The sequence below is a fragment of the Xenopus laevis genome, chromosome 1S (assembly GCF_017654675.1).
Source record: "Xenopus laevis strain J_2021 chromosome 1S, Xenopus_laevis_v10.1, whole genome shotgun sequence".
Lineage (NCBI taxonomy): Eukaryota > Metazoa > Chordata > Amphibia > Anura > Pipidae > Xenopus > Xenopus laevis.
The window spans coordinates 37,087,182-37,231,360 of NC_054372.1; the positions used below are offsets into that span (position 1 = coordinate 37,087,182).

At 38.9% G+C, this 144,179-nt stretch overlaps 1 protein-coding gene across 1 annotated transcript; it reads left to right on the forward strand.

The window, feature by feature from the left end:
- The first annotated feature begins 2,955 nt into the window (after positions 1–2,955).
- glra3.S (glycine receptor alpha 3 S homeolog) lies at positions 2,956–85,545 on the forward strand. Its single transcript, XM_018243200.2, has 9 exons — positions 2,956–3,183; positions 32,039–32,166; positions 34,256–34,323; positions 61,075–61,298; positions 62,958–63,040; positions 72,892–73,029; positions 74,698–74,912; positions 79,880–80,026; positions 83,961–85,545. The coding sequence occupies exons 1-9, from the start codon at positions 3,113–3,115 to the stop codon at positions 84,237–84,239; spliced, it is 1,353 nt and encodes a 450-aa protein (XP_018098689.1). The 5' UTR covers positions 2,956–3,112; the 3' UTR covers positions 84,240–85,545.
- Positions 85,546–144,179: the final 58,634 nt, after the last annotated feature.

A 144,179-nucleotide genomic window follows, 5' to 3' on the forward strand; every position in this document is an offset into this window, starting at 1 on the left:
TTACATCAAACATATTTGGTAACAGAAAGATTTCTATAATTAACCTGCTGCTTTTCTAAAGAACATACTTGGGAAAAATCATATAAAATGATTAAAATATCAGAGCCAAGGTCAGTAAATTATTCAACTTATTCCGACTGTAAAATTCTGAGATTTAGACTGGCTTCAAAAAATTGTGTTTTTGTTTTTTGGGAGTGTCGGGTTGTACACCGTGACAGATATAAGGTTACAAGGAAAGTAATTGAGATTATAGGATTAGAGTATATCATGTCAGAGAATGTTGTTATTTAATTATGTAATCTGTAATTCAATAAAGGATTAACAATAAAAGACTTTTCTGACCCTGTACATTGAAATGGGGGATGGGCAAGAAATGCATTTCATGTCCTAAACAATTGCTTTGGGATAATCTGTATTTTAAAAAAGGGTATCACTGGTATAAACTGTGACTTTGATATGTCATAATAAATAGGATCTGATTAAAATAGGTGATAAAAAGGCAAATATTTGATTTTTCTTTTGGCAGTTCATTTTTAGACACTATAACAAACTATTTCACTCACCATATTAAATGCTAAACTAGAATGAATTGGTTTGTGCAATTTGTGTACCAGTTAAGTGCAATGGATGGATGTTCCCTAAAGATCATCAATTTATCTTTTGTTTACGTGTAAAAGAAGGCACAGCCTATATCTGTGTCCAGTGTACTCTACCGTATATGAGTGGCTGACAGATGACATTGCTGCATCTTTCCAAAGGCTGTGATCAGTCACTAGGAAGAATGATGTGCCCTTCAGGCTTAGGCAAGGCAGATGTTCAGAAATACAACTGCTGCTCTTCTTGTGGAATCTACCGATTACAGGGGGCGTTTAAAAAAAAAAAAAGTCAGTGTTGACATCACAATGGTCATGACCAGTCCCAGTCTCTTCAAGCGCTCACTGTAACTGGGTTACTGTATAAATGCAGCTTTACCCAGCAATTGTTATAGGAGGCATGACCCTAGTCAACTGACCGTCTATAAATGCAAAGCCTCATGTTACAGTAAATAAACGATAAAGTACTTGCTATAAAGGGGAACTTTTGCTAAAGCAAATGGGCCAGGGGATTAGGCATGTAGTTATTATGAATGCAAATTCTAATCCCTTATAACAGAAACAAACCCCCATCTGTTATAAGAACAGTAGGAATCGTGCTATACCTGGCATTTCAGTTAATGCCAGAAAATAATGTATAAACTGGCTCTAAACGTTTTAGTAGATTAGGATTATTCATTGAAAACTCTAACATACAGAAAGCTTTGTAGGCTTCAGGATAGTGTACTGAAGGAAATTTCCATGAAGCACAGGACATTACAGTAATAGAAACAACAAACAACATGGGGATGCTTGCCTGGAATATCCCTAAAGACAAAAGGGGGTTAATTATTAAGGCACGATTTTTTTCATGCCGCCCTTTTGAGGCTGAATATCCAAAAAAGTTGCTTTAAAAAAGATGCAATTTCTTCGCTTTTTATTATGGCTCAAAGCTGGTCCAAGTCTGAATCTGAAAATATGCCATATAAAACCTGCATAATTCATATAAAAGTCAATGGCAGATGTCCCCTTAAAGAAGAAACAAACCCTTAATAAAAAAAAACCCCTGTACCCCTACTCGACATAGACCCCCTCCCTCCCCCCCAGCCTAGCTGCCCCCCGGGTAAATGCCTGTAATTCTTTACTTACCCCTCCATGCAGATTCTGTCCAGCGGAGTTCACGTGAGCCATCTTCAGCCGGCTTCGGTAATCTTCAGAATGAGACCAGCGCTTCTGCAATTTTCGTGAGTTTTGGCGCAATCGCAGTTGTCGCGAAACAGAAAATTGCTCCAACTGCCCATGCGCCACTTCGCTGGTCTCATTCTGAAGATTACCGAAGAGAAGAAGATGGTGCCTGTGAACTCTGCTGGACAGAATCTGCACGGAGGGGTAAGTAAAGAGATAGGGGCATTTGCCCGGGGGGGGCAACTAGGCTGGGGGGAGGAGGGAAGGGGGTCTATGTAGGGTAGGGGGTTAACCATTTGAAGATCTTTTAACCCTCATGAAATGTTCAGAGTTTTCGGGGTTTGATGTTGGTTTTTCCAGGAAATCTCAATTTGTTTGTGGTTTTTGGGTGTCAAACATGAAAAAAATTTGGTTCTTTCACACAACAATCCAAAAAAGTTGCGTTTTTTCCAGATCTGATTTTTTTATTGATAAAATAGGGCGAATCATGGATTCTAGTTAGGTCAGACTTTTTTTATTTAAAAAATCAGAAAAACTCAGAGGCGCTCATTTATCAACATTGGGCAAATTTGCCCATGGGCACTAACCCATGGCAACCAATCAGATTGCTGCATTCATTATTCTACTTTAAGTTGGCTTTAAAAAGCTAATCACTGATTGGTTGCTATAGGTAACTGCCAATGGGCAAATTTGCCCAGTGTTGATAAATGAGCCCCAGATTTTGATAAATAACCCCTAAAACAGGGACCATGATATCTATTATCCAGAAACCCATTATCCAGAAAAATCCAAAAATGCCATCCTGTTTAAGCACTTTTTTTTAGTACTTTTTTTTGACAAATTTTTTTTATCTCTGTAATAATAAGACAGCGCCTTGTACTTAAAGGGCAAATGCGATGCATGAATCCACGAACACAATCATAATTATTCTGTGTTAATTGTCATAAAACCCCAAGTCCCAAGCATTTAATTTGCTGTACTTGTATTATAAAACACAGCATTAAAAGAGTAAGCCCTTCATTTATGCTAAGAAGCTTGATAATCATCTTCAAGCCATTTCAAGCTGCAGACTTGCCTTTAAATAAATAAAGATAATCGTAATCGAGATTTTTTCGGAGCCTTCCGTGCTTTAGGACCCTGCAGCTCTGCTTTATAGGAACACAGCATGAGCCACGCCCACCACTCTGCCTGATGTGAGAGCTGACAGGTCACACACACAAATGGTTCAGAGCTGTCTGTGGTGCTGAAACCCCAGCACATTTGTCTATGTGGATTCCCTGTCCTCCCCAGGAACTGGTCACTGCCAGCAGTTTGATGATTTTCCTCGCTCTCCCACATTCCAGCTCAGCACAACAATGGCCCGGATCAGGTGCATCTTAACGGCCGTCTCTGGATTTTACTTCTGGGAAGCAGCGCTACTGCTCAGGTATTGTGGCTCCAACTTCTTATTCAGAAGCATTACTGAGGGATGGCCACTTAAAGTCGCCTGATTTCATTAGGGAACTGTGTTGCCTTTAAATCACATCTTTCTGGCGATTACAAATACAGTGATTTATTATAAAAAAAATAATTCATGTAAGAGCCTGTTTTCCACTTTACTTTATTTAAAAAATATTGAAATGTGTGTTGTGTCTGAGCTTAAAGCAGGCTCTGGGTATACCATGTGCAACACAGCCTGATTTGATTGCATGCACATATGATACTGGCAACAATACGTGGACCAGAACGATAAAAACAAGGAAAAGTTGACCTTCTTAGAAATCTCAACATGCCAAATCCATCATAATAGTACACTGACCTTTTCATCTCATTACCTGAGCTAGTTTAATTATTTTCCTTGATTAATCGCATGCCTTAGCTGTGGTCTTACAACGGCAGTATGATAATAATCAAACAATTAAGAGTGGGGGTTTTGCAAGTAAGGGAAAACAAGTTTTCATTAAAAAAAATAAAACAAAATGTTGACATCCACATATCAAGGGTTTAAGTTAGTAATGTGCAACCTGCAGTCCTCTAGCTGTGTATGAACTATACACATCTAAATCTCTATTAAAAGATGAGATTCTGAGATGTGTAGGTCGACCACAGCTTGAGTGCTGCAGATTCTGTGATGTGCTGAAGGGGATTCTGGGAGTTGTAGTTCAGCAGTAGCTGGAAGACTTGTGTACTAATGTACAGGTATATGGAGGGCAGGTTGTTTAAACTCATTGGACCTTGTGCGAATTTGTGTGTGTTGATGCAGAGAACTAATTTCCATATGGAAAGTAATGCTGGGTGGTATATATAGGATAGGGGTTCAATCAATATCCACTAATTTCGATTAGTAAAGCACTTGGTTAACCATTTCCCAAGAATAAAACTAATTGCATAAGCTCACTTGAATTTAACGAATGTATAAAGAATTGAGATTGAATGGGATCAATAGAAGTCAACAGAAAAATTCTTTAGTGATTTATGGCATTTGTATGCATTGTTGAGCTTTTGTTCCTAGGTATTTTTGTTGGATCTCTGCTGTGCTGGTTCTGTTTTCTTACTTAAACACCCTACCGTGCGATTGTAAATGACCGATCAATATAATCAGTTGCTTGGACTCATTTGTATGCATGGCTGATGAAAAAACACACACACACACACATATATATATATATATATATATATATATATATATATATATATATATATATATATATATAATGCATGCTTAATGAAAAAAAGAGTATTAATTGCCCTACACTTTTCACTCTTCAAGTGTTTTATATTATGTTTTTAATAACACTATTGGCTCATGCTGATGAATATATAATGAGCAATGCATTGATGCCCCAGTGGCTTCATAATCTAATTCGGGAGCAGAAGTAAGAAGGCAATGCAGATTGGTCAAGGTCATGGAGAGCTCGCAGTATAAAGGCACACTTTCCAGCTCATAATTCTTTAATTTCGCCACAGGGTCAGTTCCAATATTATCTTTATAAGCAGAGATGGCTGCGCAGGCAAAGGAATGAATGTCGCTGTGTTTCCTCTGCTGAAGTTCTTTAGAATGAAATGCAAAGGCATGATCTCTTTTAGTCTACAGGTGCATTTACCATAGATTACATTGCATGCACCATGTACTATGTCATTATTAAACATCTAGAACACAGCTTGTACTCATTTTACTTCTTAATGGTATCCATGTACTTAACCAGTTATGCACTGCTCCACATCTTACACATTGAGTTGAAACAACAAGTAGAAAATATTCTTATACCGATATAACCAGTTTAGTTACACCAGTTCATCCAGAAAACTCACCAGGGGGAATTCACAAAGGTGGAGTAAATTGAAATTGGAGTAAGAAATATTATTGGAGTTACAAGAACATAACATTTGCAAAAGCCTTAATCCTTTTGATACACTTTGGAGTAAAATTGTCTGTCCATGACGCCACTGTAGTAAATTTGGAGTACTACATTTCTCCATACAAAGCCAGAGTACATCTTAAGCTGGCCAAAGATCCGATTTCGGACCATGTGTGGAGAGTCCCTACATTTTTCGCCCCACGGATATCGGTCATTTGGTCGATCGGCAGGTTAAAAGATTTCTGTCGGCTGCTGATAATATCTCTGCATGTATTGCTGATCTGACTATATCAGAGGGAGACTGTCACCAGCTTTGTCGGACATAAGTTTCATCCAATTGCTGTCAGGGGCAGAACATCGACTGATCTGTTCTTTTCTACTTTATTTGATCTGAATGGTTAATGGCAGGGGAAGTCGGATCGTTCGAGGATTCGAACAATAGGATCTTTGTATCTGTGGCCAGCTTTACTCCAGGCTGAAGTTAGTGTACATTTTCTGTTGTTATTAATGTCATTTTGCTGCCATTAATAATGTCAAATTCAGAACGATGGCATTAGGTCTTACACACAAGCATGCTTTTGGTGGGTGTTTGAGACGCAGGTTTGAGCGCACCTAAATGCGTCAACTATTCCATTAAAGTATGTTTGTTTGAACTCAGTGTGTGTTCAGAACTGAGTTTTATTGCAGTCAAGTTTTATTGTTGCATTTTTTTGCACGTCCATAAGGTAGTAGCGTAGAGGGTAGCATTTGCAATGCACAAAAATGCATTATGTTCCATGTAAAATGACCGCATGCGTAGTAGAGCAAAAAGCTGCACTTTAATGAAAAAGCTGCCTATTTCATTCTACTGCACATGCGTCTGCCCCGGGATATTTGAAGAAAGAAGAAGCCGGAAGACGATTGCTCCGTTGTGCTCGCTGGAATAACCAGTTTTCTCCAGATAGGTGCACAGGCCCAGGGTGTCAGGTAAGTAGGACTTGGGGGTGCCTAACTTTTGCCACCCACAAGTAAAACTGCCCTTCCTTCTCCTTTATGACACTATGGGGCCCATTCACTAAGTTCGAGTGAAGGCATAGAGGAAAAAAAACTTTGAATTTCAGTGTTTTTTTGGCTACTTCGACCTTCGACTACGACTTTGAATCGAACGATTCGAACTAAAAATTGTTCGACTATTCGATCGACTATTCGACCATTCGATAGTCGAAGTACTGTCTCTTTAAGAAAAAACTTTGACTCCCTAGTTCGCCACCTAAAAGCTACCGAAGTCCATGTTAGCCTATGGGGAAGGTCCCCATAGGCTTTCCAAGTTTTTTCTAATCGAAGGATAATCCTTCGATCGATGGATTAAAATCCTTCAATCGTTCGATCAAACGAATTGCGCAAAATCCTTCGACTTCGATATTTGAAGTCGAAGGATTTTAATTCGCCAGTCGAATATCGAGGGTTAATTAACCCTCGATATTCAACCCTTAATACATCTGCCCCTTAGACTTTTTAATAAATTCAAATTGCAAAGTTGCTTATAATTGTGTTTTCTTTTGTCAGGCAAAAATTTTTTTGTTGGGTTGACAAGTCCTTTAACTTGTGCTTCATCTGGTATTTACCATCTGTCATAGGGTCTTGTGCCGCCGCTGCTGCTGAGCCTGTGCCTCCGGTTGGGATTTGAGGTGCTTCTTAAATGAGCATGCGCCACTTATTTACTGGATCATTCCAAGTGGACAATGCCATCTTTGTACAGAATACACTACATCTACCAAAGGCTGAATATGGGGAAATGTGCTTGTGATCAGCTTGTGTAGATACTGTATATCAGAAGCTGTTCTGTTCATAAAAATGAAAGAATGATCAGTTGATGTATTTAATGACTGTTTGATAACCCTGGTAAAGTTGTAAATAGAATTGCATGTGAGTACAGTACAAGGTATATCACAGTGTGTGTGTATACCAAGCTTTTAAAGGAACAACTTGTCCTTGTGTAGTCTTTCTGTCTGTTGAACAGAGTTGCTTACACATTCTGAAGTCTCCTGTACTCTTCCCATCACCTTAGGGGTGTGTCAGTAAGAGTTAAGGAAAGAGGCAAGGCACCAAAGCAGTGGTGGATTATTGTAATGGACTTGCATTGTGGCTGCCTGAGGCTCAGAGCAGCATAGTGGCCACGGTGCCTGCGTGCCATGAGAGCTCATGCTTTGCAAATGTTATACTAGTCATGGCATGACAGATACTTGGCGCCTCTAGTTAATATGCCTGTGCCACCCCTCTCTTCCTCCATCTATTACAGCAAAGTCATTCACCCCCACCACTTCTAACCATTACACTGTGTTCTGGTACACATTAAAAACAGGTGCTACTCTAATAAAATGACAGCTATTATTGGCCTATTATGGGTAGCTGCCACTACAGCTGGACACAAACAACAAACACATTAACAGAAACATGAAGCTATAAATTCCAAGTGTTATTGGTTTGGCAGCATTATGTCTAGAGTTGTATTGTTGCTGGCATAATTGTGCACCTAGCAACTCCATTACAAGCTGAATGTCTAAAGAGAGCAGAGTTATTTAACACAACACTGTACTAATAGTATACAGGCTTAGAACACAAGCCTTCAGATAGGATAAAGAGGTACAGTTCAATGCGCTTGGTGAGTCAGACACATGGTAACTCAATCAATCCTGCTTCACACTCCCGAGACTCTGCATTTTATTCCACATAAAGGGGCACATTTACAAAGCTCGAGTGAAGGATTCGAATTAAAAAAACTTCGAATTTCGAAGTGTTTTTTTGGCTACTTCGACCATCGAATGGGCTAGTTCGACCTTCGACTACGACTTCGACTACGAATCGAACGATTCGAACTAAAAATTGTTCGACTATTCGACCATTCGATAATCGAAGTACTGTTTCTTTAAGAAAAACTTCGACCCCCTAGTTCGGCAGCTAAAAGCTACCGAACTCAATGTTAGCCTATGGGGAAGGTCCCCATAGGCTTGCCTGCGTTTTCTTGATCGAAGGATATTCCTTTGATCGTTGGATTAAAATCCTTCGAATCGTTCGATCGCAGGATTTGCGCTAAATCGTTCGACTTCGATATTCGAAGTCGAACGATTTTAGTTCCTGGTCGAATATCGAGGGTTATTCGACCCTTAGTAAATCTGCCCCATATTGTATGTTCAAGGGGAGTGACAAATGAGCAGCTACATGAATTATATATATATATATATATATATATATATATATATATATATATATATATATATATATTGTAGTTATATTTTTGGAACCTTTTTTGCACGATTTAAAGCTTGTTTGGACAATGCACATTATCCTTGATAAACGTTGGAGTGGCTATATGTGTGTATATTAAAGGGAAGTGCTGGTCCAGGAATTGTTTGTTCCAGATTGACTTTGTATATATATTAGAGAGATATCCATGCATCCATCCAATTCCATTTAGAGATCATAGGAGAATGCCTGAGTTTGCGTTTTTGATATTATATCGTGGGCATTGTTGCTGCCTATATATTCAGAATTCTGCAGCACTCCAGCCATCTACAGACAGATGAGAGGGGTGAGGTAGAAACAATTGTTCCACAGTGTGGCTGTATGGATGTTTTAAATAAATTGGAAGAAAAAATCCATACTAAAGGGACAGATTTATGGAAATTTGAACAGGGGAATCCTAATGGATACCCTGCAGTTCAGGTTTTAGCACATTTAATAACACTTTCCTGACAGGTGTTTGCATGAGTTATCACATTTAGAAATGTAGCCAATTGTCAGAACTGAATCAACTGATTGAAGGCAGTCAAATTCTGCTTTTTTCCTATTGAATTTTCTAGTTCAGCAGCAGTGCACAAGTACATATCCCTAACAAATGAAAGCTTGCCTGAATAAGAAGAGCAGTGCTTTGCTTATAAATATAGCTCTGAGTTAGGTAAAGCCCTTCTCTCAAAGGGGGAAATTTACTTAATGGACGAAGTGGCTAATGCTGGCAAAAATTCGCCAGCATGACGTCATTTTGGCACTTCGCCGTTTTACTAACGATAATTTTGCCAAGGCACAACTTCGCACTCTAATGCCAGGTGAATTTTCGGTCTGGCCAAAGAGCGTTACATAAGCAAATTCAAATTCATTTTTTTATTTTACCTCTATCACCAGACTATCGCCACCTCAGACCAGGCGAATTGCAATAGAGATATAAGTTCCTCAAAAAAAAGTTTCTAAGTCCCAAAAAACGCTGGTGTTTTTCCTATTTAAAGGGCATGTAAAGTTTAAAATAGAATAAAACTAGAAATGCTGTATTTTGTATACTAAACATAAACATGAACTTACTGCACCACAAGCCTAATCAAACAAATAATTTATGCTTTCAAAGTTGGCTACAGGGGGTCACCATCTTGTAACTTTGTTAAACATCTTTGCAAGACTAAGACTGTGCACATGCTCAGTGTGGTCTGGGCTGCTTAGGGATCGTCATAAACAAAGCTGCTTGAGTTCTGCATGGCTGGTAAGTAAGGCGGGGGCTCCCCCTGCTGTTCATAAGTATGATTGTTTCCCTGCTCAGCAGTTAGGGACCGTCTGACAATTCCTATCCACAGCAGTAAAAGAAGGGAGAATTTCACTGCATACAGTCAGGTTTCTTATAAAAACGGTACACATTTTTTATTAAAGTTTATTGGAGGTTTCTTTTTCATTTAAGAAAGTAAAAATGGGATTTTATTTTTTTGCCTTTACAAGCCCTTTAAAGGGTGATAGCCTGAAAAATATCATACACTTTTTTTTGGGGGTACCCTCCTTCCCCCCCTAAATTTGCCAACATATGGCACCTAAACTATACTGTGGGTACATGTGTAGGGCATTATAACAAATTTATATAATTTTATTAAGGTTCCCTGGCCTTGTGTAATGTAATATATTTACAGCATATGCGGCCATTGTACTTTAACTGCACGCCTTATGCTAATTAGACAACGCTAGTGTAACTTCCAACTGCTGAGCGTAATTTCGTAATAGTTCGGTACCCTGTGTGCAACTTCGGATCTTTGTGAATTAGCGTTGTGCAGGCGATTTTACGCCTGGCAAAGTGTTGCGATGTACGCGAATTTTCGCCGGTTAGTGAATTTGACCCATAGAATCTATTTTATCCAAATAATCCAAGTTTTTATAAATGATTTCCCTTTTCTCTTTAGTAATAAAACAATACTTGACTTAAATATGCTCTAACAAGTGAACAAATGGTGCCAAATTTGTGTCTGTTGCAGACTTATCAATGGCAGATTAGTAGTCAGCACAACTGCAACTCACTTCTTTGGCTGGGTGCACGTCCTCCAGTGGCCACCTTCAAGCTTGATAAAAGACCAGTTGGTCTGAAACGTTGCTGTAATGCCCTTGGTCCAATAAAGGCCGTTTTATTCATGAAACAGTGGGTGCTGGACTAACTTTCTTCGCAGACTTATCAATGTCCCAATACATTTATTCAAATTCTGTGCAAGCCTTTTGAATACTATAAAACATTATAAAGTGCAAAACGTGCCTTCTACCACTAGAACTATCATCTATCATATGATAACAACATCACTATATACAAAACATAGTTGTGTGTTAATACATTCAAAAAAAAATTTTTGGTCAATATAATTGCTACAAAATTGTAATGTTTAATAACGTTTGTAATGTAATGTTATAGTGGTGTATAGTGTTTAACTTTTCAAACACATTCTGCAAATTAAGAAATATATCTGCATTGATTAATGTGCCAGTGAATGAAAACTTTTTTTGACATTCAAGAATGCACTGTACTAATCAATAAATGTATAATTTCTGGGAATCTGACTTTAATCTTTGATACATACAGTAATTCTGCAGCTATATGACTAAATAAAAAAAAGTGTTCATCTAATAGGAAGAACCGAGGCAGCAAATAATATATTTTTGTGGCTAAAACAGAATTTCCCAAGTGGAACATAAAATACTAACAAATTGATTTTGTAAGCAAGTACCTTAATTTGCTATTGTTTTTGGAGATTTCTTTAAATTGATTGGTTCAATCAATTATTTAGATTATGAAAAGGAATAGTAACCTCTTTTGGATCTGTGCGTATTTTGTTTATTCCATTGCCATCCTACGAAAACAAAGTTGTTTTTTAAATAATTGTGCCATTATTATGAGCCGAACATTTTGGTGCAGTAGTATGTATCCAGTGCATAAAAATGCGTGCAACTGTGTTCGAATACTGCCGCAAATCAGCCGCATAAAAATGTCTACGTTTAGATGGCGTTGTTTCCACCATGATGTCTGCATCTGATTCATTTGCCACAATTTTACTGGGGAAAGTGGTGGTAGCTCCAGGGTTTCCCAATGTCAAGCAGGCAATCTGTGGGTTCTGGCAAATGCCAGAGGGCAGGGCCGGAACTATGGGTAGGCAGAAGAGGCAGCTGCCTAGGGTGCAACAATTGAGGGGGCGCTGGGCAGCTACCTCTTCTGCCTACCCCTAGACCAGACTCTACTACTCGCCAGACTTAACTCTCACTTACACGAGCATCGGCGTCACGCATCGCATACGCTTGTGTAGTCTGCACGCATGCGCGTCACGGTGCCCCATCAACGCGCTTGCGTGTGACGTCACTGCGCAAGTGACGGGGGAAGTGAGGGCGAGCTGGCCGGCTGGGTCGCCTAGGGTGCCCAGCTAGCCTGGCCCGCCTCTGCCAGAGGGGCTGCTATAAGGTCCCATAGAAAGTCACTATTAAGTGGGCTGGTGGGGGCTGTTTCGGCCTCTTTGTGGGCTGATTGGGCCTCTGTGTACCTGAAATGCCAGGGCCTATTTTAATTCTCAGTCCGGACCTGATGTCAAGTGCCATGCTTGTGGCATATTCATCCAAACAGACTCACAGATTGTGTTGAAGCCAACATTTGTAAGGTAGTAAGTTCAAAGGGCAGCTTCGAAGCAAGTACCTTTAATGAATGGCATCAATTCGTGCAACAACACAGCGCTTTAGTGGCTGTAAATAAACCCTCATTACTGTTACCCCCAAGGGCTAAATGATCAGTCCAAAAATAATTCTGATTCTTGTGAAATGTTAGTACTCTCATAGCAGGCATTTATGAAATGTATTTAATACAGGGGTGCATAGCTTTCTAAGACAAACACCACAGCATAGGAATTAAATGGATCCGTTTACAACCCGCTTTGCATTTAACCATATCTCTGCATGAAGTTTTGTTTCTATTTAAAATGTTGGGGATGCAATAAAATACGTGAATGTTGCAACCCCATAATACCAGCCACTTATGAAAACCTCATGCTGCATGTGAGTGCCGGATAGTTTAGACAATAGCACACTTCAGTTCTGCTTATTACTAATTAGCTCTTCAACGTATGTGCTTAATATCTTGGTGATGGTAAACAGATAATACAGCAACCTTATCCTTATATGTGTTTTTCACTATAACTGCCCCCCTAGTAATTTGGTTTAAATACACCAATTAAAACATGCATTCTTTACAGATTGAAATCTGCAAAATTGATCTAACAGTTCATCTGTTTATTTACTAGCACTTACTGTATGTGTATGAAGCTCTTCTTATTATATGGCAAACATTATAAGTGTATAAAGCTTTTCTGTAAGTAAAACAATGCTATCATGGTGTAGGTGTTAGCAGGGAAAGAGAAAATATATTATTCCAGTGTGGGAACTATTTGCAAGAGTTTGCATTTTTTTCCCTTCTGGGTATAGATTCCTCCCACACATACATGAAGCTGAACTGGCTCCTAATAATATTGATCGCATTGTGTGTGACTGTGATATGGACCATAGATTCTAAGCTCCACTGGTGCAGGGCCTAACTTGAATAATGTGAAATCTCTGTAATGTGCTGTAGAATATCCTGTCACTATATAAATAAATGTTAATAAAATGACTTATTGGTCCACTACTGGTCCATTGACTTCCCTCCAAGCAAGGTACATCTAGATGGAAGACAATTGGAAAATAAGAGGAAAGGTTTGAGGAAATGGACCTTTCTATACTCAGCAAAGTTGTTCTAAAGCAGCGGATAGTCAAAGTTGCTTATCTGGACATGGTAAGGATAGAAGTGTCATGATATACCAGTGTCACATTAGAGGAGTGAAAGAAAACTCCAAGTTCAGTTTTGAGGTTAATTCTGTTCTGTTATCTGAATGGATAGCCCAGTATTTCCATATAGTACTTCTCCCTAAAATGTATAGGCTCCGTCATGAGCCTGTGATTATGTGCTTGGCGCACAAAACACGTAAGAATATGGTGTGTATATTTGTATAAACAAAGTCTACTAGTGATGTGCGTACATTTTCATCAGGTTTTGCTGCAAATAAACTCCCATTGACTCCAATGTTTTGTGCGCACCACCAAATAAAAAAAAGGTTGTGTGGTTACCTCAAAAAATGCCCACTGATTTTAATGCATTTTGCCGAATCTGGTATTTCACAGATTTTTGCCAAGATAAATGGGACACATTTGCTCATCTACTTCTCTTTTACAGTGCCTGGTCATTGGACTTGTGAGTGCCTGCTGCATCTTTATTGGTATATGATTCTCTCCAACAAATACCATGGAGAGTTCCTAGGTTTGCCAGATTGTTAGCAGATAAGTGGCCTATGTGTGTGCTGAAGAAGGATCCTGTTCTAAAAGGGTATGCCAGGAAAGGTTACACTGAATAGCCTTCTCAAGGTCTGCTCTTGGGTCAATATATTGGTCAGAAGTTACCTCCTTTGCCAAGCTTGTTGGATCTTTTAGTGTATGGCCAGCTTTCAGCAGACAATAGCAGGAGAATGCAGATGAGAAAAACCTAGCTGCTATGCTTGAAGTCTGTGAGGCTACTGCCCAAGTAATCTGTAATAAAAACTACTTGCCCTGGTGGTCCAGTGATGCGGCAGCGATGCCCGCCATGCCGTTCTTCTTCCTCCTCCACTTTGGGTTCTTAGGGCGTGCGTGCCTGTGTCTCGCTCTATTTATGGACGGGGACGTGCGGGCATTATGACACAGACGCGCAAAGACACGTTTTGGCGTGAAATTGAAACCCCTATATAAGGCTCATTCTGGCTTCAGTACCTTGCCCGTTATAGGTTTATCCTTATGGTGTTTTGAGCTTAAGCTATTTGAATCTGATCCTCTCTGATATCTGTTTTTGCCCTGCCTGGCTTTGACTATTCTACCTTCTGAAACCTGAACTTTGCCTGTTTATTGACTCCGATTCTGCTTAACCCTCTGATTGACTAGCTGGTTTGACCCTTGCCTGCCTGACTACGATTATTCTCTGCCTACCTCGACCCGGCCTGATCTGACTATGATTCTGCCTAACGTCTTGTACTGTGACCTTCAGCCCAAAGACTCTTGCCTACAGTTGTGCCCCTCTGTCTGTCCAGAACCCTTCGCCTTGCACCTCTCGTTTTAAGACCTGGCGGCAAACTGAGTAGCAGAGGGCTCCTCCCGAAGCCAAAGGCGGCTGCTACAGGCAAAAGCCGAGCCGAGACCAGGGTGCTTGGCATCGGTTCTGGGTTTAGGGTGCCAACCGTTACACAATCCTAATCCCCTTTAGGAAATACAGTTTAAATAAAGGTTTATGATGAGCATAAGAGTTTTGACCATGGTAGGAGAATACTGGTAAGAAGGACCTGGCCTCTGTGTTTGCGAACAGCTATGCTACTGCCTATGCAATATAATTAAAGCTTTTTTTGGTGAGGATAAGAGCTTATTTTTATTGGATAAATATACTTAATACAAATGATGGATAAAAACAGTGATAGTGTTTTCAAAAGTAACAACATCAGTGTAGGGATACCATCTTATCTTGGTGGTGAGGCTGAGCTCCAGCTCCAGTCAAGCATCAATATTGTTTCAGTAATGTGATGCTGGTCAAAGGCACAAAATTAATTGCATGTTCCAGCTGATCGTATCTATTGATCACATTCATGAGCAAGACAACTCTTTAATCAAAGACAGCAGAGTTTTGTCAACCTCAGAAGTAAACCTTTAACTCTTTTAAAATAAATGACTTCAATAAGCCATCCACAGCAAACACTATCCACACTGGGTTAAATTAATGGAAACACAATACATTTTATCAAAGTCCTCTTTATAGTGAGCATGTTTCAATGAGGTTTGTTCTCCTAAAGAGATTAATGAAGAGTTTGGAAAGAAGAAGAAATTGTAAAACGACCTCTACTGTGTACACAGATTATGCATCCCCGGGCCAAGCCAGCAGGGCACCCTAGGCAACTGGGGTGGCCCAAACTAGGGGTAGGTGACAAAAGAGGTATATGCCCAGTGCCCCCTCCCAGTTCTGGCCTTGGACACACAAATTAAAAAATAAAGCCAACCTATTTTACGACTATCAAGTATACAGACAATGGACTCGTGAAGACACAGAGTGGAGTGCTAGTTTGAAGTCGGGACCAAGGAGGACGCTTGTGTGCAGGCTGGCAGAAAATTGTCCAAATCACGGTACACAAAGGGTTAAGCAGATCAAGGTCAGTATCCAGGCAAGAAAGTCAGGGCTTGCTGTGAAACAGTGTTGTCAATGACAGGCATAAGTGCCAGGAACCAAGGATCAGCTGATATAGCAAATATAGCTCACCCAGAAACTCACTTAAGTAGAACTTACTGTTTATTCCTTCATTGAACCCAAGTCTTGGGCATTTATTTTGAATTTTCAAGCCAGACCGTGATGTGATGACATCATCCGGTGTGTTGACATCACAATACAGCCATGAGTGCTTCCATTTTAGCGCTCTAGACAAGTATAAGTATTGTTTGCAGTTAAAACTAGACATACCATGGTATAACATGTAAGAAGGAAACTTTCATGTAACAAGAAATATATGTGCTATGAAATAACCGAAAAAAAAAACGAGGGCTAACAAAATACTAAATATGTATTTAAAGAAAAACTATTCCCCCCAAAATTAATACTTAGGCAACATCACATGTGCGATTAGATTTTGACAACAATGACATTTATAGGCAGGGTGGCTACTGGTACAGACATGATCATGAGCTAGATCTACCTTCAGAGACTTGTAAAATATTTGTTTTATGTAAATTATCATAGTTAAAAAAAGGTAACCAATCAGAAAATTCAGTCAATAATATACAAGCAAATAGTTCAGCAGCATTTCAGTACAGGAAGTGGAATTGCTAAGTGTCTGATTCCATTATGGGATTTTTTTTTTAAAGGGAATGCGTCATTTTCCCCACTGGAGGTGTGAGCTAATAGAGCATTCACTCCAGCTGACCTAAATCTAAAATAAAGTAAAGCAAAGTTCCAAAGTATGAAATAAAAAAGAATTAATTGCTGTGCGATTCTGTGTCATTCAGCAGAACAGACTGGGTGCTATATAATATTTCATATGTACTGTCAGGTTACATTTCTTACCAGAGGTAAATGTATAATTTAGTACATTTATAATCCTACATGAAGTATGATATGTAGTATAATATATGATATTCTGTGCTCAGAATAACTATTTTCCAACACCCTTAGGCTCACAGTGTAAAGTAACCCCACCCTTACTTTGTTCCATTGTAAAGCAATAGATTGTGGGATTTGGCGTCCATCTGTTTCCATAGAGGGTGGTGCACAGATTATCTGGAAAACACAAGGGTGGTCATTTATCAACACTGGGTAAATCTGCCCATGGGCAGTAATCCATGGCAACTAATCTTATTGCATTCAGTGTTCTACTTGCAGCTGGCTTTAAAAAGCTATTCACTGATTGGTGGCTATGGGTAACTGCCCATGGGCAAATTTGCCCAGTGTTGATAAATGAGCCCCTTGAATCTATGAATTCACAATGGAACAAGGCTAAGTGAGGTTGAATGGTTCTATAAGCCTAAGGGGAGTGGGAATGGTGGTTTGTATGAGTCAGAGAGATAGACTACGAAATTCGGGGGGTTGTGGAAGCACTCTTAAGGCTAAATTAAAGTATATTTAAGTATAAGGGAAGTGCTACTTACAATGCACTTCCCTGGTCCCCTGTCTCATAAGCAATTCAGTATAAAAGCAAGTGCATGTGTTTACAAAACAGGGTTTTTTTGTTACAAAGTTATGATCATAAAGTTGAAAAGCCACCATACCACATCAAGGTAAACCCCATATGGCGGTCCTTAACTTATTTATATCAGGTCATAGTATAAAAAGACTTAGTTCTCTGCATAATAGCATTACCTGTATTCAGTGTGTGTTGAACATTGGTTTCAGTCTGAAGGCTAAATCCTCCCCCGCCCATAAGGGCTTTTAAGAGAGAGAGATTGCCCAAACCAACGCCCATATTTAAAAGCATAGGACCACCATTAGTATAGAAGAGTGGGAATGGTGGATTGTATGAGTCAGAGAGATAGACTACCATCGTTTCCTTTCAAACTATGGAATCATGTACAGCTCTGTAAAAATATATTTATATTTATTGCTGGAAGTCTGGATAATGTTTATGCACCTTGTTTTCCTACTGAATGAGCACATGTAAAAAGAGAGGGGGGGGGTATAATTTCTCTTAAAACACAAGCATTATATTAAAAGCTATTTTGTGAACATCAATTTACAAAATAACAGATAAAATCCTTTGAGATCAGAACATTTTAATGGTTAAGTGCTGTTCTAAGGTAGTGGTTGAAAATGTTACACAATAAGACTTGTTACAGCAGCTTCACAGTAGTGCAGGTGTATAAGCAATGAGCACAGATGGATGTGTCAGAATGATTCATTAATTGATCGATCCAGAATTGTTAATTGCAGTATATTCTAAAAATCTGCACCGCATGTGGCAACATTTGAGAACTAGCCTATGGTGCTATTCTGCCCTCTGTGGGACTTTCTATCTTCCTATTCTTAGCAAATTTTTAACTGATCTTACATTTTATATTTTTGTTTTATTTGCCTTCCTACTGTATGTTGCCAGTGTTACACATTGTAATTTCTAGTGCTGCAGTTTTATTATTCATTTTACTGTTTATTGATTATTGTTCTTGAGGGACCAGTTCAATAATTGTACAGAAATATAGTTGTGTGTTTCAGAGCTTATTCTTTTTTATCCTGGCACTTATTTTGGTATCCAAACAGTCACACACAAACAGGGGCAAGTGTTAGGGGCAGATTTATCAAGGGTCACATTTTGAGTTTATGGGAGTTTCTAAAAACTCCCATCGACTCCCATAAACTCGGAATTGGGAAGGAACTGACCAATCGAAATGTTTTATTTATTATTAATTGAATTTTTTTAAAACGGGTGAATAGGATCAAATTCGAATGAAATTTGATCAAATTTCGATTAGAGTTTTTTCACAAAAAAACATTTTTTTTTCAAAAGTCCACCAAATGACTCCAAATTGATTGGAGGAGTTCCCCCCATAGGCTAAAACACCAATTTGTCAGGGTTTAGATGGCGAATAGTCGAATTCCAATTCTTATAGGGACAGTACATGATAAATTTAAAATTATAATCGAATTTGGACTATTCCCTAGTCGAATTACTCTAAAATAAACTTGATATTCGAATTTAAAAATTCTAATTTTCAATTCGAGCCTTGATAAATCTGCCCCTAAGTGTAAGAATAAAACTCACTACAATAAAACTCCCTCACTTTCTTTTCATTCCTATGGGATTTCTAAAACCATAATTATCAAATGGTGAACATTGATAACTATGATTCCAAAAAGGAATGAATAGAAAATGAGTTAAATTTTGGGGCCCATTTATCAAAGGTTGAATTTTGAATTCATGTTAGTTTTTTTTAACTCTAATAAATCTGAATATACTCGAAATTCAATTGGGAGGTTATTTAAGAAAAAAATTGAATGTCTAAAACTCGAATGACCCAACCTAAAAACTTTAATAGAATTCGAACCAAATTTGACTAAACTCGAACCGAGTTCTTCCCCCGAAAAAAAATTGATTGTCAGGAAGGCTATTAAAATCTTCAAATGGGTCACTGGACTTCTCCCATTGACTTCTACATGAATTCAGCAGGTTTTAGGTGGCAAATAGCCGAATTATTCCCAGGGTATAGGTTTGATCAATCTAGAAATTCGAATGAAATAATTCTCAATTCAAATTTGAGAGTTTTGACCAGAAAATGTTTTTGAAAATTTGAAGTTACTATTCGACCCTTAATAAATATGCCCCTTAAGCTGGCCATAGATGCAAAGATCTGATCGTACGAATCGAGGATTCGTATGATTTTCGAACCGTGTGTGGAGAGTCCCGACATCTCCCGACCCGCAATGGTTAGTGGCGGGTCAAGAGATGGGAAAGTCCGATCGTACGATGATTCGTACGATCGGATCTTTGCATCTATGGCCAGCTTTATTGTTGTCAAGGATTAGGTAGGGGGCGCTGTAGAGTCTGAAGGGAAAGGGCGAGTCCTTGAGGCAGGGGCTGTATGTGCCAAGGGGAAACTTGAAGGGAAGCAGGAACAGGTAGATGAGGGCGAAGAGTCAGACTGGAACAGGACGGATAGGACGACGATCAGGACTGGACAAGACAGGAAGAAGAGGGCGACGACTCAACAGGAAAAGGACTGGACGTGGCAGGAGTGGAACGGCTTGGATGGGACAGGACGGTGCGGGCGTAGATCAAACTGGGGGATAGAGTGCAGAGGGAGACAGGAGCGGATAGCAAGACAGGACTGGAGCAAGATAGCAAGACAGGACTGGAGCAAGATAGCAAGAGAGGACTGGAGCAAGATAGCAAGAGAGGACTGGAGCAAGAGAGGGAGACTGGAGCAGGATAGCAAGAGAGGGAGACTGGAGCAGGATAGCAAGAGAGGAGTACAAGGTAGGGTTGGAACAAGGTCGAGGCTAGAAAGGTACAAGATAGGAAAGGTAAGCAGGACAAGACAAGGCAGACTAACAAGGGAGAAGGGGCAAGAGCTAGAAACCTAGTTAGGGGCGATGCCGCAGTACTAGAAAACCATGCAATGCTCTGGCAAGGAGTGGTCTGAGAGCTGCCCTTAAATAGGGAAGAGGCAGACCTGATTGGTTGATTAAGATAGGCAGCAGCTGAGCTGGGGCTGGAGAGGCCAATCAGGCGGCAGCTGGGCTGGGACTGCAGAGGCCAGGTTACACACAGTGAGTAACCCTACAGGCTGCTCACCTGGCCAAATGGTTAGGGTATCGAGCCAGAAACCCAAAGGTCCCCGGCTTGACTCCCAGCAATACCTGACAGTATCCCCCCCCTCACAAGGCGACTCCCAGGCGCCACAGTGACCAACATTTTCGTGCACCTGGGGAACTGGCAATGCTATGGGCAGAACTAACCACATGGGTGCCCAACTAGAAGGTAATGCTATTGTATTAGCCACCCTGGAACTTGGCAGAGCCACCCTGGCGGGTGCCCTGATGCTCGGCAGAGCCACCCTGGCGGGTGCCCTGGGACTCGGAAGAGCCACCCTGGCGGGTGCCCTGGGACTCGGAAGAGCCACCCTGGCGGGTGCCCTGGGACTCGGAAGAGCCACCCTGGCGGGTGCTCTGGGACCTGGAAGAGCCACCCTCACGGGTGCTCTGATACTTGGTAGAACCACCCTCACGGGTGCTCTGATACTAGGTAGAGCCACCCTGGCGGGTGCTCTGGTACCTGGAGGAGCCACCCTCACGGGTGCTCTGATACTTGGTAGAGCCACCCTGGTGGGTGCTCTGGGACTCGGAAGAGCCACCCTGGCGGGTGCTCTGATACTCGGTAGAGCCACCCTGGCGGGTGCTCTGATACTCGGTAGAGCCACCCTGGCGGGTGCTCTGATACTCGGTTGAGCCACCCTGGCGGGTGCTCTGGGACTCAGAAGAGCCACCCTGGCGGGTGCTCTGGGACTCAGAAGAGCCACCCTGGCGGGTGCCCAGGTGTTTGGCAGAGCCACCCATGCGGGTGCCCTGGGACTTGGCAACAGTATAGGCAACTCCACCCTCGCGGGTGTCCTCCACATGAGTGCCTGGGTTTTGAATGTTATTTTAAGGGTTGGTACAGTCACTGTGTTAAGACACTGCAGAAGCCCCACCTCTGAGGGCACAGGACAAGGCAGAAGCCCCCCATCTCGGGGCACAGGATCAGGCAGAAGCCCCACTTCTGGGAGCACAGGATCAGGCAGAAGCCCCACTTCTGGGAGCACAGGATCAGGCAGAAGCCCCACTTCTGGGGGCACAGGATCAGGCAGAAGCCCCACTTCTGGGGGCACAGGATCAGGCAGAAGCCCCACTTCTGGGGGCACAGGATCAGGCAGAAGCCCCACTTCTGGGGGCACAGGATCAGGCAGAAGCCCCACTTCTGGGGGCACAGGACAAGGCATGGGTACAGGAGGCAGCTGCTGTTGAGCCGGCACAAGTGCAGGAGGCAGCCAGTGGGGAGCCAGTCGCCGGGGAAGCCTAGCTGAAGCCATGGGCAGCGGAGGCTGCTGGGGAACCGGCTCTGGAGCTGAAGGCAATGGCGGTTGCAGGGAAGGCCCCACTGGAACTGTAGGCAGCCGATGCTGCTGGGTAGACCCTTTTGGAGCTGTGGCCAGCCGATGCTGCTGGGTAGGCCCCTCTGGAGCTGTGGCCAGCCGATGCTGCTGGGTAGGCCCCTCTGGAGCTGTGGCCAGCCGATGCTGCTGGGTAGGCCCCTCTGGAGCTGTGGGCAGCCGATGCTGCTGGGTAGGCCCCTCTGGAGCTGTGGGCAGCCGATGCTGCTGGGTAGGCCCCTCTGGAGCTGTGGGCAGCCGATGCTGCTGGGTAGGCCCCTCTGGAGCTGTGGGCAGCCGATGCTGCTGGGTAGGCCCCTCTGGAGCTGTGGGCAGCCGATGCTGCTGGGTAGGCCCCTCTGGAGCTGTGGGCAGCCGAGGCTGCAGGGGAAGCAGTTGCTGAGGGGTGGCAGGCCCGGGAACCGAAGCAGACTGCAGAGGGATAGCCGGCCCTGGAACTGGAGCAGACTGCGGAGGGATAGCCGGCCCTGGAACTGGAGCAGACTGCGGAGGGATAGCCGGCCCTGGAACTGGAGCAGACTGCGGAGGGATAGCCGGCCCTGGAACTGGAGCAGACTGTGGAGGGATAGCCGGCCCTGGAACTGGAGCAGACTGCGGAGGGATAGCTGGCCCTGGAACAAATTTATCTAGGAATGCCAACAGAAACTGAGCAGTATCGTAGATTATAGGGGATTTACTGCACAGTAAGTTCTCGGCCCAGTAACGAGCTTCACCTTCTAGCAGGAAGAAAATGATTTCCGAAACTTGCTCGACTGGAGGAGCATTTAGAAAGTGTTTTTTCTCTGAAAGGAGCAGGACTTCCTCTAGAAAGATAGGAATTTTACTTGGGGAGCCATCACAGTATCTGCGGGTCAAAATAGAATATTCAGTCTTTTTGGGAATCCGGTCAGAAGGCACAGGAACAGCCCTTGCAGACTCTTTTGGCCAGAGCATTCTGTCAAGGATTAGGTAGGGGGCGCTGTAGAGTCTGAAGGGAAAGGGCGAGTCCTTGAGGCAGGGGCTGTATGTGCCAAGGGGAAACTTGAAGGGAAGCAGGAACAGGTAGATGAGGGCGAAGAGTCAGACTGGAACAGGACGGATAGGACGACGATCAGGACTGGACAAGACAGGAAGAAGAGGGCGACGACTCAACAGGAAAGGACTGGACGTGGCAGGAGTGGAACGGCTTGGATGGGACAGGACGGTGCGGGCGTAGATCAAACTGGGGGATAGAGTGCAGAGGGAGACAGGAGCGGATAGCAAGAGAGGACTGGAGCAAGATAGCAAGAGAGGACTGGAGCAAGATAGCAAGAGAGGACTGGAGCAAGAGAGGGAGACTGGAGCAGGATAGCAAGAGAGGACTGGAGCAAGAGAGGGAGACTGGAGCAGGATAGCAAGAGAGGGAGACTGGAGCAGGATAGCAAGAGAGGGAGACTGGAGCAGGATAGCAAGAGAGGGAGACTGGAGCAGGATAGCAAGAGAGGGAGACTGGAGCAGGATAGCAAGAGAGGGAGACTGGAGCAGGATAGCAAGAGAGGGAGACTGGAGCAGGATAGCAAGAGAGGGAGACTGGAGCAGGATAGCAAGAGAGGGAGACTGGAGCAGGATAGCAAGAGAGGGAGACTGGAGCAGGATAGCAAGAGAGGGAGACTGGAGCAGGATAGCAAGAGAGGAGTACAAGGTAGGGTTGGAACAAGGTCGAGGCTAGAAAGGTACAAGATAGGAAAGGTAAGCAGGACAAGACAAGGCAGACTAACAAGGGAGAAGGGGCAAGAGCTAGAAACCTAGTTAGGGGCGATGCCGCAGTACTAGAAAACCATGCAATGCTCTGGCAAGGAGTGGTCTGAGAGCTGCCCTTAAATAGGGAAGAGGCAGACCTGATTGGTTGATTAAGATAGGCAGCAGCTGAGCTGGGGCTGGAGAGGCCAATCAGGCGGCAGCTGGGCTGGGACTGCAGAGGCCAGGTTACACACAGTGAGTAACCCTACAGGCTGCTCACCTGGCCAAATGGTTAGGGTATCGAGCCAGAAACCCAAAGGTCCCCGGCTCGACTCCCAGCAATACCTGACAATTGTGGTGAGCTCTAATCTCACACTTTGATAAATCTGCCCCAAATATTGGTAAACCAAGTTTCAGGATATGAACTCTTCTCTAGGTAGGAAGAGAGTGTTTGAATGAGCTCAGTAATTGATATTCTTAGACAATTTGCAATAGTTTTTTCTGTTATTTAGCTTTTTGTTTAGCAGCTCTTCAGTTTGGTATTGCTAGAGTTCAAATTACCCTAATAAGCAGGCAGTGGTCACATGGTAGCCTCAAAGAGCAACAGTTTTTGCCTGTCCCCCATTTGAAAACTGGAAAGAGACAGAAAAGGAAGACAAATAATGCAACCAAATATACAAAATAAATCATGAAAACCAATAGCAATTTTGCTATGAATAGGGCATTCTATAACATACTAAAGGTTAAACTTAAAGATGAGCCACCCCGTTCAGCAACAGATTTAAACCCATATTTGTTCACACCATCCACACCCAGTGACATTTCTCTTCTTAGAACCATTTGTCTTGTCCTTCCTCCCATTCCTGAATTCCACTATAGGGAACACTCCATTTCAGAAAGAAATGTAGATCTTACCTGGAGTACTAGAACATTATTGGGTCTAGCCAAAACTTGCTGAACCTTTGCCCTCCTACTTGCACCGGCATATATATATACATATTATTCTTGTTTATTCATTATTATATTGTATTATGAATGATTGTCTTCCCTGGACAGGGCTTGTGTTGAACATAATTTCTACCAAATTTTTTTTGTAAGAGGCATCTTTTTTTTTGTATGTCTTTAACTAAAGAGTGCACAAAGTGACATTGAAAAAACTTTCATTTTGCATCTCCTCTTCAGAGCAATTGTGGAATTGAATAGAAGGTAGTTAATTTTAATATTCCCACCAGTTAAATCCCCTGTATAATGAATACCTCCTTCTCTGTAAACCTGACATGGGGAGGCATTTAAAACTAATTGTTAAAACTTGGACTCATTTTACTGATCCGAAAACCCAAAGCGAATTCGATTCGAATTATACAAAACTTGATTCGAGTTTTTTCTCCGAAAAAAAAATATCAAATGTCAGGAAGGCTACAAACAACAAGGTCCAGAGTATGAAAAATATCGAAAATCAAATTGTAATTTTTTTAAAAAAACTCAATTGAGTTTGGATAATTCCCTAGCCACATTTTTTTTTGACCATAAAAAAAAATAGGAAAATTAGAATTTTCAATTCGACCCTTAATAAATCTGCCCCATAGTCTGCAGAAGAGGAAAGGAAGGGGTTTGTGTAGACATAGTCCATTATCTCTTTTAAAACAAAGTCTGATTAGGAGGTATTAAGGGGGAAAAAATAATAAAGATCATCTTGTGATTTCTAGTAGCAGAAACAGTACAGGCATGGCAAGACCACACTGCCACTGAAGTGTATAGATTGTAATTATATGAAAAAACTACTCTACGAGACTGCAAAAACTTTCATATACAGTACTAAATACGATTGTTTAGAATAATTCAAATTAATTTGATCAAAGCTTCCCTTTTACACATAGAATTATAAGGATTTGTGGGGCTTTGTTGAAGTCTCTGGGTATTTAGTGAACTCCGTCTTAAACACATTCTGCCCTTCCCTGGAGATATCTCTTCCTTCCCAAGATTTTCATCTTGCCTAGCTAATCCCTGCTATAGTCGTGCATCATGGGGGTTGTATGAGATAAGATGCCAGACATCTGTCCAGTGAAAAAGACTGTTAAATGAATACACTTTTTCTGTTCCCTATCATTTCTGACTGCTGTCATCTTGAGAAAGAGCACTGATTGTCACTAATAAGAATCCATATTGTATTTAATCCAAGTCATAAAATATGTTTGTCATTTGCATTTGTTTAAATTTGTTTTCATTGGACGGACATTGTAAATGTGAGAGGATACATTTAATGGAATATATTCTGGTCACAATGTGAGGAAGGATCTTATAGAAAAATGGGTTAACCCAGCTAGTTACTGATGCACTTCAGTCAGGCTAACATTGTGACTGGGAGCAAAACATAAATGACATTTCCCATAAACTGCACAAGAGATGGGAAGAAAGCGACAGCCACACTCTTTATAGCCTGTGGGTGGCAGATGGGTTGTGGCACAAACATGGACCAGAATTATAAAAATTAGTCAGAATTAGTAAAATTGTCGCTAAAAAATGTGCCGTGAAAATCCAACAATTCTGACGCTGGCGACAATTTACTGCCCGCCCCTTGACTTTAATGCAATTGGATAAAAAAGGCGAGCATCAGAATTGTCGCTGGCGTCAAAAATCTATGCCAGCGACAATTTTGATATTGGCGACAATTTGACAGGTATAGGATCTGTTATCTGGAAACCCATTATCCACAATGCGCTGAATTACGGAAAGGTTGTCTCCCACAGACTTTTATCCAAATAATCTACATTTTAAAAAATTAAAACAAAAACACACAAGGGACTTTTAACTCCACAATACAAGTGTCGGAAACGATCTACAAATAATAAAGGTAATTACACATTAAAGTAAAATAAAAAGCGATTTTTATTCACCACCATGCCATACTGATCAAGTGGAATTAAAAACATTTAAAAAGTAAGCAGCGCTGCATATGAAGCTGAAGGGATCCCTTCTATGAGGACATAAACCCCAAAGGCTGATTGTAATTATCAGGTATGGGAAAAATTTGCATGCTATTGTGTAAGATAATAGGTAGTCCGTTGGTATTGAAGGACGTAATGAAAAGGCTTTGGAACAATAAATGCAGGTTAGGTTTATTATATTCGATTGGGTAAATCCATGCTGATCCTAATGAGGAGAAATTCCAAAACTTAGAAACAAAACAGCATGCATGCATTCCCCAACATCATATGATGTGAGAAGAGGATTGCAAGATGAATGCCTAAATATTTATTGCCCATGGGCCAATGTTCGGTTCAAGAAAATAACTCCAATATTGAGGGTTATTGCTTTCTAAGCGTGCTGGAGTCTATATAGTGCTGAGGGTGCGTTATCTCCACCTGCGATATGCACTGGTGACTGAACAGTCCAGATAATCTCAACTAGCGATGTAAGTATCGCAACATGTACTTCCAAATGTTACAGACAGTTTGCGGGTAATGTATCCGCCGCTCTCTGTAGCGGTCATGTGACACTCAAATGAGATAGTAATTGTACCGACCGTGTATCAGGTTGCGCTCTCGGGTAACTTCAGGATTGATTAGATTAGCCGTATAACATCGCTACCACAGTCCTCCACTTAGTAGGCCAGAATGCTGTCCAGAAGAACCTCCCTGCGACGGACGCAACGCTGAAACTCGGCAGCTGTTTCGCCACAACTCGTGGCTTTGTCAAAAAAAAAAAAAATTATTTCCTTTTTCTCTGTAATAATAAAACAGTACTTCATACTTGCTCCAAACTAAGATATAATTAACACAGAAAAAAATCACCAGCACTCTGTCTAACCCACGCTGTGGCATTGACCAGCTGCTAGAAACACTCTTGTGCCAGTGCTCGGTCTAACCCACTGGAGTTGACCGGCTGCTGTAAACGATAAAAAGCCAATAAGAAAACAAAAGATGGCCAGCACACGGTTTGCCTTTAAAAATATTAGGTGTTAGTGCCACACTTTGTCCAAAATATGTAAGCTCACGTGCCATGTCAAGGCCCCTCATTTTACATGAGTCCTACACTATCTGTGAGCATTCTAAGTTTGAACATGCAATTTAAGTGGAGCTCACCAAATCTCTTAGTCGGATTTTCCCACGTGGGTATCCTGTGCGTGATATCCCAATTAGGTCAATCTGTAGAAATATGTAGAGGTGTGGGACAAATCCAAGGCAGCAACTGGACTGCAAAACTTCTTTATTGGGGATAGAAGTACACAACATGTTTCGGGCAGCGCCCTTTGTCAAGTGACAAACACTATTTGTGAAGATGAACTGTCCCCTTTAAAGGAAGCAATCAATTAGTTGTTCAAGATAAAACTTGCTTTTGGCTTGTAGACCATAAAATTCATAATTAAACTCATTAATTTATACTTAGTAATTATTGTGTCTGAGAATGAACATGTTGTAATGAAAAATGATCATCAAGGGACAGCCTACACTGCTGAAAAATGTCTTCTCCATAAACAAGGCTGAATGGAAGGGATAAGAATAAAATTGAAACATTACGTTAATACAGTATTTCCCCACTGGAATATTACAAATCTATATTCTTACCTTTCCATAACTTCAAACTAAGCCCACAGAACTACAAGGGAATCAGCTGTGATTTATCTTCTTGTTTAATTAGGCATACGGTATGTTTGAGTGACATTTCTACCAACCAAGTAGTCCCAGTGCAATGTTCATGTTGTCAGGTGGAAATGATAGAATCCTTTGCCAAGAGCTTTTGCAGTAAAATAACAGACAGACCCTGTAACTTCACAACTTGAAGAGTCTCCAAATTTTGCCAAGTGTACAGACAGTTTCATTAAAAAATTCGGTTAAGTCTCTTTGCCTTTGATTTCATACCACACTGTTCACCAGTAGTGTACAAAACTTGAATCACGTTTTAGCTACAGCATCATGTAAAATCTCATTGAACTTCTCCACCTGCTGCTTTGGCTGACAACCTCAATACATGCACAGTACATACTGTGTTGTTGTCAGTTTAATGATATATTCCATCTTTAGATTCAGTGTCCCAAAGATATTGCCACTATAGTTCTCTCTTTAGATGAAACTTATTATATTCGTCCTTCTTGTACCATTGAAACTTTACAATTTGCACTATGCAGTGTGTATGGTTTACTGTAGGGCTCAATTCTGAATGTTATGTGGCATGCAGCCTAAAAATGGTACATTGGGGACTAAAAAACTTAGCCTTTTTTATGGGACAGAATGAAGAAGAGTGTCAAAAATCGGGAAATGTACAGTGAAAATTAAACATTAATATTTTTATTGCAGACCCTCCTACCCTTATATATGTTTAATTCATTTTACCAAAGAAAACTGGGGGCTAATGTGCTATAATTCAAAATAGCCATGGAATGCTGAAGGCCCCCAGTAGTTACTTGGGTTTGTTTTACATTTAATAACAGTTTCCAATATGCCAAGAGTAGTTTTCTGACACTCAGGAAAGTGTTTAAATGGGTTGTTCACCAAGTGTTGGTTTGGAGATTTTTCCATGTTATAATATACTTGAATTCATTGCAAATCATAATACTGTACTATGAGTTTGTGCCAGCATGGTTTTATGTGTAACCGATCTTGCCAAACAAATTTAATTGCCTTTATGAGGAGATGAGCAGGCACCTTGACTCTGCAATGGAAGTGGATGTAGTCTGCTTGGACTAAGCTTGGACTATGCTGAAGCTTTTGATACAGTACCCCACAGAAGTGGTTAATGGTTAAATTAAGGAATATTGTACTTGGATAGAGAACTGGCTGAAGGATAGATTAAAAAGAGTGGTGGTAATTTGAACATTTTTCTAATTGGACAAGTGTTGTTAGTGGATTACCGCAGGGCTCTGTACTTGGTCCTTTGCTTTTCAACTTGTTTATTAATGACCTGGAGGTGGCATTGAAAGTAATGTTTCTATTTTTGCTGCATGGATAAAGTTCCATGCAGGATGTTGCCACTTTGCAGAGAAATTTGAATAGATTAGAAAACTGGGCAGCAAACTGGAAAATGAGGTTCAATGTTGATAGATACAAGGTTATCCACTAGATGACAGTTTGTTGGGGGTTTCTTTAAATAAGAAGGATCTAAGAGTTTTAGTAGAACAAGCTGTCTAATCCCAGGCAGTGTCATTCTGTGGCTACTAAAGCAAATAAAGTTCTGGCTTAAACTCAAGCATAATTGTGCTTCTTTATAGGTCCCTGGTAGGGCCTCACCTAGAGTATGCAGTGCAGTTTAGGACTCCAGTCCTTAAGAAGGATATCAATGAGCAGAGACCTGCAAATAAACAGGTTAAGGGGATGGAATATTTAAATTGTGAGGGTAGATTGTCATGGTTGGAGTTGTTTTCTCTGGAGAAAAGTCGCTTACAAGGGCACATGATTACTCTTAAAAAGTGTTTGGAAGGTGATCAACCCATTTAAGTCCCATCTTATCTCATATCTCATAAATTCATGGTGCTGCTACAGTATATTTGAGCATGAGCAAAACTGACTTCTCGGGGTTGGCTACTGGATGAAAGAGGAATTTAATCTTCTATAATAGCAGATAAGCCTGTGATAATGGTAAATTTGTTATATTTTTATAAGAATATGCAAAAAAATTCAGTTGTACAGATTAAAGATCTCTAAGTCATATCATTGAAAAAGATATTTAAAAAATGTATTTTACTTTTATCGGCATCACAAAAATAAATTTGACAAGAATATTAAATATATTTACAGAATTTCAGCTGTTTATCCCAGCCGGTCATGTAATGTCGCTGTCAGATGGCCTTGATCCCTTGCAGGACAAGTATTATCTTTCCTTTTATTCTATTTCCCTTGGTTGACAAACTGAATATACTGTAACACAGCACTAGTGGAATGTGTGACTGACATGAGTTCTGCTTTTATCAAGTGCACTGCTTATTTTCTTTTAATTCCCAGGGAGAGTATAAATGACTTGAGGGATTTTAATTTTAATGATTTCTTAAAGATCATAAATGGATTTGTGCTTACTGACAAGAGTCTGGTTTTAGTGTTGTATGAAAAATAAATCAATTTATCAAACTGCTTCACTTGAATAGGCTTGCACTCTATTCAGAAGTAGTTATAGCCAGGGGTTTTGATGCATGTAAGGGTTTGTGGCTGTACTAGCTTGATAGCAAACCAACTGACTGCAAATTGTGGCTTTATATAGAAAATTATCTTACAATGTGCAATACATTAGCAAAGATAGGATAACTATATAAATGTTCGTGCAAATCACTGCAAAAATATTGTTTTAATAAAATCGCAATGAGGTTTTCAGTGGAGGCAGGGCCAGAACTAAGGGTAGGCAGAAGAGGCAGCTGCCTAGGGCACAACGAAAGGGGGGCGCTGGGAAGATACCTGTCTTCTGCCTACCCCTAGACCATGTTTGCTGTTTTCCCATGCCTCCCTCCCCTCCAGCTCTCTCTCCCCTCCCTCCTGCTCTTTCTCCCCTCCCCTCCATTGCTCTCTCCCTCCCTTCCAACGTTCTCTCCCCTACCCTCCCGATGCTCTCTCCCGTCCTGCTCTCTCTCCCCTCCGGTGCTCTCTCCCTCCCCTCCCTTACAACACTCTCTCCCCTACCCCCCTACGCTCTCTCCCCTCCCCTCATGCTCTCTCTCCCCTGCAGTGCTCTCTCCCTTCCGACGCTCTCTCCCCAACCCTTCCAACGCTCTCTCCCCTCCCCTCCTGCTCTCTCTCCCCCCTCCCCTACGGTGCTAACTCCCCTCCCTTCTGACACTCTCTCCACTCCCCTCCTGATGCTCTCTTCCCTCCTGCTCTCTCTCCCCTTCCGGCACTCAGACTGAGTCGCCTAGGGCACCCGGACGGCTTGGCCCTTGACCTGGGGTCCCAGAAGTATAGTGGTCCTGCTGTAGATCCTTTAGCATAACCAGTTACAGCAGAACTGTTTCATAGATGATGGCCCCTATGGAGTCTGATTACATCTAGTTTATCCCCTGGCTCAGTGCCTTTAAGTATTGAAATTATAAGACCTTAATGACCCCTCACCCCAACTTTCCAGAACCTCTGATCACTAAATCCCCATACCCAAGCCAATTTATGTATGATATGCAGAGAATACAGTTTCTATTTAGATCCTTGATTGATTTGTATGTTTCTATGAGAATTTGCATCTAAATCTCCTTTTGAAAACATTAATCATCCCAATAGTTGTTTTGTAGATTGTAGGTGAAACATTGGTCTAACTCACTACTCCACAGCTAAGCCATTTGTGAAAGAATGCATTGTAAGCCTTTGTTTACCAATTTGAGCAAGGATTAATGTATGTAGGGATCTAGGGCATCCTTTTATTGAAGTCATCATTTCTGTCAATTATATAGGGGGATTTCTTGTTGTGATCCTGTGCAGGTTTTTTTTTTAATATGTTTCAATTCACAAGAATGAACAAGGTTATGGACTTGATTCTACCCTGTAGTTACAATAGCCACAGCACTATACTAAACCAGCGAATGTAGATTCGATTCGAGTGCTGCGTGTTGCGTCTTACCTGCATTTGGTGGTTAAGTGCAAGAAAACAGATGCAGCCTCTTAAGTTTGTTGTACACAACTTTGCACAAAATGTTTGTTTCTTCTTACATGCACTTGTCTTTTGTTCGTCATTAGCGTTACATCAGCAGTTTTCCTGTAGGATTCTATGGGAAAGGACAGTGTTGGGAAAAATTAATCAGTTACATATTTCTAGCAAAATATTGAAATATGCAATAACAAGCATATTTTATCTTTTCAGTTTGGTAGCTACAAAGGAAACAGACAGTGCACGATCTCGCCCTTCACCAATGTCACCTTCTGATTTTCTGGACAAATTAATGGGTAGAACATCTGGCTATGATGCAAGAATACGGCCTAACTTCAAAGGTATCAGAAATGTTTAAGACTGACTGTATATAATTTAATTTGTTGTGAAAATGTTATAGCTGCTTCATAGAACCAGCACAAACATTTTGAGTGCACAGAAGTGTATATGAATATATGATAACATTAATCTCAATATGTTGTATTTATGCCTTTATTGATTTTAAAAAAAACTTTTTACAAGTAAGTACATTATAAGAACGGGCACTGATTTTCCTAGTCTCTTTTTACCTAGGCTTTTTATGATTATATCATATATGTGGCTTATATAATCATTATTTACATTGAAACTCAGACGTTTTGCTGCAATTTATATAAATTAGGATTTTTTTCCCCTGCAATTGCATTTTAAAAAAAAAAAAAATTAATCTTAAAACCTGTCATGATTTTTTATTTCATGAAAATACATGCAGAAATCAAAAAAGCTCAGAATTACAGGAAAGACCATCTCTCATAGTGGGACATTCACTAAGATTCGTAGTTGCTCCAGGCATAACTTCGCCGCACTTCGCCACACTTCGCCAGGCGTAGTTTCGCCAGCGCTCCGCAAATTCACTAAAATCCGAAGTTGCGCTCAGGGGTAGTGTAAGGTTGCAAAGTTGCGCTAGTATTGATTCGCTAAGCGAAGCGAAGTTACGCTAGCGATGGTTAATTTGCATACGGCGCCAAATTCAAATTTCAATGGAGGAATATGTAGCAGCACTACAAATGCCTGGGAAACCTTCAAAACATCAAAATAACAGACAATATAGAAAAACGCCAGTGTTTTTTGGGGAAATTTTTTTACTTTTTTTGAAGAAATCCCTATCTACTCTATTGCGCTTCACCTGGTCTGAGGTGGCGAAAGGAAGTCTAGCGTAAAAGGTAGCGTTCAGAACAATGCGCGCGTTAGTGAATTTGCGTAGTTACGTCCGTTGCGCAAATTCGCAAGCCGTAAGGGTGCGAAGTTACACTAGCGAAGTTACGCCAGCGTCCGTTAGTGAATTTGCGAAGTAACGAAAATGCCCAACGCTAGCGAATTGACGCTAGCGTTAGGCGCTTCGGCGCATAGTGGATTTGCCCCTCAGACTCCATTTTAATTAATTTTGAAAAATTTTAATTTTTCTCTGTAATGACAAAACAGTACCTTGTATTTGATCCCAACTAAGATATAAGTAATTCTTATTGGGGGAGAAACAATCTTATTGAGTTTAATTAATGTTTAAAATATGTTTAGTAGACTAAAGATCTAAAAGACCTCTCATCCAGAAAAACCCCAGGTCCCGAACATTCAACATAAGCTTGGGGAACAAGTTCTGAGAGTGTATCAATCCAAAGTAGAACACCGCTGCTACTGTATATTTACATAAAAAAGGGAAAAAGTCTGTATTCTTTTTCCAAAAATAAAAACCAATGTTTATTTTATAGTTCAAAACATTAACAGGGGAATGTAATAAAAGTCGCAAAGAGCAAAACAATTCGCACCAATAAGACTAAAAATCCACATCTCGCAATGTAATATTGTTCCTTAAACGGTTATTGCATTGCGAATTTTAATTGCGCACTGCGAATTTTAATTGCGCACTGCGAATTTTAATTGCGCACTCATAAGAAGTGCTTGAAGATGTCGTAATCTTTTGGAGCAAACATAACGACTTTTTCAGTAAGAAGTTTTATTACATTGACTGCGCATTGGCGCAAATTATAAAATTCGCAAACGGTCTTTCACTGTCGGAAGTGGTCGCTAAACAGTTTCCGGGCTCACAAAAGCTATATTAAATTCGCACAAAGCAAAATTTGTTCGCGCAAAGGCATAACTTTTCGCATTGCGAATAGTTTTTCCGTTAGCGATTTTTATTACATTCCCCCGTTAGTGTTTTGATGGGGCACGAGACCTGACCCAATTCAGGTAATGACCCTCAACATACTGTAGGTATAGGACAGGAACATACTGTAAGTGTGCACAGATTAGTGAACCACAGGAACAATTTTGAGTTTAAAAATGGAAACCTTTATTTCTTTAAAATTAAAACGAGAGTCAGGGGAGCAAAATACGTTTTCATAATAGAGCCCAAAAAAGCAGAATTACTTAATTCTTGTATTTTATTTACAGGTCCACCGGTGAATGTTACATGCAATATATTTGTGAACAGCTTTGGATCAATTGCTGAAACCACAATGGTAATGTATTATATAATGGAAAACCCTTTTTTTTAAAACAAACACCACTTTAATTAATGTAAAGGGAAAGCAATCTCATCATTTGCAAATCACCCAGGGCTTAAAGTAATTATTTTAATATATTTTAGAAACAACTGTACATAAACATTAATAGAGATTATTTATATGATGTGAGCATTGGCTTTGTTGTACATAAGCCTTAAACTGCAACCATGAAATATGCTGAAAATATATCTTGGTAAAAGCAAATGGTCAGAAAATTAACTAATATACAATGTTTATTCTTGAATGAAAATTGCATTTAAAAATGCAATCCAGCAAGAAATAAATGATCATTAGAGTAAAATAAAGAAATATTCATATGCATTAAATGCCACAAAATATGACATTTTGATATTTTGAAAAAGATCTGTATTATATAGTGAATAAAGTACCCCCTATTGTAAAATTTAAGAATATTTAAAGTCTGAAGGCCGAGTGCTATACAGATCATGGAACTCCAAGGTTAATGATATCTTAATTTTTTCCAACAAAGGTTACATTATTTATTATGATACACAAGTTTTAGTGAGTCTTGTGACAAAAATGACATCACTAAGCTCCGTTTATAACTGATGACATCACTAAGAGATGTTTTAAGGATATAACTTACAGGATATTTATGGCTTCTGTGTATTATAGTATTATATTTACAGGTAATGAGAAGCAGATTTCAGTTTGCTACCTGCTTATGATGGCACTCAAATTATTCTACAAGGTAGACAACCATTATTAACGTTTATATGGACTATATTTTTTATATGTGAATTTATCAGTATTCAGTAGAGATGTCGGTATTGGCTAAGAATAGTTGCCTGCTAGCAAAAGAGTGACCAACAAATATGGGAGATTGGCAGATATGCTTTATTTACATGTTCCATAGGTGCCAGAAGTTGGATGCCTTTACTGATAAAGTTATTGAACCTACAAAGAAATGAACACAATGAAGTGCTGTCAGGGCTGCCAACAGAAATCGCATGGCCCCATACGACAAAATTTCCTGGTCCCCCTAGGCTCTGCCCACCAAAAGCCCCACCTACAGGTCCGGGCTTTTGGATGAGCTGGAGGAGAAGTTCAAACCTCAGCTATCCAATCCCTGAGCAGCTCAACAGGGACTTAAACTCAGTGACCAATAAGGGGAAGTATTGGACAGAAGATACCTCCCCTTGTGCTCCCGCCCAGCATTCCCAAAGTCAGCAGCTCTCAGAAAGCAGGGGGGCGGCTAATCAAATTGCCAGGCCCCCCTTACCCTCGGGGGCCCCTACAACTCTCCCCCCCTTGATGGCTGCCCTGAGTGCTGTACCTCCACTTATGCCAAGAAAAAATAAATTGACTCATATAGTCACCAGGCCAGTTCCTATTTGAATCTTCAAGCTTTGGCTGTTCATATGGATGAACCACAGTTGCGGCTGTAACCCAAGCAAAATATTTAAATCAAGACTTTATTTCAGCCTGGTCTTTAACCGCCTAAAAATCCATCAGCACTTACGAGACAGAAACTGCCTACAATTACAGTATGCATCCTAGTAGTGCTTGTGCCATTTGCTAGTGCATCAAATGGATCTAGTGCCCCAGAAAATCCTGCGTACAATACATGCAATACAAATCAGATATAATATAATGTAGCATGGTTTAGATATACCCAGGATGACATAATAAGGCAAAATAAATATGCACAAAAAGGTAAAAAATAAATACTATGTTAAGACAGACATCTGTCTAAATTGCATTTAATAAGTAAATCTATATGTTTCAACTAACATACAAATTAAACTTAAGAACAAACCTACAGACCCTATCTCGTACGTAACCCGGGGACTGCCTGTAATGTAATTTATTATTGTTAATGCAATGTTTCATCCTCCTTAGTAAAAAGATGTAAGCTTTAACAATACAAATCCTTTCCTGGAAGCATGCTGTCATTAGTCATTTCTCTAAAGGAGCTACACATTGGTCACCAGTGTTAAAGGACTTTTCTGTATGACCTACACAGTGACAGGTTAATTTATGAAACAGTGAATATTGCCTGTGTGTTTTTCTCTTTTATTCTTTTTTTTTGCCAACAGATTAGATTGTTAAATAGACTGCATATAAAAAGGTTGTCATGAGGATTTATTGAGGGTCCTGAACATTTAGGGGGTTATTTACTAAGCTCTCGAATGGAAAATTCACGAAAAATTCTTTATTTTTATTTTTTTAAAATCTGGCTTTTAAAAATTCATAAATTTTTCGGAATTCATTAAACCTCGAGACTGGAAAACTCTGAATCTGTAATCCCAGCATCTCAGACCTGTCGAGGTTATATATAAGTCAATGGGAGAAGTCCCAAGGATTATTTATGTGCGCTGGGTCTCGTGCCATACCCCAAAGTTTTCGCAAAAATCAGAGGCTTTGGGTGAAAACTCCGAAAAAATCTTGAAAATCGGGTGAAACCTCAGAATCGTGAAAATCTGAGTTTTTACCGCAAATCAAATTTTGGGGAAAATGTAATAATAAATAAGCGTTAAAAACCCGATCGGAGTTTGTAGCAGCCAATATTGATATAATTTCGGACCTTGATAAATAACCCCCCTTGTTCTGTAAATCATTAACATTTTTGTATGTGTAATACTGTATATTCTCTATGTAAAGAACTTTCTCCCTTCTACTATCTAACTCTAATCTAACTCTAATAAAAATCTACCCTCAACTAACTCTCAAATGAACAGTAATATCTAAAATAAAAGCAATTTAGAGGAATGACAATATAATGTTCTTTCTTTTTCCCTGCATTGGTAAAACTGGTGTGTTTGCTTCAGAAACACAACTATAGTTTACATAAACAAACTGCTGTGTAGCCATGGGGGGCAGCCAAGATAAAAAGCCTATGCCTAAATACACAGTAGATAACAGATAAGTTCTGAAAGAATCCCATTGTATACTACAGAACTTGTCTGTTATCTGCTGTGTATCATGTGCCTTTTTTAGCTTTGAATGGATAAATGATCAATCTATGACCTGAAACTAGAGCATAAAATGTATTATAATTAGGTGCTATGTGTAATGTGACTGTGCCAGATTACCAGACACAAGGCTGAGCAGAGCTTTATTTCAGAGTTTGTCCAGCATGTGCTCTCCTATATGGGCATTTACAGATTCACCCTATTACATGTTACATCACTTGCTAGTCCAGTTCTAATAAAGGTTATATATAGACTTAAAAGGTTGAACTTACTTTGATTAAAAAACACTCCCCCTCATCTAGCATAGTCCTTCTCCAAATCTTTGCTCATAGAAAAGACAATGATAGTGTGCCATATAGGGAGTACGTTTATTTGTAATTGGAGAAGGAGGTCTGTGCTGGTGGAGCCTTCAGCTCTAAAGGTGAGGCGTAGCCTTCCTCCTAACCCACCTAATCTTTGTAAGTAAGTATATTTATTTTTATATTCATGCCAATGTGTGTGTGGCCCCTTTTACTACCATTATTGTATTACAAAATCGCAGGGTCAGACTGTGCCGATGGGACACTAGGAGAAAACCCAGTGGGCCCTGGCCATCAAGAGCCCCCCACTGATCTAGGCCCGTTCCACTGCCTGCACTGTGCATCAAAGATTAGAGTAAAGTGCCTGAAGTTAAACAATGCAGCACGTGTGTGTGGGGGGGGGAGGGTGCATTCGTCAGGAGGGGGGCCCTGGATATTGTGAGGGGGGGGGCTTCAAGTCAACTTTGGTGGGCCATCACTGCCCCAGTCCAACAATTTAAATACATTGTATAAATATATATACACATACAAAATATTTGGGGATTCACCCTAGCCTTATCTAGGGTTTAATGCTAATAAAGTAAACATCTGCTTTACTTTATGGTGTTCATAGATTCTTGAACAAGACATACATTCTCCATCATATAAACTCTCTATAACAAAAAAATATAAATAAATAAATACATTGTATAAAGCAGCAACTTAGTAGCTAGGGTACTGTCCATTGTCTTCTTACTGGAGATAAAAGGCAGGCACAGTATGGGTACCCCAAAACCAATCAGGGTAGTGTGTCTGTTAGTGATGTGCGGGCCAGCCCAGAAACCAGCAAAACCCGTAGGTCGGGTGGGTTTGGGTGGCTCCTGCACAAAATCTTTGGGTCATGGGTGGGTCTGGGTTGAGTTCTTCTCCTGCTCTCCGCACCCTGACCTAGCACTGCCAGGTTCTAGGTCACCCTGCTATTTTTGTAACGTCACAGCGCATATCTATAAATAAAGGGGGAACGGTGAGTTAGGCCGGGGGGGGGGCAGGTTAGGGACTAGTGATGGGCGAATTTGCGCCGTTTCGCTTCGCCGAAAAATTCGCGAAATTCGCGAAACGGCGAAAAATTCGCGAAACGGCGCCGGCGTCTCGTTTTTGACGCCGGCGCCCGTTTTTCCGACGCCGGCGCCCGTTTTTGGCGCCGGCGTCCGTTTTTCGAAAAAAAAATTTTGACGCCGGCAAATTTTTTGACGCGAATTTTCGCGGGCGATTCGCGAATTTATTCGCTGGCGGCGAAACGCGCAAATTCGCCGCGAATTCCCGCCTGGCGAATAAATTCGCCCATCACTATTAGGGACGAGTGCAGCATTTCTCAACCGGCACACCACTAGTGTAATTTCATCCATTCTACATTCTATACTTTACTTTTACCTATTTTTAGGAATTTTAGTCTATCTTAGTCTTCTATGATTCCAGTTGACTTAGGATGGTATCTCACAGAATCCCCTATTAGCTGTGTCTGCCAGTGTACTTCCCCCCTTCTATCAGAATCTTGCAGCTAGGAGAAGCAAACACACATTAAAAAATAAATACGATGAATAAGTTAGCATTGTGATGCATGCAGTATCACACAAGGGTGGTCATTTTTCATAACGTGTGCTCCAGAAGCATATGGGAAGATCAAACTAATGGAGTGTTTTCACAGAACTTACATGCATAAATAATACCAAGAGCACACACACGAGTGTTCTGTATAAATCAACACATTGACTGATGGGGAAGGCAAAGCATATTGAAATTACCAGAAATTGGAGACTTTCATCAATGAAATGTTTAGTAAATGAATTTCTGACTCTATTACATAACCCCTGAATGTGACGACATTCACCCCTTTGACACATCGTCCTGCTGAGTTTACCAAATGACCTGCAGGATAGTGCATCGTAGTGAGGATTGCCTGTGGCCTGCATCAATTCTAAACACACAGTTTTTTTGAGATTGTACTGAACAACAGCAGCTTAGTTGCTGCACAATCAAATTAATCTATTGAAATCCCACAGCTCAACCTTCCTTCTGCATGTTAAGTCCTGGAGCTATAAGCACAGGGGCTGCATGACAAGGGATCTGAATGACAGCAGCCAAATTACACTGGTTTATGTTCAAAGACTGGCAGAATCAGATGCAGCTGTGGTTGGGTGAGAAAGCATGAGTTAAGGCAGGGGAAAGCTGGGCTGGGGGGGAGAAAGAGAGGGATGTGATGTCAGGGGCAGAAGCAGATCACTTCCTTATCTTCTGAGCTGGTAGAAAAATCTCACCCACCCTCCCGTTTTTGGATATTTTATGAAATTTCCAACTTAGACAAATCACACTGCAAAGTGGCAGCATCCTGCATGGATCTTATAGTTCTGCACAATTTAGTATCATCTGCAAAAATAGAAACAATACTTTCAATGCCCACCTCCAGGTCATTAATAAACAAGTTGAAAAGCAAGGGACATAGTAAAGAGCCCTGCGGTACTCCACTAACAACACTGGTCCAATTAGAAAATGTTCCATTTACCACCACTCTTTGTAGTCTATCTTTTAGCCAGTTCTCTATCCAGGTACAAATACTATGTTCCAGGCCAACATTCCTTAATTTAACCAATAACCTTTTGTGTGGCACTGTATCAAATGCTTTAGCAAAGTCTAAGTAAATCACATCCACTGCCATCCCAGTATCGAGGTCTCTACTTACCGTCTCATAAAAAGAAATTAAGTTAGTCTGGCAAGATCTATTGCGCATAAAACCATGCTGGCACAATGTTACAATGTCAGTGAGATGGCTGAAAGCGAAGGTTCTATTGAGGAGTCCCATTGTCATAGCTTTTATAATGGTAGGCAAGCAGGTTTATTATGCAGAGAGGAGACAGGGACACAAAAAAAAGACTTTGCCTTTAATTGTAGTCTTCTTCACTACCCCATGGTTTCTCCCAGACTCTGGTCCACCACAAGGTTATAACCCTGTTACTCACATTCAGAGATCTCTTCTCTCTATCAGTCAGGCCACGGAGCCTACTCCCAAGTCAGTTTTACGTTCTCCAAAAGACTCAGCCTCTCTCAGGCACAGTCACAGGACCCTTGGCACTTGCTTTCTCTCTCAAGCTCAGGCTCCTTTGGTTTCTGTGTCTCAGTCTCAGACACTTTCTCTGTCTCAGGCTCCACAACCCCCATTGTCTTCTCTTAGGCTTCCTCTAACTCAATAGGAACAGCCAACACCTTCTAGCCTCACATGCTGGACACCACCAGAGCTTTGTCTGGAGACAAGGAGACCTGTCTCCTCTAGACATCCCAGGAAGAGCACATGGTCATTTCAGCAAACCCCTTTTACATGCATTAGCAGCTCTGCTCTCGGCTGTCACTTAGTTACTTGATTGGGAGGAAATATTAACCCTATTTCCACTAGACATGCTTCTTCAGCCCATATCATACAGCTTAAATGCCTACTTTTATGTACATTTTTATGCCAGAGTCCAAACAGATGTGTTTTCTGAACACACTGTCACAATATATATTATATATGACCTGCTCAGATTCTACTATATACTGGCAACTGGCCCACAGCATTTATTGATTCAGTGTGCAAGTGGCATGTTCTCCTATTCTTTCATTGCAGCTGTGCTGCGGTGATTGATGCAGGCTACTGTGGGAACCCTGGAGCTACCACCACCTCCAAACTAGGCAGTAACTCCAGGGTCTCCAGAGCAGCCTGCATCAAAAACCAAAGCAGGTTTCCATGCATCAATAGGTGCAACATTGCTTGATTTGGAACAGCAGTCGAGAAGGACCAAATGAGGGTGATCAAAACTATACAAGTACCTTTAATGAATGGGGATATTTTGCTCAACTACCTGCAGAGAAATGTGTATGACTGTAGCCAGGCTAGTGGTTGTTGGCCCTCACTGTCTTTAGCTAGTATCTTGAATACCTTCATAGATTGTTTCCCTAGGGTGAGTATAGGCAGCACTACAAGTTCCAGTGGACCAAAACTGGGAGCAAATACAGTTATGTGAACTGTTATGCTGAGTTTTATGGTTAAGGGATCTTTCTGTAATTTGGCTCTCCATACTTTGTTTACTAAAAATCATTTATACACGATTAAATAAACCCAACAGGATTCTTTTACCTCTTAAAAAGGATTAATTATATCTTAGTTAGGATCAACTAAAATGTATTGTTTTATTATTACAGAGAAAAAGGAAATTCATTTTTAAAAATTTAAATTATAATATTAAAATGGACTCTATGGGAGACGGCCTTCCCATAATTTGGAGCTTTTTTGGATGAGGTTTCTGGATAATGGATCCCATACCTAGATCCCATACTTTTCTGAAAAATGTGGTTAAATGAGTACAAGTACAAGGTTTGGCTTCATTTTATATGTCTATTTAGCTTTATCTGTTATTATTTGTGATTACCCCTAGAATTACAAATGTCAGAATAAATGTGCTGCATGGTTTGCAGAACTTTTATTAATTCTGGATATGTCATCAAGGTTTCCAATCATATTCAGAGTCGTTTATGTAACTGTGGAAATCTAGTTAACTGTAGTTTTATTGCCCTGTAAATATCTGTAGGAGATACTGTATATACTGTATATAGAGTGCATGAAAAAAAGCACCAATGGGAGAACATTCATTGTAATACTTTCCCTTACTAACCACATAACTTTAGTAATTCCCACCAGACTTTCTTCAGGTAGACATTTTTAATTTACAGGCATGGTGAAATGTTTGTGAGGTTTTACATACATTTAAAATATGAAACATGAACAGTAAAATTAAATTTAAAATTTTAAGACATTTCCCTGAGATTGTATAGCTGTATGACACAAAATGTATTGTATTTCCCATCTTAATTCCAAAATTTAAGTCAGAAAGACAGATTTTAAGTTATACAGTAAATGTATTCATATAGACACACAAGAGAGTATAACTTGTGGATATTTAAGGATATAAAGGGATATAACAGTACAATTGTGTCTTGTCAATATTATCCATAATCAAATATTCGTAGCAATATATTATAACGCTTGGGTAAGCAACACTCGTATCCAAGGCTTGCATTTATTTATTTTTGTAACACATTTTTATTGAATTTAAAGATTCAATAAATGCTCACATGCATTATATATTGAATACAATAATGTCAAACAAGGCTTGCGTTTATTATTCTTATTCTTTATTGACAACAATATATTACGTAGTGCTTTACGAAGAGTCTATAGATTGATTTGAACCTAGGACCCCCAACACAGCAAATGCTATTTTTGTATTTCACCAGAATCATAAGAATGTTACAAAGTGAACATAAACTATAAAACTATTTACTATTGCTCACCTGACCTCTTTTAATTGCTGACCTGTGTTTAGAAAGGCAGACTGGCAGTTCATCCTTTCACCACTGACTAATAGTAACACCCCTAGAGTCCCAAGTAAGCACTTTAGCTGCCATGTGTGCATCTGCTTCTCTCAAGGGACCCTGAAAAGCATTATCAGTAATGTGTGTGCTTTAATTAACAGCAGCGAGCAAATAATTATGTACGCTTGGCACAATACTGAATGTGTAAAGCAAACAGAATTCCATTGGGAATCACAGGCACATCATATTTGTCCATAAATCATCCAATATAGTTATATATTAAAAATACCGAAAAATCATCCTTGATAATTTTTGTTTTGAAAAAAATGACATAACATAATAATTAGTCATTTTTAAAATGATATTTAACTTGATATTTTGAGACAATTTCCATTTGGCCACCATTTTTTATTTATTGCTGTTTTTTTCATTATTTGGCTTTTTGTTTACCAGCTCTCTAGTTTTGGATTTTAGCAGCTGTCTAGTAACTAGGCTCTAATTTGCCTTAGCAAACAAGCAGTGTGTTGAATGAGAGACTGGAACATGAATAGGAGAGGGCCTGATAAGTAATAACAATAACATTACAGCCTCACCGAGAAGTTGTGTTTTTGTGGGGTTAGTGATTCCCATTTGAAAACAGTCAAGAGGCAGAAGAAGAAGGCAAATAATAATGGCCAGTTGCTAAGAATATACTGTTTCTATAATATAATTAAAGTTAACTTAATGATGAACAACCCCTTAAAAGTAAACATAATACTTTTTATTGAATACTACAATTACAGACCAGCACATTGAGTAAATGGGTACACTCTGCAGTGCGTGTCCTCTGTGCCTTGGAGGTTGAATTTGGGCCTAACCATTATCTATACTGAAGTACTGACTGACTGGCTGAAGCTCCTCCTCTTCTTCTCGACCAAAAAGTTATTATGAACAACATTTATCCATCTGAACAATAAAGAGGAAACTGTGTAATAATAATAACAGTTCAACATAAATCATCCCACTGCTGTTCCTTTTTTTTTTGAAGGACTTAAATCTAAATTTGAGTGTCTGCTGAACATTTAGAATCGCACACACTTTTAAGATAAACATTGCCCTTTAACTCTATTTCTTTGCCAATTAAAATGTTAAAATAAATCATCAGCTGTAAGCACTTGCAGAGAATAACTAGCACAAAACATCTATTTTGTTGTATTATAATTTAACTATGTAATTCAAACTCCATTGTGGAACTCAATCAAGGCTTCCATTCACACTTTTGTGTCCTGTATCCTGTTCAATGACTCTACAGGGGAAGTATATGCGTTATAGATTAGAGAGAATTATAAGACCTTTTAGTAAACCATAAAATGAGGGTGATTTATCATGGGGGCAGCTAGTACTGAAATATATTACTAGCCTTGGTCTTCCATTGACGTAGGTTTATATACTTCTGTAGAATTACTTTAATCTCACTTAAATCATTTTTTTAAAAACAGTTTCAATTATGACTTGCATCCTGGTATTGTCAAGGACTGTTTTGAAGGGATATTCAAAACTGTGCACACAAAACCCTTTATGTATAAGAATTTTAAGAGCCAAGACTGAGAAATGTTGAAACTTGACAAAAAGTTACTCTATGCTAAATATGTATTGAAAATGTGTGTATAATTCTCAAGAGACTGTCAAGTCCACTGTACTTGAAATTAGAAACACCAGAAGAAAGTAATGTGCAGTGTAAGCTGACCATCTGTCCCTGTACCACACAGGACAGGCCCTGTTTCAGGACTTTGGTCCCCATAGAGAACTGCTCCGTGAAGCGTCATCGTCTGGTAGAATAACTATAAAAAATCCCTGTGGCTCATGCAGAAATATTATTAAAACCTGCGCTGAATTTACCAGTAGGGGCGCAGAACACAAGCACAAGCAGGAGCCTGTATGTGGTAGAAGAGCCGGAACTTGGGGAAGCAGTAAGCAGAAGAGCTTCCTGCTTCCTTTTGGTGAGGGGAGGGAAAGAACTTTGCGCCTCACTCACTTTGTGAGACATCCTGGTGGTATTTATTACTCCTAGCTTGGTGATGTTTATTTATTCCCACTTCCCTACAATTTGATGGTTTCTGTTTTTCCCACAATAGTGCCATTAAATCTTTACTTGCCTTAATTTGCCATTTTTAATTTTAACCTCTGAGTGTATTATGCATGGAATTGTCACTCATGGTATGAGTTTTGCTTCTATTATATATGGATTTGCCTTTGTGCCATCCTGCTATGAGTTCTGGAGGTATTATACATGGAATTGCCACTAATTTATATTTGTAAAATGGGGAGTGTTTAGTGGGGAGGGTGTCTTGCAAAGTGGGCATGGTCTAAAATTGTTGCTACTGCTAACTACATGCGGCACCATATTCTCCCCTGTCCCTAAATTTCTCCCTGAAAATGTGATCTCCTTAGTGCAGTGACCAGGGCAAGTGAACTAATACAGTATTAGCCAAGTCACTTACTGTGCCTCTTACCAGAGACACAGTACCCACTTTTGGTAAGCTATACTGTATTTTGATACTTCACTTCCAGTGCCAGGGCAGTTTGTAGAGGCATTCTAGACACACAATAATATTTATAGACACTTCATAATATTTATATATAGAATGACAGTGCCCAAATGCATTCACATGCTTTGGAGGCACACTCAGTTTAAAAGAAAACTATATCCCTGAACAATGTAGGTCTCTGTATAAAAATATATCACATAAAACAGCTCATATGTAAAAACCTGCTTCATCCAATTAATCCGTTTTCATTAAAATGTACTACTAAATATTATAATTTTATTTTAATATGTCTCATTGATTAATCCTAAATATAAAATTGCCATTTTAAATACTCCCATTGGGATCATACAATAAATAAACTAAGGGCATACATACAGTAGATGCTAGGCCACACCAGCCAACTAATGGACAACATTCTGGGGGTCATTTATCAACACTGGGCAAATTTGCCCATGGGCAGTAACCCATGGCAACCAATCAGATTGCTGCATTCATTGTTCTACTTTGAGTTGGCTTCAAAAAGCTAATCACTGATTGGTTGCTATAGGTAACTGCCCACGGGCAAATTTGCCCAGTGTTGATAAATGAGCCCCTCTGTCTTTTATTTCACTTTCTGTTACAGTCAGAACAGTCAGGTGAATTTTCCAATATTTGGAATAATTCAGAAATGTATTAAAAGATCCAATTATAAAAAACACAAATGAAAAAAAAAATGCTGAGCAATCAAAATAAAAATACCAAGACCTATAAAACTGATAATTACTGTAATTACTGAAAAAAATGAGAGAGCCTGTAAAAGTCCGAATTGATTAAAAGTGTTCCGATAGGAGTAGTGCAGATTCCACTGACTTCTAGAAAACTACAATAACTTTAACTTAGCAATTTTTTTTTTGCGTTAGAGGGTTTTCCTGGTTCTTACATTTCATAAATTTGAAATTTTTTGAGTTTTAGAGAAATACAAAAAACCCACAAATGATTAGAGACTAGTGAAAAAAATAGACATTTGAATATTTTTAAATAGGCCCCTTACTGAAAAAGTTAGCATAGACTGAACCCCTCAAGCCTGGTTTCATTTAAAGGGAACTGAAAGTGGAATTATGTGTGAAAACACTGATTTAAAGGTATCCCTTCTAAGTGAAACAGCCTCCTTTCAAGTTATTTTCACTACTCATTAAGCTTAAGGTTGTGTGCTCTGCATCACATACACATTATAGCTTATACTGAAATCCTACATTTGGGCTCCATTGGAAATACAAACCCATAAATGGACAATAGTGGTGTCCCATACCGCAAACTTCTCACTTTTCAAATCGTAATCCAACTAGGATGACAGCTGCTTTACTTTGATTGTTAATATGGCTTTTCAGGCTTGGTGGGAACAGTCACCAGAGCATGGATGCATATTAAGCATGGATATTAAGCAATCCCGATCAAGTCTAGAGAGATTTTTGTCCTTGAATAATGAAATCATTTGCACTGGGACTCAGTGAAGCAGTCTTGGAGCATCGCCAGAGAATGAATTCATTGTTAACCTGCATAGGGCTGTTACACTTCTTATAACCAATAAGTGATCCCAACCAACAAGCACTACATCAACTTATTATTGAAAAGCTCCATTAAACCATAAAAATCATTTTACATTTTTCATGTTTCTTATCATCCTACAATTTTAAAGCATTAGATTTATTGATGTTTTTTGTGGCAAAAGATTTCAAAGCTGAAAGCTGGAAATTAGAAAAATAGTAAAATAGAGGAAATTCAATCTGTTCAAGTGTTACCGTACTGTACTTTGCCTCAGAACAGGGGAGCAAAAAGCAATGGACAGCGAAGCACAAACAAGAATGGGTATTATAGTACTAAGTATCTAGCACTGTGCAGAGTATCAGTCTTGATCACCTTTTTAAGATATAGACATGTCAACACCCTTATATTTGTTGAATGGCTCCCTGACTAGCGATGGGCGAATTTGCTCAGTTTCGCTTCGCCGAAAAATTCACGAAACGGCGAAAAATTAGCGAAATCGCGCCTCGTTTTTGACGCCAGCGCCCGTTTTTTCGGAAAAATTTTTTTTGACGCCGGCGAATTTTTGCCGCGAATTTTCGCGGGCGTTTCGCGAATTTATTCGCTGGCAGCGAATCGCGCAAATTCGCCACAAATTCGCGCCTGGCGAATAAATTCACCCATCACTATCCCTGACTTAAAGGAGAAGGAAAGTTTTTTTTTATTGCCAATAGATCAGCTGCAATAGTGCAAGCTAGAATGCTATATTTATTCTGTAAAATGCTTCACCATACCTGAGTAAAAAGCTTTAGAAGCTCTCTGTTTGTTTAGGATAGAAGCTGCAATATTAGTTTGGTGTGACATCACTTTCTGCCTGAGTCTCTCCCTGCTCACTCATAGCTCTGGGCTCAGATTACAGCAGAGAAGGGGGGGGAAGAGGAGCAAACTGAGCATGCTCACGTCCGGGGCAAGGAGGTATAAGCTGAAGGCAGGAAGTCTGATATAGAAGCCCATGTGTACACAATAGAAGGAAAGAAATTCTGTGTTTTTTTTGACAGGGGACTCAGAGCAGCATTACTTTGAAGGTTTAATGGTATATTTAGGTGGACCTTTCTGATAAGGCTTACTTAGTTTTATCTTTCTTTCTCTTTTACACCCTTCTCACATGGTCATCCACAGAAAATGTCTTTACCACTGTCAGTAATTTGCACCCAAAACCGAATTACCTGCACTATAGAAAAAGCATAAAATTGACACCCAAGTTTTCTGAAGAAGGGAATACAGTAGGGGGCATGGAAGAGGCAAAATGGGGACAGAGCCCTGAATTAATACCCCCTCTCCCAGTCACCAATAGTTAAAGGCTGTTCACTTGCTGTAAGAAAATGTCTGATGAATCCTAACATACGTCCCTCACTAAAATGCATTGAATATTACCCTAAATATTCAGATTCTGTAGAGCAGGGAGTATGGTCAGTGGTGGAGACAGGGCAGGGCTGGGTTTGGAGCAAAAGAGGGATGGCACAGCCACAAAATATCTATATATATCTATAAATATCTATATATATCCAATGGAATAGTATATAATGGAAGGTTTGGGGAGGCTAAATCACAGCAAACATGCAAGGATGGATTCCTACTTAGATTTAGCATGAACTTCATAAAAAAATCCTGCCTTTACTTAAGGGCCTGGAATGTTGTGGGAGGCCAGTACCCCCTGTATCTAGCTGACATAGCTGACATAGCTGATATAGCTGGAGGGGGATAACACTATGTCAAACAGTGAGTTGTTTGAGGAAAAGGTCTCGTCTTACTGTTGGGCAATTTGATCATATAAAGGCAGGATTCAGTGTAAGCATGGACTGTCTGCTATTTTTAAAATTGCCTACTAGTGATGAGCAAAATTTTTCACCAAGTTTTCTAGAAAATGATGCCCATAGACTCTAATGGGTGAAAAAATTTAGCGCTTAAAATACATTCAGATTCTGTCTCTCTCTCCGTCTCTCACACACACAGTTAGCGCATGTATCACCGAAGCCTTAGGGACACCTGTCCCACAGGGATGAAAGAGCAGAGACCACTTAAGCACTCCCCCCCCCCTCTTTCTCTGCCAAGCCCAAGCTTCTGCTGTACATTCCTCCTACCTAAACCTATACCTAAATGCACAGTTCCCTAACACTGGTGGACAATCGCATCAGAGGGGCTCTATCCCCTACCAACTTACTCCTTGTTGGGACAACAGGCTATCTGTGCTCTCTAGCCCTCTCTATCATTCACTTCTGGCAAATTTACTAAAGGGAAAAGTGGGTAACGCTAGTGAAAATTCGCCAGCGTGACGTCATTTTGCCACTTCACCGATTTACTAACGGGTGCTGGCATAAATTCGCTAGCGAAGTAGACATACTCTAGCGCTACTTCCCACCCTAACGCCAGGCGAAGTTGAGCTCTGGCGAAGGGACGTAACTACGCTAATTCACTTGCGGATTTTTCTGAACAATACCTCTTGTGCCAGACTTTACTTCACCAGCTCAGACCAGGCGAAGTGCAATAGAGTAGATAGGAGTACTGTATGTAAAAAAAAAAGTTGGCGTTTTTTTACTTTTTACTGGGTGATAGGCTGAAAAAGATTGAAATTTTTTTTGGGGTACCCTCCTTGCCCCTTACATTTGGCACCTAAACTATAAAGTGGGCACATGTGTAGGGCAATATAAGACCTCTATTTAATTTTATTAAGGTTCCCTGGCCTTGTGTAGTGTAATGTAGTTGCTGCAGCATACACGTCCATTGTACTTTAACTGCACGTCATATGCTAATTAGGCATCACTAGCGTAACTTCGGACTGCTTATCGTATTATCACTAGCGCAACTTCGCAACCGTTTGGTAACCTGTGCGCAACTTCAGATCTTCGTGAATTTGCGCAGCCCTGGCGAAACTACGCCTGGGGAAGCGCGCAAAGCCATCACTACCACATTTTCGGGCAATAGTCAATTTGCCCCTAGAGTGAACTTACTTGCCACTGCAATCCTCTAGCTAGCCTTGACGGTACTAACCTCCCCATAGGTCTGGCCACTTCGGTTTGGATACTGCCTCAAGATCTTCCTAGGCCAAAAGAGGAAGTGCCTCAGCAAGGACCTGCCTCAGCACCACCTGATATATATATATATATATATGTGTATGTGTGTGTGTGTGTGTGTGTATATATATATATATATATATATATATATATATATATATATATATATATATATATATATATATATATACTTGCAAGTGGTCGGTTCTATACCCACCTCAAGACCTACACATTTGGCAATGCCTAATGTCATTAGGTTCACCCCCCTTTTGCTAACCTTATTTTAATATTTCCTGGACCTACCATAATATTTTTTAACAGTTTTCATTAAAAGTTACGTTTTATTGTATTTTGGTTCCTCGAGACATCAGATTTTTTTGATGGGGCGGTGCAATCTTTAGGGTTATCTTTTGCTTTATTTTGTTCATATTTATTTATAACCTTTAGAATAGTGATGGGCGAAACTCTCCCGTTTCGCCAAAAAGTTTTAGAATTTCCCTCAAAATTCGTGAAATGGCGAAAAAATCAAGAAAAATTTGTGAAATTCTGACATTTTCATGAAAAATTTGTGAAATTCGGACGTTTTCATGCAAAATCGAGCAATTTGAACCATTTCACGAAAAAATCAAGCGTTTCGAACATTTTCCGAAAAAATTGTGAAAATCGGAAATTGCCGCAGGGTAATTTTCACTGGCGAATTTTATTTGCCTGTGGCGAAACACAGGAATTCGCCGCAAATTTGTGCCTGGGGAATTTATTCGCCGATCACTACTTTAGAAACAAGTGAATGTAAAATTGATGAAGGGGCTGTTCTAAGCACTTTTGGAATGTACATTCATGTTTTATTCTTTCTCATTCCAAGATATTAAGGGATACATGTACTGTTAATATGAATGCATTTTGTTACAACAGAAAAAAGAAAGAGGATGCTTTGATGATCTTCTGCTTAGGAATAAAATGAAAACCCGTTCTCAAATCTTTCCTAAGCAAAAGAACATCTGAGCTGCCTCTTTCATTCTCCTGACAACTTCCTTGACTACTTTGTGGTCAGAATGGTCAGAAACTGACCAGTAGGTGTTGTAACAAAATGCATTCATATTAACAGTACATGCATCCCTTAATATCTTGGAATGACAAAAAACAAATAATAAATGTACATTGGAAAAGTGCTTAGAATAGCCCCCTTGTTAATTTTACATTCACTTATTTTATAGGTTTACTTATCCTTTAAAGGGCAATTTCAGTTTCATTAGCAAAATTGTTATAACACATAAAACATGGCCCTAAAACTCCCAGAAATGTGTTTCATAACATGCCAAATTTTGTAAAATGGACATAGTAATTAGGGGGCGTGGTCATAAAATGGGCGTGGCCAACAATTGCCTAATGTTTTTGTTCCTCTTTACATTTTTCAAATCTTGAGAGGTATGTAGCTGGTAAAACACTTGCCAAGGTGAGGGCTGCCCAATACCAGAACAAGTGCCAAGCATCCTGGTCTCGGCTCGGTTTCACCAGTAGTGTGACCACCGTTGGGCTTCGGGAGGAGCCCTCAGCTTACTTGGGTGCCACCTGGACTTAACGGGAGGTGCAAGGCGAAAATGTTCTGGCTGGCAAAGGGGCACGGCTGTTAGCAGAGTCTTTTGGGCCGAAGGTCACAGTACAAATGGAGAAGGCAAGAGAATCGTCAGACAGGCTGGGTTGAGGCAGGCAGATATCAAGAATCGTCAGGCAGGCAAGGGTCAAAACCGGGTAATCAAACAGATGGGATCAGGAAGAAAGAGTAGTCGAGATGCAGGCAAAGGTCAGAGTTCGGATCTCAGAATAGTCAGGAACAGGCAGGGATCAAAACCGGAAATCACAGACAAAGTTTACAGGAACAGACAGCACAAGGCTTCAGGAACCACTAGAATCAAGATTCTATCATGGGCATCAGTCAGCAGTCAGAATGGTCCTTTTATAGGGGAAGAATTCCACGCCCAAGAACGCGCGTTTTCACGCCAAAGCGCGCAATCACGCCAGTGTGCCTGCGCCTTTAGGAGGCGCGCCGCGTGCGCCCTAAGCACACTAATGGCGTCGGGAGGAGGAAGGAGAAGGAGCGCGGCGGCGTGGCGGCCGTCCACACCGCCGCACCACTAGACCACCAGGTATTTTTATTACAGCTGCTATAACCGATTTACCAAAAATGTAGCTTGTGATTTTCTAAGATTGCATTTCTGATAGGAGGAGAAAAATTCTATATTTTTCCCAGCAACATTGCCATTTGGTTCACCGGAGTTACCTTGTGTCAACTTAACTTTGATAAGAGTATTAAGGCCACATTAAACCTGCTTTCATTGTGAGCATGTTCTTTCAAGGAATAAAAAAATCACCAGTTCTTAGTGGTCCACACAAGTCTTGCAGATGAACTAAGGGACAAATTGTATCCATTCTCATTCACAGCTTTACATCTCCAATTGCTCACAATCTCAATAGTGTTATAAGCAGTTATCCCTGTCATCAGCCAAATGGGACTGGGCCAACCACTCCCATTCCTTATATGACTTCCAGGGAAATCTCTTTTCCTCCAAATTGATACTGAGGGACACCTTCTTCCAGAACCTTCCACCAAGGGCATTAGCCAGCCCACATTGCCATCTAGTGGCTGAAATTGATAACAATAAACTAAGAAAAAAAATTTGTATATTGTACCTGACTGTTTTTATATAGTTACATCCCCATTGCTAGCTAGAAACAAGCATACACTTAGGGGTATATTTATTATGTTGTGTAAATAACAGCAGGATAAGCACCATACATTGCCAGGCTTTGATGTGTTAAAAACATTTTAGGGGCATATTTATACTACTGTATGTAAAACTAAATTAACGTAAAAAATGGTGTGAAAAGCTGTGTAAAACAAATGGTGATGGTGTGTGTAATTGAACACCGTGAGAACACCTGATTTGACACCACTTACAAAGTCACATAGGAAAAAAACACATTAAAATTTTACACCTTTTTTTACACAACGGAGCATGGCGATGTGTGGTGTATTATCCCACAGTTTTTTACACAGAGTAATAAATATGCCCCTTAGAGTGACTTTCTCTGGAAGCACTGTAAAATAACAGCGTCAAATCCGGCGTCCGCATGGTGTAAAATTTCACACACTTATATAATAATTTTGCCATTTTTTATATAATAATTTTGCCATTATAATTTTGCCATTTATTTCACACAGCTTATTACAGAATTTAGTTTTACAGGACAAAATAAACATACCTCTTAGAGGACACATATGTTAGACACCCCCAGTGAGTAGCAATTTGCCTGTCCTTTAGGCCCACTATGAGACGTATCACAAAAGCTACTAATATTATAGGCAGAACAAATGTATTTCATTTCTTTTTTTTAATTTATTATTGTGTTCACTTTTTGCTCTGGTGTGTACTGCCTCTTTAAAAATATATGGCTTTTTCCAACCTTTGTAAAGTCTTAAAATAATCAATTATAAATCTTCTCCTTAAAAAGGGAACAATATACTGTAGAGATGAGCAAATTGATGTGCATAATACAAGGGGATTCACGATGCACAGATTGATTTGCTACTGTTTTACCACCATTCATATTGATTTTTACCTTCCTGGAAAACCACTAACCCAAAGAGAATGAATCAAAGCAAACTGCAATCCATTTGTCTTCTTCCAAGAACAGGGAAACATAAAATATGGCCACCAGTATAGTTGGTTATAAAGCAGATAAATACATACATAGCAGCTACAATGAAGAATAGGTGTGGGAAATGTTATCCAGAATGCTTGCTACCTGGGGTTTTCTAGATAAGGGGTATTTCCATAATTTGAATCTCCATACATGGGGAGGCCCATTAAACTCTGAATTTATCTCAATATTTTCTGAAAACAACTCTGACCAAATCCGCACATATTTTTTCTCCTTATTTATTAATACACTTTCCCGAAAATTTTGTTTGCGGGAAAAAAACATAAAAAAATTCCGATTTTCCACCCCGAAAAACTTCTGATTTTTGCTTGAAAAACACAACATTTTCATATTATTGCATGAAACACAGAGTAGATCAAAATAGCTTTGGTACTTCTCCCATTGACTTATATGCAACCTCTGCAGGTCTGAGATGCCGGATTTTTGGATTTGATTTTTCCATTCTCAGGGTATAATAAATCTTCACAAAATTGTGGGGTTTTTTTCCACTAAAAATTCAGATTTTATAGTAACATAAACACACATTTTTCGGGGTTTTTGCCATTCAGAGTTTAGTAAATAACCTCCAATGTCTACTTAAAAATCATTGAAGCATTAATTAAACCCAGTAGGATGTTTTACCTCCAATAAGGATACATTATATCTTAGGATCAAGTACAAGGTACTGTTTTATTATTATAAATCAGTTTTAAAAATGTAAATTATTTGATTAAAATGCAGTCTAAGGGAGATGGACTTCCCATTTGGATCTTTCTGGATAACAGATTTTGGGAAAACTATTGTCAGTGCCGCGCCAAGTTAACCGGGTGCCCTAGACAACCAGGCCAACTACATCAACCCCTACTCATGCGTGTGCAGAAAAGCATGTGTGCATTTGTAGAAGAGTGCACCGCCAAAGATGCGTAGCAGGTGTGGGGACATAAGGTCTGAACTAGGGAAGGCTGCAGAAGAGGTAAATGCCTGGTGGTAACCCTCTATCTTTGCACCCTAGGCATGTGCCTCTTCTGCCTACCCCTAGTTCAGGCCCTGAGGATTGTATACTGTATATGTTACTGAATTCAATTGGAATTCCCGGGGTGTTGGGGTGGGAAAGTCAATATATTTGTTATGTTTCCAAGACATTGTCAGAGAAGTTAATGTTATTTTGTAGGGCAATTGATGTATTTACAATATGCACTGGCCCCAATTTACTGTGATATCTGCCATAGAATTTACAACAAATCTGTATGTTTCCTACTCCAACTCCGCAGGCGGAGCTCAGCCAATTCCAACAAAACAGCCAGTCTCCATGTAGGATGTGCAGTGAAGCTGTTATGTATCTAGTTACATGCTGTGCCACTAAGTGAATCACATAGAATTACTGCTAATGTTGATGAGAAAATTGTTCTTTTCTCAGAAATAATGCTTTTTTAGCCTCTGGTGTTATTTAATGAAATTAATTATCAAGAACCTACACAACGAATGTAAAGACATGACATGATCTATTCCCTATAAAATCTGATCTGGTAAAATGGAGCATATGCTAATGTATTTTGCAGCACCTAATGTAACGTCTCCTAGAGCAGATACAAAACTTGCCAATATACTCCCGTGCAGGTTTTTAGACAATGGCAATTCAAGTCAATCCTAATGATTATTACTCTCTATTCATTGCTGATCCAACTAATTTTCTTTAGGTCTTGGAGACAAACCACTGAGCAATATGTTGAATAGAGATTGGTATGTGCAACATTGTTTGTAAAATACAACAGGGCTCCTCACCACCTAATAACTAAATAATATGGCAAATAATCTGCAAAGTCTAATTCATGCAGAAGAAATCTGAAGCTGGTTTCACAAGGAGCATAATGGTCGGCCATTCGGATGTGTTGGTTCTGTGGGGGGCAGGTAGGGGGAAACTGGTCTCTTGAATATACAATACATGTGCATTCCAGAAAATTCCTACTGTACCTCTCAGTGCAAGTGGGAGGTCATCAGGCAACAGGATTTCACAGGGCTCATGTCACTATCCTGTAACCTAATCATCATATTGCATTGATTTTCGCTTTTATTAGATCAGGATAAAGAAGTTATGGACCTGATGTATAACATGATAAATACCTACAGTGCTATATATATAAACCAAGTCAGAATCTCCTTCAGTACTGACATCAGCAAGAATGCAACTGGGTACATACAATCCAAACACTTGAAAAACTAAAAATAAACAACAGGTTTCTTTAATACCAGGTACCTTCAGCTGTGTCACTTCCAGTGTTATTGTCGCCATGATAATGTGGGCTGTCCTGTAGGTGCATGTGACATAAGAGAAACTGAAGAAACTGACAGCATCATAAACCAAATGAAAATAGAAACACCAGCTGTAAAACACTGGTCTAAAACATTGTTCTCAGACAGTAAACCATTGGTGCTAAAATTAAATTTTTCATCAAAAATAAAAAAAGAAAGATCTGAGAATTTAAATTTATGAAAATAAGTATGAACGTATGCCTTGGCTTTATGTCTTTTAATGATGCATAGTCCTGTTGCCACCTCCACCAAGGTAATTTAACACTATAGATTGGCCATTGACTAAGGTTTCCATCTGTACCGTTTCCCGGGGACCACCCCATTTCAAGACCTTGGCCCCCATGGAAAATCTACTCCGTAAAACGTCCCCACCAGCTGCCACTTACATAAAAAGTCCTCATGTATGTCTTTCATAAACCCCATCTGAACACTGCTATGATTGCATGCATACATACACATCAGTCAAATAAGGGCTTCATGATCTGTGCATTCCAATTGGCTTACATTTTGGATGGATTTTAAATGGTTGTCAATATCAGAGCGGTGCTGCAGCTATGACTCAAGTGGTACCTTTGCTCACTCACAGGAGATTATGTATAGTTCCCCTAGGTTGGTCTCTTTAGAAAAAGCATTGCTTCTACATAATCTAACTGCAGGAGTGGTTTCATTTATAAATCATGAATTGCAGTGGAGATGGTGATTGAACAATCGACTGGCAAGTAAACTTAGTTTGATGGCAGTCTTTTTCTTTTGCCTGCCCTCTGTGTGCAGGGATTGTGTGATAATATGGAGAAAGGACATGCATGGGCCCTGGAGGAGGGAACAGGGAGCTGTCTGTATTGAAAATATTTTGCTTCCACAATATTAGAATGTCCTAGTCTCAATCAGTCTCAGCCACGTCTCAGAAGTTCATATTGAAAGAGTTCAGAGTAGCTTTTTAAAGGCACACTGAAACTCTCCTGATAAATGTGCAAAATATCACCATGCCTTTAAAATGGAAATAGTATTCTATCCAGTAGAAACATTGTGCTGTCTCCCATCTCAATAGGTTATCTAAAATAGGATTTATTATATACTTTTAATTACTACAACATTGCCTTAACAAAATACAACTAGTAGACATAACCCTATGACTCCTTTATCTATTTGAATACAGCGATGACTGCTGATATTCTATTACAATGATTGCTGATAAAATAGTATTACATTATTATATAACAAATCAAATTCAACAGTGTAGAAAAGTCTTTTTTTAAACAATTTTTCATTAGCAGATTTCAATTCAAGTTTCAAAACTGGTAAACAGACAAAGAGAAATGACAGGTGTCAACCCATGTTCTCTAATTCTAGTAACACTCTGATTTGCTCTGACACAAGAAATAATTTTCTGCTGAAATATGGTAATAGATCTTCCTATGCAGATATAACAATATGCATATTTTCCATAAATTCCTCTGTCTGTAAGACTGAAGTGTTTGAGTAAATATAAATGCATTGCTGTATCCAATAATGTCAGATCTCAGATATAATGAACTACAAAAATTTGATGAAAGCGCATTGATAATGTTTTGTTGTGTGTGTGGGTAAAATAATTATTATAGCGAATTTCTGTTGAGCAGGCAGTTAATAAGGAAATCTTCCACCAGGCAGATAAAAGCAAGTGAAGACTTTATTCATGTCATAGATAAGCAGCCTTATGCGCTTCATGTTACGCTTGACACAGGTTATTTATCAAGTTCCGAAAAAGTTCTCAGAATTTTCTGAAAACTATTTCGACCAAATCCACATGGACTTTTCTCCCCTATTTCTCAATAAATTTTCACAAATTTTTCTTGTGCAGAAAAAGTCATGATAAAATCAAAAAAAATCTGAAACCTACATTTTTGCATTCAAAACCAGGATTTTTGGTCAAAAGCTAAAATTTTTTTGGAAACCCATCGCTACTCAGAAAATCTTCCAATTCTTAATGGGACATCTGCCATTGACTCTACTTGCCAGGTCAGACTTGTAACACCATCAGAATATTCTGAAAAAAATCTATTTTTTTTTCTCCGAAAAATTGGTATTTTCCCCTTTCCAACCAGAAAATTTCAAAGCTTAATAAATAACCCCCTCAGTCATTAAAAAAAAATAATAATTTGCAGATTAGCTGCTTGCTGAATACAGAACCAACCTTTAATATAGTTATTGCAGAAAATCATTCTCTGACCTGATAATTATGTTACCTCGGTAATCTGATAATATGCATGTTTTTGTACTTATTTAAAGACCAGATGGCTAATTTACGATGAGGGCCAGTGAATTGAATTAGGCACAGAGCATAATGATTTTGTGTAAACTGTTACATCTGTTTATATATGCAGTGCTTGGTGTTGATTCTTACACCTGCCATTGGTACAGGCACAGGTTATTTTCTATATAGGACACATTATGTCTCCAGCACTTGTGTCTTTGCCTGTGTTAAATCAACATTCAAATGTTTTATACAGACACAACATGAACAATAGTGATGGGCGAATTTATTCGCCATGGCGGTGAATCGATGGAATTCGAAGTCAGCGAATAAATTCACAAAACCCCCGCAATAATTTGCCGGCGTCAAATATTTTTGGACGCCGGAGCATTTTCACCATTTCACGGGAAATTTGCGAATTTTTCAGCGAATCAAATCGCCCCAAATATGCCCATCACTAATGAACAACTGTTTTCAAAACTTCATGAAGCAGAATCTTGTTGAGGTTGTAGGCTAGGTACAAAAAAAAAGTATCAGCACTCAAGAACTGCAGTCAAAACAGTCCAGAAATCTAAAATTTTACAGGTCACAACACCTGTGTGTCTGGAGGCGGCAGCCCCAGGAGGCCCTGGACCCCAGGCTGTTCACAGTCAGATGTCTAAGAAACAGAAAACAATTTCTGTGGGAGTAAAGAATGGCTGAAGAGACTTTTTTTAAAAAAAGAAATCTACTACAAAATGTAAGACGCAGAGGGTAAAAAATAGAGTTATATTTTTTATATGCTACCATGCAATTCTTTTCTTAACAGAACATAGGCCCAATGCAACTGTCCATCAGTAAGTGATAATCACCTTGTAGGAAACTTAGACGGCAGACACTGAACAGGACACATGCAGTGCTCGTGAGAAATAATTTAAAGCTGAACTTGATTTAATTTTATTTAATTTTTGCAATTAACAAATTTAAAAATAAAACACTGCTTTAAAAAGTGTATATATATATATATATATATATATATATATATATATATATATATATATATATATATATATATATATATATATATATATATATATATATATATATATATATAGATACATCGAGTGGAACGCACAACCATAAGTAGTAAGAAGCCTGGGTGCCAATGCGATATCAGGTTCAGTTCTATAAACATACAGGTGACGGCACTCCCAGAAGAACAAAGGTTGAAATAGGCAATGTTGCTAATAAAATAAGGTTTATTAGATCCGACGTTTCGGTTCTTATACTAGAGCCTTCCTCAGGGTTTGTTCCCTGAGGAAGGTTCTAGTATAAGAACCGAAACGTCGGATCTAATAAACCTTATTTTATTAGCAACATTGCCTATTTCAACCTTTGTTCTTCTGGGAGTGCCGTCACCTGTATATATATATATATATATATATATATATATATATATATATATATATATATATATATATATATATATATATATATATATATATATATACATATATATATATATATATATATATATATATATATATATATATATATATATTTCTTAAATTGTTTTAAATAAGCATGCAACAGTTCTCGTTTCTATATTCTGTTTATATATTCCTCTTTGTTTCTCTTTGTGCTCTAGTAGAATATCAATTTTCAGTCTATTAGAAACATTGAATTGAGTTGTCTTTTCTGATGTTATCAGCAAATGTTATTTGTTATGTTCATGATTGTATAGTGTAGGTCTGACTTCAGGATGGGGGAGAGCCTTTATCCTATTTTTTAAAGAAACCCATACTAGTGATTCATACTAAATAAATACATGTACATATCCATCCTTAAAGGGATCCTGTCATCAGAAAACATGTTTTTTTTCAAAACGCATCAGTTAATAGTGCTGCTCCAGCAGACTTCTGCACTGAAATTCATTTCTCAAAAGAGCAAACAGATTTTTGTATATTCAATTTTGAAATCTGACATGGGGCTAGATATTTTGTCAATTTCCCAGCTGCCCCTGGTCATGTGACATGTGCCTGCACTTTAGGAGAGAAATGTTTTCTGGCAGGGTGCTGTTTTTCCTTCTCAATGTAACTGAATGTGTCTCAGTGGGACATGGGTTTTTACTATTGAGTGTTGTTCTTAGATCTACCAGGCAGTTGTTATTTTGTGTTAGGGAGCTGCTATCTGGTTACCTTCCCATTGTTCTTTTGTTTGGCTGCTGGGGGGAGAAAGGGAGGGGGGTGATATCACTCCAACTTGCAGTACAGCAGTAAAGAGTGATTGAAGTTTATCAGAGCACAAGTCACATGACTTGGGGCAGCTGGGAAATTGACAATATGTATAGCCCCATGTCAGATTTCAAAATTGAATATAAAAAAATCTGTTTGCTCTTTTGAGAAATGGATTTCAGTGCAGAATTCTGCTGGAGCAGCACTATTAACTGATTCATTTTGAAAAAAATGTTTTTTCCCATGACAGTATCCCTTTAATTTATTAGTAATGTGAGACAATAGATTACCTTTATTATAATATTCTCTTGGCTAAAATAACCACAATTATCCTAATATTTCTAGTGATTAATAAACTCAAGTATAATTCTACCTGTACCGAAGATAATGCTGTGTTATAAAAGTGTTATTAATTATTCAAATCCTCAATCTCATTATTATTCTACATAGAGGTAACACTGATATAACCATCCCCATTGTATCAATAGTCATATCTTTGTATCTGGTAATACTGACACAATTATCTTTTTTTCGGTAGGATTACAGACTGAATATCTTTTTACGTCAGAAGTGGAATGACCCTCGCCTTGCATACAGTGAATATCCAGATGATTCTTTAGATTTGGATCCATCTATGTTGGACTCTATTTGGAAACCTGATTTATTTTTTGCAAATGAAAAGGGGGCAAATTTTCATGAAGTCACTACAGACAACAAACTTTTAAGGATTTTCAAAGATGGAAATGTTCTGTATTCCATAAGGTACGGAAAAAATACATTTTAACAGTTGAACATACTGTATGTGTGAATGCACTTGTCAGGCCCGTGAGGCCACCAGGAATGATTAGTAGGGATGAAAGAAAGGGTTGAAAGAAAAGCAGCTCATTCATTATCAAATGGTGCCCTCAGTGGGTAAAAAAAATGTGTAGAATTAATTGATATGCTTTGCACTAACAGTTTTTGGAGACAGGGGTGCATATTAATATACTAGGGCTCTCTTTGTAAAACTCAGAAGTTGTATACAGTTATAAGAATGCCTTTTGGTGGGGTTACATTTTGGAAATAGCTGGTGCATGACAGAGAATTTAGAATTTTAATTACTATTTAAGATTGGATGAGTTTTAACTTTGTGCTTTCCAAATACTCTGGTAAAGCATTCTATTAATTTGTTATTGACCCAGTTTAAATGTTATGCTGTTCTTGTTCAATTCTTTTAGCCTCTACAACTCCTTCTGTTACTGATCTTTTAGATGATGCTTTGCTCTACTGTCAGCTAGTTCTAAGCTTTGTTGAGCTCTCCAGCAACTGGTAAAATATTACAAATTACAAAATGTTTCATTTTCTAAGGGGCCTATTTACTAAAATTCGTATTTCTATTTTTTAGGTCACAAAATGTTTTTCTCTCACAAAAAAAAGTCAGCAGGAATGGTGCTGATCCTTTTGTACCATTTTTAATCAATTATCCGAAAAAAACTTGAATTTTTAGAGGTTTTAGAGGTTTTTTTTCTCTTTGGTTTTCTCTGTTATTAGCTTTCATGGCATTCGTGGTTATAGAAAAATAGAGTTTAAAACCTCTAAAACCACTAAAATTCGACCTTTAATATAATTAACCAATTGTATACCAGAAATTTGTAATTGCTTTTTATTTTTTGGTTTTACTGGTTTTCTTTAAAAAAAAGTTAAATGTGAATTACTGATGGTACAGTAGCTTGTTGACCTTCCAAACTATTACAGATGCACTGTGGCAAACTAGAGTAAAGCTCAGGGGGCATTCTCTTAAGGAACTGAGGCTAAAACTGCTGCTGAGCAATGCTTTTACATTTATTTTTAGCAATATTTTAACAGAGATCTGGCTTGAGGATGTACATTTAGGACATGTCTGGTAATATCTATCAATAATAAATTGTCCCTTGTATTATCCCACAGGCCTTGGTTTGATTAAATGATACATGTATAACTGAGACGCATAAGTAGTAAATGTGGTTTGCCACCTGTCAAAAAAGTAAAATATTTTTATTGCACTTAGATGAAATCAAAGTTCATCATTAAGTCAAGTGCCTATAAAAAAACAACTGAAATCAGACATAATGTGTATTCTCACATTTTAGAAGGTAAAACATAAAGGCATCTGCTGTATCCTGTACCTACCCATCACTTAACTTGCTAGATAGATTTTTTTTCTCCAGTACAAGACCACACTCAGGAGGTGCTCTGTGTGTGAGCACTAAGGGCATCACTCCAGGTCTAGATAAATTACCTCTTGTAAATATATCCAGAAAACTATTTCTAAATAACCTGCTTTTAAAATTGAGATTTTTACATTTCATTCTGTCATTAATATTTTCATAATACAGCATAAGCTCAATACTTTATACTATGTTTTATTTGAATTTCAAAAGTAACATTTGCTTCTCATTTCAGGCTGACCCTAACTTTATCATGTCCAATGGATCTGAAAAATTTTCCAATGGATGTGCAGACCTGTATAATGCAACTAGAAAGCTGTAAGTGAAATGGAATTAAAATCTTATTTTAAATGCGTTTAACTAAGATGAGATATTTTTTTTAGACTGGTTATATCCCAGCATGTTAATGGAAAACTAGCTCTGAACATTGTAGTTTTCTGTATAACTATATCACAAAAAACAGCCTACATTTTAAACACTGTTTCATATAAATAAGGTCTTTTCACGATACATATACTTTTCCAGCAAATGTACCATTGTAAAATGCCATATAGAAACTTGACCTCTGGCTAGTATGTTCAACATACTAGGTTACATCAGCCAATGAAAGGACTAAGCTGTGTCTTTTACTCCCACACTTCTTCCTGTTTCAGTTAGAACCTGCATTATTTCCTGTCAGGTGATCAGTGAGTGACACACAGAGCATTACAAAATGGTGTACATATAAAATGTAGAAAAGGGACAATATTAAGGGAGTCATTTATCACAATCAGAATTTTTCTGATTTTTTGAAATAAAAAAGTCCAAGCAAACTAGAATCCACAATTTGACCTTATTTATTATTTAAAAAGCATGATTTAATCGGATCGGGGAAAAACTCAATAAAACCGAGCGAAAACCCGATTCATAACATTTTTTTGGAGTTTTTTTGCAGAATCAGGCAATTATTTTGGGCTTTCTTCCGAAAAGCACGAACTTATCTGATTTTTGCTTGAAAAGCCCGGGCTAATTCTCTCCGCAGACAACAGAAACTTCCAAATAGGATAGGGACCGCTCCTATTGACTTATATACAACTTCAGCAGGTCTGAGATAGCGGATTTTAAAATTCTGACTTTTTGCAGCCAAGGGTATAATAATTTAGCAAGTAAAAAAGCAAAGTTTTTAGCATTCATAATAAATAACCCCCTCACTAATAGGTATACATTAATTTGGTAATATCATTTAATAAGCCACTTATTATGACATAAAAAGTGAAGGGAAAATCTTTGAAGTCAATAGGCAACAATATTTTCTCACTCAAAAATGGACGTTTTTTTTTTGTCTCACCGACTTTTTTGTCTCAGCAACTTTTTGTTCAAATTAATTAAAATAAATGGATGTTTTTTCTCAAGTTTTTTCTCACTCCGAATGCATTAAATGGGCGTTTTTTCTAATGGCAACTTTTTTGTCTGTCTATGACATTTTAGATGTGCGGGCTTTTTTCTTAGCGAACACATCTGGTGAAAAACTTAGCTCATCACTAGAAATAAATTAATTGTTCTTGAAGTATTTGTTCTGAATGTAAAGTTTTACTTTGTGTAATTTATCTTGTGATTAAAGCTCTACAGTAAGAACTAGATTATACATTTCCCAATTGACACAATTAACCATGCACCATTTACTTTTCATCAGTTTGCTACACATTTACTTTGGCCAATTAAGAAACTGAAAATTGAGTTTCTACTGTATTGTTAACCTTGCACAGTGACAGCAAATCTATAAATCGCTTGTTGTCGAACTTCAGCTACCAATCATGTTAGCAGTGAGACAGCGCTCCCATAATGGTGTCGATCAGTCTCATACTGCTCTTTAATACAGGGACTTTGCATTTACACATGCTGCAAAATTCAAACTTTAACATGCATCCATTACTGAGATCTCAGTTTGGCAACATCTGCAGTGCAGAACATTGTCCATGGTGGTTTATTCATTTAATAGATAATCATGGTGTTAAAAATTCCAAAATTGCCATATTATTTTGCAATTTGAAAGCCTTTGGTGTAGAAATGCTGTAGGATAAACATAACTGGTTAACTGTACTATATCTTGTAAATGTATCAATAACAGAGGTCTTGACCCTTGACCAAGCTTAAACAGCAATGCACAGGGTTTCTAAAATGTTCACATGATTATCATCATCCAGTAAACTAAGTAGGTGAATTCTCAACACTCAAATTTGAATCTTTGCCATGATTCAAACTTTTTTTGAGCTAAAACTCATGAATTCGAATCACAGTTTCAAAAACTCAAATGTTCGATATCTATTAAGCACAAAAAGTTGTGAAACTTTGGCATCTAAAAGCTTACAAGCTCATGTAAAGTCAGTGTCCTTTGGAAAAAATTACCTTTACTGTATTTTCAATTTGAGTTTTTTAATTTTTTTTTAAAAAAAGAATGAGAGCCTGTAGACCCATTGAAAATGATGAGTGGAATATGTATTCAAAGTTTTTTTTTAACAATTTTATTTCAATCAAATAAATTTTTTACAATCGCATTTTCTTAAAAAAACAATTGATTTTATTCATACTGAATTTAATGAAGTTTATGGCTATTTAACCTGGAGGAATAGCAATGAATGTGATAGCATTAAAGTGATTGCTTAGGAAATCTATGTGCATTTATAGAATTTAAATACACACAGTACAAAGCCTTCTATGAAACTTGTGTTTATATAAGCATTTCTATTTTCATTAATGTCACTTTAGATAACTTCTTTTATTTCTCAAACCGTGACCTGAACATGGTCTTCTGTTCTTTTAAAGCAGATTTTAAACAAAATATTTCAGCTGAATTTAGAATAAGAAAGAATTTGATGGGGCTTTAATCAGCCCATTTATAAATGCCATAGTTAAATATCAATGGAGTGGCAAACACATCCCCATTAAAGGGGAACTTGTGAAAAATTCACTAAAATTCACAAATAGTTTTTATGATTATTTTTCCTTACAGTTGTTTATATATTTAACAATGTATATATATTTGCCAACGGAAATAATCAATTTACCCTTCACTTTCAGCCATCACACTTAACCCCGTTGTTAATGAAACACCAGGAGACAGAAATGGGGTTAAATGGGGCCACATCATTTATTTACATTTCAACAAATAAATAGGACCTTGCCAGGCTCATCCCAAGGCAATATTCAAAGATGAATTCCATAATAGATCGCTACTATGCTCTGCCATTCCTCACTTGAGATCAGTACTATGTCATTATATCTACTACTGAGTATTAGGCTGCCTCAGAGGATGGCCCTGAAATCTGTTACCAGCAGGAGCTGCATCCCCCACCATGAAAGAAGTTCAGCAGACATGCAGGTGGCCCTGAATCTGCAGTGTTTCGATGAAAGGAAATCCAAACAGGCTGTCACTTTGCACAAGCAGTAGTAGTGCCTATATCAATCAACCCACTGTGCAGTCACAGGAGAAAACCTCCTTTCTCCCTCTTCTAAATTTACCTGTGCAGTTCTCTACAAGGTCCTACCATTGCTGTGACAAATAAAACTTAAAATTCATTATCACAGATGAACTGTTTTGATACAGAGGAAGGCCAAAAAACCAGCCTAAAGCCAGTGCCAATTATGCCTCAAGAGGGAAAGCATTCTTTCCTGACCCCAATGGAGATCAGAAGCATTTGACATTCATTTAACATGAATGATACTGTACCATGCAGACTCTCACATTCATACTGTATAAGAGTACTGAAACTACAACATACAGTAACAGTGTATGCAGGAAACCATCCACATTCGGTTGATAATAGATAATATGAGAACATAAAGAAGAGAAACTCCTGACAAAATGTGCAAAAAGTGGAGAGGGGAGGTGGGATGTTTCCACTTCCTCAGAAGATAAGGAAGTGAACTGTTTCTTCCCCTGACATCACATTCCTCTCTTTCTTCACATCCAACCCAGCATTCCCCTGCCTTAACTCATTCCTCACACAATCACAGCTACATCTGATTCTGACAATCATTAAACATAAACCAGTGTAATCTGGCTCCTGCGTTTATATCTCCAGGCCTTTCCTTTCCTCAACCCATCTTATATTACAGCTTACTCCAACACACACTGTGAGTCACAGATATCCCTTGTTCTAACTAACTGATTTCACGAAGACACCACCATTTCAAAGGAGTAAAACTGACATTTTTTGCAGTGGGAAATATATGTTGAGGAAGCACACTAACAATATATATCTCAAATCTGTAAACAATAAACATAGTCTATAATATAACCTATTTGTGAAAAAGAATTAAGGATCCCCTACATTTTAGTTAAATGATTATATCAATGATGTCCCTAAGAGGTGAATGTATAATAATCTCCCTGTTTAAATGAAGGCAGCTCAGCATGCAGTTTCAACCTCTATTATTCTGACTACTATACTACTACTATAGAAGACATGAATATCATAATCTTTTTGCAAGTAGTTAGATAGAAGACATGAATTAGCAACAAAGTGGGCATGGTATGATGGAATTGGTTTTAAATTATTTAACAGGCATATATAAACATAGCTCCATCAACAGTAACCCCAAAATATTCTTATATCCTGTTCTGAGATATATCATAAAGGAACTCACCTCTACTAAATACAATTCTTTAAGAACAATGCATAGTGGCCCCTTAAATGGTGAGATATAAAATATCTTAATTCAACTTTACAAACATCTCTGCACAACACAATACACTGCATTATTTACTTTTGTCTGTTTAAATGAATTAGATGGCTGCCGTCTTGATGCATTTATATTTGATAAAATATGCACCTCTGATTATTGTATCGTAACAACTAAGTTTTAGCATTGGTTCCATTTAATGGGCCATATTCAATTTGATGATGAAAGCTTGTCTACTAACTAAACTCCAGAATTTAACAATAAACCAGATGCAATTCAATGACTCTTTGTAGAGTTATTACTGAACTTGAAAACTGGTCAGCAAACTAGCAAAAGAGGTTCATTGTGTTGTGGGTTTCCTTAATTGAGAAGGATCTGGGATTTGTGTTGATAAAAAGTTGCTTAATTCCAGGCAGTGTCATTCTGTGTCTACTAAGGTAAATAAAGTACTGTCTTGCCTAAAAAAGGTCATTAACTCGAGGGATAAAACATAATTTTATAGGTCCCTGGTAAAGCCTTACCATGAGTATGCAGTGCAGTTTTGGTCTTCAGTCCTTAAAGGGATTCTCTCACAGGAAAACATAAAAAAATGCATACGTTAATAGTGCTGCTCCTTTGAGAGTAAAAAGATGTTTTTAAATATTTAACCTTGAAATCTGACATATTGTCAGTTTCCCAGGTGCCCTCATCCATGTGACTTGTGCTTTGATAAACTTCAGTTACTATTTACTGCTGCACTGCAAGTTGGAGTGGTATCAACCCCTTCCCTTTCCCCCCAATCTGGCCATCTGCAGAACAATGGGAAGGTAACCAGATAACAGCATCACTGACACAAGATAACATTTCCCTAGTGGATATGAAAATAGCACTCAATAGTAAAAATCCAAGTCCCAAAGTGACTCCAGTTACATTGTTGTTTCAGAGTAGGAGAAACAATAACTTAACTGAAAACAGTTTCATAATGAAGTACTGGCTTATTCTGAAAGCACATTAAAAGGCAAAATTACCTGAGATGGCTGCCTACACACCAGTATTACAACTAAAAATATATATATATTTGTTGGTTAAGGAATAACATTTTATATGATGATATGACGGCTGATTCTGTTAATGCCTTTAAGATTGGGTTGGATGGTTTCTTGGACATGCATAATATCATAGGCTGATATTAAGAGGCTTATTTACTAAATGTCAAATTTTAGTGGTTTTAGAGATTTTGGAAATGATGACTAAACTCACAATCTCTAAAACCACTGTCATTGAATTTATTTAAGGTTCCAAATTAAAAAAAGTGCAAACGATGCACTAAAAAATGAATACGAATAATGAATAAGATCAGTGTGGTTTCCATTGACTTCTTTAGCACCTTGTTAACTTTTACGTGGAAAAGTTTGGTATTAAAGGTTTTTTGTGCAAATTCTTCTAGATTTGTGGAAAAATCACAATTCCGTTGTTAGTATATGGGCCTCTTTATCTACAGTTAGTATAGATATTGGTATATATAGTTTATGTGAGTGAATGGAGGGGTCAGTGTGATTGTGTGTATGTACAGTATGTGTGCTGGGTTTCATTTGGAGGGGTTGAACTTGATGGACTGTGGTCTTTTTTCAACCCAACTTAACTTTTTAATGAGAAAAACTTTTTGATGGTAAAAAACTAGACCTGAGTTCAGAGAAATGTTTTCTCCTTCAATTAAATCTCAGCAGTAAGATAAACTATAAAATAAAGTTGAATTGAATTTGGCCCTATTTGTCCTTGCAGTAAAGTTTGAGAGAGGAAGAGAATCAGGATTAACAAGAAAACAAAGCTCAGCAATGTGATCTTTAAACATTATGAATGCTAATGACTAAAGTGACTGTTATTACAAGAAAAAGCCTGGATTCAGCCTAAGACATTTACATTTTTAAGAATAGGTCATTAATTCTTATTCTGTGAAGGCTGCCAAGCAGAATCAGTCTGAATGGACAACATGATTGACACTTGGGAAAGAGGCTCTTGTATTCCACAGACCTTCTCAGAATAAAGTAAGGCTAAACTCAGGGTGTGTGTCCAACTCATTTATTTCATGTAATGCTTTCCCACAACTTTATGGCAAAGTTTTATCCATAAACATAGCAACATTTATTACAACATTTATAAGTCTGGGTTCTATATAAAATCTAAAATACTGATATAGTTTGAGGAATAATTTGATTATTCAGCCATAAGTATAAAAATGTTTAGTTATCGAAACGCTTTACTTAAAATAAGCATTACATTTAATATAGGAATGAAAAGAAGGGATTCATTTTACAAGTTCAGAATTTATAAACTGCAGTGAACAACACTAGTTACCCCCAAAATGTTGTGTAAAGTAATTCTGTTGGTTGTACCCCTTTATTGTGTATAGTAGTTTAAGACTAACATACAAAGTCTCACAGTACAGCAATACAGTACAGTGCAGCAATTTCATATGCTTTGTGCTTTACAGTTTTTATATCTAGGAATTATAATAATGTATTCATTGCAATCAGATAATGCACTAAAATGGATTAACATACAAAAATGTGTTAAAAACAAGATATAGAAGTGGTGTCGGAGTGGTGAGAGTATTGACTATGAGAAGTGTTGAAGGGGTAGTTCAGCTTTAAGTTCCTTTTTTCGTATGTTTTAGAATGACCAATTACTCATCTTGCTAGTCAGGCCCTCCCCTAGTCATATTCCAGTCTCTTATTTAACTCAATGTGAGGTTTCTAGAAGAATTTAGACCCTAGCAACCAGAATGTAGAAAGTGCAAACTGGAATGTTGCTGAATTCACAGCTAAATAACTCAAAAAACCACAAAATGGAAACAAATTGCATATTGTCTTACAATATCACTCTCTACATTGTGCTAAAAGTTAATTTAAAGGTTGAACAACCCCTTTGATTACGAAGTGGTTTTATTTTCTCCTTTCTTTTTTCCTTTACTGTTTAAACTAGGCTATTATCAAACTACTGGGAAAAAAATCATAGCTATAGACATAGGGGGGGAGAAAATACCTTATTTTTGTTTGCATAGTTCATTTAAAATATCTATATATCCTAAAGAGCCAGTTGGATAAGATTGTATTTATTATTATAAAGATGGTCAGATATGGTCAGATGGTCAGAAGATACTGAAGCTGCTTATATGGTTTTCTTGATATTGGAACGGAATCAGAGGAAAAATGCCCATTCAGCCAGAGGGAGAACATATAAAAGTGAGAGAGCTGTGTACACACTGTTAAATCTTTATTACACATACAAATTATTGCCAAAAGTGTGAACAGCTATCTGCCCAACATCTATTTGTAGAACCAGAGGTATTAATATGAAGTTGGCCCTCTGTTTGCTGTTGAAACTGTATTTACTGTACTTACTTTCCACAAGATATTAAAACATTGTTGATGGGATTTGCTACCCTGTAGAGCGTGTGACATTGTGAAATCAAACCTGTTTCACATGCATTTCATCCCACATGTGTACAGTTGAGTTCAGGCCAGGGCTCTGTGTAGGCCAGCCAAGGTTTTCTACTCCTATCTTTGCAAACCAATCCTGTATGGACCTTAATTTGTGCATGGGTGATTTATTATATGGAAACAGGAAATGCTCTTTCCAAAAAGTAGGAAGTATGGAATGGTCAAGGATGTCTATTTTCTTTAAGTCATATACTTTACAAGCCACTAGAGGAGTTTCTTTTTAACAAACACAAAACTTGTTTAACAACACTTGAAATGTTTTTTTTTTTGGATAGGTGATACCAGGTGACTGGGTTTGACAAACAGAAAAGCTTCACTAATAAGAATGAAAATGAAGGAATTAAATGGGAGAATTACATTCTGACTCAACAGTTGCTTCTTGTCAGTTCAATGACTTTGAATTTGGGATATTTCTTCTGGCAATAAATGTCATGCTTCACATGATAATCAGTTTCTCCCACAGCTATTTTTCAGTTGAGCGCTTGCTCTGCTAGTGAGTAGCAAAGTGTTTTGGCTTGGAGATCTTCTTGCTATATATGTGGGTTTCAGTTCAAGGTTCGGTGACTCATAGCTCAGTTACAGATTCTATTGCTTAAAAGCACAGTACTTATCAGATTCCCAAGCAGCTAAATGTTGCATTTTTTATTTTGTAATCACAACAATGCAGCGATCATAAACTACAATTTCTCCCAGATACTAGTCCAAAATATACAAATAACATCTTTTTCCTTTTATATTGCATAACATTACTTTTAATTTATTTCCCTTTCATTTGTTATCATGTCTTTTGCCTTTAGAATTTATATTTATCTGCTTTTACAACATACACACTTGCTTTGGTAAAGAACATAAAATCACTGCCAATGTTTTGTGGGGGGGGGGGTTTGTTAAGCATTCTAAAATTTCCACCAAATCACAACTGTTATTACATAAGGTGTTTAGATGAACAGGGAAAACAGAACTAAAACACGTCTTTTAAAATAAGGGGATTAATAAAATGACACCTACAATTTACAACCATTAAAATGCATACATACAAGCATATTCACAAAATTATGAGTGACTCAGATTCAAATGTACATTCATCTATAACATGATTCATTTGTACATTAATTAACCTTATTGGACATGGAAAGGGTTATTTATCAAAGTCGGAATTTATCTAAATATTTTCTGCTTCAAACTGTGATCAAATTCTCTTGGGTTTTTATGCTTATTTATTATTACATTTTCCCGAAAAATTAGCTTTGCGGAAAAAAATCAGATTTTCAGATTTTTTCAGATTTTTGTATCTGATTTTCACAAATTTTTCGGAATTTTCACCTGAAAACTTCAGGGTATTGCAAGAAACCCAGTGCACGTCAAAAAATCATTGGGACTTCTCCCATTGACTTATACGCAACCTCTACAGGTCTGGGATTTTCAGATTCAGACTTTTCCATCCTTAGAGTTTAATAAATTCCGAAAAATTTGTGCTTTTTTAAAAGTCTGATTTCATTAAAAAAATGTTGTGATTTTTGCATTCAGAGTTGACTAAATAACCCCCTAGGGGTGCTTATATGTTGCCCTCCCCGTGTATTAAATCCAACCTAATATAGCTTTATTTTCCCTCCTGTTCTAAAAACCTTTCTTATCTGGCATCAATTGTTCAGTATTTCCCAGGAGTGTTTTGTAACTTTCCATGCTTGTACACACACAGTAAAGTATAAATTGAATCTCTTATAGATGACAGCTTACATTTTAAATCTGTATGGTTGTAAAATGGGGGGTGCTATAATAAACTGCTCTATAATAAAAAATTTGGCCCACATTTTGAGACCCTTCGAAGTTGAAACAAGGCATAACAAAGAAAGTAGTGCAATATACAATATAAATATCCTAGACAGTTATAGGGACACTTGTGACTCGCTTTATGGATAAAAAATACATGACCCTTTAGAGTAAGCATGAAAGAATGGATAGATTATAGGGGGTAAGTCCCATTTCAGAGCATCCAAATGCTGAATGTACAGTATATGCTTCTTCCAGTTGGATACACCATGAATGATCTCATTTTTGAATGGCAAGAAAATGGACCAGTCCAAATTGCAGATGGACTTACCTTGCCTCAGTTTCTTCTGAAAGAGGAGAAGGATTTACGTTACTGTACCAAACACTATAACACAGGTAAGTAATCTGGTAAATATGCTTGGTATGATTTATTGCTGTATTGTTCAGTTTGTTGATAATTTATTCATGTATAGAGAAGTGTAGCCTTTTACAAAACAGTTTAATTCAGTGTAATGATTTACAAAACTGAGGGTAATGATAATAGCTAATACAGAGTAATAAATGAACGACCATGTTACAGTATTATTTTTGGCATAATGAAAGAAAATATAAATAAATTAACTTCCTTACAGATTCTTCACAGGTTAATCACTTGACTTCTGTTACATAGTAGGTTAGGATGGATAGTGACAGACAAATGTTGCTTTCAGTACCGAAAAGGGTTCCAAGTAACTCTAAAACTGTAAAATATATTTTCTTTCTTTATCCACAACCTACTTAAGTACATTTGCCCTTTCAATCATGTTATCTTAGAAAAATATAAGAAATAATGCTTGGATTGTTCTCTTTGGCAACAATTAGGAGCAAATTTATTCAATGTAGTAGTGATGAGCGAATCTGTCCAGAAAAATTTGTGAAACAGCGAAAATTCCCAAAATGCATTGAAGTCAATGGGCGTCAAAATTATTTTGATCTGCTAAAATTTTTGACGCAAGCGACTATTTTTGACGCGCAATGTAGTAAGTGTAGTAATCAGTGCAATTTGATTAGTGCTGTACTACTTTTGAATGCAGTGGGTTTATTAATTCTTATCATACAAAGAAGTCTATAGGGATCTTGAGCAGACTGGGAGACTATTAGAATCCTTTGGATAGCCACGTTTGTCCTATGGCCTTCCAGTTAGAAAATGCTTCAATATGGGGTGTCCACAAAGGGACAGTTGGGGTTAATGTGTGTTGTAAATAGTATTTCTTGTGAGTGACTAGTAAGAAAGTAAGCAATTATTTAGTCAATGAGAGGACATGCATGTATAGCAGAGAGGTCATTGGAGGAGTAATCAGATTGGGTCATGCAGATAATGTAAAACCTGACGAAGTGGTAAGACAATATTGGGTAGGCAAAGTTTGGGCTATGGAAAAGACATTTAACCAAACTTCTTACTATAGGCACTTTTTCAATCAGCAACATAAATATAGTTTATGTAAGAACATGTTCTGCTTAAAAAAAGATTATTTTTTTCAGCCTTGTAAAAGATGAAATTCAGAAATGCATATCATACAGTATGGGTCAGATTTATAGGTTGAGGTGAAATTTCGAATGAAAAAAATTAAAATTTCAAGTTATTTTTTGTGTACTTCGACTAGGGAATAGTCCAAATTTGATTCAAATTTAAAAAAAAAAAAAAAAATTGAATATCGAAATTATGTATTGTCTCTTTAAAAATTCGACTTCAACCATTCGCCATCTAAAACCTGCCGAATTGCTGTTTTAGCATATGGGGGACCTCCTAGAACCTACTTGGAGTCAATTGGTGGACTCTATTCCTTCGATTCATACGATTTGAATTCGGCTGAATATGGACCGATTCAATAGAAAACTGACCCATTTGACCAAAAAAAAACTTCAACTTAATTTCTGTTGGTCTTTTTGAATTTGAATTTTGAAGTTTTTTCAATTCAAAATTTGACCCTTGATAAATATGCCCCTATAAGTTCTTAATAAACAGCCTCTGTGTTTTGTTACTGCTTCTCATGTAAATATTTTGATTCCTTTCTCTCCACTTAGGAAAATTTACTTGCATAGAAGTGAGATTTCATCTTGAAAGACAGATGGGTTACTACCTAATTCAGATGTATATTCCTAGTCTTTTGATTGTCATTTTATCATGGGTATCATTTTGGATAAATATGGATGCAGCACCAGCAAGAGTTGCCCTGGGCATCACAACTGTACTAACTATGACAACACAGAGCTCAGGTTCCCGGACATCCCTTCCTAAGGTAAGACTGGAGTAAAAATATTTCTGATTCTGTGTGTACTTGTGGTGTTTTAACTGTTGAATACATATTAGTTTAGCAACAAGATTGCGCACCAAACCCATATCATTTTAAATTTCCTTTCTGCAGATTTTTACCCTATACATACACACAGAAATTTTGTTAGCACCTGTTTCAGTGATGTGCTCAATGATGGGCGCAGGTCACTCCATGGCCACGTCCATCTGCATATCCACCAAATTGTTAATAGACTGCACCACCAAAAGAAATCTTCTTAAAAGCCTTTATTGGATTAAGGGTTTTGACCAGGATACCAGCAACTGTTTTTTTTATCAAGCTACGAAAAGCAGCATGTGCTCAAACATTTATATATAATCCATCTATTGACAAAACACCATATTACACCATTATACAAATACATACATAACAGCAATTTTCAAAGTGCAACAGATCACAATACACAATTACAATTTTTGCACTTATCTGTTACTTTAGTGTATAGTCTCTTCACCAATTATCAAAAGTAAATTTTCTATATAAATTACCCTATAGAAAAAATAAATAAAATTCTCTGTGTATTAAAAGTTATTTTTATAAAAAAATTCTCTCTAGCTACTTCTTGTCCAAGTATGTCTATATGTCACTTCTTGATCATTAATATCTATAAGTAAAATATAATTCTGTAATCCGATTAATCTACTCCACTGGAAACAAAGCACTGAAATCTTTTTCTGTATATTGAGTTATGAATTGCACCTCACAAAGACTTTAAAAAAAATGTCAAATTCATATTTGGAGCATATGAGCTTGGACTCACAAAAGGAAAATGTGTTGTTGCACTAAACTTTTATTCTCTCTGCACATTATGTTTTCGGTTATGTTTTCATATTTTGTATAATTGAACCACACATATGGATCACACAATTGTAATGAACCTTCTGTATTATGAGAGATTCTGTTACGCTGTCTGATAGAGTAAGATTGGATGCTATTACAATGATTTCCACTATTGCTTTAACTGCATGCATAGCCTGGCATAGGACACAAGGGGATACTTTCAATTGATCCAAACCAAAACAAAATAAATCAAGAGAGCATTTATATAGTACTCATGTTCTATTTTTTTTTTTTTTTGTGCTAAAACGTACAAATTTTAATTAAAATTTTGAAATCTTGAATCCAAGGGGCACATTTATCAAGGGTCAAATTTTGAGGGTTAGTAAACCCTCGAATATAAATCCTTTGAATTCGAATATTGAATTCAAAGGATTTAGCGCAACGATTTTAAGCATTTCAAACGATTTTAAGCGATCGATCGAAGGATTTTTCTTCGATCATAAAAAACTTAGAAAAGTGCTGGGGAAGGTCCCCATAGGGTAACATTGTACCTCGGTAGGTTTAAACTGCCGAAGTATGTAGTCGAAGTATGTAGAGACAGTACTTTGACTATCGAATGGTCGAATAGTCGAACGATTTTTACTTCGAATCATTCGAGGTGAAGTCGAAGTCGTAGTAGCCTATTTGATGGTTGAAATTCAAAGTTCTTTTTCATTAAAATCCTTCACTCGAGCTTAGTAAATGTGCCCCCTAGAGATTGATCTAAATCTCGAATATAATTACTTAATCAAAATAATAATCGAAACTTGAATATAAAAATTTTGCATTCAAAAGCTGGCAAATTCGTGTAGAAGTTAATTACATTTTAATTACATAATTCATTTTAATTACTTAATTACATATGTTTTTACATTTTTTTGGAGAATTGGTTGACCCATTATTATTATTAACATGTATTTATATAGCGCCAACATATTGCGTAGCACTGTAAAGTAACTGTGATTATACAACAACATCACATGAATTACATACATAGAATATATGGAGTAACAAACATCACAATCAATACAGGTACAAAGAGGTGAGGAAGGCCCTATGCATAGGCATACAGTCTAAAGGGAAGGGAGTAATACACAAGGTGTGGGAGTGGGCAAGATCGAAGTAAGTGGGTGAGAAATGTGGTGTTGTATGTGGTGTTGCGTTTTGTAGTTAAGCAGAGTGAGGGTAGGCTTCTCGAAAGAAGTGCGTTTTCAGAGATTTTTTGAAAGCAGAAAGGTTGGGAGAAAGTCGGACAGATCGTGGGAGAGCGTTCCAGAGGAGGGGTGCAGCCCTTCCAAAGTCTTGAATGCGAGCATGTGAGGAGGTAATGAGAGAAGAGTTGAGTAGCAGGTCAGTAGAGGAGCGAAGTAAGACCCATTGACAAATGCTGAGTAGAATACAAATTTGCTGCATTCAGGTTTATTTCTCATTTATATTTGATCAAGTATTTTTTATATTTTAGTTCATAAATAAGCACACATTCCAGTTAATCTTTAAAAAAAACCTCAAATACACAAAACATAAATTCAAACTTTCCTAAATAAGCTTCATGCTGTTACTATTTTGCTGATAACTGAAAATTAAAATGTTAAGGATTCATATATACAATGTAAATATAAATATATATGTTTAATATAACAAGTAGGTTAGATGTTATATGAATCAACAAATGTACTACCATGTTAGGTAAGAAAGCTGAGGCACAAAATATCTGAGAACAGTTCTTTTTCCAGTCTCTAGACTTTAATTAAGTGTAATCTCTGATGACTACTTTGAGCTGTATGTAAAATATTCATAGTTCCCATTTGCAGAATTCTTGTTACAAGATCTAAATACTTTGTCTCCAATGATTTGCTAAAGCTGTTGCATGTATTTAGAATGAGTTCATTCTGAAAATAGGATTTATAAGTGTTCGGAAATTAGAGCAAGATGAATTTTGGGTCGAACCCAAAATGGTTGTTGAATAGATCATATAAATTCAATACATTAATATTTGTTTCTTTATAAATGAATAACTTAAAGCTATCGGTGTTTATACAGCTCTGATGGTCAGTTCAAATGTAATGTGAAGTAGCATGGCTCAATGTGAAAAGACTGCATAAAAATGAGAATCCCATTACTGTCAATACATCGGGGAAGGGTTGGGTCAAGGCAATAAACCTTGATAATAAATGGAACTCACAGGTTTATTCTTTGTGTTTGTTTTCATGATCAAAGTGTGGTTACGTTTAGTTAGGTTCAATTTCATTGCACAAAGAGAAAGAGGAAAATTGCCAGCGCACGGTTTGCCTTTAAAAATAATTATTACAAAAAATAAGGTGTTAGTAACACAAAATATGTAAGCTCACGTGCCACGCCAAGGCCCCTTATTGTACGTGAGTCCTACACTGTTTGTGAGCATTATAAGTTTGTATTGCATTTAAAATCAAGTCCCCCAGCAACCAGTGTGACCGAGTAGTAAAACCATTGTGCACTTACCCTTAGCTCAGGAGCTCTAGTGGGAAAGCATAACATATATCTATTAGTGATTCCATGTTTTAAAGGCTAAATAGCAGCCATAGGCAATATATGGCTACAATTTGTATACGTAACATAAAAATAAATTGTCAGTGCTCGGTCTAACTCATGCTGTGGCGTTGACCAGCTACCGGAGACACCATTGTCCCAGCGCTCAGTCTAACCCTCACTCTGGAGTTGACCAGCTGGCGTAAACGATAAAAAGCCAATATCTGTACACAAAGCAAAAGAGAAAATTTGCCAGTGCACGGTTTCCTTTAAAAAATAATTATTGCAAAAAATGAGGTGTTAGTATCTAGTACCACACTTTGGCCAAAATATGTAAGCTCACGTGCCAAGTCAAGGCCCCTCATTGTACATGAATTTCATTGCAGTTCGACCGTAGAGTTTACTTCAAAGGAGCAAAGATTTATTTCTAATGTTCTTGAATAGAACCCTGACCATGACCATAAAGCAAAAGCAATCAGTGGCATTATTAATAACATTGTAATTTATTAAGAAATCTTATTTGATATTAGTAAAAAATAAATACTACAATTTAGTATGCAGGTGATGCATACCACCCTCCACAGTTGTATTATTAAGATATTTAATATTAATTCTTTATTTTTTTCTTGTTCATAGGTGAAGTCAAAACAGAAACCGTTTTTTATTTTAATTTCCTCTATTATTCCTCTTGTACTGTAATTTGCATACCACTAGCTCAGTCTCTGTTTGAAGGTAAATTGAAGCTATTTAATATTTGGTTCTTGTGAAGCAGATAATGAAATTACCAGTACACAGCCCCCTCCCTTGCTTCTTTGTTGTGACTGTTTTGTTAGGAGTCCATTATGCAAAGGGATTATTTGTGCACTGGTAATTATCTAATTATCTACCTCACAAGGACCATACATGGATTAGCTTCAGTCTCTCTTTTTGCCTTGTTTAGTTTAACAAATAACATAAACCATATCTTTTTTTTTTTTTTTAGAACTTTCTGAATAAAAGTATATACAGCACATGGGCTAATTTGTTCCGAAAAATCTGTGAAATGCATTGAAGCCAATGGGCGTCAAAATTATTCTATATTTCAGCTCCCACTATATATGTGCGCCTATTTCATCCAAATACATTAAAGTCAATGGGTGTCCGAATAATTTTTTTTAAATTTTGTAATTTTTTGGATGCAACGGATTTTTCGCCAGTGAATTTTCGCCGCAGTCGTCCATTTATTCACCGGCACGAAACCCAGAAATTTTTGGTGAAATTGCACCTGCCGAATTTTCTCACCCATCACTACTAATAAATATGAATGGCATGAGTATACAGGGGCAGATTGTGTTTTGGAGGTTTTATCTTTATTTTATTTTAGAAAAGTCGGTTAAAATAAAATAAATCATTACTTATCTCTGTAGTTGCATCCTATAGGTGCACAAGAAAGCACCAACAGCAATAATGTTTAAAACTACGGATTCCTATATACTGTATGTATGTGCTTTTGCATGCATCAATTTGCATTGCCTTATGTCAACTGTGCGCAAATAAAAAATGGTTAAAAATATGCTATAATTATATGTATGTGTTTGTTTTAATCACAGGTATCTTATGTAAAAGCTATTGATATCTGGATGGCAGTGTGTCTACTCTTTGTCTTTTCTGCCCTTTTGGAATATGCAGCAGTAAATTTTGTATCAAGGCAACACAAAGAACTTCTAAGGTTTCGACGAAAGAGAAAGAAGGATAGGGTATGCCAAAACCATCATATAATTTTGTTATATCTTGAATTAAAGGGATTCTGCCATGATTTTTGTGATGTATTTTTTATTTCTAAATTACACTGTTTACACTGCAAATATACCTTACCATATAAAATTTCATTCCCGAACCAGCAAGTGTATTTTTTTAAGTTGTAATATTGGTGTGTATGCACCATTTTGCCTGGTCATGTGCTTTCAGAAAGAACCAGCACTTTAGGGCGGCACTGCTTTCTAGCAGGCTATTGTTTCTCCTACTCAATGTAACTGAGTGTAACACAGTGGGACCTGGATTTTACTATTGAATGCTGTTCTTAGATTTACAGGCAGCTGTTTTCTTGTGTTAGGGAGCTGCTAAGTGGTTACATTCACATTGTTCTGTTGTTAGGCTGCTGGGGGGGGGAGGGAGGGGGATGATATCCCTCCAACTTGCAGTACAGCAGTAAAGAATCGATATATGGGACGATATATGTTTGTGTAATAAAGTAAAGTGAATTTTACCGCTGCCTGGAGTCCTGCTGAGTGCGTGCCAAACTGCCGATTTCAAGTTCAGCAGTAAAGAGTGACTGAAGTTTATCAGAGCACAAGTCACATGACTTGGGGCAGATGGGAAACTGACAATATGGGGCAGATTTACATAGGGTTGAATATCGAGGGTTAATTAACCCTCGATATTCGACTGCCAAATGTAAATCCTTCGACTTTCGAATATTAAATTCGAAGGATTTGCCACAAATAGTTCGATCGAATGAAAAGGATTTTAATCCATCGATTGAACGATTTTTCTTCGACCTAAAAATTGTTAGAAAGCCTATGTGGACCTTCCCCATAGGCTAACATTGCACCTCGTTAGGTTTTAGGTGGCGAAGTAGGGGGTCGAAAATTTTTTCAAAGAGACAGTACTTTGACTATCGAATGGTCGAATGGTCGAATATTCGAACGATTTTTAGCTTGAATCGTTTGATTCGAAGTCGAAGTGGTAGTCAAAGGTCGAAGTAGCCAATTCGATGGTCGAAGTAGCCAAAAAAAACATTAGAAATTCAAAGTGTTTTTTATTCTATTCCTTCACTCGAGCTAAGTAAATGGGCCCCCTATGTCTAGCCCCATGTCAGAATTCAAAATGAGATAAAATCTATTTGCTCTTTTAAGAAATTGATTTCAGTGCAGAAGTCTGCTGGCACTATAAACTGCGTTTTGAAAATAACAAATATATATTTCTGTCTTTTGGAAGAAAAGATGGACATTTTTTTTAAATTGCTATTATACTTGTGGTGCTTTTATATTGTCTTGTATTTGAATTTGTCAACTTTTCAAGCAGGAGATGCTAGCACAAGTTACTACTTGGTTTGAAAGCAATTAGTAAAAAATAGCATGATGTATGTTCGTTCCCTTGTTTACCTCTGGACTGAACAATTTTGTTTTCCAAAACTATATTATATTTTAATTGAAGATAGATCAATTACAGTCAATTTCTTAAACACATAATTCAATTTAGGAATGAATGATCCCAGGACCAGCAATTCCCTTTGTGATACTAAACTCTATAGTTAGTATAGGTACGGGTATATAGAATTTATTTAAAATTAGAGAGGGGTGTGTGTATGGATGCTGGGTTTTCATTTGGAGGGGTTGAACTTGATGGACTTTGTCTTTTTTCAACCCAATTTAACTATGTAACTATGTAACTATGTAACTATGAAATACTTCAACTTATATTTAAATACACATATTCATGTCATATACACAAAAATGTGTATTTAAATAAAAGTTGAAGTATTTTACGAAGTGAAGTGCTGGTCCTGGGATGATTCATTCCTAAATTGAATATATATATATATATATATACTTGCTAGCATGTGGTAGGGGGGTGCATCAAAGGATCTTGTTATATAAGTGCTTTGAACGTAGGGTATGGGTTTACTGTCTAGAAGAGTCACTGGTCTTTTATTTTTTCCCATTGCTCCCCATCTGTGATATGAGGGAAAAGGTGGGTGGAGGGTATAACCCCTTTCTGTGATGGTCTGAATGACTCTGAGACCTTTATAAAAATAAGCAATTTGCCAACCAAATATTTCATTAAACATCAATTTTAATTCTTCATTCCTCAGCACTAACTGTGATTGCTGTGAGCCACTGTCAGTAGACAGCATTAGATTTGTCCTATATTTAAAGTTTTGCATTTTGTCAGCAGCCTCTATTTTAGTCTCATCAGACTAGAACGTGTATTTCTACATCTTTGCCTGGTCATTCAGTAAATTAATTTCTTTTGACATCTATATGAGGATTACATTGGTTTGGAATTGCATGGGGTTATTAAGATGATAAGACTGAAAAGCTACATCAGAAAAAAAAAAGAAAAGAGAGTAGCGCGCCAAGAGTAGGTACTGTATATACAGTATTCTGGCAGGCAAACTGGCATTTACTGGGTGAAAAATTATATATGAATATAATTATATATTGTTGGCATTATTCCCAAGAAAAAGTCACAAAATTATGTGTTGGTGAGTCAACAAGGCAGATGGTTACCACCTTATTTTCTGTGCAGTTGTTTTGTTTTTATGTTGTTATCAAATAGCATATAAAAAATAGTCTACTTATTATCAGCATGGATATAGTAGCCTCAAAACCTCTACTAAAATAAAAATTCAATATGGCTGTATATGGAAATATGGCTGTATGCAATATTAGTAGATCCTGCCACATAACCATTAAATGTGCAAGGTTTGCTAAATCCTTTGTTTTAACATTAAGCAGTAGTGAGTAAATTCTAATAAGCAGTAGAGGGCACAAGAAGTCTGATTTAGAAATCTGAAGACCTGCATATAAACATACATGTTATACTACTCGGATTATTAAGAAAATAAACTCCAATGCATTATTTTTGTTTTTTAAGTTATTGTATGTTTGCTTGTTTATTAAAATATCAGAATATAAACAATTTGAAATGCAACATGCAATCCATGCATGTGCTGGAGGCATATCTTGTATATATATATCACTTCTGATATAGCAGTGGAATTTCGAACTACAGGTATGAGTCCTGTTATCCAGAATGCTCAAGACCTGGGATTTTTTGGATAAGGGGGTCTTTCTGGAATTTGGAGCTTTATACCTTAAGGGGCACATTTACCTAGGGTCGAATATCTAGGGTTAATTAACCCTTGATATTCGACCGTCTAAGTAAAATCCTTCGACTTCAAATATCGAAGTCAAAGGATTTTGCGCTATTCCTACGATCGAAGGAATAATCGATTAAATCCTTCGAAACTAACGATTCTAAGGATTTTAATCGATCGATCGAAGGATATTCCTTCGATCAGGAAATTGTTAGGAAGCCTATGGGGACCTTCCCCATAGGCTAACATTGGCCTCGGTAGGTTTTAGGTGGCGAACTAGGGGGTCGAAGAAATTTTTAAAGAGACAGTACTTCGACTATCGAATGGTCGAATAGTCGAATGATTTTTAGTTTGAATCGTTCGATTCGAAGTCGAAGGTCGTAGTCGAAGGTCGAAGTAGCCCATTCGATGGTTGAAGTAGCCATATTCAACCATTCGAAATTCGAACTATTATTCCTCTATTCCTTCACTCGAACTAAGTAAATGGGCCCCTAAGTCTGCTAAAAAATAATTTAAACATTAAATAAACCCAATATTATTGTTTTTCCACCAATAAAGAATAGTTGTATCTTAGTTAGGATCAAGTACAGGGTACTGTTTTCTTATTACAGAGAAAAAGGAAATGTATGTATTAAAGTTTTGAAATATTTAATTAAAATGAAGTCTATAATAGATGACCTTCCTGTAATTTGGAGCTTTCTGGATAACATGTTTCCAGATAATGGATTCTATAGCTGTACCGGATTATATGTAGGCACAAATGACACACTGAAGTTTCATTTTGGGGTTTTTTCTGTTCTTTTTTGCAGGATGATGATGTAAGAGAAAGTCGTTTTAGTTTTACAGCCTATGGAATGGGACCTTGTCTACAGGCAAAGGATGGTGTGAATCCAAAGGGACCACTAAATCCTCCTCCTCCTGCATCAAAAACACATGAAGAGATGAGGAAGGTATTTATCAACAGAGCAAAGAAGATAGACACAATTTCTCGAGCTTGTTTTCCCCTAGCCTTTTTGATTTTTAATATATTCTACTGGGTCATATATAAAATTCTCAGACATGAGGACTTTCACCAACAGCAAGACTAAATGTTCTATTGTAACAGATAATGCACTCAGTCATAACAGCATTTAAGAAAGTTACACTATGAAATCTTGCACCCATGGAATATAATGACCTTGTTTATATCCTACTTGCTAAATGTGAAACACTTTTCTAAATATGCCTGTGTTACAGCTAAACTTTACTGCCAGTCATGTCTTCACAGTTCTACTAAATGGGATCAAATCACTCATTATTTTCTAGAGTAATTGTATTTTTGCTTCTATTGTACAAAGCAGGACCAACCCAATCTACTTAAATATTACAATTATGACTACAAAATGCAAACTTTTTTTACATTTTTAAATCTTATAAAAGCAACGACTTCCTTTTATCAAGAGACAAATTGTAATATGTCCATTTTTTGTTAAGATCAATGTAATATTTTGTACAAGGATCAATTGTAGCCAGTCTTACACACGATTCAGCCGGGAAAGAGTTTCTTAGCAAACTTTACATAATTATTCAGGGGAGTCTAATGCTGGTCACACATTAAACTGCAGAATGGGACAGCCCAAGGAGAAGATCTGTGGCCAGTTCAGCCATGCATCTCAGAGACCAGAAATGGCACTAAGCCAGTTATTTGGTTGTCAGAAAAATCAGAACACTGCCGTTGACCACATACACAGCCTGATACAGTCAGTTGGCCAAAATAATGTATCACTATGTCCAAATGAAACCTTCTGGTTCCAATTCCAAAGTTTGGTCACTCTGCATCCAGGCCATTTTGGTCATAACTGCCAATAGCTGCTGACACTATGAACCTTTATGTGCCCAGTTTTAACTCTGTTCTTAGAACATACATTCCGATGTCCTAATGCTCTATGGCACGGACAATATCAGATTCTGAAACAAATAATTGCAGGTGCATTACCTCAACTGTGGTTATGTTTTAATTTCTTGTAAACTATTCCTAAGTGTATATCTTTTTTTATCGGTGATTTATAGTCATTGAAAAGTGACCCCCTTTATATTATCAAATCTGTGTTTTGTACAATTTTTATTGAGTTGTCAATAGAAAAAATGCAAAGGTCTCATTTTATCAACAGATGTAAACAAGAAACAAAATGTAATAATCTGCAAGCGCAAAATGACAATTTCACAGCATTAGACAAATTTAAATAAGAAATGCATACAAATTCTTAGATTCCATTTTTCATTTCACAAACAAAAAAACTCTAAACAGTAAACAATACAAATACATACATTGACAGCACAGGGTGGCAACTGATATCATCATCTTTAATAGAAGACTTTCTCCCCTAAAACATTATAAAATGGCTACTGTAATATTGATTTGCAGACAGGGAAAAAACTTTAGAAGGGTGCCTTTTCTTTATTATTCTTTTTTTCACTATAATTACAGTATCAGTTTTGACAGAGCTTTGATGAACACATGAATCACTGTATAAAAAGATAATGGTGTACATGTGAAGTAAAAGTACTTGTGCAACCCTTCGGGAGAATTTCTGGTGTCAAATATTTATCATAGGCCTATCCAGAAAATTATTGATCCAAGTTGGCTGTTTTCTTTAATATACTATAGATCTTTGTACATTTTCTCAGTTTTTGTTTTGATATGTGTCTAAATAATTGTTTCCAAAATTGCAAATATATGTTTAAAGCTAAACTAACTAACTAACTAACTAAAAAAGAAAAAAATATATAAATATACATATACATGTATGTATGTATGTATGTATATATATATATATATATACATATATATATATATATATATACAGTATGAACACACATTAATATATTTTATTTTTATGTACATAAAATTTGTACAGTTGCTATATAAATGTAACTTTTGAAAAATATGGATGCATTATTTTTATTAATTCGTCTAAAAAATCTGATTGATATGTTTTCCTTGCAAGAATTATTGACAGATTTTTTGTATAGCTTAACTTGATTTGTTGTATACTTTAACCTGCTGTACAGTCTAACATTTGCGGCTTTCAACTTCTACAAAGTTGTGACTGATCCAACTTGTTTAAGTATAAGACAAATGATTAATAGACTAAAGGTGGTCATTTAGTGACGTTAGGCCTTTGTTAGTTCAACAAATTGATTTGCTAATTAGAAATGTGAGGGACAAAAGGAAATCTGTTGAGTATAATATAAAATAAATAAAATACAATAAAATAATACTTAGAAACTTAGAAACAGCTTTGTTCACCAAAGGGAAACAGGTACATTTATTAAAAGTGAAAACAGAGTACAGTAACAATAGTCAGGTAAGGCATTGCTAAACATAGCCAAGTTGTTTAGACATCCCATAAAAAGTGAATACATTCCCTAAAAAGCATTAGATTTGATTTAAGATTTAAATTTTAAAAAAAGAGAAATGTCATGGAACAAAATACAGAGCCTTACCTTCATAAGGCATTGAGTTTTTTGTCACATTTGGTTGGCACCGCTACACTTGATGGTGTTACATTTTTCAGAATTACATTTTTTTTTCATTACTTATTTATATTGCACTTTAAAATATGCATGAAGAATAGGGTGCCCAAAATACAATATTATCATAAAATCTTATCATTATATAAATTTTTTGGTTTCAATACATAGTACTATTAAACCTTATTACTGGTAGAGAGAGAGAGAGAGAGAGAGAGAGAGAGAGAGAGAGAGAGAGAGATTTTGTTTTGCAATTTGAATTTTGTTTTTAAAATCATGAACAGGATTAATGGCTTAAAACACAAACATATTTATTAAGCCATGCAGAAAAAAAATGAGTTTCTCCTGCAGGTTTACATTTTTTTCAAATTTCTAAAACTTCAGGGTTTCTGAGATCCATTAAAACCAATAAACATCAGCATTTCTTTGAACTGAATCATTTCATTGCATTAAAAATATAAATTTTTGCAGACTTCACCATTGACTTCTATGGCAACACTCTTTGGGGTATATTTATCAAGGAGATCGCCACAGTCCTCTAGAGTGAAATTCCACCACTTTTGATTCATTTCTATGGATTTTGAAAGGCGTATTTATCAAAGGATGAACTTTCTCTTTCACGCATTGATAAATACTTATTTTTAAAATCCCATAGAAAAGAATGGAGAGTTGCGGAAAAATTGAAATGGTGTATAAAAAGCATTTCAGAGATTTATACATTTGGCTGGTGAATTTGGAGTGTTCTGCAATGTAATTCTATATCTATTTGAATTAAGCAATTTGAATTAAGCAAAAAAAGAAAAAAGAGCATTTTTTAAAAACTTTTTATAGTATAGAATAAAGCAGGGTGATTGGAAAAGGTCAATAACACTGATTGCATAGTTTATAATAGATCAAAATGTTTCAAATTAAACCTTATTCAAGTCTATGGTCTCCATTTATTGTTAGCAATCTGTTTGGTGAAATGAAGTATTGTAGTTCAAAAGTAACCTGACTATGCAGAAGAATGTGCACCAGCTAAGAATTTCAAAAGCAATTTGTTATAATATAATTGATAGACATTCAAATCTCTTTGTAGATATTCCATTGAAATTGTACTATATTTAAATTATACTTGCAGGTTAATTGCGTTCCTATTAAACTAACTACAATTTGTGTGTGTGTGTTTTTTTTCCTGCAAATATCCACTCCATATATCAGACTTGAAATCTCGAATCTAATTCAACTAAACTCGAAAGTCAGGAAGGCTACTTACATGTTCAAATTGTCCCTGGACATCTCCCATTGACTTATACATGAACTTGGCAGGTTTAAGGTGGGGAATAGTCGAATTTGAGGGCCAGAGTATGATCAATCTCGAGTTTCGAATTAAAACTTAAATCGAGTTTAGATAATTCACAATTCAAATATGAGAGTTGTGACCATAAAACAAATTTGAAAATTCAAATTTTCAATTTAACACTTATAATAAATTTGCCCCTTAAACTAGGGGTCTTGGTTTTGTTCTGCATTAGCTTATTTATGCATTCATATGCTGTAATTTGGTCTATTATATTGACTTTTTTAGAGGAAGTATTTTACATTTCTGTCATCTCATGATGACTTTTCTCAACCCACACACACAAAGATGGAGCAACATTTAAGTCATCCGAGCACAACAATCACATGCCCTTTGTAATGTTCTTCAGGAATCTGATGTTTATCACTTGTTTGTTATTGTTATAAAGGAGCAGTGACCAGCTCCATGTTGTAGCTCCCACCCTCTCCAACTATAGTCAGGTGATCCCACTGGTGTCTAATAAAAGGGCAGCCAAATTTGGGAGTTTTACTTTGAAAGCAGCAAGTGAGTTGCAGGTAAAACGTAGTCCCTTTGTAAAATGTATAATGAAGCAATAGAATTCTTAATGAATCAGATGAAAATTAAGCGTAGGACTGGCCAGATATGGGATGACTTTGACGTAGTTGGCCAGTTTAAATATACTACAATATATGGACAAACAATCCCTGTTTTGTTTAAAGGGTAAGGCATTATTTAGTAGCAGTATGCACAAAATGTCTCTGTCTTAAATATATTGATAATGGGTTGAGTGCAGAGGACTCTTGTAGTTGACTATATGTATTTTGTGGTCACACCCTCATTGCACCCCCGCCTAATGGTTTTAAAAACTAGTCCCTTGTTTGTTTATCACAATAGGGCCAATAGCCCCATTAAGGTACTAACCTGGCTGGTGGGCAAATTATCGTACAGGACATGCCAGTAAATACTGAGACCTTAAATTAAGCCTCAAGAATAGGTAACACATATAGGATGCCTTAGTACTAGGGTTTTCTTAACAGTTGCGTGATGGTTATGTATATGAAGATTTGCAAGATATTTAGAAGTTTGATTTGCAAGGTCACGGATCTTTGAGTTTATAGCTCAGATTTCAAGCTTAATCTTAAAAGACGACCACTAGCATGTTATCGGATACCAGTGCCTCTTACAGTAGTTACATGTTTATGGCAATTCTGCAGCATGCTTATTCTGTAAAATAATCACATCACTTGACCAATAGAAATGAAGGAACTAAGTCAGAAAGTGGGCGCAGCATAACTCAAAGTAGAAAAAAAAAGGATAATATAATGTATTAATACCCAAAATAATGACACTTTGTGTTAAAGGTAAAATTTGTGTGACTTCAGCTTTTTATGATGTCATCATTCAACGGATATGGTTTAGTTATGACATTACAGCAATGGAAGTCTAGTACATTCTTACAAGCCCCATGTCACCACAGAGGGTGGAGCATGAGCATGGCCAGATTGCTACCAACTGTGACATCAGTGAAATGCGCGTGGTTTCACATGTCACTAATTATTGTGACTTTATTTTATTCCAGCATGTGTTACACTTAGCTAAAAAAAATCACACCTAGGGGCAAATTTATCAAGGGTTGAATTTTGAATTGAAAAAACGTTGAAATTCAAATTCAAAAAGACAAACCGAAATTATTAAGTCAACGTTTTTTTGGTTGAATAGGTCCGTTTTCAATCGAATAGGACCGTATTCGACCAAATTTGAATTGTACGAATTGAATGAATAGCGCATTCAATCTAATTTGATTCAAAGTTTTTCCCAAATAAAACTTTGATTTTTCAAAGTCCACCAATTAACTCCAAATAGGTTCTAGGATGTCCCCCATAGGCTAAAACAGCACATGATAAATTTCGATATTAAATTTTTTTTTCAAATTCGAATCGAATTTGGACTATTCCCTAGTCAAAGTACACAAAAAATAGTTTGAAGTTCGAATTTTTTTAATTCGAAGATTCACCTCCACCTTTAATCAATCTGCCCCTAATGTATGGGACTTGAAAGAAGAGTTCAAATCCTTATAAGAAATGTAGAAAAACTGTGAATGATATATTCAAGTCTTCCATAACCACTTATGGTAAGTTTTTCTTAATACTATAGACATAAGTTGTATTTTAGCAATAACTGTATATGAGACAATTTTATAGAGACCAAATTTATTTTAAACATTTAGAAACATTGGGGCTTATTTATTAACACAGAGCTGCACTGAAAAGGTCGCACAGGTTAAACTTTTGCGTTAATGTAGCGCACAAATGTTTTAAAGTGCAATTAATGTGCTACTTTGGACGTTGATGTTTGCGGCACAGGAAACTTTGCATTTTCAGTCACAAGACTTGTAATAAATTATGCACATATACTAGCGCTATTGGCCACAACTGCATTAGAACTATGCTTCAAACCATCAGTCGTAAAAATATCAATGCTGCTGTGTAGGTGCACATTAGCACATATATCCATGCAAATTGCATTACTCCTGCAATACTTGCACACTGTAACCACACCCACAGCCATGCCCCTAAGAAAGATAGTAACATAGTAATATAGTAAGCTAGGTTGAAATAAGACATTCATCAAGATCAACCTTTTTAGTCTATATATAACCTGTATATACCATATACAGTAACTATATATGTATACATACAGCGAATAAGATCCGCACTCTCAGGTCTTAAAAATAATAAAAATGTATTGTTCAATCACAGACTGTGATTGAACAATAATTTTTTAATATTTTTAAGACCTGAGGGTGCGGATCTTATTCGCTGGATTTAGAGTTTATTTATTGATGCTGCAACCAGGCATATATATATATATACAGTCCACCAAAGAGCCAGCTCTCACGATAATGAAAATAATATGCCTGGGTGCAGCATCAATAAATGAACTCTAAATCCAGCGATTAAGATCCGCACTCTCAGGTCTTAAAAATATTATATATATATATATATATAAAACTGCTAGTTGATCCAGGGGAAGGCAAAAAAAAATGTTTGAAGCCTCTCCAATTTGCCTCAGAGGGGGAAAAAAATCCTTCCTGAGTCGAAGATGGCAATCGGGCTAGTCTCTGGATCAACTTATAGTATGAGTTATCTCCCATAACCCTGTATTCCCTCACTTGCTAAAAAGCCATCCAACCCCTTCTTAAAGCTATCTAATGTATCAGCCTGTACAACTGATTCAGGGAGAGAATTCCACATCTTCACAGATCTCACTGTAAAAAAAACCCTTCCAAATATTTAGCCAAAACCTCTTTTCTTCTAACCGGAATGGGTGACCTTGTGTCAGTTGGAAAGACCTACTGGTAAATAAAGCATTAGAGAGATTATTATATGATCCCCTTATATATTTATACATAGTCATCATATCACCCCTTAAGCGCCTCTTCTCCAGCGTGAACATCCACAATTTGGCCAGTCTTTCCTCATAGATAAGATTTTCAATACCTTTTACCAGCTTTGTTGTCCATCTCTGCATCCTACAATAATGTCCTGTTTGAGCACTGGAGACCAAACCTGTATGGCATATTTTAGATGGGGACTTTCCAGTGCTCTATACAGTGGAAGAATGACCCCATTCTCCCGTGAATCAATGCCCCTTTTAATACAGAACGTATTTGCCCTTGATGCTGCCGACTGGCATTGCTTGTTACAGCCAAGTTTATTATTTGCAAGGTCCTTTTCTATTATGGATTTGCCTAGTACAGTCTCATCAGTCTAAGGGTATAAGTGGTTTGGATATGTTTCCATCCCAGGTGCATGGTTTTACATTTATCAATATTGAATCTAATCTGCCACTTAGCTGACAAGATTGCCAGTTCGTCAAAATCCTTTTGCAAGGATGTCGAATCCTGGATGAAATTAATTGGGCTGGATAATTTTGTGTTGTCTGCCAACGCTGATAAATTACTTACAATACCCTCCCCTAAGTCATTAATGAACAAGTTAAATAAAAGTGGACCCAATACTGAGCCCAGAGGGACCCCACTAAGAACCTTACTCCAAGTAGACAACAACCTCTGTACCCGATCCTGTAGCCAGTTTCCTATCCATGTGCAAACGACTTCATTTAGAAAGCAGTCGTTTGTGGGGCACGGTATCAAACGCTTTGTCAAAATCCAAACAGATCACATCTACTGCTCCCCCACTGTCCAGCATCTATCTTACCTCATCATAAAAACAAATTTGTCTGACATGACCTATCCTTTATAAAGCTAACAAAGTTTTGAATGTGTCATTATTTGCGACATAATTGCCCAATATTTTCAACATGTGCAGAAACAAAACAAAATGGAGCATACATTCAGTTGCACCAGATTAGGTGCTGCGCTGCATTAACAAATGAGCCACATTGAATGTAATCTGGCAACAAAAGCCAAATGTTATTTATTACTGGAGAAGATGAGTAAATCAGCATTGCACGGGTGAGTGAACAAGTGGCTTACTGACATATAACAGCTGTAATGAAGCAGACATCACTGAAAAACAATTGCACAATAAGTACAGAAACCTAAACCATTTGTTATCCTCAAAATTCAGACGAATTCAGGATTTGTGGGCTAACCCTGCTGGTTACAGTTGTACATCAATTACAGCTAACTAGAACAGTCAAATGATGTGCTCTTCATTTACAAACCATTACGACTAATTAGTTAACTCATTTAGGGCAATATTTAAAGACCATTTAGTAAAGTATTTTCCTGTTTCAATTAAGTAACAAGTTAAATTGTGTAGTTCATATTAATGTACATGGGAATTTGTGCAGCACACCGATTTTTCAGCAGTCTACAGTGAAATGCACTTAAAAGGCTTAAATAATACTCTTCCTTTCTAAACTGAAATATATCAAAGGGCTAAAATAGTTTACCTCCCCTTTGTTAGGGATGTAGCGAACTGCCGATTTGGTGTTCGCGAACGCCGTTCGCGAACACCGGCAAAAAATGCAAACGTTCGCGAACAGTTCGCGAACTTCGAACACCCGCTAAAATCGTTCGATTCGAACGTTCGAAGGATTTTTCATTCGAATCGAACGTTCGAAGGATTTTAATCGTTCGATCGAAGGATTTTCATTCGAATCGAACGTTCGAAGGATTTTAATCGTTCGAACGAATGGAAATCGTTCGAGCGAATGGAAATCGTTCGATTTTAGCGGTCGAATGGTCGAATGGTCGAACGATTTGTATTCGAATCGAACGCGAACTCAAACTGCGAACGTTCCCAAACGTTCGCGAACAATCGGCGGACGCGAAAGGTCGAAGTTCGCGCGAACAAGTTCGCCGGCGAACAGTTCGCTACATCCCTACCCTTTGTATATGCCTAATGGAAATATTAAGAGGATGGATTATGCATAATCATTTTTTTCTCACTTTGTTCTTGCTAACTTTTATTGAAGTGTTTGTCTCTGTCTGGCTGTCTGCCATCCAGCTACTTTAACATGTCCTGTCATGGCCCCCATTTCACCTGGATAAGAGATTATGGTCTGATATAATAGGAGAATAATCAACCTAAACTGCCTGGCATAAAATAACCAACCCCCATATATTCAGCCTGTGCAGTGGGATGCCATACAAATATGTAAGTTATTTCCTGTAAGTACAATTTAGCAAGTTGTCCTTTAAGGGTTGGGGCACACTGGTATATTCGAGGGAGATTTAGTTGCCCGGAGACTAATCGCCTCTTCTTTGGGGTGACTAATTTCCCGAACTGCTTCCCCCTGTCTTCCACCTGCTAGAATGAAAAATCACTTGCGGCATGGCACTTGCGGTGCTTCATTTTAAGAAGTCGTCTGAAGTTGCCTCACGTGGAAACTTTGGGCGACTTCGGAAAATGAAGCGCTGCAGGTGATTTTATCATTCTAGCAGGCGGAAGACAGGGGGAAGCAGTTCGGGGAGATTAGTCACCCCAAAGAAGAGTCAATTAGTCGCCGGGCAACTAAATCTCCCCGAATCTCCCAGTGTGATCTTACCGTAAAGGGGTAATGCACATTTAAGTCAACTTTTAGTACAGATATGGGACCTGTTGTCCAAAATGCTCGGGTCTGGAGTTTTCCAGATAAGGGGTCTTTCCCTAATTTAAAAATAATTGAAACATTAAATATACCCAACATGATTGTTTGCTGCAATATGGATTAATTATATTTTAGGTAGGATTAAGTACAAGGTACTGTTTATTATTACATAGAAAAAGGAAATATTTTTTTTAAAATTTAATTATTTGGATACAATGGAGTCTTTAGGAGATGGGCTTTTCGTAATTCAGAGCTTTCTGCATGACTGGTTTCCTGATTACGGATCCTATACCTGTATGCTATAGAATATTTAATTGGTATTGCTTTTTTAAATACTTTTTGAATTATTTACCTTTCTCTTCTACCTCTTTTCAATTTTAAATGATTTTCTTGCTATTTTTATTCTTACTCCTTTTCACTTATATTTCTATCCTCTCGTCTTGCAGTGTCTGGTTGAACCCTAGCAACTACATAGTTTGGTAATGGTATTTCAATTAGAAATCTGCTGAAACAAGCTAAATAAGTCAAAAGAAAAAAAAAAAATATATATATAGGTATATATAATTTACATATATACATTACATATGCATTGTATGTAAATTAAATGTACATTATATATAATTTAAAGGAGAACCAGCCCTTTAACCCTTTTATTGTCTTGGATGGGTTTTTGACTTACACTGTGCAATGTATATAAAGGTAAGGCACAGACCAAAGAGCTGACCTGAAGTGTAGAATCTACAGAACATTTCAGAACAGAACATACAGAATCGACATATCATGACACTTCAGAAGTGGAGGCATGATTATTTAGTCCTTCCCTTCCCCAGTTTCTATAAACTGCATTCAAAAGTGACAGAGAATAAATATAAATATTTTCCTTAGAATTAATACTCATTGAAATGTTTGTCTCTGTGTTTTTCTCTTGATGGTTCATGAATGGACTTCAGACATTGCTCTCATTGATGTTATTTTAAGGTTTAAGGAGAGACATGTCTAGACTGTGGGATAGCTCACAAAGGCATAACTCCATAATAGCAAGCCAGTAATGTTTGCTACATCCATAAATCCCTAAAACACAAGGTACAGGCAATGAAAAGGTATCTAATGCGATATGGCTCATTTACTCCAAATCTAGAGAACAGAATGGAATCATATCATGTGCTTGTAATGCTTGAATTTTATTGCACTTATTCACTTTCATTGTCTGCCAACATATGCAAGAAATAAAAATCATTGTTTACATTTGTATTATCAGAATTATGCATAATATATTTACATATATACGTATATAAGTATAAGCTGGTGTTATTTAAAAGGATCACTACTGTAAATGTTATTTCTGATTCCAAGTTGTGGGCTGTAAAAGCAAATGTGCCATAAGATGTTATTGAAAAAAAAAAAAAAGAAACATATGGAATCACCTGTCGAACTATTTTCAAATCTGTAGAGGAAAAAATATCTAAGCATTGTCTTTTTAACGATGTCTTTAATTTCAAATTTTCAAATTCTGATGCACCATTGAGAATTTCAATAGAAAGGCTGGCATGAATTTGTTCTTCCACTTTCAATGCTAGACGTTGTTGCATGTTTACAATGTGATTATTTTTATTTCCAGTTCGCTGTGCTAGCACTGAAGCTTATGTCAAATCAAGTGTAACTTCCATCTAAATCATTATGTAAATGTAAATATTTTTATTTATAATAATATAATAAATAAAGGATTTTTTTTGGTGGTTGTTTACCTTTTCGTTTGTTATTTGAAGTTCAAAAGTACTGTGTTACGAGGAAGGCAGAGCTTTAACTATTTTACAGTATTATCACTGAACAAATTACAACACAGTCAGAAAGAAACGACTTCCAGTGGAATGCTAATTCATTAACGCCTATGGCACATCTATGTGTAAAGTACATTTGGCACATGACTGGTGTACATGTCCTCTAAAACATCATCTCAGAAGACACAAAATAAGGCACTCCAAATGTGTCCCCTTTATTGGCCAACAACCTTGTCAGCCGATGGCAGTGGCACGAATGCAGTTCAATAGTAACTTCTCTTGTGTTTCTTATTGTAAATAAGGCATGTAACTGAAGTGCAAACACAAAGGGGCAGATTTATACAGGGTCAAAGTGAATTCGAGCGAATTTTCAAAGTTAAAAAATTAGAAATTCTAAGTAATTTTTTTGATACTTCGACCATCGAATAGGATACTACGACTACGAATTTACTTAGAATTCAATTAGAAGTAAATATAGTTCAAATATTCTATAATCAAAGTACTGTCTCTTTAAATAACTTAGACTTCAATACTTCTGCAAATTAAACCTGCCAAAGTGCTATGTTATCCTATGTGGACCTTCTACAACCATTTTCAAAGTCTTTACACATCGAAGTAAAATTGTTCGATTGTATGCTAAAATCGTTAGATCGAAAATTGTTCGATCGTTCGATGGCCAAATTCGGTAAAAAATACTTCGACTTCGATATTCAAAGTCTAAGTATTTCAATTCAACGGGCAAATTTCAAAGTATTTTACACTTCGAAATTCGACCCTTGATAAATCTGCCCCACAGTCTTAACATTAAAGAGGGTATGTTCACAATGAAGTTTTATGAGCGTTTTATGGCTGATCTACCAAAAGACATGGATACTTAGGGGCCAGTTTATTAAACCACACTTTTTTGTGATTTAGTATGCGACAAAAATGGGACAATTACAAAAATAAAGATTATCCAACTTAAATCTGTCAAAAACCACGCAGGGGTCAATGGGAGATATTCCTTTTAATAACTGGAAGACATTTCTTTGGTTTGTGGTTTTAAATGTTTTTAGGTGTTTTTGACACTGGCTTTTGTAGTTATTGTGCAACAAGTTGAAAATGTTACGATTTTCACAACTAAAATAAATGTTGATAAAAAGACCTCTAAATGTATGACACAGCCAGAAGACTTCGTACAAGGACCTGTTTTACCTTCAGTTCTTATCTCCCTGAAATAAAAAACTTAGAGATGTTTAAAGGGATACTGTCATGGGAAAAAAAAAATTTCCCAAAATGAATCAGTTAATAGTGCTACTCCAGCAGAATTCTGCACTGAAATCCATTTCTCAAAAGAGCAAACAGATTTTTTTATATTCAATTTTGAAATCTGACATGGGGCTAGACATTTTGTCAATTCCCCAGCTGCCCCCAGTCATGTGACTTGTGCCTGCACTTTAGGAGAGAAATGCTTTCTGGCAGGCTGCTGTTTTTCCTTCTCAATGTAACTGAAGGAGTCTCAGTGGGACATGGGTTTTTACTATTGAGTGCTGTTCTTAGATCTACCAGGCAGCTGTTATCTTGTGTTAGGAAGCTGTTATCTGGTTACCTTCCCATTGTTCTTTTGTTTGGCTGCTGGGGGGGAAAAGGGAGGGGGGTGATATCATTCCAAATTGCAGTACAGCAGTAAAGAGTGATTGAAGTTTATCAGAGCACAAGTCACATGACTTGGGGCAGCTGGGAAATTGACAATATGTCTAGCCCCATGTCAGATTTCAAAATTGAATATAAAAAAATCTGTTTGCTCTTTTGAGAAATGGATTTCAGTGCAGAATTCTGCTGAAGCAGCACTATTAACTGATTCATTTTGAAAAAAAATGTTTTTCCCATGACAGTATCCCTTTAATTATTTTCTTCTTCCTTTGCTTTTTTGGCATCTTTGAAGTTGTTACTGACTCCTCTGGTTACTCTTCCAAATGCATGCAGCTTGTTACACATTTTCTACCTTAAAGGAAAACTATACCCCTCAAACAAGGTACAGTAGGTCTCTATAAAAAGATATTGCATAAAACAGCTCATATGTAAAACCCTGCTTCATGTAAATAAACCATTTTCATAATAATATACTTTGTTAGTAGTATTTGCCATTGGTTAATCATAAATAGAAAACTGACATTTTAAAAAATAAGGGCTTCCCCCTGGGATTGTATGATTCACAGTGCACACTCACATACCAAACAAATGATACCTGTTAGGTCACATGAGCCAATTAACAGACAGAGTTGTGTCTTTTGCTTCCTCACTTCTTCCTGTTACAGTTAGAGTTGTAGTATTTCTGGTCATGTGATCTCTAAGGCAGCACACAGACCATCACAAAATGGTGGCTCAATGCAAGAGATGTAAAAGAGCAATATTTACTTAAATATATATTCCAGTTTGATAAGATTCTTTAATATGCCACTTACTTTGATATACTCTTTGTTGATCAAGTATTCATTTTGGGGGTATAGTTTTCCTTTAGTAAATGGCTTATCAAGTAAAATTGTATGCTTCTAAAACTGTTCTTCCTCTTCACTTTTGATTGAGTTTCTTATATTTATTTAAAGCACCATTGCCATTTAAAAATAACTAATTACTGTGCATTTCTTTTTAACTTGCACAATACATGAAAGCTGAACATTAATCATATTTAGCAATACCAAATGTAGTTCATGTTGTGTAAGAGACAATTATGTGTCCATCTAACTCTGACAATTGTGTCCCTAAAACTGAACTTTTGTTTTGTTTATGGCACCTAATTGTTTTTAAAAATGTTTTATATTTTATTTTGAATTCTGACATGGGCCTAGGCGTATTGTTGGTTTCCCAGGTGCCATCAGCTATGTGACTCGTGGTCTGATAAACTTCAGTCACTCTTTACTGCTACCCTGCAAGTTTAAGTAATATTGCTCTTTTTCCCCCCCAGCAGCCCATCATTGGAACAATGACAAGATGACCAGATAACAACTCCTTGACACCTGCACTGCTAAAAATGCTCCCATTTCCCACATAGTGGTAGATATGAGAACAGCATTCAATAGTTAAAATCCAAGTTCGGCTAAACCAAGTCTTGACTCCTTCAGCCACGTTGAGTAGGAGAAACATTAGCCTATCTGAAAGCAGTTTCATTGTGAAGTGCTGGCTCCTTCGGAAAGTAAATGACCAGGTGATAGCTCCAGGGTTCCCTTCACACTCTGTGTCAATAGGCGCCTAAAGAATTGTCACTGTCACTTACAAGGTGAACAGCATAAATGGTGAAAGCAAACACTGGAAGTTATACTAGGCAGACTTTAAAAATATTCTGCTCAATTGTGATAGGCACAGAGCAGTTGCATTAAATGAAATAGCTTCAGAAATAGCTTCAGATGACAGTTAAGTACATACAGTGTATGAAATAAAGATAGATCTATTATAAGACATTTAGGGGCAGATTTATTATGTGGCATAAAAAACGGTGGAATAATAATAATAATAACAATAGGGGTCCCATTTACTTAGCTCGAATGAAGGAATAGAATAAAAAAACTTTGACCATTGAATTGGCTACTTCGACCTTTGACTACGACTTCGACTTCAAACCGAACGATTCGATAACGATAAAACCTACCGAAGTCAATGTTAGCCTATGGGGAAGGTCCCCATAGGCTTTGCTAGCTTTTTTTAGGTCGAAGAAAAATCGTTCGATCGATGGATTAAAATCCTTCGATCGAACGAATTGCGGTAAATCCTTCGACTTTGATATTTGAAGTTGAAGGATTTCAATTCGCCAGTCGAATATCGAGGGTTAACTAACCCTCGATATTCGACCATAAGTAAATTTGCCCCTAATTCTTTACACATTGCCAGGCATCGCTGTGTAAAAAAAATTTTATGAGCCTTTTCCTTGAGCAACTTTCACAGGAACTTACTAAAAAGATCTGAAGCAGTGTAAAATAATGGCGGCAAATCTGGTGTTTGAATAACATCAAATAAAATACATCTTAAAAACAGTAAGTGCTTATTTAAATCGAACAATAAAATTAAATTAAATAATAAAAACAATAGTGCTTATTTAAATGTAACCATAGGCAGTGGAAGTTGATCCTGTTTGGAGGCCGGGGGTAAGACATTGTGCTGCACATGAAGAACATGCAGAATGCGGAAGCAAAATGTGCACTGGGTCAGCATTGAAACCAGGACAGGAGTAAAAACTTTTGGAGGGGTACGTGTCCCCCCGACCCATCCAGTACCAAAGCCGATGACTTAATTAATGACATTAAAGGGATTCACCTTTAAGTTACTTTATAGAACTGCCAATTATAAGCAATTTTTCAAATGGTATTTTTATTTTTTTTTTATAGTTTTTTTAGTTATTTGCTTTGCTCTTCTGCCTTTCACCCCGGCAGCCAAAGAACTATTGCTCTGGGAGGCTACAATTTAAGCTCATTCCGCTCCAGTGGGCTACTACTTTTTTCTTCTTCTTCCTCCAAACCTCCCACCGCTAATGCTGCCTGACGCTTCTCTCTGCCCCTTGACAATCACCACCACTGCGCCTCTGTCCCCCTCCTGTGACCGGAGTTAGAGGAGGCAGGAGAGGTATGTGCCCAGGGTCCTAGTGTCTTTACACCACTATGCCATAGGGGTAGGAATAGGATGGGTGCCTCTTCTGCCTACCCATAGTTCTGACCCTGGTTAGTGCTACTTTTTATTCCTTATTTTTCTTTTCAGGCATCTGTTCATCTTCCAATCTCTCATTTAAACACTTTAGATTTTCAAAATATATTACCATATTCCCTCTATATGTGATACCTACCTAGTAAAAATAGCATATATAAATAAAACAAGATGAAAAACTAAATTTGTAAAGATCTTAATTAAAGGCATTAAAATGCCAGCCTGATAGCTGTTTTTTATCAGAGTTCCGTGCAAATATTCAGTTTTTCTTTAGTTCACATGATCTGAAAAGCCACAAGCTTAATATATCAACTTGTTTTATATAAACAATATTACTGCTGGACAACTTGAACAATGTAGATCCTGGTTTGGGAATAATTCTATCAGCCTTTTCATAATAAAATAGTCATTCTATAAAGTAAAACATAAACCAGGATCTCAAAAGGCATTACCATAGGAAATATTACTCTTTTTAGATTTAGGATTTACCAGTTTCATAAAATGGGACTGTCAATCATTGTCATATTTCAGTGGTATGTCACAATATAAGGACACAAGCAGTTGTCAAGACTTACAGAACTACAGGAACCTGTACATTTTTTTAGGCACGTTGTGCATATACATGCTGCTTTTTCAAGCCACAAGCTTTCATGAAAACACACTTCCCATATACAATTCCACCAATATTCAATATACTGTAGTATAATATAGTAGGTCAGTGTTTCAATATGTTTATTTAAAATTACATGTGGTATCTGTGCTCAGAATAGAACTGTAAAATAACTATTTTTATTCTGTCACCAACACGATTTATGCAGAAGATACCCTTCCTGAGACCCTCGCTCGTTTGGACGGCGTAAATTTGCTGAGATATATTGATGGCAGAGAGTTTACTCGATAAAACACTGCTTGATAATCAGGTGGTTCTTTAATCCAGGGATATTGCACAATACAAAGATTCAGGAGTTCAGAAAGACCAAACGATCAACAGGTTCTATAGGTAAGAACTGGTAGTTTTGCAGCTCTATCCAACTGACTGAAAGCAACTGAAACTAAGGAACAGCAGGTGAGGGCTCCAGCTAGTGGGTTGAACTAACAAACATTAAACAGCAGGGGAGGTGAGGAATATACCAAACACGTACGAATATAATAACTGGCATTAGGGACAGCACACTCCCCGTCTGGTATCTGTAGATACCACTATATAATTATAATTGCATATTATGCGACAACAAAATAATGTCCATATTAAAGATGGCTTATCCTTGGGACCTGAAAGACAAAATGAGAAGAGACACAAAATAAACATTGAACTTAATCTTTTCAAAAGTCTTTCTAAGTGTCCATATCAGCTTGGTTTCTGTCATTGAAGTCATCGGAGATGTTCTAGGGGCAGAAGTAAGACAGTCTCTGTTGTTGGCCTGAAGAAGGTCTTCATAACTCCATCTCTGGCAGTCTTTACTTCTACTTTTCGAACTTTTCCATCTTCGCTCGGAACAGCTTTGGTGATAACAGCCATAGGCCACCCAATACGGTTAGTCTGCCGATCTTTTAACAAGACTAGATCACCTTCTTGTAAATTGGGTTTCTGTTCTTGCCATTTGCGACGTCCTTGCAATAGGCATACATATTCTTTCCTCCACCTTCCCCAGAAACGATTTGCAAGAAGTTGTACACGTCGCCACTGAAGTTAGGAGATAAGGACTTGTAACAAATGTCCTCTTCTGATCCACATATGATCTGTAGGTTCGTGTTGGGTTTAGGTTTTATCTGATAATGACATGAGCATGATTTCCCAAAGAGCTCACCTCTGTTCTCCATCAGGTTTGTTTTGCAGGTATTCACTTTATAGGGTTTTCTAACCCTGTCTAAGCAAACTTCACCAATTAGAACCCAGCCCAACTCAAGCTTCTGGGCATAAGGGGCATCACTTGGTCCACTGGTTTGTTCTTGCACCTTGTGAACGCTTGGTATATCTCTTCCCAAAAGAATTAGAATTTCAGCACTCTCATCTAGGGCAGGTATCTTGTCCGCTATGCCCTTAAGATGCGGTTGATGCTGTGCAGCATTTGGAGTGGGGATCTCTTCCCTGTTGTCTGGCAGTTGAGCACATTCAATAAGCGTGGGGAGAGGTTTGTAGTCATCATTGTCAATAGGTGCTATCTGAAATCCACAAGCTGTTCTCCCTGATACACTCATTTGGCCAGCGCATGTGCGTAGGGTGTAGGGATGAGCTTCGCTTTGGATGTTGAAGCACTTGAAGAACTTGGGACTTGCTAGTGACCTGTTGCTCTGGTCATCTAAGATAGCGTACATTTTTACGGCTTTTTCTGGATGCCCAACGGGAGCAACCTTGACCAGACATATCTTAGCACAAGATCTTCCGCACAATTCCTTGCCACAGACTTCAGTACACTTGGTGGCCACAGGATTAGTCTGTTCCTCAGCATTCTCCCCGCCGTAATTCCGTGAGGAGTTGTGGAAGTCACCATTGGAAGGAGCCTGCCTTTTGGGCCTTGAATGGTTGGCTGTCACGTGTTTGTCACTGTTACATTCAGAACACATAATAGCGGCTTTACAGTCCTTGGCAAAATGCTCGCTGGACGCACAACACCTATAGCAAATGTTATGATCTTTCAAGAATGTCTTTCGCTCCTCAAAGGGCTTTTCTCTGAACACACGACACTTTCTTAGTGGATGTGGTTTGTTGTGGATAGGGCAGGATAGATTAAGATCAAGATCAGTAGGTTTCCCCTTCCTTGGTTCTGGAGTGACTATTGGTTTACTGGAGGAAAACCCGGTCTTCCTGACAGAGACGGTTTTCCTGAGATCCTTGCGCCGTCCTGCTATATCCCACGTAGCGGGTTCTGTAGTAAATTGGGTTTGGTCTGGAGGTAGGAAACTTGGGTCATTTTTGGCTCTAGCCATTTTCCTGATGAACCCACAGAAAAAGGAAAAGGGAGGAAAGAGAACCTGATGAAGTGACTTGTACTCTGCGCCTACCATATTCCATTTATCTTTAAGATAATGAGGCAGTTTTTCTGTGATTGGATACAATCCATAAGCAGTGTCCAGGCAGCAGAGCCCTGGAAGATGTGGGTCTGACTTTGCTGTTTCCAATTCAAGGAGAAAGTCACTTAGCTCTTGGAGTTTGCGGTTATCTTTGTTGGAAAATCTTGGAAAGTTGTAGAATCTATTGAGCAAAGTACGTTCAATGACTTCGGGACTGCCATAATCTCGCTCTAGTCTTTCCCACACCTGAATAAGTCCCCTGGCTGGTGCCTCAATGTTAACAGACTTGAGCAACCGAGCTTGTTCTTTTGATTTAGGCCCAAGCCATTTGATTAATAAATCAAGTTCTCCCATAGGTTCGATGTCCAGGTTCTTTATTGCTGCTCTGAACGTGGCTCTCCAACTTCTATAGTGCTCTGGACGATCGTCGAATTCTGTGAGTCCAGTGATGAGGAGCTCACGTCGAATCATGTATTTGGCGAATTCAGACATATCAGTCCTTTCCGTTTTCATATGAGCTCTTACTTCTGGTACTTCAACCTTAGGAGTTGTGGCAAGCACACACGGTTGGTATGGAGGGGGGAAAGGTGCTGCAGATGGGTTTAGTCCGGACAAAGATTTTGTGTTTGGAGAAGATGAAGGCTGCCTTGTATAGGATCCAGGGGTAGGTTTTGTTTCCGCTTCATCTCTAAGGGTGTGTCCTGTAGCATAAGCTGGTTCACTGGACCCTTTAGTTTGGTGGGTGTGCGGGTTGGCTAATTCAGTTGTTTGAGCTTCTCTGGAACAAAACACAAGATCTTCGATTCGATGCCCGGGAGAAATGTATGCAGGGTCTACGATTGTAGGAAAGGTCGTTCCTCTGACTTCTTGATCTAAGACAAACCGTAAAGTTCTCATGACTGGGTCTGCTGGGGTTGTCAGACAAGGACGATCCACTTCCAGCTCTTCCTCTTTAAAGGCTTGTTCTAGAACATTTAGTTTTGCGACGGCTACTGCTGCCTCTCTTTCCTTCTGGAGGACTTCCAGCTGTGCTTCTGCTTCTGCCTGCTTGTGAGCGGCCTCTGCTTGAGTGTTTGCTATATGTGCCTTGAGCGCCGCTTCCCTTTTGATGCATTGAGCTTGGACCTTGGCTGCCTCCGCTTCTGCTCTGGCCCTTATTATCTGGCTGCTTAGGGATGATTTCTGTGAAATGGAATGCAGTGATCTAGATGGTCCTTTAGACCTTCTAGAGGAAGTGGAGGCCTTGGATGCATTATCCTGTAACTGTGCAATTCTGGTCTCCAGCCTGGTTGTTGTTTGCAGGAAAGTAATTAGTCTCTGCTGGTCCATGATAGTAAAGGCATTCAGCTCTTGTATTGCTTCTTTCATACGGGTATTGGACAAGAAAGAAGAATATTTCTCTGCAAGTCTCTTATAGTTAGAATAAGCAGTCTTTAGTCTTATTAGTGCATCAGTGAGTTGCAGTCTAGTATTGCCTGTCTCATCAGCGACGGTTATGCAGTGATCTGTTTTATTCCATAGGTCAGACAGACCATCATTAATTTCATCCTTTCGTGCCTCATACGTTTCTATGCGTTTAACAGATGGTTTGATTCTGCGTTTAGCGGTCAGTTCCGATTCTAGTATGTCAGCTGCTTCAGCAGTAACGGGTATAGATTCCTCTGTTTCTGGTGAGGGATCCATTTCTGACAAATCACTCAGTGAATTAGCAAGATACTATTCAGCAGTCCAATGCAGGCTATAGAGCTGGTAGCTGAACGTTTAAGCTGATTGCAGAGTTAGATATTGGGAAACACACTCTACGCAGGAGAGATCTCTGAGACTAGTCCACACATGTCTCAGATGTGTGAAACTGGATCTTAGACATGTGCTGCTCTTAATGTCGGTACAGTTCAACACACACTTGTAAAATCCCGGGATACACCAGGTAGCAGGCAGTACTGATCTTCACCATGCACCCAGATATCACAGAAATACAACTTGCTAGCAGATCGGCTAAATGCCTGCAATGCCTTGAAAATGCTGATTCTTCACTACACGATTCAGTTCTCTGGAAGGTTCTGCTGTACTTACAGTTTGTAGTGTAGCAGGCACGTGGCTTGAGGGCTGTTTGAGTTACCTCGGAGTAGATTGTGGATGGGCTCACAAGTTTCTCCAGAGATTATAATCCGACTGCAGAGATTGGATTATGGATCTTGCTGGATGATACGCAGTTCTTACTATTCTGTCACCAACACGATTTATGCAGAAGATACCCTTCCTGAGACCCTCGCTCGTTTGGACGGCGTAAATTTGCTGAGATATATTGATGGCAGAGAGTTTACTCGATAAAACACTGCTTGATAATCAGGTGGTTCTTTAATCCAGGTATATTGCACAATACAAAGATTCAGGAGTTCAGAAAGACCAAACGATCAACAGGTTCTATAGGTAAGAACTGGTAGTTTTGCAGCTCTATCCAACTGACTGAAAGCAACTGAAACTAAGGAACAGCAGGTGAGGGCCCCAGCTAGTGGGTTGAACTAACAAACATTAAACAGCAGGGGAGGTGAGGAATATACCAAACACGTACGAATATAATAACTGGCATTAGGGACAGCACAATTTTATTCAACTTTTTTTTTCTTTACCTCTGAAGAGTCATTTAAGGTTAAATAGATTTGGATATAATATTTTTTTTAAAGAATTATCTATAGTAGAGTACGTGGAAGTGAAATGAATTTCTCTTTTGTAATTCCTCAGCCATCTGTGCTTTGTTGTTTGGACAGCTTAGTTGTTTTCACAAAATTCTTGTGAAAGTTTGTCCTTAGCAAGACTATTTTACAGATTATCATCAACAAAATTAATGACATGTCTTGGGGATTATGCATTATACAAATTACATGGCACAAAATTATTATTTGTAAACAAGAGCGCATATCAGTTTGTCATGCATGGATGCCTTAAAGTGTCCGGTCGTATATAGAAGCAGCTGCTGTATATACAAGGTACTTTTATCCAAGGAGGTGGATTCTTGGCAACACTGCTCGAGCTGGTGTCATTTCAAGGATACGTCTGCAGGTTACATGAATAAGCACTTCATGCGATACATCAAAACACAAACCTGCAGCTCAGCACTTGACTGCAATGATGCTGGACTTTTGAGAAAAATGCTACATCATAGGAAAAACCATGGTAAATTGCATCGGATATTGCACTTGAGGTTGTAATTGAGTCCAGAACTATTTTTATACATTTATATTTTATTAAGGTAGAGCCATAGGAGTCTCACAAAAGTTAGGATCCAAAGCCATCTTAAGCAATGTAGCAAAAATGCATGCGTTTTCAAAGTAGGAAGTTGCCAATGCAGACCATTTTGTGTAGTAACATCAAGAATTGAACTGTATATTTTATAGGGATGTGTTTAATGTTAGCTCCTCTTAAATGCATTGGGCTGCAGTGCTGCACAATCATGACTTTTGCAGGCACAACAGTATCATTGTGGTTGGAAAATAAATAAATAAAAATAATATTTTGCTAAGGGCATATTGGGCAGATTTCAGTTGACTCATAGAAACTATTTCCCAATGCACCATGGGCTCACCGAGTCATACAATGTCCAACCCCCCAGCTTATTCCAAGTGATGGATTCTGGAACTTGAAGTCCCTATGGTGCACTCCCACTATTAATCAGGAACGTAATAGCACAAACAAAACAGAAGACTAAACTTTTTAATGTTCCAACACTTACGGGCGATAACATTCCCAACACTGCACTAGCTCTTTTACTACACGACACTACTCATTCACTGAAAGGCTATCGGAAATCCCTCACACCTATTCTATTGGACACAGCGAAAACCCTAATTCACCTCCACTGGAAATTCACCTTAAGCCCAACTGTCAAGGACTGACTGGAGCTTAAGTCTAACTCAGAAAAAGATATGACTCAGTTTACAAAGAAATGGTACTATTGGTTCCAATTTATGGAAACGGACCAATTTAAAACCATGTGGTTAGGGACTCAGTGACCTCTGAGTGGTGTGTGATCGAACCAGACCTTCAAGGTGTTCAGAACACCTTCTACACTCATACTGCTAAGCAACACTTGGACTCCTCACTTACTCAGGGTCAACGTCTTCCAGGGATACCTCGCCTCTGGAGCTGGCTCTTCCTCCCTCCTGTCTCGTTTTATGAGAGATAGTCAGGTATGTACCATTACTTACCATTTGACAAGCCCACTGATCCATGTTGGGAACCCCCTATTCCTTCTCTCTCTCGCTCTCTCTCTTCTCCCTCTTTTTTCTTTCCTGGCTCTAACCAGGTTTCATACATAGTAGATTTTGAGGATGGGGGAATTGTGATCTACCTATACTTCCTGGATTCACTCTGAAGGGCCGTAGCTGCCCCTTGCAACCATTACTTCAGGAACCTAACATTCCTTACCGTGTATACCACTAAGGGTTCCATCAGCACCCCCCTATTCCTACTATTGACTATAGACTATTATGCTTTTATTTTTTATTGTGTCGTTGTGTACTACTGTGCTGTTGTTTTATATGCTGAAAAATTTCTCAATAAAAAAGACAAATTGAAAAAAAAAAATGTTCCTAGGCTAAATATAGTAGCAGTTGATGCACAACATTTTGCATTGTGCATAGTGGTATTTTATTATCGGTAAAGTCATTTAGATTACAGATAATTTACTATGGGCAGTGGTGCATGTGCAGGAATACAAGGGATGCAAAATTGTACCTCTTACAACACATATAGTAACTTATTACTTCTTCTGTGACTATTACCGCAGACAAGGGTTGTGCTGCTTGAGCACACATCCAAAAAGGATATTAAATGGTGGCTGCTGCACTTTTGAGATTTGGAAAGAAAATATTACAGCATGACCAAATGGTTTTATGCAAAGTTGATCAGTACAATGTAATGGCCATGAATGGAAATGTAATAAGGAGCCTTACAGCCAGGCATTGCAGTTGGGGCATATAAAGTACTTATCTATGGCTAACAATTTGGAGACAATATAGCACACAATGTTATTGTATACATTAGAGAATATTGGTTTAAGGTTAGGTATTTGCAGTTGGATTACAAACCTGATGAAGAAAGGAAGAGTATAGAGAAAAAGTGTTTTTGATGCTGCCTTTTGTGCAACAATATGAAAATGTCACAGATATGGTGCAACAAGTCAAAACAGTTGCAGTTTCCATGACTTTTCAGTGACTTTTCCCGTTTGTGCTTTTTCAGTTTGGATATTTTGATAAATGACATTCATGGAAATTATTTTATTCTTGGTTTACTTTAAGTATTTAAGTATTTGACATTTGTGTGCCAAGATAAACCATGTGCTAGCCACATAAGAGAACTATAAGAGGTAAGGTAAGAGATCCATTATCCAGAAACCTGTTATCCAGAAAGCTCTGAATTATGGGAAGGCTCCAATAAACTCCATTTTAATCAAATAATTCAAAGTTTTAATTATTATTATTTCATGTTTCACTATAGTAATAAAACAGCAGCTTTTGTTTGATTACAACTAAGATATAATTTATCCTTATTGGTGTTTAAACAATCCTATTGGGCTTAATTAATGTTTAAAAGTTATTTTTAGTAGACTTAACATGGTGATCCAAATGACAGAAAGCTCCCTTTTCTAGAAAACCCTAGGTCTTGAGCATTCTGGATAACAGGTCCCACGTCTGTACTGTGATTGCTTCTAAATAGATGGGTTACAGTTTAATCATGGATAAAGCATGAACCCTTTGCTTAGTTGAATTAAAATTTTCATTCTACAAATTCTATTTCACTTTCTGCTCAGTACATTGTAAAGTTATGTGACTGACAGCAGCCAAGAGCAGAACAGAAAGATGGGGAGTTACAGGGGAATTATTACAGGCACAGATCTTAACTGTTATAGCACAGTTGTACCTTTGGGCTGGTCAGGCCTGGATTTGTGGCGAAGGCCACAAAGGCCCAGGCCTAGGGCGGCGAAATTCTAGGGGCTTCATGTCACCCAGCAACTTTGGGAACGAAACGTTCAGCGGGCACTAGGACTGCGAGGCCTCGGGATGCCGCAGAAGGAAATCCGGCCCTGGCGTTGGTACAAAAAGATGAAAACATTGGATACAGAAAGTATTTCTTAATGTGATTCTTTGTTAGGCTTTAGCTCTCATTTATTCTTATTTAGTCCATTTACACCAAAACTAATATGTCAGTGTTGCCATTATATTATATAATTATGCAAACAATTATCAGCATTGCTGCCTGTATTCATTCTGCCTTGCTTTATTAAGCATTAAACCTTGTTGGGTTATGTACATTAAATTCAGCTACAAGAATCCACAAGATATTAGTGAGATATCTTCATTTATATCTTTCAACTATTTATTGTGCTACTGCTGTCAATAGCAGGTGTCATAGCACATAATGTAGGATTTTTAACTACCTGGATTCTCTTTGTCTATGTCTTTAATTTAATTTAATCGGGCTGGATTTGGTTCCCTGTCAAGGCTTAAACTGTTTCATTTTGATTTGTGTTTATTCAAGCTTGCTAGGCTTAAAGCTTGAACTGAGGACACATTCAATTCGACTGGCTCAAAATGCCAACCTAAAGTGATCAGTTTATCCAATCAGAACCTTTAGCTTATAGAAAGTTAATTAGGCCTGATATGATGAAACATAGGTCAGCTGATGTTTGTACTGAATATGCCTGCACCATACATGCAGGAATGCATCAAGCCTACCCAAAGCATGGTTAGTGTTCAGTCACTGAATCACTGTACCTGTACCAGCTAACAAACAGTAAATTAACCTTGTTTTGGAATAGCATTAGGGATGCACCAAACCCCAAATTCAGTTTGGGATTTGGCTGACCAAACACACACACCCGGGCCCCATGTCCCAGCCATGAGTTCCACTCAGCCACACTACCCTTCTTTGCACCCACTCCCCAATAGAGATGTCGCGAACTGTTCGCCGGCGAACTTGTTCGCGCGAACATCGGGTGTTCGCGCTCGCCGGAAGTTCGCGAACGTCGCGCGACGTTCGCCATTTTGGGTTCGCCATTGTTGGCGCTTTTTTTTGCCCTCTCACCCCAGACCAGCAGGTACATGGCAGCCAATCAGGAAGCTCTCCCCTGGACCACTCCCCTTCCCTATAAAAACCGAAGCCCTGCAGCGTTTTTTCACTCTGCCTGTGTGTGCTGAAGAGATAGTGTAGGGAGAGAGCTGCTGCCTGTTAGTGATTTCAGGGACAGTTGAAAGTTTGCTGGCTAGTAATCGTTTTGATACTGCTCTGTTATTGGAGGGACAGAAGTCTGCAGGGGTTTGAGGGACATTTAAGCTTAGGTAGCTTTGCTGGCTAGTAATCTACCTTCTACTGCAGTGCTCTGTATGTAGCTGCAGTGGGCAGCTGTCCTGCTTCTGATCTCATCTGCTGACTGCTGCAATAACAGTAGTCCTTGTAAGGACTGCTTTTATTTATTTTTTTGTTGTTTTACTACTACTACTACTACTACTACTATAAGAGCCCAGTGCTATTAGTCTAGCAGTGTTGGGGAGTGGGACTGGTGTGCTAATCTGCTGCTCCTAGTAGTTCAGCAGCACCAACTTTAATTTTTTTTTTTTAATATTCATTTTTTTTTATTTTACTTTTTTTTATTTTACTACCGCTGTAGTAGTGTATAAGTTGACCTTTTAGGCATTATTTGCCCTGTAGGCATTATTTGCACACTGTTTTCTTCAACCCGCCATCTAGCTGTGTGACCTTGTTCACATTCTGTCTAAATATCCATAATATTACCGTCTCCAGAAAAAACACCGGAGTGACTTTTTTCAAGCAGCATTCATATATTTTACGTAATCCGTATCCACCGCTGTAGTAGTGTATACGTTGACCTTGTAGGCATTATTTGCACACTGTTTTCTTCAACCCGCCATCTAGCTGTGTGACCTTGTTCACATTCTGTCTAAATATCCATAATATTACCGTCTCCAGAAAAAAACCGGAGTGACTTTTTTCAAGCAGCCATAATATATTTTACGTAATCCGTATCCACCGCTGTAGTAGTGTATACGTTGACCTTGTAGGCATTATTTGCACACTGTTTTCTTCAACCCGCCATCTAGCTGTGTGACCTTGTTCACATTCTGTCTAAATATCCATAATATTACCGTCTCCAGAAAAAACACCGGAGTGACTTTTTTCAAGCAGCCATAATATATTTTACGTAATCCGTATCCACCGCTGTAGTAGTGTATACGTTGACCTTGTAGGCATTATTTGCACAGTGTTTTCTTCAACCCGCCATCTAGCTGTGTGAGCTTGTTCACATTTTGTCTAAATATTGATAATATTATCGTCTCTAGAAAAACCACTTGAGTTACTTTTTTTCAAGCAGCATTCATATATTTTACGTAATCCGTATCCACCGCTGTAGTAGTGTATACGTTGACCTTGTAGGCATTATTTGCACACTGTTTTCTTCAACCCGCCATCTAGCTGTGTGACCTTGTTCACATTCTGTCTAAATATCCATAATATTACCGTCTCCAGAAAAAACACCGGAGTGACTTTTTTCAAGCAGCCATAATATATTTTACGTAATCCGTATCCACCGCTGTAGTAGTGTATACGTTGACCTTGTAGGCATTATTTGCACAGTGTTTTCTTAAACCCGCCATCTAGCTGTGTGAGCTTGTTCACATTTTGTCTAAATATTGATAATATTATCGTCTCTAGAAAAACCACTTGAGTTACTTTTTTTCAAGCAGCATTCATATATTTTACGTAATCCGTATCCACCGCTGTAGTAGTGTATACGTTGACCTTGTAGGCATTATTTGCACACTGTTTTCTTCAACCTGCCATCTAGCTGTGTGACCTTGTTCACATTCTGTCTAAATATCCATAATATTACCGTCTCCAGAAAAAACACCGGAGTGACTTTTTTCAAGCAGCCATAATATATTTTACGTAATCCGTATCCACCGCTGTAGTAGTGTATACGTTGACCTTGTAGGCATTATTTGCACAGTGTTTTCTTCAACCCGCCATCTAGCTGTGTGAGCTTGTTCACATTTTGTCTAAATATTGATAATATTATCGTCTCTAGAAAAACCACTTGAGTTACTTTTTTTCAAGCAGCATTCATATATTTTACGTAATCCGTATCCACCGCTGTAGTAGTGTATACGTTGACCTTGTAGGCATTATTTGCACACTGTTTTCTTCAACCCGCCATCTAGCTGTGTGAGCTTGTTCACATTTTGTCTAAATATTGATAATATTATCGTCTCTAGAAAAACCACTTGAGTTACTTTTTTTCAAGCAGCATTCATATATTTTACGTAATCCGTATCCACCGCTGTAGTAGTGTATACGTTGACCTTGTAGGCATTATTTGCACACTGTTTTCTTCAACCCGCCATCTAGCTGTGTGAGCTTGTTCACATTTTGTCTAAATATTGATAATATTATCGTCTCTAGAAAAACCACTTGAGTTACTTTTTTTCAAGCAGCATTCATATATTTTACGTAATCCGTATCCACCACTGTAGTAGTGTATACGTTGACCTTGTAGGCATTATTTGCACACTGTTTTCTTCAAACTGCCATCTAGCTGTGTGTATTATCGTTTCCAGAAAAACCAACTGAGTTTTTGTTGTTGTTGTTTTTTTAAAAATAATGCCAGGCAAAGGCAGGCCGCCACGCAGAGGCCGTGCTAGGGGCCGTGCTGCTATGCAATCCTGTGGCCCTAGCAAATTGCCCAGTTTTAAAAAGCCAATGACCCTGAACTCCCAAAATGCTGAAGAGGTAGTTGACTGGCTTACACAGCACACCCCATCCTCTACCGTTTCTAACTTTACCACAACATCCTCCTCATCCTCCACTGCTATGGCCACCCCACGTAACACTTCCTCCACCACCGGTGCCCCTTCTTCACTGGAGTCAGAGGAGTTATTTTCCCATGAGTTTCTTGAACTGAGTAATGCGCAACCATTATTGCCAGAAGAAGATGAAGGAGATGAGGACCTTACACCAGATTTAATTCTGGCAGAGAACACGATAGAGATGGACATAATGAGTGATGAGGAGGAGGTCCCCGCTGCTGCTTCCTTCTGTGATGTGTCAGAAGAAATTGATGCATCTGAGGAGAATGATGATGAGGAGATTGATGTTTTGTGGGTGCCTAGTAGAAGAGAGCAAGAGGAGGGTAGTTCAGATGGAGAGACGGAGAGTCAGAGAGGCAGTAGGAGAATAAGACTTAGAAGAAGCAGGGAGGACAGCCCGCAGGGATCAGTAGGGCAACAACATGTATCGGCACCTGTGTTCAGCCGGCCAACGCACCCGCCATTGCCGCCAATGCCGCCAACTTCTACTGTTACCGCCAGATCGCACACTTCCAAAAAGTCAGCAGTGTGGGATTTTTTTAATGTGTGTGCCTCTGACAAAAGCATTGTAATTTGCAATGAGTGCAGTCAGAAACTGAGCCTTGGTAAGCCCAACAGCCACATAGGTACAACTTCTATGCGAAGGCACATGAGCGGCAAGCACAAAGCACTTTGGGAGCAACACCTCAAAGGCAACAGGCAAACTAAAAGCCACACTCCTTCTGGTCCAGCATCTTACTGCTCTACCTCTGCTCTCCTTGACCCGTCTGAACCACCCTCCACTCCGCCTTCCACCTTGACCACCTGTTCCCATTCCCAGTCATCTGCCACCAGCCAAGTTTCTGTGAAGGCCATGTTTGAGCGTAAGAAGCCAATGTCTGACTGTCACCCCCTTGCCCGGCGTCTGACAGCTGGCTTGTCTGCACTCTTAGCCCGCCAGCTTTTACCATACCAGCTGGTGGACTCTGAGGCCTTCCGCAAATTTGTAGCAATTGGGACACCGCAGTGGAAGGTACCCAGCCGCAATTTTTTTTCTAAAAAGGGAATACCACACCTGTACCAACATGTGCAGAGCCAAGTTACCGCATCTCTGTCACTTAGTGTTGGGCCAAAGGTCCATATGACTACTGACGCATGGTCCTCCAAGCATGGTCAGGGCAGGTATGTCACCTACACTGCCCACTGGGTGAACTTGGTAATGGCTGGGAAGCAGGGAATGGGTAGCTCAACAACAACAGTGGAGTTGGTGTCACCGCCACGGATTGCACGCGGTTCTGCCACCACCTCTACTCCTCCATCGCTCTCTACCTCGTCTTCTTCCTCTTCTTCTTCTTACTCTGCTGCTGGGTCCTCCTTCTCCTCCTCCACACCTGTGCACCCCCAGCTCCCCCTAGGCTATTCGACGTGCCAGGTACGCCGTTGTCACGCTGTCTTGGGGATGACGTGCCTGGAAAGCAAAAACCATACCGGATCTGTACTCCTGTCATCTCTGCAGTCACAGGCCGATCGGTGGCTGACCCCACACCAACTGCAGATCGGAAAAGTGGTGTGTGACAATGGAAGCAATCTGTTGGCAGCGTTGAGACTGGGCAATTTAACACATGTGCCCTGCATGGCACATGTGTTAAATTTAATAGTCCAACGTTTTGTCTCCAAGTACCCAGGATTCCAGGACGTTCTCACCCAGTCCAGAAAGGTGTCGGCCCATTTCAGACGTTCCTACACAGCCATGGCACGCCTTGCTGACATTCAGCAGCGCTACAACATGCCAGTCAGGCGTTTGATTTCTGACAGCCAGACTCGCTGGAATTCAACGCTCCTTATGTTGGAACGTCTGCTGCAACAACAAAGGGCCGTCAACGAGTACCTTTTTGAACTGGGTGGTAGGACTGGATCTGCAGAGCTGGGGATTTTTTTCCCCCGTTACTGGGTGCTTATGCGCGATGCCTGCAGGCTCATGCGACCTTTTGAAGAGGTGACAAATATGGTCAGTCGCACCGAAGGCACCATCAGCGACCTAATACCCTTCGCTTTCTTCCTGGAGCGTGCCGTGCGACGAGTGACAGATGAGGCTGTAGACCAGCGTGACGAGGAGCTGGAAGCGCACGATTTCTGGTCGGAATCACCAGAACGAACCCAGGCACCTGCTGCAACGCAGGGAGAGGTGCCAGAAGTGGAGTCAGAGGAGGAAGGTGGCTTTGTGGAGGAGGAGGAGGAGGACCAACAGGAGCAGGCTTCCCAGGGGGCTAGTGGTGACCTTTTGGGGACCCCTGGTCTTGTACGTGGCTGGGGGGAGGAGACCGTGGATGATGCAGTCCTTGATAATGAGGAAGCGGAGATGGATAGCTCTGCATCCAACCTTGTGAGAATGGGGTCTTTCATGCTGTCATGCCTGTTGAAGGACCCCCGTATCAAGAGGCTTAAGGAGAAGGACCTGTACTGGGTCGCAACGCTACTAGACCCTCGGTACAAGCATAAAGTGTCAGAAATGTTACCAACATACCACAAGTCCGAAAAGATGCGGCATTTACAAACCAGCCTGCAAAACATGTTGTACAATGCTTTTAAGGGTGATGTCACTTCAGGAACTCATCAACATTCCAGGGGCAGAGGTGCCAGTAATCCTGCCACGAGCGCACCTGCAAGGACAAAGCCCTTTGGCCAGTCTGTAACGTCAGACATGCAAATGTTTTTCTGTCCAAGGCAGCGCCACAACCCTTCTGGATCCACCCTCAAAGAACGCCTCGACCGGCAGGTAGCGGACTACCTGGCATTAACTGCAGATATCGACACTCTGAGGAGCGATGAACCCCTGGACTACTGGGTGTGCAGGCTTGATCTGTGGCCAGAGCTGTCACAATTTGCCATGAACCTCTTGTCTTGCCCAGCCTCAAGTGTGCTCTCAGAAAGGACCTTCAGTGCAGCAGGAGGGATTGTAACTGAGAAGAGAACTCGCCTAGGTCACAAAAGTGTCGATTACCTGACCTTTATTAAAATGAATGAGGGGTGGATCTCGGAGGGTTACTGCACGCCGGAAGACTTGTTCTGACTTCTATGCAGCTGTCCTTCTCTTCAAGCCTCATGACCCCACACACAGCTGTCCTTTAGCGTCCTCCTCCCTCCGCCACCGTTACAAACTAGGGTGCAAACCCTACTGGTTTAATTTTTTCTGGCCTCTGTGCTTCAGTGGCTGCAACCAAAAAAACTGGGCAAACAATGTCTACAAGGTCAACGTATGGCAAAAAATGACTATTTTCAGCATTTATATGGCATATTTTTTCTGGCAACTGTGCTTCAGTGGCTGCGACCAAAAAAATGCATATTTTCAGCATTTATATGGCATAATTTTTCTGGCCTCTGTGCTTCAGTGGCTGCGACCAAAAAAACTGGGCAAACAATGCCTACAAGGTCAACGTATGGCAAAAAATGACTATTTTCAGCATTTATATGGCATATTTTTTCTGGCAACTGTGCTTCAGTGGCTGCAACCAAAAAAACTGGGCAAACAATGTCTACAAGGTCAACGTATGGCGTAAAATTACTATTTTCAGCATTTATATGGCATATTTTTTCTGGCAACTGTGCTTCAGTGGCTGCGTCCAAAAAAACTGGGCAAACAATGCCTACAAGGTCAACGTATGGCAGTTGTTTAAAGAGAACAGTAGATTACTAGCCAGCAAAGCTACCTAAGCTAAAATGTCCCTCAAATCCCTGCAGACTTCTGTCCCTCCAATACAGAGCAGTATCAAGCAGATTACTAGCCAGCAAACTTACTATCATCTGTCCCTGAAATCACTAACAGCTCTCCCCCTACACTATCTCTTCCAAGCACACACAGGCAGATTTTTCAGATACATTTTTGCCCTTGATCCCCCTCTGGCATGCCACTGTCCAGGTCGTTGCACCCTTTAAACAACTTTAAAATCATTTTTCTGGCCAGAAATTTTTTTTTTAGATGTTAAAGTTCGCCTTCCCATTGAAGTCTATGGGGTTCGCGAACCGTTCGCGAACCGCTCGCATTTTTGCGCAAGTTCGCGAATATGTTCGCGAACTTTTTTTCCGACGTTCGCTACATCCCTACTCCCCAAGTGCATACCTAGTCACATACCTTGGTCTCTCTTTTTGCGGCCGTGACAAGGCCCGGGGGGGCAGCACCCAGAGCTTCAGAGCAGGCCTAGATTCGCAGCTGGGCCGCATAGGACGGGCCTAGGGCAGCATCAATTAAGGGGTGGCATACCACCCAGCCGTACAAGCGATTTTCTTGCCAGAGCACTAGTGCCAAATGGCTAGTGCTCGGGCCCCGCTTCAGATGGAGCTAAATTCTGGAAGTTAAATATCTGAATGGCTGCATATGAATTGGTTCTGTTTATTGCATGTTTTATGTCATAATTGTTAAAAAGAAATTTGTGACCCTTGGATAAAATTATCTGCAGTATTTTGTTAGTGTCCTCCACAACCACTAGAGACTCAGGGAAAGTAAGGAACTTTTAAAGAGACCCTGTGACCTCCAAGCTACCCAGTTCAGACAAATTGTTATTTGAAAAGGTGTTTGCATCAGATTAAAACGTAACTTTTACTTTAAATTGGGTTAAAAACACACACACAACCACAAAAATCATGCCTAGTCTGACTCCATTCACAGTGTATGGAAGTCTGGGACCATGTCCCTAAAAACACCCATAAAAACAGGCATGCAATGGCACGGTGGGTAAAAGAGTATTGCCAGCGTTTTAGTTACAGCCTGACACCCACAGTCAAAAAGCATTAGTCCAGCTTCATTAGCTTATCCCAGAACCCCCCTTCCATTCATCCCCCAGTGTCAAATTCCTGCCTGACTACGTAGGGAACAAGTGGGAGCTAATCACCCACCGTCCACCTATGCCACCAGCCCGACGCGTTTCGCCGTATATAACGGCTTCCTCAGGGGCATAAGTGGCGTGTGCGCATCCAGAGGAGGTTTAAGTAGGCTACTGATGTCCCCCGTGTCAGTTAGTGTTTGCGCGTCACTACCGTCTTGGCATTTCCGGTTGCGCTCAGTGACTTCCGGTAGCGCTTCCGCGATTGACCCATAGCGGCTTCAAAAAACCACTGCGCATGCGCTGCCCTCTCTTGTGCGCAAAGACAGCGCCTGCTGTGAACATTAACCCTCTCGGATTGCCAAAAGTGACTGCGCATGTGTGCTTCTATATTATGTGTTTTAATTTAAGGGTACTGGCTATTACCAGGTTCTCTAGCTCCCCATCCGAGGATTTAGTGGGCAATTGTCGCATGGGCATCCCCATGACTTAGCCCGAACCAGTGTCAGAAGCACAAGTGTAACTAACACACCTCACAATGGATAGTGTACCCCACAATCATGCTCATCCTTGCTATTTATGTAAAAGTAATCCCAAATCATAGTCTGAACCCAACAATTTTTGGGAAACAATTATTTTATAAGAAGGGGGAGAAGGTAAAGCCTTCATTTAGGCCATTCGGAACTCTCGTATTTAGCCAATAAATCCATTGTGCTTCTCGCTGCAACAGTTTTCTATCTATATCTCCTATTCGCATGGTGGGTTCGATCCGGTCAACTGCTGTGAATCTTAACATTTCAAGGCTGCCATTGTGGACCTCATTAATATGCCTTGCCACTGAGGTGTTTCTCTTATGTTTCACATCACCCACATGTTCGAGAATTCTTCTCCTGAATTCACGTTTTGTTTTCCCCACATAGCGTATGCCACATTTGCAGGTCATCACATATATCACCCCTGATGTTTTGCAGTTCATAAAATGTTCAAGAGTATAGATGGGTTTATCTTCTCTGCCCTGATAAGCCAAGGCTTTTTCTATAAATGGGCAAGCCAAACAGCTGCCACATTTGTAACAACCCTTAGTTCTATTCTCTAACCACGTTGATTTGACATTCTTGCTCAGATGACTATGTACAAGTTGGTCACGCAGATTCCTACTGCGTCTGAACGTAATCGTGGGTTTCATTCCTATTACCTTGGAAAGGTCTTTATCCTGTTCCAGAATCTGCCAGTGCTTAGTTAATATCTGACGAATTTGCTTTTGTTCGGAACAGTAGTTTCCTATAAATCTTATTATGTTGTTGGACTTATTTATCTCCTTCGATTTATTTGGAATAAGGAGCTGATTTCTATCTGCCACTAGGGCTCTCTTATAGGCTGTCTTCAGTGAATTATGGCTGTATCCTCTCTGTTTGAATCTCTGATATAGCTTATCAGCCTCTTTTTTGAACTCAGTCTGTGTACTACAGATCCTTTTGACCCTTAAATATTGTCCAGTTGGTATGCCTTGTATCAGACTGGATGAATGCTGGCTTTTGGCATGTAGTAAATTATTGGTTGCTGTGTCCTTTCTAAATACTGTGGTTTGTACATCATTATTGATATCTCTATACGTAAATACGGATGTCCAAAAAGTTAATTGCATCCTTATTGATTTCTGACGTCACCTTCAAATTAATGTTATTGCAGTTTAGTTTCTCAACAAATTCCCCAAATTTTTCTTTAGTACCAGACCAAATGAGTACTACATCATCAATGTAGCGTAACCATAATGCGATGTTATCAGTGTATGCCGCCAGATCATCATTAAACACAAAATTATGTTCCCACCATCCCAGGTATATGTTGGCATATGTAGGGGCACAGGTACTTCCCATTGCTGTGCCCCGTACCTGGTGATAGTAGTGGTCATTGAATGTGAAAAAATTGTGCTTCAATATAAATTCAAGGAGTTCTAAAACAAAAGCATTATGTTTTTTGTACTGTTGTCCCCTCTGTTCCAAAGTCTCCTGGACTGCCTTGAGGCCTATTTCATGTAGTATACTCGTGTACAGTGATTCTACATCCAGGCTAGCCAGGAACTGGTCATCCCTTAGAGAGACCCCCTCAAGGTGTCTTAGAGTGTCCATAGTGTCTAATATAAAGGAAGGGAGACAACAAACAAAGGGTTTTAATATTGTATCCACATAGTTGCTAGCTGGTTCTGTTAGACTCCCTATTCCTGACACGATTGGACGTCCCGGTGGTGAGGACGCACTTTTATGTATCTTGGGGATTGTGTAAAATGTTGGAATAATAGGTGACCTGACTGTCATATAAATCTGTTTTTCCTTGCTGATAAGATTGGATTCTTTACCTTTCTTTAAAATAGACCATAACTCAGTTTGAAAGATTTTCGTCGGATCTGTGCTTAATCGTATATAGCAGTTTTTGTCTTTTAATAGTCGTAGGCATTCCTGTACATATTTCTCCCTATCCTGGACTACAATGTTGCCGCCCTTATCGCTGGGCTTAATAATGATGTCATTGTTTTTCTCTAGTTCCTTGATTCCCTGTCTGATTTTGAAAGGAAGATTGTTCATTCTACGATCTTTATTCAATGCTTTAGTATGCAACTTTTTGAAGTCCTGAGTGCAACATTCAATGAATGTATCTATTTTGGCCCCAACTGTGCCCAAAGGTGTATAAGTGCTCTTGGGTTTTAGTTTAGTAAACGGGCCTGTAATATCTGTTCTATCCTCCTCATTATCCTCTAAGAGATAATAAAGATCAGAAAGTGCTCGTTGTTCCTCTGCACTCCATTGTTGCCCCTTGTTTTCTTTGCAGAAATGTTTGTGAAGTGCCAGTTTCCTCCCGAATAGATGTAAGTCTTTAATGAGGTCAAATAGTACAAAAGAATTAGTAGGGGAGAACGACAACCCATATTTTAACCCCTCCAGTTGATGGTGCGTCAGTTTGATCTTTGAAAGATTAAAAACCTGTAAAGTGTCATCGTTGGCTATCTGTTGTGTCGATAGCCCCAACGCTGCCGATCCCTTAATTTTACTCTCCCTACTCCCTCTCCCTGGCGTGATTCTAAAAAATGCTGTGCTGTTGGGGGTGCACCTGCATGAGTTGTTTTTTTTAAATATTGTCTATTTTGGGTGGAATTAGTGCCTGAGCCTGTATGCGACCCATTTCCCTGTGATGAATCACTTAATTCACTCTCAGAAGTGTAAGGTTCGGGACTGAATCTTTCAAAATTAATGTTCTTACTCGAGGGTCTGAGTTCTGCATTATAAATTTTTCCTGTACTGAAATCCATTTTGTCTCTACTAAATTTCCTCCATTTGCGGGTCTTTAAATCTGCAGCCAGTTTTTCTATATTTATTTGTAGATCACTTTCCATTTTATTGTAACTGACATCTTCTTTGAAAGATTGGACTAGTTTTAAATTGTTTTCTACTTCCCTATTCGTTTGCTCAAGCAAAGTTTCTTCTGTTCCCTTTATAAGTTTCATTAACTCTAATGAACAGCTCGTCAGTAGTCCATTCCATCTCCCCATAAACTCTTCATTCACCAAGTGTTCAGCTGGGGCTAATCGGATTCTTAACCCCCTGGGGACTATTTTGTGTGTTAAATATTTATCCCAAGCTGTGATCTCCCACCACAATTTAGTTTGTTTAATCATTCCTCGTTTTAAATTCTTAAACACTGTCTCCATTTCTTGGCTAGTCTGTAAATTCATGTTAATCTCCCGCCCTTCACCAAAGAGTTCCTCCGCCTCCTCCCTCCATTTCTTGAAATTTTGTGGGTTAGATAAAAACCCTGCCATGATAGCTTCTTAACTATGTAGTTTCACACTCGAGAAAGAGATTAAACTCCAGTTGCTATATAACTTCACACTAATGAGTGTCAATAAATTATACACTTGAATCGTCTGCTGGATAATGTTCATTAAAGAACTAATACACTCCACAACCACTAGAGACGCAGGGAAAGTAAGGAACTTTTAAAGAGACCCTGTGACCTCCAAGCTACCCAGTTCAGACAAATTGTTATTTGAAAAGGTGTTTGCATCAGATTAAAACGTAACTTTTACTTTAAATTGGGTTAAAAACACACACACAACCACAAAAATCATGCGTAGTCTGACTCCATTCACAGTGTATGGAAGTCTGGGACAATGTCCATAAAAACACCCATAAAAACAGGCATGCAATGGCACGGTGGGTAAAAGAGTATTGCCAGCGTTTGAGTTACAGCCTGACACCCACAGTCAAAAAGCATTAGTCCAGCTTCATTAGCTTATCCCAGAACCCCCCTTCCATTCATCCCCCAGTGTCAAATTCCTGCCTGACTACGTAGGGAACAAGTGGGAGCTAATCACCCACCGTCCACCTATGCCACCAGCCCGACGCGTTTCGCCGTATATAACGGCTTCCTCAGGGGCATAAGTGTCAGGAATAGGGAGTCTAACAGAACCAGCTAGCAACTATGTGGATACAATATTAAAACCCTTTGTTTGTTGTCTCCATTCCTTTATATTAGACACTATGGACACTCTAAGACACCTTGAGGGGGTCTCTCTAAGGGATGACCAGTTCCTGGCTAGCCTGGATGTAGAATCACTGTACACGAGTATACTACATGAAATAGGCCTCAAGGCAGTCCAGGAGACTTTGGAACAGAGGGGACAACAGTACAAAAAACATAATGCTTTTGTTTTAGAACTCCTTGAATTTATATTGAAGCACAATTTTTTCACATTCAATGACCACTACTATCACCAGGTAAGGGGCACAGCAATGGGAAGTACCTGTGCCCCTACATATGCCAACATATACCTGGGATGGTGGGAACATAATTTTGTGTTTAATGATGATCTGGCGGCATACACTGATAACATCGCGTTATGGTTACGCTACATTGATGATGTAGTACTCATTTGGTCTGGTACTAAAGAAAAATTTGGGGAATTTGTTGAGAAACTAAACTGCAATAACATTAATTTGAAGGTGACGTCAGAAATCAATAAGGATGCAATTAACTTTTTGGACATCCGTATTTATAGAGATATCAATAATGATGTACAAACCACAGTATTTAGAAAGGACACAGCAACCAATAATTTACTACATGCCAAAAGCCAGCATTCATCCAGTCTGATACAAGGCATACCAACTGGACAATATTTAAGGGTCAAAAGGATCTGTAGTACACAGACTGAGTTCAAAAAAGAGGCTGATAAGCTATATCAGAGATTCAAACAGAGAGGATACAGCCATAATTCACTGAAGACAGCCTATAAGAGAGCCCTAGTGGCAGATAGAAATCAGCTCCTTATTCCAAATAAATCGAAGGAGATAAATAAGTCCAACAACATAATAAGATTTATAGGAAACTACTGTTCCGAACAAAAGCAAATTCGTCAGATATTAACTAAGCACTGGCAGATTCTGGAACAGGATAAAGACCTTTCCAAGGTAATAGGAATGAAACCCACGATTACGTTCAGACGCAGTAGGAATCTGCGTGACCAACTTGTACATAGTCATCTGAGCAAGAATGTCAAATCAACGTGGTTAGAGAATAGAACTAAGGGTTGTTACAAATGTGGCAGCTGTTTGGCTTGCCCATTTATAGAAAAAGCCTTGGCTTATCAGGGCAGAGAAGATAAACCCATCTATACTCTTGAACATTTTATGAACTGCAAAACATCAGGGGTGATATATGTGATGACCTGCAAATGTGGCATACGCTATGTGGGGAAAACAAAACGTGAATTCAGGAGAAGAATTCTCGAACATGTGGGTGATGTGAAACATAAGAGAAACACCTCAGTGGCAAGGCATATTAATGAGGTCCACAATGGCAGCCTTGAAATGTTAAGATTCACAGCAGTTGACCGGATCGAACCCACCATGCGAATAGGAGATATAGATAGAAAACTGTTGCAGCGAGAAGCACAATGGATTTATTGGCTAAATACGAGAGTTCCGAATGGCCTAAATGAAGGCTTTACCTTCTCCCCCTTCTTATAAAATAATTGTTTCCCAAAAATTGTTGGGTTCAGACTATGATTTGGGATTACTTTTACATAAATAGCAAGGATGAGCATGATTGTGGGGTACACTATCCATTGTGAGGTGTGTTAGTTACACTTGTGCTTCTGACACTGGTTCGGGCTAAGTCATGGGGATGCCCATGCGACAATTGCCCACTAAATCCTCGGATGGGGAGCTAGAGAACCTGGTAATAGCCAGTACCCTTAAATTAAAACACATAATATAGAAGCACACATGCGCAGTCACTTTTGGCAATCCGAGAGGGTTAATGTTCACAGCAGGCGCTGTCTTTGCGCACAAGAGAGGGCAGCGCATGCGCAGTGGTTTTTTGAAGCCGCTATGGGTCAATCGCGGAAGCGCTACCGGAAGTCACTGAGCGCAACCGGAAATGCCAAGACGGTAGTGACGCGCAAACACTAACTGACACGGGGAACATCAGTAGCCTACTTAAACCTCCTCTGGATGCGCACACGCCACTTATGCCCCTGAGGAAGCCGTTATATACGGCGAAACGCGTCGGGCTGGTGGCATAGGTGGACGGTGGGTGATTAGCTCCCACTTGTTCCCTACGTAGTCAGGCAGGAATTTGACACTGGGGGATGAATGGAAGGGGGGTTCTGGGATAAGCTAATGAAGCTGGACTAATGCTTTTTGACTGTGGGTGTCAGGCTGTAACTCAAACGCTGGCAATACTCTTTTACCCACCGTGCCATTGCATGCCTGTTTTTATGGGTGTTTTTAGGGACATGGTCCCAGACTTCCATACACTGTGAATGGAGTCAGACTAGGCATGATTTTTGTGGTTGTGTGTGTGTTTTTAACCCAATTTAAAGTAAAAGTTACATTTTAATCTGATGCAAACACCTTTTCAAATAACAATTTGTCTGAACTGGGTAGCTTGGAGGTCACAGGGTCTCTTTAAAAGTTCCTTACTTTCCCTGCGTCTCTAGTGGTTGTGGAGTGTATTAGTTCTTTAATGAACATTATCCAGCAGACGATTCAAGTGTATAATTTATTGACACTCATTAGTGTGAAGGTATTTTGTTAGTGCCAGTGATTTATTGTTTAGGCTTGATTTTTTTTTTTCATAGCCTTGATAAATGGCTCTCACATTTCCATCTAAATAGAGTTCAGATTTCTTATAGGAATAACCAGGGGAGTTTCTATCATGAGGCAAGGTGAGCACTTTGAACGCCGCTGAACGCCACAGTCTCTGCCTTAACCATCTTCCTCTTTTACTTCTTGCTTTAATTGTTGATTCTCAATGAAATTAGAATGTTATGCCAAGAATTTCTTCCCTGTCAACATGGCTCTTTTTGTCTTGTTTTGTGTTCCTTTTTCAGAATATTTAGCCAGGCTTAGCTTGTGATAATGTTTTTTACGATGGTGCTATGTCAGACTAACTGTTTCCTGCACTTCATCACTTTGCCTGAATCCAGATTTCGCAAAAAGGCAGCGCTACAAATCAGAAATGCCCAATTAGAACTTTTTATTACTTACAGAATACTCTACAGCCGTGAAGAAAAAAATGGAATGCAAACACATTTTTCTATATTTGGTATTTGGGCAGGCTATTTAAAGTGCTAAGTTAGAAGGATTTTTCAGAGACTCCAGGGGACTTGAGAGTTAAAGGTAAATAGTAACACCAAAAAAGTAATGAAAATATAATGAACTGTTTTGCTGTGCTGGTAAGATTGGTGTGTTTGCTTCAGAAAAACAACTATAGTTTCAATAAACAAGCTGCATTGGGCAGCCATTCAAGCACAGGAAACACAGTAGATAACAGATAAGTACAGAAGAATATCGTTGTATACTACAGAGATTATCTGTTATCTGCTGTGTATTCTGTGCCTTTTCTCCTTTTTCAGGTTTGAATAGCTCTCTCCATGGCTATCAGCAGCTTGTTTATATAAACTATAGTTGAGTTTCTGAAGCAAACACACCAGTTTTACCAGTGCAATACAACAGTACATTATATCTTCATTACTGTAGGACACTTTGATTTTTTTGTTTTTACTTTTCTTTTAAAAAGAATTATATCTTTATTGAGCAATGTTTGAGAAAATTCATGTCCTGTCTTTCAAACTAGCATTGTTTCCTTTAAAAAAATCTATGACTGAATAAATGCACTGAACTGCCCCCAGAACAAAGAGTAGAATATAAGGCCAAATGCTACAGTTTATATTGTGCCAATGTTATTCTTATTGTATTGGTAGGATAAAAGTTGTGTCTGTTTCATGTATAAGGTCTCAGAACATAAGAGTGACAATTTCATTTATAATGCTCCCTGAACACATAGCAGGATAAAAGTATCGTGTACAATACCCAAAACCACACAGAAGGACAAATGCAGTGACAGTTTTGTTTATAATACCCATGAAACATGGCAGGAGAAGGCAGTGCCACATAGAAACCATAAACAAATGACAGGTTAAATTCAGTGATAAAAGCATGTATAATTTCCCCAGAGATTATAGTAATATAAACAATATATTAATAAAAGAAAAAAAAAAGTCAAAAACAGAAAAAAAGCACAAAAAACAAACTTGCACTTATTTTGGTATATAGTTATGTGCCGGAGCTATAGTAAATGGAACTCATAGACACCCACAGAACCATACAGACAGTATACACTGATTTAGAAAAATAGGCCACACAAACACAGGAGTATTAAAGCCCAAACTCTTTGAAAAATACTGTAGGATCAGCCTTGGCCTGCAGCCTAGCTCAGTTGGAAAATATTCTCAAAGATAGATCAAAATATGTTTACCTATAGATAAAATAAAACATTGGATATAAATAATCAATAAAAATCTCTCATACAATTTTTGTATGACAAAAAATACGTTAAGTTGTTATTTTCTGTTCATGCAATATCCTCTCTTTAACTCCTTGGACTAGATTTTGTGTGCAATCGTATCCCCCCCCCCACTGCAGTCCCCTCTGATGAAAACACTATATACAAAAAAAGCTGTTTTACGCCACTAAAACACTGGTTCTAAACACTAATGTAACTAAACGCTTGACATTATAGGTTTACATTGAAAAATGATTATTATTTCATCTAGAATCATTTTAATTTATAATAAGGTTGAGGAGAGTAGGGAAAATCTGCAATAATTTTTTTTTAAAAAAAATACAAATTCCTATGGGATATATTTTAAATCGAATATAAATATTAATGAGGCTCTGTGTAGGCTTCCAAACTAATTTAGTTTGTTGGAGATGATTGAGAAAAAAAATACACCAGTGGGAAATACAGAGAAATGAGATGTCTGTAACATGTGGAGGGAGTCTTGTATTTACCCACATGAGATATGTGCAAGGATCTATCTGTTGTGTTGGAAAGAAGTAAAAAGGAAACTAATAATAATATTTTTGATGCAAATTGGAAGTGACTTTGTAAATGTTGAGTCTACTTCTGGATTGCAGTGTAGGAAATCTGGCACTGCTTTGTTGGGCAACTTATTTAACCAACAATTGAAATGTGCAATGATTTCAAAGAAATAAAATGGGATATATTTTAAATAGAATGTAAATATTAATATGAGGCACTGCGTAGGCTTCCAGGCTAATTTGCTCAGTTTGTTGGAAATGATTGCTGAAATAAAAACGCACTAGTGGGAAATACAGAGAAATGAGATGTCTGCAACAAGTGGAGGGAGTCTTGTATTTACCCACATGAGATATGTGCAAGAATCTGTCTGTTGTGCTGGAAAGAAGGAAAAGGAAACTTAGTAATATTTTTGCAAACTTAGAAGTGACTATGGAAATGTTGAGTCTACTCCTGGATTGCACTGTAGGAAATCTGGCACTGGTTTGTTGGGCAACTTTTTATTTTAACCTAACAACAATTGAAATATTTAATCTTTAAAAAAACAAGACATCACTGTGAGCATGTTTGACAAAGAAGCCCCCCCCCAATAATCCAGGGTCAATAATTCTAACTGTAACTGCTACCTGGGTCAAAGGAGAGACCCAGTTGTTTTCCTGTTTATTTCACTGACATACGGTTTGGATTTAATAAGAATACTCCATCTTCACTGCTTTATCGTACAGACTGGTTATGTTTGTATGTGTGTGTGTGTGTGTGGGGACAGAGAGGGACGAAAAAGCTCATCCACAAAGGAAATGCCTCACTGCCTAATCAAGAATATGTAGGCAGAACTGTAACAAACATATGCTGTATTCCTAGTGCAAATGTTATACATAAATTGGTTTATGCAGTATATGATCAAATATTGAAACAACCACTCGAAAGTATCTGTTCCACTCCAGTCAACAATCTCATGGGGGTGCATAAGGCTATTAAAAAAGAAATACTTTTTTTGTACATATGAACCTCTGCACTCCATATTGTTAATTAGAAATAGTGATTTTATCCACACAAAAATGACTTTATCTATACATAATAATGAATGAAAAATATAAAAAAGGGGGGAAATGTACAAAATGTATCAAAATCATGCAAAAAATAAATCACAATTAACTGTGTATTACCTCCCTGTTCCCATTTGCTGTATTACTATAATAAATGCAAAAACATGAGTTATATGAGCTATGTTTGCCAAATAAATGATTGAAAATGTCAGTCTTTTATTTTTTTTATTTCACAAGCTCTATTTTGTAAACAGTTATTAAAGTATTGTATTCTGTGTTCTGGTTTCTATATCAGCCTACATTTCAATGTGATAAATCATCTGAAAAAAATCCACAAATCCAACCAATCCACAAATATGTATTTCTTCTGTGAACCTTTTAAACTTGCAGTTTATCATTACACAGACATGCAATAGGAGCATTGATTAAAGGAACAGTAACATCAAAAGTGTTTTAAAGTAATACAAATATAATGCAACGTTGCCCTGCACTAGTAGATCTGGTGCGTTTGCTTCAGAAACACTACTATTGTTTATATAAATAAACTGCTGTGTAGCAATGGGGGTAGCCATTCAAAGGAGAAAAGGCTCAGGTTACACAGGAGATATCAGATAAGCTCTGCAGAACATAATGGTGGTATCTGTTATCCGCTATTTAACCTGTGCCATATAGACTTTTTTAATGTCTGCCATTGCTACACAGCAGCTTGTTTATATGAAGTATAGTAGTGTTTCTGAAGCAAACACGTCAGTTTTACCAGTGCAGGGCAACACTACATGATATTTTCATTACTTTAAAACTTTCATTTTTTGGTGTTACTGTTCCTTTAACTATAAAACATCCACCTTTCTTCCATACATACCAAGTTTCCTCCCGCTGATCCTGCACCAATACACGGTTGCTACATTTTTCTAGTAATTATTCAATAAGAAAGTACAGATTGAATATGGCCAGATCACTTTGCTCCTACATTTTAATAGTGTTTTTACAGTAGATGGTACATTATTGGATTAAATATGTGCAGTTACCAGATATTCATTGTTTCACTGATTCTGTTGCATATCAGAGCAGTTCACTGTGTTTTTTTTATCATCAAAGCCTCAAAATGATATTATGGTCATCACTTGGTGCCTCTTCCATCTGAAGCATAATTGTCTAGCTTTCAAATTTCTCCCGTATCATTACTGTTTACACAGAGAAAGGCTGCACCACTGCATGACACCCGCTCACAATTACTCAGAACAAATATTAAGTTTAATATGTTTCCTTGCAGTTCATAACTATGAACACATAAGTTATATGGGTTGTTATCACACTTCTCTCTATGTGACAAGCCAAAAGGTTGGCCAACAGACATATTGCCTCAAATAAATTACTCTGTAGACACATTAGACCATTGCTTCAATGAGAGATTGGAAACTCATGGCACTTTATATAAAACAGAACTGCTAGACATTGGGCCATACAACTTTCTGCACACTTTTTGGGGTGCAAAATCTTGGAATGTAATAGAACGGAAGTGTCCACAAGGATGCAAGTGAATATTTCATAAAAAGCCTTAAAGTTCTACTAATCATTTATAGAAACCCAGGCAGTAGGTAATATTGCATAAGATATGTAACTTTGCCAAGTCCACTGATATAATTTTGTATACATTAATCATAACTTTGGCATGCACACTTTTATAAATAGTACAACCTGAAATTTTGTATACAGAATTTATGCCAAAGCAGAAGCTTGGAATATAATGCTGCAGTTTAATAAATGTTCATTTAATTTTTTTGTCATGTCACACCTTTTTTTGGCATTTTTTAGTGCAGATTTTCAAAATATGCTCAATTAAAGTTGCACTTTTCTAACTACTAGGGTAGCAAAGCATTCCAGGATCCTTCTCTTTCGAGGACTTTACTAGTGTAAAGCTAAAACTGGATAAATAGATAGGCTGTGCCAAATAAAACATGTGTTCATTATAGTTTGCCAAATATGTCATCTATAAAGCCTGGAGTGAATAGACGTCTACCATAATAGCCTTCATTCTATCTCTCTTACCTCTTAGTTGAAGGGGGGCAGGCCACATGCATTAACTGGTCAGTGAGTTTGCTTTATTCTAAGCACACAGGTCAAATTTGAACTAATTAAACAATTATGTCCAATGTAGCCTCCATCAAGTCACTGACCACTAAGAGAGAGTCATCACTCAATCTCCATAAAATAACGTCTATTAATATTGCCATTTATTGCACATTATTGTTTTAAAAGAAATAATTTGGTCATTTACTGTATCCAATATAAAAAGCCATAAGTGCTCACTTACAAAGACACAGTCAAAAAACAGGAGCAATTTTTGTGTTTTGCCACTTGACTAGTAATGTCAATCTTGAACAAGGCATAGAATGCATATGGAAATGAGCCCTGTGTCATTTTAATATCATATTATTACATTTTTTTCATTTAAGGCAAATGTTTAAATGAATTCTGAACCTTCCAAATATTACAAAACTTTTAAATGTTGCAACACGCCCTTTAGTATGACAGCACCTTTCATCTGCCATGCACACATTTACCCAAGGGCAGTTTTTTACACTGTAACAACATGTTAAGTGATCTTATTGGATGTAAAAAAATAAAAGAAAATAGTTGAATTTGCTAAGCAGCAGTTCCAAAGGAAGCTTATGGTATATGATGTAAGTTTAAATAGACTTTCTATCACTTTGCTTAGTACCTTATCCCTATTTTTATTCTTAATCGCATAAAAACAAATACGCCTTTAGAAAAACTGAACAGAGCTTACTGTAATTCATCACTTGAACATTTCAAATCTCTTATTATGGCATTTTAGGGGCATGTTTACCAATGAGTGAATGTGATCATTAAATACACCCCTGAAAATCCCATAAAAGTGTATATAGGACCGTGTAATTTCCCTCTGGCACACTGGTGAGTTCTATTTCACTCTAATAAATATAAGTCTAAACTCCTTACAAAGGGTCCTGGGTGTGCTTATGTAACTTATGGCAGCACAATATCTCACTCTGACTTCAAGTAAACCTCATTAATTTTTGGCTTGAATGTGATTTTCCTGATATCTCTTATCTTTCTCTCTATACTTCCTCCCTCGGCAAACAAATCAATTTATATGGTTTCCAATACCACTTCTATGCTGACAATACTCAGATCTCTCCTCTACTGATGTCAACCTAGAGCACTTAACTCTCAAACTTATGGCCATGACATTCAAAGCAGTTCATAACTCTGCCCCACTCTACATCTCTGAACTAATCTCAAGATACTCACCCAACCACTTACTATGCTCCTCTACTGACCTGCTCTTAAACTGTTTTCTCTTCACTTGCTCACACGCTCGCATTCAAGACTTTGCAAGGGCTGCACCCCTCCTCTGGAATTCTCTCCCATGGCCTGCCCAACTTTTTCACAATCTTTCTGCTTTCAAAAGATCTCTTAAAACAGACAAACAAAATTTATAGAAGCCTACCCTCATTCTATTTAGCTATAAAATCCAATAGCATATGATACACCTCTCACCTTGATTATTTCTGATCTTGCCCCGTCAACTTCAACTCCTTCCCCTTTTAGATTTTAAGCTCTTTTGCACAGGGCTTTCACCTTTTGTATTGGTTATTGGTCACTTTGTTTGTAATTCTGTATGTTCTTTGTATAAACACATTTTGCAGAGTTGCAAAATATGTTGGCTCTATAAAAATACATAATAATAATAATATTGGTCTCTGACTTAAAGTACCAAATGCTTCCACACATTTTTTGCCACAATTCATGATGACCCAAGAGCCCACAGTAACTGCTGTATTTCAGGGACTTTCCTCTCATAAAGTTAGATGAAGACTTTGTTTATCTTTTGCAAAGTTGCTTTCAATTAGATGTCCTTAATGAGCATAAATAAATGCAAGGTCAGTACAGAGAGTATAATGTAAGAAACAGCTGCCTTCAACATGGAAGTGGAGGATAAGAAATTTGAGCAATGGCATTTGAAAAGGTAAAATGTTGTGGAATTCACTGCCTAAGGGTAATGTAATGACTGATTCATGTATACTGTACATTCAGGAAATTATAGAAATTTTTGGCAGGTGAAGTTATTTACATTTATGTGCCATAGGAAGCAAGGCCATACATTGACCCCTCATCATATAATTCCTAATTGCATCATTTTTTGTTTACTACCCCTGGCTTAATATACAGTAAGTACGGTCCATGTATGTAATGTTAAATTTGATAGTTTTGCTGTTGGCAATTAGTTGCAGAAATATTCATTACCACCAGTTTTACCAGAAGCCAAACTTTCATAAATGCTGCAATATATGGAGCATCCTAATCTTCTGTGCAGATTGATGCTACAACTGATGTTTAAAATGTAATGTGTTTTGTGTAAAGCATCCATAAATGAATATTAGGACCTAATAATGTGCTGAAATAAATTAATGATATTATGTGAAAACTTCAATAAAGACGTAGGGCAGAAATGTTGTACATTATGTTTTGGGCTTCTATACCAGCCCAAAGCAACCACAACCCTTTAGCAGATCTGTGCCTCCAAAGATGCCGCAGTAGCTCCCAATCTTCTTTTCACCAGATTCACTGTACATGGTGTGTGCTGCTGTCACTTACTGAGCTCAGGGATGGACACACAATATACTGTACTTATAGAATATAAATGTTACAATATTAGGCTAATTAGTACATAATTCAGATTATTGGTACATGGTAGCTCAGAAACCAACACAATTAACCTCAGAATTCAATAATCAGCCTAGTAGCATGAGCTTATATGACTGGCAAACCTCATTTAGGAACCTGGGAAATATATAAGCTCCGTCCTGGACTTTCTCAGGTATCCTGGCAGTGACCTTAAGATACACCTTTAATTTTGCAATTTAAGCAAACCTAACCAATCAAGCAAATCAATACTCCTTGAAGAACTGCAACCATTTCTTAAGGCACCTTGCTTCCATATATAAAACTATTAAGTAAACTATTAATAAATTATTATTTATTATTAATAATTTACAAAATTTTCTTCAAACCATATGGAATGTTCACTAATGTGAAATATTCTAAATAAGATTATCTTGCTAATACTAGTACTCCATGAACATCACCCTTGGTCTGCTGGGGGTAGGCAAGTAAAGCACAGGAATAACACTGGAAAGATCAAAGGGGAAGGAAGCAATGTACGTAAGAGGCTTTAAAAGTGGGGAGTTGAGATCAGAGACCTATTTTCCAGGTTTGGCAATAGAGAGCAGCATTGTAAAGCACAAGAGATTTTTTTCTGGCATTGTTGTAAGGTTTCTGCTACAGTTGTGGGTGTTGAAAGAGGAGATGCTTGCCAGTGTTAAGTAGGTGGAAGAGGAGGAGATCTGGGCTTCAGTAAATTACTGTATTGAATAAAACTATAACAAGAAGTTGTCTTCACCCACCCAAAACAATAGGAAACACATCACGCCCAGTCACCTTGGATATGAGAATTTCGTTTTGCACAGCATAATAAATATGCCCTTAAAGTTCTAGACTTTGAGAAGAAGGGTCATCCATGTGTTGGATTCAAACTAGGCCCTATGTACCCTAGTCCCTCTTCTGCTGGTTCCCTAACTGGTTGAGTAGCACTGGGACACTGATCCCTCATTTCCCCCTTGTTTGAGTCTCAGCTGCTCGTCTCTCTAAAGTCAATATCACTGACTACAGTCATCTCCAACACCTGTTGTCCTAACACTCATTCACCTAACTTCTCCTATCTGTTTCCCTTCTGGGTGGCTAAGCTCACACTCCTAGGCATCATGTGCTATCCCTTTTGACATCGGCCAAAGAGGAAGTAGTTTCCTGATCTCTGCCTTATATAACCTTACCCCTGGGGGAATTCTCTTACTCAACAGAGTCATTTAGTGACTAACTAGCACTAACTGCTCACAAAACACACATGATATTACACCTTACATAATGATTTGGATATGTGGCACGGAGGGCCAGTGTCTTAACACTGCTGTTGTCAATACACAAAGGGAAGAAAGTATCTTAGTTCACCCCATGCTCCCAGAGATCCGTAGATCTTTTACTGATATGCCCACTTTGAGGTGGAAAATATCACGTTGATTTGATCATATAGTCCTATGGCCATAATTGCTGCTATGCCAGCATCTGGATGAAGAACCAAATCAACAAACAGATGCGGACCTTGAATTAACAGGAAAATGAAACCTGCCCACTTAACATCAGCCTTATTTTTTGACCATATATCGATCGGGTAGGCCTGATGGAGAGGCCCATACACTGGCAGATTTGTTGCCCAATTCAGCAGGTTAAATCTGTCTGTGTATGGCCATATTTATGTTATGAACAATTATTGATTCAGTTATCTAAATCTTGCTGGTTGCAAACGTCTCTGAATCTGCCCATCAAGTGCACTGTGTGCACGTCCAATAGATTATACTGTCTTTAAATGGAGATTTGCTTTGCCAGCTACATAAAAGGGCATTACCTATATCTGATATGGATACCAGTACATTGTAGGTCTGACTGATAAATCAAGCGCTTCAAATAGAAAACTGACCAGATATTTTATATTAAACTCTACCAAGGATACTAACATCAAGTTTATTTTAAGAAGAAACAGCATGGCTCATAATAGATTAATAGCCTTGACAAAGAAAACCCACCATGTGGTTTGCTTTCTACATCTCGACATTCCCATTCCTTTCCTAATTTGATTGAATCAAAATATCCTATAAAAATGGTTAGCAGTGTCAATAATTTAACGCTGCCATTATCTAAATGAAATATTAAGCACCCAGTGACCTGCAAAATATTTAATGTGACACAGAGGGAATTATCTATGCAGTGCAACTAAATGACATTCTGAGCAGAAACAATTGAGAAATGAAAGCAAACTTGTATTTGTAAAGTGATGCCTATCATTAGGTTGAAGAAAGTCAGTGACATAGAAACTATGGGGCAAATTCACTAAAAGGCAAATTTTCCCCAGAACCCACTTTGTCACACTTCTGGCTACCAGGTGCAAATTTGTTACCACTACGCTAATTCACTAAAATGCTAGGTTGTGTCTCAGCACCTGAACGCTGGCGAAGTTTCGCCAGCATACATTTCTGCCTAGCGAAACTTCTTTAGTATTCTTACACTAAAGTCAATTTGAACAGGACGGGTATATAAAAGTCATATGAACGTCTTTATTAGCGATGTTTGTGCAAATGCTTGAAGTGGCCACTTTTTATTGCAAATGTCCAAGGAACCATAATAAAAACAGAAGAAATCCTCTACTGCCCTAGACATGAGCCGACCCTAAAATGTCTTGAAAAAAGAAAAATCATAGTGAATTTGCAGCAATGAGGGTTCGCCATAGTGAAAAGTTGCCTGGTGATGCGGTGTGAACATACGTTGGCGATTATCTCATTCACTAGCGAATTGTTCTCTGCATCTGTTAGTGAATTGGCGTTGTCCCTGCAGATGGGGTATCTGGCAAATTGTCGCTAGCGTCGGCCACTTCACCCTTTAGTGAATCTGCCCCTATAATTATTTGGTACAAATATGTTCGAACTCTACATCAGGCAAGTTATTTGTTTATGAGGTGACCAGACCTGCCTATTTTGGTATGGCCTTGTCAAGTGAAGGGTGTTCTAGTCAGGAAGCACATGCTTGGGGTCATTTCTAAACAGTACACAAATTTGCTCCAGGGCTGTAACCCATGGCACTCAATCAGATTATTGCTTTCAGAGTTCAAGCAGCAACTGCCTAAAAAAATAAATCACTTATTAATGGATATTGGTTACTGCCCAGGTGCAAATGTACCCACTGATTATAAATACGCTCCCAATGATGTTTGAAGCTAGAAGAATAAAGAATTGGCCAGGTTTGTTGCAAAAGGTGAAGCCACTAGAGTTACTCTGCTGCCCATGCACAAGACTAACTGCCCATGTACAAGACTAACTGCCCATGCACAAGACTAACTGCCCATGCACAAGACTAACTGCCCATGCACAAGACTAACTGCCCATGCACAAGACTAACTGCCCATGCACAAGACTAACTGCCCATGCACAAGGCTAACTGCCCATGCACAAGACTAACTGCCCATGCACAAGACTAACTGCCCATGCACAAGACTAACTGCCCATGCACAAGACTACAGTAACTGCCCATGCACAAGACTAACTCTGTTGAGGGATGACTGGTGAAAACTACTGGTGCAGACGGGGGGATCAGTGGTCTGAGGAAAAATGTATTAATTGAATTCACTAGTGTAATATCTTACACATTTTCACCTCCCGAGTGAATTAGCAATTCCTTGTCCTATATAAAAGTGAAACAAGAAATTCAAAAGCACTTTTCTAAAGAACACTCTGACACGTTTCCACTACCCCAAGTATTATATGAGTTGCTACAAGTGTAACAGCTCTAACTGATACCATGGACCAGTGTCTCTATCTACTTATATCACAATAGATTTATACAATAGGTAAATTTTGCTTATTGATGGGCAACGGCATCAGTTACTTTACTGTGGAACTGTCACGATCGCCGCCCGGAGCAGGTCCTGGAGCTCCGGGCGGCGCGTCCTCCCCTGCCGGCGTCGCTCCCAAAATGGTGGCGCCCATGGCCGCCACGTGAGTAGTGGCGCCGGCGCGATGACGTCAGCGCGCCGACGTCGGCGCAAGGACGTCAATGACGTCACAATGGCGCCAAATTCAAAATAAAAATGCCATCTAGACGCCAGAATGGCGCCCAAGTATAGGAATACTATCCCTAAGTGTATCCTGGGTTTCCTGTGACCTTATTTGTTAAAATCTTGTTCCTGATTGATATCCTGACCCTTTGCCTGGACTTTGGACTTTGCTGATTTCTGCCTGCCTGTGAACTCTTGCCTGGATCCCGACTACTCTTCTGATTAACCCTTTGGACACCGCGAACTTGCTCCCTCAAGAGGGCTTCCTCCTCGATCCTGACTACCTCCCTGGATGGACCTCCCGGCTCCCTGACATTATACTTGGGCCATGGATCCTACTGAGGAAGCTAAGCCTGATGTCGGACGAGCGCTCCGCGGACTGGCATCCCGCATGGAGGAATATGAAGCCCAGCAGTACCGCATAGGACAGGCACTCGATACCCTTCTCTCCCGAGTGCCTCCAGCGCCTCCTGCTTCCCAAGCGGCTGTAAATCCTCCCATGGCGGACGTCTCGTCTAGCACAGGTTTCTCGTCTGGTGAGCCTCGTATTCCGCCTCCTCCTCGCTTCAGTGGGGACCCACAGGCCTGCAGAGGTTTCACTACACAGTGCCAGATCCAGTTCGAGTTTCAACCCTCGCACTTCCCCAATGAACGTTCCAAGGTGGGGTATGTGATGTCTCGTTTGGTGGGCAAACCGCTTGAGTGGGCAACATCTCTTTGGGAGAAGAATTCTCCACTGACTTTTGATGCCAAGGCTTTTCTTCAAGCATTTCGTACTGTGTTTAATGCCCCGGGTCGGGTCACAAATGCCCCTTCTCGTCTTCTGCAACTCCGACAGGGAAACCGCAGTGTCAGTGACTATGCTATTGACTTTAGAACTTTGATGGCTGAGACTTCCTGGAATGACGATGCCTATAAGGCCGTATTCTATCAAGGTCTGTCTATTCACATTAAAGATGATCTTGTCTCCAGGGAGTTCCCTGATCTGCTGGAAGATCTGATTGCACTATCCATTAAGGTGGACACTCGTCTCAGAGAGCATCAAGTAGAGAGGGAGCGTTGTTAACGATTTCAACCCTTGTTGGCACCTCGCTTCCAGAGACCTCTCTTGCAAACTCCGGCTGCTCAAGCTTCTCCTTCTCCTCCGGAGGAACCGATGCAAGTTGGAAGGGCTCGTCTCTCCGAACAAGAAAGACTCCGTAGACGAATGGCTGGCTTATGTCTGTATTGTGGCGGACAGTCTCATTTTGCGAAATTTGTCCGGTGAAGCCCACGAGTTCTGTTCCCCGAGGTATATCTAGGGTAACTCATGTAGGGGGCACTACTCCGAAGTCTCAAGAGAACAATCACAGGTTTCTCCTTCCTTTACAGATTCGCCTAGCCACTTAGACCATTGTCGGCTCAGCTTTCATTGACTCTGGAGCTGCTGGGAACTTCATGGATGCTCTTTTCGCCAAACACATGGAAGTCCCCTTATTCCTATTGTCCACTCCGCTTCGTGTCACTGCCATTGATGACAGACCCCTGGAGGCTGAATTTATCTCTAAGACGACTGGGGAATTGCCTGTGCAGGTTGGGACGCTGCATAAAGAAAGACTATCGTTCCTAATTATTTCCTGCCCATCCGTTCCTGTTGTTTTGGGTCTCCCTTGGCTGCGCCTGCATAATCCCACCATTGATTGGTCCGCAGGACAGATTTCCCGTTGGAGCCCATTTTGCCAGCAGCATTGTCTTCCTGCTAAACCCCTCCAGAGGGTGAATATCTCTATGTCTGATCTGAAGACTCTACCCTCCTTCTACAGGGAATTCTCTGATGTATTCTGTAAGAAATCCGCAGAATTCCTTCCTCCACATCGACCATACGATTGTCCTGTCGATCTCCTGCCAGGAACCATGCCCCCTAGGGGTCGCACCTATCCTCTTTCTCCGGCTGAGACTTCCGCTATGAAAGACTATATTCAGGAAAATCTCCAGCGGGGGTTTATCCGCCACTCTACTTCTCCTGCCGGGGCAGGTTTCTTCTTCGTGGAAAAGAAGGATGGAGGCCTACGTCCTTGCATTGACTACCGGGGCCTTAATAAGATCACTGTTAAAAACCGGTACCCCTTGCCTTTGATTGCTGAACTCTTTGACCAATTGAAAGGGGCTAAGGTTTTCACTAAATTAGATCTCCGTGGGGCATACAACCTCATCCGCATCCGTGAAGGGGACGAATGGAAGACGGCATTCAACACTCGGGATGGGCACTATGAATATCTCGTGATGCCCTTTGGCCTCTGTAATGCCCCCGCTGTCTTTCAGGAGCTCGTGAATGACATTTTCCGGGATCTCTTGGGAAAGTCTGTGGTCGTGTACCTGGATGACATCCTAATCTTCTCGAAAGACCTTGAATCTCATCGCTCCCAGGTGAAAGAAGTGCTCTCTCATTTGAGGAAGAACTCTCTCTTCGCCAAGTTGGAGAAGTGTGTCTTTGAGGTGTCTAAGATTCCTTTCTTGGGTTATATCATCTCCCCAGAAGGTTTCGAGATGGATCCCGTTAAGGTGTCAGCAATCCAAGAGTGGCCCCTTCCCTTGAGCACCAAGGCTATTCAAAGGTTCATCGGATTTGCCAACTACTACCGGCAATTCATCAGGGGGTTTTCTTCCCGTATTGCACCTATCCTTACCCTCATCCAAAAAGGGGGTAATCCCAGGTCCTGGCCTCCAGTTGCTATAGAAGCTTTTCAGTCCCTAAAAGACGCATTTTCTTCTGCCCCAGTCCTCCGTCATCCGGATCCTAAGTTATCCTTTTGCATTGAGGTGGATGCATCTGAAGTAGGTGCTGGGGCTATTCTATCCCAGAGACATTCTGCCGATGGGAAATTGCACCCCTGTGCCTTTTTCTCCAGAAAGTTTTCCCCTGCAGAACAGAATTACGATGTAGGGAATCGAGAACTTCTGGCAGTCAAACTTGCTCTCGAAGAGTGGCGTCACCTCCTAGAGGGTTCTTCAATCCCGGTCACGATTTACACTGATCATAAGAACTTGGAGTTCATACATTCTCTCAAGAGACTGAATCCTCGTCAGGCCAGGTGGGCCCTGTTCTTCTCCCGCTTCAACTTTGTCTTGACTTTTCGCCCTGGCTCCAAGAATCGGAAAGCCGATGCTCTGTCTCGAAGTTTCACTCCGGTGGATCGTACTCCTGAAAGACAAGAGCCTATTATTCCTCCTGTCAAGATCATCGCTTCCTTGTACCCTCAATTCGCTGATCAAATTCTGGCCGGTCAATCTTCTGCTCCTCCTGATACCCCCATTGGGATGGCGTTTGTTCCCTCCGAGTTACGTCTGCCCATTCTTCAACAGACCCATTGTTCCAAGCAAGCAGGACATCCTGGTCCTGAAAAGACTCTTGAACTCCTTCGACGTTTAGTCTGGTGGCTGACTATCCGAAAAGATGTCAAAGACTTTGTTGCTGCTTGTACCGTTTGTGCTACATCCAAACCTAGCCATTCTCGCCCCAGTGGGTTATTACAACCATTGCCTATCCCATCTCGGCCATGGACTCATTTAGCAATGGACTTTATTGTTGAACTTCCCCCCTCTGGTGGTAACACTGTGATTTGGGTAGTGATTGACCGCTTTAGTAAAATGTCTCATTTCATTCCCCTGCGGAAGCTTCCCTCTGCTGTGGAGTTGTCTCAGCTCTTCATCCAGTATATTTTCCGTCTGCATGGTTTTCCTGTGGAAGTGGTCTCTTACAGAGGTTCTCAGTTTACTGCTAAGTTTTGGCGTTCCCTGTGCAAAGATCTGGGTATTACTCTCCAGTTCTCCTCCGCTTATCATCCCCAGACTAATGGAGCAGCTGAACGAGTAAACCAAGCTTTGGAACAGTTCTTGAGGAATCACGTCTCCCTTTGTCAAGATGACTGGTCTGATCTCCTCCCATGGGCGGAATTTGCTCATAATAATGCATGCCACTAGTGATGGGCGAATTTATTCGCCAGGCGCGAATTCGCGGCGAATTTGCGCGTTTCGCCGCGAGCGAATAAATTCGCGAATCGTCCGCGAAAATTCGCGTCAAAAAAATTCGCCGGCGTCAAAAATTTTTTCTCGAAAAACGGACGCCGGCGCCAAAAACGGGCGCCGGCGCCAAAAACGGGCGCCGGCGTCGAAAAAACGGGCGCCGGCGTCAAAAACGAGACGCCGGCGCCGTTTCGCGAATTTTTCGCCGTTTCGCGAATTTCGCGCGAAATTCGCGAATTTTTCGGCGAAGCGAAACGGCGCAAATTCGCCCATCACTACATGCCACACTTCCACTGGAAGGTCTCCATTCATGTCGGTGTATGGTCAGCATCCTCAAGCCTTCCCCCAAGACTTTGTGTTGTCTGACGTCCCAGCTGCTGATGACCATGCAGCCCACATGTCTGCTATTTGGGCTGCAACCAAGTCGAACTTAGAGAAGAGCGCTCTGGTTCACAAGACATTTGCAGATCGTAGACGTAGACCCTCTCCTCCCTACAAGGTTGGTGATAAAGTCTGGTTGTCTTCCAGGAACATTTGGTTGAAGGTGCCATCTCCTAAGTTGGGTCCGAAGTTTGTGGGTCCATTCTCCATCTCGGAGGTGATCAATCCTGTGGCTTTCAGACTTCAGCTTCCCCCTGAGATGCGAATTCCCAACGTGTTTCATGTCTCTTTGCTGAAACCCGCTACCTCCAACCGCTTTTCTGTGAATCAGTCTCCCCCTCCTACTATTTCTGTGGATGGTCAACAAGAATATGAGGTGGAGAAGATCCTTGACTCCAGAATCTCCAGGGGCTCTCTTCAGTACCTCGTCAAGTGGAAGGGCTTTGGCCCTGAAGAATGCTCCTGGGAAGGACACTCTGATGTGCATGCTCCTCGTCTTGTGAGGGATTTCCACTCTAAATTTCCCCAGAAGCCAAGTCCTGGTGGTCCAGAGGCCCCCCGTGAGGGGGGGGGGTACTGTAACGATCGCCGCCCAGAGCAGGTCCTGGAGCTCCGGGCGGCGTGTCCTCCCCTGCCGGCGTCGCTCCCAAAATGGTGGCGCCCATGGCCGCCACGTGGGTAGCGGCGCCGGCGCGATGACGTCAGCGCGCCGACGTCGGCGCAAGGACGTCAATGACGTCACAATGGCACCAAATTCAAAATAAAAACGCCATCTAGACGCCAGAATGGCGCCCAAGTATAGGAATACTTTCCCTAAGTGTATCCTGGGTTTCCTGTGACCTTATTTGCTAAAATCTTGTTCCTGATTGATATCCTGACCCTTTGCCTGGACTTTGGACTTTGCTGATTTCTGCCTGCCTGTGAACTCTTGCCTGGATCCCGACTACTCTTCTGATTAACCCTTTGGACACCGCGACCTTGCTCCCTCAAGAGGGCTTCCTCCTCGATCCTGACTACCTCCCTGGAGGGACCTCCCGGCTCCCTGACAGGAACTAATTTCCTTCATAATGGACTTTTTTTTACAGCCCAGGAAGTGACAAGTCTTTGTATCCACATAACCCTCACTTTTTTTATGAGCAGTTCATATGTGATTTATATGTATATTAGGTATTCAAAATTATGCAGAAAGAAATTCCCCCCATAAAACACATGAATTCATTCTTCAGCAACGTTCCACATCAGAAGGATGCAACAGTCCAGCTCTGCAGTTAATCCCCTATTGCTGATGACTCTCATTGTAAAAAGTGCACTGGGATAATATTTCAACCTGTATTTGCTAGACTGAAATATTGTCTTTAATTATTCAACTGACTTCTTCAATACAATAAAGAATTTTCATAAAGCTGTGTAAAAAAAGTGGTGTATTTAGAAGTGAATGAATGCCGTGCTTTGCAGTTATGGAATGAATCTGTTACAAAGAGCTAATTATGGTATTTATAAGAGAAGATGATAATGGAATTGACCCACTACAAAGTGCAATTTGCAACATTTATAAAGGTAAGTCATTAATTTAAAAGCATACTAATTCCGTTATTTACTCAATTTACATACTTTTACACCACCTTGGACTTTGCTTTGAGAGAAGAGGGGAGAGGAAGAGTCACACTATCTATGTATATATTTTTTCACTATTACAAAGTCCCAGTGTGCATCTATATACTATAATGATGTTACATGAATCAAGAGGTAGCACCTGGGCATTTGCCTACCATTTGCACCACACTCTGGACTATACTATATATATATATATATATATATAATATATATATATATATACACTAGTTAAACACATATGTAATGCTAATCTGGGCTATCCAGACCACAGATAGTTAAGTGTCCAGCAAATGGTAATGAGCATGGGTTACATTGGACTCACACATCTGGATCAGGGCCTTCGCTAAGTGAAAGTTTCCCATAAAGGTATTGTAAAACTGCAACTCTCATCTTTACAGATGAAATATAGATATTAATGTCTGTATTATACAATGGCAAAATACAAACCAATAAAATATTGTCACCTGTGTACTTTACAAATAATTAAATTGTGCAACATGCTATAAAACAATCAATTAAATAATGGGAGTGAAACTTTGCAATGAGTAACCACATTTTTCCAACAATTAAGATTTGTGTGACTCATGATTCCCAATTCTCCACTAATCACTGCTTGATTTACCAGTATGGCAAGGCTTTGTTTGGATACACTATATTTTGAAATGCCTAGTTTCACCTGAAACACAGCATGTTGCCTTTAATGTGAGTGCCATTGAAACTATGCTAATTGCATGACTCGTATAGGCTCATCTCTTGCTGTGCTAAAAATAAGGATCTCTTAAGAAACTATTAATATGCAAACAAAAAGAGTATACAATGACTCCTAAGCTTAGCTTCAACAGCTGCTCACAGCACACTGAGTGTCACAGACACTTTCCAAGATGGTGAG

What these genes read in the sequence shown, in the direction of transcription:
- glra3.S (XM_018243200.2), top strand. Translation starts at nt 3,113, where the DNA reads ATGGCCCGGATCAGGTGCATCTTAACGGCCGTCTCTGGATTTTACTTC. An exon ending in CAATTGCTGAAACCACAATG is followed by an intron (nt 34,324 to 61,074) that starts GTAATGTATTAT and finishes TTTTTTCGGTAG; the next exon opens with GATTACAGACTGAATATCTT. An exon ending in CCCGGACATCCCTTCCTAAG is followed by an intron (nt 74,913 to 79,879) that starts GTAAGACTGGAG and finishes TTTTAATCACAG; the next exon opens with GTATCTTATGTAAAAGCTAT.